The sequence below is a fragment of the Amblyraja radiata genome, chromosome 16 (assembly GCF_010909765.2).
Source record: "Amblyraja radiata isolate CabotCenter1 chromosome 16, sAmbRad1.1.pri, whole genome shotgun sequence".
Classification (NCBI taxonomy): Eukaryota; Metazoa; Chordata; class Chondrichthyes; order Rajiformes; family Rajidae; genus Amblyraja; species Amblyraja radiata.
Window position 1 is genome coordinate 10384250 of NC_045971.1, and position 135205 is coordinate 10519454.

The 135205-nt window shown below is 44.0% G+C and overlaps 4 protein-coding genes across 7 annotated transcripts; 3 read left to right on the top strand and 1 right to left on the bottom strand.

Annotated features, from left to right (window-relative positions):
* Positions 1-665: 665 nt before the first annotated feature.
* ormdl3 (ORMDL sphingolipid biosynthesis regulator 3) lies at positions 666-38706 on the top strand. The gene is made up of 4 exons (XM_033035061.1): positions 666-871; positions 29835-30026; positions 34013-34164; positions 35497-38706. Exons 2-4 carry the CDS (start codon positions 29853-29855, stop codon positions 35630-35632), a joined length of 462 nt encoding a protein of 153 aa, XP_032890952.1. The 5' UTR covers positions 666-871; positions 29835-29852; the 3' UTR covers positions 35633-38706.
* Positions 38707-43884: 5178 nt separating this feature from the next.
* LOC116981886 lies at positions 43885-48075 on the bottom strand. 2 transcript variants are annotated; one of them, XM_033035064.1, is made up of 5 exons: positions 46978-48075; positions 45854-46035; positions 45561-45746; positions 44889-45074; positions 43885-44777 (listed from the first exon to the last, which is right to left on the bottom strand). In XM_033035064.1, exons 1-5 carry the CDS (start codon positions 47426-47428, stop codon positions 44742-44744), a joined length of 1041 nt encoding a protein of 346 aa, XP_032890955.1. In that variant the 5' UTR covers positions 47429-48075; the 3' UTR covers positions 43885-44741. The 2 variants fall into 2 exon arrangements, with proteins under 2 accessions (XP_032890955.1, XP_032890954.1); XM_033035063.1 differs by having other exon boundaries at positions 43886-44777; positions 45561-45749; positions 46978-48073.
* Positions 48076-48666: 591 nt separating this feature from the next.
* On the top strand, positions 48667-68493 carry psmd3 (proteasome 26S subunit, non-ATPase 3). 2 transcript variants are annotated; one of them, XM_033035066.1, is made up of 13 exons: positions 48667-48956; positions 49011-49119; positions 53203-53393; positions 54739-54876; positions 56777-56913; positions 58713-58903; positions 59666-59769; positions 59940-60054; positions 62021-62140; positions 64894-64997; positions 65840-65995; positions 66575-66625; positions 68132-68493. In XM_033035066.1, exons 1-13 carry the CDS (start codon positions 48921-48923, stop codon positions 68207-68209), a joined length of 1530 nt encoding a protein of 509 aa, XP_032890957.1. In that variant the 5' UTR covers positions 48667-48920; the 3' UTR covers positions 68210-68493. The 2 variants fall into 2 exon arrangements, with proteins under 2 accessions (XP_032890957.1, XP_032890956.1); XM_033035065.1 differs by having other exon boundaries at positions 48673-49119.
* A 38958-nt stretch (positions 68494-107451) lies between these two features.
* LOC116981888 (NGFI-A-binding protein 1-like) lies at positions 107452-128841 on the top strand. Of its 2 annotated transcripts, none has more exons than XM_033035067.1 (7): positions 107452-108268; positions 116798-116931; positions 119209-119329; positions 121977-122096; positions 123987-124164; positions 125785-126000; positions 128431-128841. In XM_033035067.1, exons 1-7 carry the CDS (start codon positions 107480-107482, stop codon positions 128484-128486), a joined length of 1614 nt encoding a protein of 537 aa, XP_032890958.1. In that variant the 5' UTR covers positions 107452-107479; the 3' UTR covers positions 128487-128841. The 2 variants fall into 2 exon arrangements, with proteins under 2 accessions (XP_032890958.1, XP_032890959.1); XM_033035068.1 differs by having other exon boundaries at positions 116798-116922.
* Positions 128842-135205: the final 6364 nt, after the last annotated feature.

A 135205-nucleotide genomic window follows, 5' to 3' on the forward strand; every position in this document is an offset into this window, starting at 1 on the left:
GGAGAGGGCAGGGATATGGACCTAGGTATGGTTAGTATAGTAAGACCTGAGTGATCTCCTGGACAAGTGTCGATCGCCTGGATTGGGGTCGGAGAGGAATTTCCCGGATTTTTTTCCCGAATTGGACCTGGGTTTTTATCCGGTTTTTTGCCTCCCCCAGGAGATCGCGAGGTTCTTGGGGTGGAGAGGGGTGATAGCGGTATAAAGGGGAGGGTAGTGTCTTGTGTTCTGTGTCTTGTGTCTACTGTTTGTGGGTAAGTGTGTCTGTTTAGTGTTCAGCCATGAGCGAATGGCGGTGCGGGCTCGACGGACCTGGTGGTCTACTCTCGCACCTACTTTCTATGTTTCTATGTTTCTATGTATGTCAGGCAGCCATCTCTGGAGAAAAATAATAGGTGACATTTCGGCTTGAGACCCTTCTTCAGACTGAAAGTCAAGGGAGAGGTATGAAAAGATACAGAACAAATCAGAACCAGCACCTTCTCTTTGCTGGGAATGATATGCAGGGATGGACCATTGGGGTGGTGCTGACAGCCTCCCACCGTAAGGGGGCGAGCTCGCTGCCGGAGTGGCGGGCCGATGACGTAACGGCGGGATGCTGTCGTCACGGCGGCCTGGGGACGTCACGGCGGGGTGACGTCACAGAGGGGTGACGTCAGGGGCGGGGTGGCGGCGGCGGGACGGACGGACGACGGACGGACTCGCACTCGGGCGGCCGGAGCGGCGAGGCGAGGTGAGGGGAGGGAGCAGCAGCACTCGGGCGGAGGGCAGCGACAGACACACACACACACACACGGAGAGAGAGCTGACGGGCTGGCAGGCAGGAGCCTCGGGGCGCCCGCTGCCGTTTCTTCCACAGCCCGCGAGGCAGGTGAGTGAGGCAGCAGCTCGGCGGCGCTGAGGGAGGGGTGTCCATTAAAGCGGCCGGCGGGCCCGGGGGGGGGAAGCCTGACCCACACCGACGCCGACACGGGAGAGACAGAGAGACCAACGCAGACAGACCAAAGACCGAGAGACCAACGCAGACAAACTGAGACACAGAGACCAAGACAGACTGAGACTGAGAGACCAACACAGACAGACTGAGACTGAGAGACCAACACAGACAGACCAGAGACAGAGACAGAGAGACCAACACACTAGACAGACCAGAGACAGAGAGACCAACGCAGACAAACTGAGACACAGAGACCAAGACAGACTGAGACAGAGAGACCAACACAGACGGACTGAGACAGAGAGACCAACACAGACAGACTGAGACTGAGAGACCAACACAGACAGACTGAGACAGAGAGACCAACACAGACGGACTGAGACTGAGAGACCAACACAGACAGACTGAGACAGAGAGACCAACACAGACAAACTGAGACAGAGAGACCAACACAGACAGACTGAGACAGAGAGACCAACACAGACAGACCAGAGACAGAGACAGAGAGACCAACACACTAGACAGACCAGAGACAGAGAGACCAACGCAGACAAACTGAGACAGAGAGACCAACACAGACAGACTGAGACAGAGAGACCAACACAGACAGACTGAGACAGAGAGACCAACACAGACGGACTGAGATAGGGAGACCAACACAGACAGACTGAGACACAGAAACCAACACAGACAGACTGAGACAGAGAGACCAACACAGACAGACCAGAGACAGAGACAGAGAGACCAACACACTAGACAGACCAGAGACAGAGAGACCAACGCAGACAAACTGAGACAGAGAGACCAACACACTAGACAGACTGAGACAGAGAGACCAACACAGACAGACTGAGACAGAGAGACCAACACAGACAGACTGAGACACAGAGACCAACACACTAGACAGACCAGAGACAGAGAGACCAACACAGACAGACTAAGACAGAGAGACCAACACAGACGGACTGAGATAGGGAGACCAACACAGACAGACTGAGACACAGAGACTGAGACAGAGAGACCAACACACTAGACAGACTGAGACAGAGAGACCAACACAGAGACAGAGAGACCAACACTGGCAGACTGAGACAGAGAGACCAACACAGACAGACTGAGATGGAGAGACCAACACAGACAGACTGAGACTGAGACAGAGAGACCAACACAGACAGACCAGAGACAGAGAGACCAACACAGACAGACTGAGATAGGGAGACCAACACAGACAGACTGGGATAGGGAGACCAACACAGACAGACTGAGACACAGAGACCAACACAGACAGACTGAGACAGAGAGACCAACACAGACAGACCAGAGACCAACACAGACAGACTGAGACAGAGAGACCAACACAGACAGACTGAGACAGAGAGACCAACACACTAGACAGACTGAGACAGAGAGACCAACACAGACAGACTGATACAGAGAGACCAACACAGACAGACTGAGACAGAGAGACCAACACACTAGACAGACTGAGACAGAGAGACCAACACAGACAGACTGAGACAGAGAGACCAACACAGACAGACTGAGACAGAGAGACCAACACAGACAGACTGAGACAGAGAGACCAACACACTAGACAGACTGAGACAGAGAGACCAACACAGACAGACTGATACAGAGAGACCAACACAGACAGACTGATACAGAGAGACCAACACAGACAGACTGATACATAGAGACCAACACAGACAGACTGAGACGGGCACAGAGGCAGACAGTGTTGGACAGGGAGCACACAGAGATAGAGGCAGGCAGGTAGAGAGATTGAGGCTGGCAGATAGACACAAGACAGAGGGGCAGAGGCAAGACAGGCAGAGACAGAGAGGCTAGCTGACACAGATAGGCAGATAGAGATAGGCAGTGGGACAGATACAGTCAGACAGAGGGAAGAGGAAGACAGGCAGAGACAAGTGAGGCAGGCAACCCCAGACAGGTAGGCAGAGAGATAGCAGTTGGCAGACAGATACAGATGGGCAGATGGAGAGAGATGGGACGATAGAGACCAATAGAAGGCAGAGAGAGGCTGGCTGACCTAGATACAGTGCTCTCCATAATGCTTGGGACAAAGACCCATCATTTATTTATTTGCCTCTGTACTCCACAAGTTGAGATTTGTAATAGAAAAATTCACATGTGTTTAAAGTGCACATTGTCAGATTTGAATAAAGGCCATTTTTATACATTTTGGTTTCACCATGTAGAAATTACAGCAGTGTTTATACATAGTGCCTCCATTTCAAGGCACCATAATGTTTGGGACACAGCAATGTAATGTCACTGAAAGTAGTCATGTTTATTATTTTGTTGCATATCCTTTGCATGCAATGATTGCTTCTGCGATTCATGGACATCACCAGTTGCTGGGTGTCTTCTCTGGTGATGCTCTGCCAGGCCTGTATTGCAGCCATCTTTAGTTTATGCTTGTTTTCAGGGGCTAGTCCCCTTCAGTTTTCTCTTCAGCATATAAAAGGCATGCTCAATTGGGTTCAGATCAGGTGATTGACTTGGCACTCAAGAATTTACCATTTTTTAGCTTTGTAAAACTCCCTTGTTGCTTTAGCAGTATGTTTGGGATCGTTGTCTTGCTGTAGAATGAACCGGTGGCCAATAAGGTTTGAGGCATTTGTTGGAACTTGAGCAGATAGGATCTGTCTGTACACTTCAGAATTCATTATGCAACTACCATCAGCAGTTGTATCATCAATGAAGATAAGTGAGCTAGTACCTTCGGCAGCCATACTTGCCCAGACCATAACACCTCTACTACTGTTTCACAGATGAGGTGGTATGCTTTGGATCTTGGGCAGTTCCTTCTCTTTTCCATACTTTGCTCTTGTCATCACTCTGATATGTTAATCTTTGTCTCATCTCAAGATCCTTTTCCAGAACTGTGGCTGCTCTTTTAAGTACTTCTTGGCATCCTATTTTTGCAGCTAACCAGTGGTTTGTATCTTGCAGTGTAGCCTCTGTATTTCTGTTCATGAAGTCTTCTGCGTACAATGGGCATTGACAAATCCACACCTGACTCCTGAAAAGTGTTTCTGATCTGTCGGACAGGTGTTTGGAAATGGGACGGGGGGGGAGACACACACTATGTATAAACACTGCTGTAATTTCTATGGTGAATGGTGAAACCAATGGTTTCACCAAAATGTATAAAAATGGCCATGAATAAAATCTGAGAGTCCACTTTAACCACGTGAATTTTTCTATTATAAATCTCAAATTGTGGAGTACAGAGGCAAATAAATAAATGATGGGTCTTTGTCCCAAACATTATGGAGGGCACTGAAGATCGACAGGCAGATAGAGATAGACAGGCAGAGGGGCAGATGGAGTCGGGCTGAGGTAGACGGAGAAAGGCAGAAACAGGTAGATGGAGATAGACACAGGCAGATGGATGGAGAGAGACGGGTAGACAGACGGAGTCAGGTAGACAGTCAGGCAGAGGTAGCCAGGCAGAGTGAACGGGCTTGTGTGGGAAAACTGACAAAAAGATGAGCAGGCAGGTGTGGATGGGTGCACACATAGGCAGGGAGGTGAACAGGTAGGCATTAACACAGACAGACAAACCCAGGCAGCATCCATCGTCAACGGGGTTTGCATTGCAGAACTCTTCTACCTCACATGATGTTTTCTCCTCACAAAGAGGAGAAAAGATCCACACTTGGATGAGCAAATAATTTTTAGGGGTTGCTGTGTGCTGAGAACTGAACAATTGATCTAAACGCCTGAGTTTAAATTCCTCCAGAGCAGTTTAGTAACTCTGTAATTTTGGAAGTTAAAGGTTATTTTTGGTAACTGTAGAAACTCAACTGGGTTGTTATATTTAAAAAAAACAATCTGATCCATGAATTTTCGTCAGGTAGAGACATCTGCTGTTCTTCTTTTGTCTGACAGATATCGTATTTGACTCTAAATCCAATAATGTGGTTAACTCTTAAGTATCCTATGAAATATCCTAGGGGCCGATTAGGGATGAAGAGATGGGATAATTCATGGGCCGCTATTACTAAACCTTATCGGAATTGTTATTTTTGTGGGAGAGAATGTTTCTTTTCAAGCCTTAAGTTACAGTACAAAAATGTTACTGTCATTTCAGTTATGCAATAGGATTGCAGCTAAATAGAGACTTTTGGTTCCACACAAAAATAACTTGTGTATCTGCCATTGCGAATAAAAGTAGTGAGTTCTCAATTGAGTGATTGAAAATAAAATCGAGCAATTGCTTGCCATGTGTAATGTGGAGCCCTTTTTCTCTTGCAGAGTATTGAGAACTCTGAATCTAGGAAAGGAGCAGGCCAGTGTTGCATATCAAATGACCAAATGGTTTAGAATTACAATGGACATGAGAAATAGTTAGACTGCTTAGGGTGCTGAATTTTGTAAATTTGAATGCTGTGGAGGAGAGAGATTTATTAAAGAAGCCATTCATTCTTTTTTGTCTGTGTCTGTAGTTTTGAAGGGATTTCCAATTAGTCTTGCTTCACAGTCCTGCAGATTTTCCCAGTTTTCCCGTTGAAAACCATCACCTACCACATTTACAGGCAGTGCATTCCAGATTTATTCGAGCCTGTGTTGTAATTATTAAACTTCATAGTTATATTTTTGACAAGTGGAAAATTTTCAGGCGGGCATAGGATTAACTTTTGCTAAACATCGCAAATTAGAGAATTGTGTTATCTGTCTTGTGCTTGAGTTTCTATTGTTTATATAGTGGGCATGTTTACTTGTATTGTGGGTGGTTTTAATGTGGGTGAATTATGGTGAGTAGGGCTAATAATGGAATCATTACTGACCTGTAGAATAATCCTACTCTAAGTTTAACATAATGCCATTGTTGTTTAATGGCATAACTCTTCTGACCATAGAGCCTGCAATACATACTCACTGTCACCAGATCTCCCGCATGAGGGAGTATATTTCTGTTAAAGTTTTCTCGGTTCCATTCCACTATCATTCTTAATGTGCGATTGAGGAGTGCTGATAGAATATCAGATTATGATTAACATTGCAACAAAGTCTGACTTCCTTCCTCTCAAATTTTTCTTCCAAATTCAGCCATGAGATATGGGCTTTGCTGGCATAGCATCACCAATCCAGCTAGTGATGCTATGATGCCATCCTTGCAATGGTGGTCGTGAGATGCATGCTTGAGTTGCTGCACTCATTATTGGTGTTATGGTGACCTAACGATAATGAGGCAAGATGATTATATATCCAGTGTGTACGAAGGAACTGCAGATGCTGGTTTACATTGAAGATAGGCACAAAATGCTGGAGTAACTCATCAGGACAGGCAGCATCTCTAGAGAGAAGGAACGGGTGACGTTTCGGGTTGAGACCCCTTTTCTGAAGAAGGGTCTCGACCTGAACCTCACCCATTCCTTCTCTCCAGAGATGCTGCCTGTCCTGCTGAGTTACTCCAGCATTTTGTGTCTATCTTTTGATTATATATTCACATCAGTGTATGAGTGTGTGCTGGAGGGGAGCTTGGAGGTCGTAGTTATGTCCAAGCTCCTGATATCCTTGTCATTCTGTGTGGTTGTGATCATGTGCTGGGACATGCTGTTGAAGAATCACGACAGGCTGCAAGTGTGCATCCTGGAGGTGATTCATGTTACAACAAGGCCCTGTGAGGTGTGATATCCTTCATACATTATGTCGTAACCCAATAAAGAGATAATTTAGTGCTCCCACTGCAGTCTATCTATAGAAACATAGAAAATAGGTGCAGGAGTAGGCCATTCGGCCCTTCGAGTCTGCACCACCATTCAATATGATCATGGCTGATCATCCAACTCAGTATACTGCACCTGCTTTCTCTCCATACCCCCTGATCCCTTTAGCCACAAGGGCCACATCTAACTCCCTCTTAAATATAACCAATGAACTGGCCTCAACTACATTCTGTGGCAGAGAATTCCAGAGATTCACCACTCTGTGTAAAAAATGTTTTTCTCATCTCAGTCCTAAAAGATCTCCGCTTTATCCTTAAACTGTGACCCCTTGTTCTGGACTTCCCCAACATCGGGAACAATCTTCCTGCATCTGGCCTGTCCAACCCCTTAAGAATTTTGTAAGTTTCTATAAGATCCCCCCTCAATCTTCTAAATTCTAGCGAGTACAAGCCAAGTCTATCCAGTTTTTCTTCATATGAAAGTCCTGACATCCCAAGAATCAGTCTGGTGAACCTTCTCTGTACTCCCTCTATGGTAAGAATGTCCTTCCTCAGATTAGGCAAGAATGTCCTTCCTCAGAATATGCACAAACTATGAAGATAAACTATAAGAAATTGTGCACGAGTATGTTAATTAAGCAGATCCATTATAAGGAAGGACTCAAAGATGAATTGCCAGTTGCCTCGTGTAACATTTGGTCTGATATCTGTTGAGATCCTTTTTTTCCTGAGCTTAAATATTATTTCTATTAAGCACTTACTTAAGCACTTATCACTTCAATTAAAGCTCCATCCAAAAGCTCACTGACATTTTTGTGATTACTGAATGACAGCAATGTCCTGTGAAGTTTGCAAGTCTGGTCCAGTTTCTGGGAATTTCTACCTTGTACCCAGGAAAGATCATAAAATAATTAATGTGATAAGCAAGGTCCAATTCTGCCTTTCTTCCTCTCCACTGCGCTGTTTGCTCTCCAGGTAGTTATTGATTAAAGCTTTAAAATCCTGGATTCTCTTAGCACATATTGTGACCTTCAGGCCCTTAAAACCCAGGGCTGACTGCAGCCAATTATTAACTGAAAATAAAAACAAGCTGCCACTTAAGTCCGAAATAATTAAAAAATACTGGAAATGTTTTGTGGAGTATGCAGCATCTGCGGAATGAGAAGCAGTTGATGATTCGAGTCAATATAATAGTATATATGATTCGAGTTCAACATAATAGTATAAGGAGTAAGAGTGTTGTAAAAACAAGCCTGAAGGCTTTGTGTCTCAATGCAAGGAGCATTCGTAATAAGGTGGATGAGTTGAATGTGCAGATAGCTATTAATGACTATGATATAGTTGGGATCACGGAGACATGGCTCCAGGGTGACCAAGGCTGGGAGCTGAACATCCAGGGATATTCAATATTCAGGAGGGATAGACAGAAAGGGAAAGGAGGTGGGGTAGAGTTGCTGGTTAGAGAGCAGATTAACGCAATAGAAAGGAAGGACATTAGCTTGGAGGATGTGGAATCGATATGGGTAGAGCTGCGAAACACTAAGGGGCAGAAAACTCTAGTGGGAGTTGTGTACAGGCCACCTAACAGTAGTTGTGGAGTTGGGGATGGCATCAAACAGGAAATTAGAAATGCGTGCAACAAAGGTAAAACAGTTATAATGGGTGACTTCAATCTACATATATATTGGGTGAATCAAATTGGCACGGGTGCTGAAGAAGAGGATTTCTTGGAATGTATGCGGGATAGGTTACTGAACCAACATGTAGAGGAACCAACGAGAGAGCAGGCTATTCTAGATTGGGTATTGAGTAATGAGGAAGGGTTAGTTAGCAGTCTTGTTGTGCGTGGCCCCTTGGGCAAGAGTGACCATAATATGGTTGAGTTCTCCATTAGGATGGAGAGTGACATTGTTAAGTCAGAAACAAGGGTCCTGAACTTAAAGAAAGGTAACTTTGAGGGTATGAGACGTGAATTGGCCAAGATAGACTGGCAATTGATTCTTAATGGGTTGACGGTGGATATGCAACGGAAGGCATTTAATGACTGCATGGATGAACTACAACAATTGTTCATCCCAGTTTGGCAAAAAAATAAATCAGGGAAGGTAGTGCATCCGTGGATAACAAGGGAAATCAGGGATAGTATCAAAACAAAAGATGAAGCGTACAAATTAGCCAGAAAAAGCTGCCTACCAGAGGACTGGGAGAAATTCAGAGTCCAGCAGAGGAGGACAAAGGGCTTAATTAGGAAAGGGAAAATAGATTATGAAAGAAAACTGGCAGGGAACATAAAAACTGACTGCAAAAGCTTTTATAGATATGTGAAGAGAAAACGATTAGTTAAAACAAATGTAGGTCCCTTGCAGTCAGAAACAGGTGAATTGATCATGGGGAACAAGGACATGGCAGACCAATTGAATAACTACTTTGGTTCTGTCTTCACTAAGGAAGACATAAATAATCTGCCGGAAATAGCAGGGGACCGGGGGTCAAATGAGATGGAGGAACTGAGTGAAATCCAGGTTAGCCGGGAAGTGGTGTTAGGTAAATTGAATGGATTAAAGGCCGATAAATCCCCAGGGCCAGATAGGCTGCATCCCAGAGTACTTAAGGAAGTAGCCCCAGAAATAGTGGATGCATTAGTGATAATTTTTCAAAACTCTTTAGATTCTGGAGTAGTTCCTGAGGATTGGAGGGTAGCTAATGTAACCCCACCTTTTAAAAAGGGAGGGAGAGAGAAAACGGGGAATTACAGACCAGTTAGTCTAACGTCGCTAGTGGGGAAACTGCTAGAATCAGTTATTAAAGATGGGATAGAAGCACATTTGGAAAGTGGTGAAATCATTGGACAAAGTCAGCATGGATTTATGAAAGGTAAATCATGTCTGACGAATCTTATAGAATTTTTCGAGGATGTAACTAGTAGAGTGGATAAGGGAGAACCAGTGGATGTGTTATATCTGGACTTTCAGAAGGCTTTCGACAAGGTCCCACATAAGAGATTAATATACAAACTTAAAGCACACGGTATTGGGGGTTCAGTATTGATGTGGATAGAGAACTGGCTGGCAGACAGGAAGCAAAGAGTAGGAGTAAACGGGTCCTTTTCACAATGGCAGGCAGTGACTAGTGGGGTACCGCAAGGCTCAGTGCTGGGACCCCAGCTATTTACGATATATATTAATGATTTGGACGAGGGAATTGAATGCAACATCTCCAAGTTTGCGGATGACACGAAGCTGGGGGGCAGTGTTTAAGGATAAGAGGGAAATCTTTTAGGACCGAGATGAGGAAAACATTTTTCACACAGAGAGTGGTGAATCTCTGGAATTCTCTGCCACAGAAGGTAGTTGAGGCCAGTTCGTTGGCTATATTTAAGAGGGAGTTAGATGTGGCCCTTGTGGCTAAAGGGATCAGGGGGTATGGAGAGAAGGCAGGTACAGGATACTGAGTTGGATGATCAGCCATGATCATATTGAATGGCGGTGCAGGCTCGAAGGGCCGAATGGCCTACTCCTGCACCTATTTTCTATGTTTCTATGTTTCTAATAATCCTTCACCAGAACTGGGAAAGAAAGAATCCAAATTAGTATTAAGTTTAAGAAAGAAGGGAATTGATAGAGCAACATCAGAGTTGCTTGGGGATAAACTATGAATGAGGAAATATACAATAAGTGCAGGAGTCGGCCATTCGGCCCTTCGAGCCAGCACCGCCATTCACTGTGATCATGGCTGATCATCCAAAATCTAATTCCTGCCTTCTCCCCGTATCCCCATGACTCCGCTATCTTTAAGAGCTCAATCTAACTCTCTTCTGAAAGCATCCAGAGAATTGGCCTCCACTGCCTTCTGAGGCAGAGAAGTCCACAGATTCACAAACCTCTGTGTGAAAAGGTTTTCCCTCTCCGTTCTTAATGGCTTACCCCTTATTCTTAATGTTGTTGATTAGTCAGATAACATGATGAGGGAGAAAACACAAAGGAATGTAAACGCTGTGAAATGAGGAGCTCTTTAATATGTTAGGCTAAACTAATGGAGCAGAAAAACTGGACCAATGTTATAGATGGATGGCCAAAGGCAGAATTGGTCAGATTTGACATACATGCTGTAAAATACACTCAAAAGGAAGATTAGGTGCTGTTCCTGAAGTTTACATTGTGCCATGTAAAACAGTATGGCAGGTCCGAGTTGGACTGAGATGGAAATTAAAATGGCAAAAACCCAGAAGCTCATATGGCCCTGCGGGTGCTCCACAAAGTGTCATCCAGTCTGCATTTGGTTTCTTCATTGGAAGAAGATTGGGAGAAGCGAAAGGGAATTACTGATTTAACTGGAAGAGCTGTTTAGATCACTGGAAAGTGTGAAGGGAAGAAATAAAGTGACATATGCTGAATCTTTGGCAGTAGCATGTTGACATACTGTAAGCAAGGTAGTGATTTGTGAAAATGGAAGAGCGGACGAGGAAATGGTCCCTATGGAATGTTGAAAGGTAAGTGTGTTGGGATTGGATTCTCATTAAAAGAGGCAGAAATGTAAAAGGATGATCAACTGAATGTGGATGCTGATTGAGTGCAAAGTGAGGACCTGGAAGCTTTGTCCATGCTCTATTCAGAAGGAAATGGGGTGAGATTAGAGACGTGGAACATAGACTAGATGCAGTCAAGTGATCTGTGAACTAATTTTCCTTCTCTTACTTGGGTGTCTGTATACTTTGGCTTTGACTGAATTATTTACACTGATTCGATGCCCGTTGGATAGGGTGGGATGAAGATGGGGTTAATGTTTGATTGAAAAGGCACTGCAACTGGCATCTGTGTCTATGCTGCGGAATGACAGGAACTTTTGTTTATTTAGCAGCATTTGCACACGTCTATGTTCCAGGGTGCTTTGAGGAAAGAGATAAGAGTGAGCAAGAAGTAAAAGCAGGCAGGTTAGTAGGGAGGCCAGGTCCATCACATCGCATTTTTCTGTTTGTCGTACATTCCAGCCACCCGAGAATGATCAGTATTTCAATAGAGGAATGGAGTTCAAATCCCTTGTCTTGCAGCCCTCCAGTTCTGACAACTGTAAGCTGCAATCAGAAGATAAAGAAAGCCAATTCTGTTCTTGCTTCAGTTTGGTTAACTTGCTAGTGGGGTCATGTGTAAAATAAGCTTCACACACTGCCCCCTGCAAATGCTGAAACCTGCTGCCTTTGGGAAAAGTAATAACAGTTTTTCCAAAACATACTCAAAACTATGTAATTTTGTGTAATTTTAAATTTTCTGTTTAATCATACTTCAGCATAAATGATACATGCCAATAATTTTTTGTTGTTCTTTTTCATTCTGTTCACTTTTGTCCTCGCATTGAAGACTACCAGATGCAGTTCAAGGACTTTTTATTGTTATCGAGCAATGAGCAAAGCACAACAGCTGTAATGCAAGGTTCCTGAGAGGCAGAAAGACAATGTAACTCAATTAGTAGATGATGTGAGCCTGGGATTTAAAAACCTTTGCATTTTTATGATGAAGGACAGAATGAAGGTAGTCTAATTAGGGCGTTTTGAATTCTGGGGAATGTTTTTTTTTTTGGAAACGATTATTTTCTCTCTCTCTTTCTCTCTCTCTACCTCCCCCTCCTCCAATCACTCGCCCCAGAAAATCAGGATTGTGTTTGTGTGGGCAGTTTTGCACTGATAATGAGATTGTACAGTCAGCAAACGGATGCGTTTGTCTGCTCAAAACATCTCGTCCAATAATGTACTTCCATTTGCTTTGAACTAGATAACATTTTGGAACGTAGAATACCCAGGGGAAAATTAAACTGAAAATAAGAGTATTGACTTTTGGGCAACAGAATCTATGGTGCATTATTCTGCTGCACCTGACCCACAGTGACCTCAGAGTCTGGTTCTTTGATCACTTTTCAGACTTGCGGAATATGTTTTGTGTATTTTTGCAGCAGAATGAAACATCATGGTGCTGAGAGCCACAATCAGCCTTTCATAATGATGGCATGAATTATTTCAGTCCTGGCATGAGCATAGATTTTTGAATAGCAATAAACAAATGATCCTTAGAACCAGGGAATTTGGGATTATGCCTGAATTACACTATTTGTCCTTCTGGTCAATTTTTGTGATGTTTTATTTTAATGCTATATTGCAAACTATTTAGTTTGGGACATGATTTTATTGTACTCTACAATTACCCATCATTTTCATTACAGCAGCTTGATGTGGACAGTGCATGCTGCAGAATATTTGGCAGTTATTGTGCGGTGCTTTATCAAAGTCGACCAAGGCACTTCATGCAACTAAATTACACTTCTGCTCACCCAGAGGTACTCTCATTCGAAGAAAAATGAATGAATTTTTATCAGCCTTAATATCACTTTGAAGTAGCACTGAATCTACAGAGATGAGTGCAGTTACAGTACAAGGCAATCAATAAATGACCTTGTTAATGGAATAAGCACAGTTGAAGGATATTGTTACAGTATTTACAGTGCCCTTCCATAATGTTTGGGCCAAAGACCCATCATTTATTTATTTGCCTCTGTACTCCACAATTTGAGATTTGTAATAGAAATAAATCACATGTGGTTTAAGTGCACATTGTCAGATTTTATTAAAGGCCATTTTTATACATTTTGGTTTCACCATGTAGAAATTACAGCAGTGTTTATACATAGTCGTCCCCCCATTTCAGGGCTCCATAATGTTTGGGACACATGGCTTCACAGGCGTTTGTAATTGCTCAGGTGTGTTCAATTGCCTCCTTAATGCAGTTGTAAGAGAGCTCTCAGCACTCATCTTTCTCCCGTCTTTCCATCACCTTTGGAAACTTTTATTAATATGATAATATGAGGACCAATGATAATATGTGCCAATGAAAGTCAAAGAAGCCATTATGAGACTGAGAAACAAAAATAAAACCATTAGAGACATCAGCCAAACCTTAGGCTTACCAAAATTAACTGTTTGGAACATCATTAAGAAGAAAGAGAGCACTGGTGAGCTTACTAATCACAAAGGGACTGGCAGGCCAAGGAAGACCTCCACAGTTGATGACAGAAGAATTCTCTGTATAATAAAGAAAAATCCCCAATCACCTGTCCGACAGATCAGAAAGGACTTTGGACTTTTTTTTGCATTAATATTGGGATTTTTCTAATTTATTGATTTTTGTTTTGTTTTGTTTTGTTTAATATGTTGCCTTTGAGTACTATGTTTACAGACCTGTAATGCTGCTCTGCTGCTGCAAGAAAGAATTTTGGTGCTCAGTTTCCAGTACATATGACAGTTAAGCATTCTTGACTTGCCATCAAAATTATTCAGAAGTATTGGTTTAAGGTCACAATAAAGGCTTTATTCATACTTAGCTTTTTGATACTGTGCCTTTTGTCATAAAATATGAGAATGACAGCACTTTGCATCCTTATATTTCCTCATACGTATTTGTTAGTATTATTTCACAAAAATCTAAATGTTCTATGTGGAGTAATCTGTAGAATTATTTTGAGGCTTTGATGAGATTTTCCAATGCCGGACACAAGACATGCAAACAGAAAGGTCTGCTGACACGAATTGTTCAGGTTCAGACACTGACTTAGATTCAAATGGACTGCAAGTGCCCATGAATCTTGACTCCAGTATTTGTCTAATTTTTTCAAATAAATAGTGTTCGGAACAGGAAGCTACACCAGTTAACCAAATTTGGTGCAAATAAATCAATTACTTTTAATAGTTACAGATTGTTAAGTGTACATTAAAAATATTTGTAATAACTAATGTTTAATATATAAGTTATTCAGTCCCATTTATTGAGGTTCACTTGCACCTCCTCCAACCTCGTCTACTGTATCCGCTGTTCCAGGTGTGGACTCCTGTATATCGGTGAGGCCAAGAGCAGGCTCGGCGCTTGTTTCGCTGAACACCTCCGCTCTGTCCGCCTAAACCTAACTGATCTCCCGGTTGCTCAACACTTTAACTTCTCCTCCCATTCCCACACTGACCTTTCGGTCCTAGGCCTCCTCCATTGTCAGAGTGAGACCCAGCGCAAATTGGAGGAACAGCATCTCATATTTTGCTTGGGCAGCTTATACCCCAGCGGTATGAATATTGACTTCTCTAACTTCAGGTAGCCCTTACTTTTCCTCTCTCTCCATCCCCTCCTCTTTACCAGTTCTCTGACCAGTCTTACTGTCTCTGACTACATTTTATCTCTGTATCGCCCACTCCCCTGACATCAATCTGAAGAAGGATCTCCACCCGAAACGTCACCCATTCTGTCTCTCCAGAGATGCTGCTTGGCCCGCTGAGTTACTCCAGCATTTTGTATCTATCTTCGATTTAAACCAGCATCTGCAGTTCTTTCCAACACATTTTGATAATCTAGCTTACTGGATGCAGCAAACATCTCAGGAAGGGGTGGAAAATAACATTCTACATGAGATGCAGTTTAACCGTTACAATACAACAGAGCCTACACACAAGACTTTGGAAAGCTAAGGTTGCAAATTGCGTTGTTTCTCATATGTCATGACAAAATATACACCTTCAAAAACATGTTACACGAATAAAGCCTTTTAATGAAAAACCAATGCTCCCAACCTTCATTAGCATAACCTTTTTTAAAGGCTGAAACGTGACTAAAATGGTGCAGTTGACATGTCATAAATATGCAATATTTATGCAAGTACATGGCCGGGAAGAACCAAAGATTTGAGGCCGTTCCTCCTTTGTGCACAAGGAAACTTCTGAAACATAACTAACAAAATCTTTACAACTTGCTGTGCAGAGGAATGTTGCTACTCTCCATAGTTGTTTAGAATAGCTGGATCCCACTCGACCTTTGTCTGTCGTTAGAAGCTCAACCTTTTGAAGAAAAGGAACAAAACTCCCTATTCATGGTAAAATAGGCATCCATCAAGACATTAAGTACTAGATTGTTTGTCGGATGCCTTCCCATCTAATAATCAATACCTATATGTGATGTTTTTTTAATTGTGCAAAATTGTAATATTGCTCTTGGTGCTGCATCTCAGCAGTTACTGTTGTTCATTATGAAAATAATTGAGTCACTAGGAGAATCTGCTGACAATAGCCTGGTTAGTTTAGTTTTGAGATACAGCATGCCGACCAGCGATCCCCGCACGCTAACACTATCCTACACACACTAGGGACAATGTACATTTATATCAAGCCAACTGACCCTACAAACATGCACGTCTTTTGGAGTGTGGGAGGAAACCGGAGCTTCCCGGTGAAAACCCATGCAGGTCACGGGGAAGAACGTGCAAACTCTGTACAGTCAAGCACCCATAGTCAGGATTGAACCTGGGTCTCTGGCGCTGTAAGGCAGCAACTCTACCGCTGCGCCACCGTGCTGCCCTGATCTTCACAGAGTTCACAGTGCCACAGTTTCCAAAAGATTGAGAAGATTCGTATACCAGTGCCTCACCAAGTACCAGTAGTTCTTTTTTTTAACACTTTTTCATTAGCGATGCATTACAGATTACTATTTCCATTATGCAGACCAAATTAGTTTAATTTTGATCGGGAACTAGAGAACCACTTAAAAGTTTCTTTGGAAATTAACACCCAGAAAAAAGGATTTAAACAGTATAGGGGAGAAAACCCTGATTCTATGTAGTCTCTCCCCAATAATCCAACATTATTGTCTCTTAAGTACTCAGCTGCCTCTTTGACCAAGGGAGATCATTGAAATTGACCAACAATTGTTTCTAATGACTCTTGTGCAATGATATTCTTTTAAACTATGTAACATACAGTTTAAAGTATTTTTAGCTTGCAGTAACAAAAATAAACTCATTGCTATTGAAAAGAACTTTATTTTTGAAAATCCTGAAAGAAAAATAACTTTGTTATTGCAAGTCTGAAACACTCCAGCCCATGATCCCATGAGAAACAAACAGGTCCTGAGGCCCAATGAGCACCAGCGATCCCCGCACATCAACACTACCCTACGCACACTATGGACAATTTTACATTGATAGTAAGCCAGTTAGCCTACAAGCCTGTACCTCTATGGAGTGTGGGAGGAAACCGAAGATCTCGGAGAAAACCCACACAGGTCACAGGGAGAAGGTACAAAGTCCGTACAGACAGCAGGATCGAACCCAGGTCCCTGGCGCTGTAAGGCAGCTATTGTTGCGTTCTACAACATGAGGTTTTTTAGGAACACCACTCTATGCCAAATATGATGGTGTAATAATACAATACTGTCTCTCCTGCATCTTTTAAGAGAGGGGGAGCTTCAGCAAGTTTCCCTCCTATCCTTAGACGGAATTGTAATACATTTCAGTAAAAATTTAAGCTGCAATTTTTTGATTTTTAGAATTTTTAAAGCTTTGAACATTGAATTGAAACCTTAAAACAATTAAACAATGTGGGTTTGTTCCAGGATGTTGTATAAATCCACAACAGACTCAGCATTTCTGCCGTGAGAACAAAACCTAGTCTGTACACTTCTAATTACTCTCTCGGCCTCTGAGCCATCCAATATATATTGTGAAAACCCAAAAGAACAACTACCCCCAGCCATTGATAGCCAGTAGATTCCTTGGCCTCTGTAGTGGCTCCTGGAGTAGAAACTACAGTCAAACTCACTCATGGCTAAGCTCATCAGGCATCAAAGAAAAATCCTTTGTCTGAGATTTTTTTTAAAGACTCTGAAGAACAATTGATAAGCAAGATCCACTACAATTAATATTTTGTATCCCACCATGGCCTATCAAATGACAACATCATTTTAGCCTTGCAGAAGTGCCTTATTATGTACTGGTACATAGTGTACATACATACTGTATAGAGATGTAATTTTCAGCTAATCAACATTCTGTCGGAGCCTTTATTATTTTTACCAGCCCTCATCCGTTTTATGTCCCATGACTTGCTGCTGAGGATTGTTGCTATCTTAAGAATCACTAACTCTGCAAGATGGGTCTAGTTATTCAGCCTCTCTGTCACTTCATTCCTTTCTGTGTGCTCTCCTCCCCATCTCCCATCACAAATGAGTGCATAATCCTAAAATGTATACCACAAACTAGATTGTGAGTTTTGTAACCCATCCTCTGGGGAAATAGTTGCTCCACAGATTCATATGTCTTGATTCCCCTTCTCTGGGTAAAAGACTCTGTGAATCTACTCTACCTATTCCCCCCTCATGATCTTATACACCTCTAAAATAACTGCTCATCCTCCAACACTCCCGTCCTAGCCTGCCCTGCCTCTCCCTATAACTTAGACCCTCAAGTTCTAGCAACATCGTCGTTTCAGTTATTTTTCATTTTGACCTATTTTGGCATTTCATTGGAACAACTGAGCAATATTATCAACATTATTGGAAAATGTATGGCTTGAGTAACTCGATTTTGTAATAAAATCAACAATAGCTGGGAAATGAGCAGTTGTTAATCAGGCATTGTAATAACATATTAGCCATCCTCATCATAGTTCAGTCTGACCTTATTTATTTTAATATCATTAAGTCAGTAGTCTGGCCTATTCTGTCCTTGGTACTGTTAGCCCAACATCTAAATTATAGATATTTCTAAGCTATTCTGCTATACGTATTGGAAAATAAATGTTCGATGTAACATTCCGGGGTCTATTCCTAACCTGCAAGGTGAGATAATTGACTCAACTGGTGATTTCTATCCTCCGGGTGCACTAGGGAAAATCCAGAACAACCCTGTGTTCTTGAACACTACTCAATCTAACTCGTGTACAAAAATGGGCCCGGTACTGTCAATTTTTTTGCCAACTGTCTATATTCATAAAGAAACATTAGGAAGTGGGGCAAGAAACTGAAATGTACACAGGAAATCATGATTCTACACAAGTCACTACTTTCAGGAGGGAAGGCTTGCGAAAACAGAAATGGAGTTGACTTTCCACCTATTTGCAGCCTGTCCTTTGGTATAGTTTTGTTGATTTAAAGTTTGATTTCTTTTTAAGAGAGTATTCTGATGTGCCGACTCTTATGTCAGCCATAAGGAATGCTCAATGCCAAGTTGTGTTAACTTACAGACTCACAATAAAACAATTTGTGTTGTTACTTTAGGACATTATGTTCTTGCTGAAACAAAATTACTTACTGTTTGCTGATTGTTTCTTCAGGCAAATTGTGTAAATTTGCCTTCAGTAGGTCAATTTGAAAGCCAATCCACCCTGAACATAATTTTGATGCTGTATTTTTTGAGAAAACATTCTTTAATCAACATTTTTATTTGCTTTTGGAGGCCACTCTGTTTGTTCTGGCCTATCTTGATGTAATTAGTAGACAAGGCATAAGGTGTTTGCAGTATGGAAAAACTCATGCAAGGAATGAATAAAATAAAGATTTGTATCCTAACTTCTTAAAATACATACCTGTTCACTGCTCATAGAGGAAGGAGAAAACGTGATATGTAACCCCATTCATCTCCTTAGTGCATTTACATCATTATAGAATTTTGCCCTGCGACTACGTTCTCTTTCCCTTCAAGTATTTACTGTTTATCCAGTCCCCCTTTCCTGATTGTTTAAGCTGGAAAATCGAAGGTACACAAGGGTTTCGGCCCGAAACGTTGCCTATTTCCTTCGCTCCATAGATGCTGCTGCACCTGCTGAGTTTCTCCAGCATTTTTGTGTACTCCATTTCCTGATTGTCTGGTAGAGGTTGGAATGCTTGCTGTCTCTCTGAAGAATTTGCTGATCCTTGACTCTTCAGTGTACCTGTTCAGTTAGCGTTGTCATGCAGAATCACTTAGCAGCAATTGCTTTTACAAATTTGAATCTGTCTCTTGGCCCAAAACATCACCTATCCATGTTCTCCAGAGATGCTGCCTGACCGCTGAGTTACTCCAACACTTTGTGTCCATTTGTGCAAACCAACATCAGAAATACCCTGTTTCCACAAATTAAGGGTGTCCAGAAGATGCCCAAATCACTGAGAACCAACTTCAAGCAATTGAACTGCCAAGGTTGCTGAGGTACAGTGAAGGTAAAGTTAACATTTGGCTGCTGAAGCAAAGTGCTCATTGTTAAAATCATCACTTAGCTGAAAGGATCTCCCATGATATTATATGATCAGAATCCTGATCACATAATATTTTTCAAATTTGAAAGACTGGGTGTGGAAAATGAGTTTTAAAAAAGTGCATTGTGTCTTTTTTTTTAATTAAAAAAAACAAAACATTTTGTTTCTACATTGAGCACTTCAAGGAAAGAACGTATATAATTATGTAGGAAGGAACTGCAGATGCTGGTTTAAACCGAAGATAGACACAAAAAGCTGGAGTAATGGGTGACATTTCGGGTCTAGTCTGAAGGAACTGAAACATTACCCATTCCTTCTCTCCAGAGATGCTGCCTGTCCCGCTGAGTTACTCCAGCATTTTGTCTATCTCCAGAGATGTTGTCTGACCCGCGGAGTTACTCCAGCTTTTTGTGTCTATCTTCGGTTTAAACCAGCATTTGCAGTTCCTTCCCACACAGGACAGAAGGAGAAATCATTTTCCTCTGAGGAATAATATGTTAAGAATTTTTGAGAACTGAAACTATCTGGCTAAGTTTGAACATATTTTGAACTGTGTTTGTTGGTGTGGAGAATTCTGGTCCTGAGTTCTTAATTTTATTTCTTTTGGTTGTCGTTCAGCAAAGGGCCAAATATAGAAAAATCCAGAATAGAACAGAATGTTCTGGATGTCTGTACATTTGATTGCAGGAGTTTGCAGTACGTAATTGTGTTTAGTGTGCCAAGCATGTAATGCAGCTGAGTTAGAGGAAGAGTTTATGTTGCATATATGGAGCATTGTTACCCACAGAATATTGTATTCAATCGCTGAACATGGGTAAGAAATTAATGCTGGCTCATACGGTATGAAGCATGGAAAAATAGGTGCAGGAGTAGGCCATTCAGCCCTTCGGGCCAGCACTGTAATATGATCATGACTGATCATCTAAAGTCAGTATGCCGTTCCCATATCCCTTGGATTTTCCCCATATCCCTTGGTTCCTTTAGCCCTTGTTGGCTCATACTATATGTAATTAACTAGACACTTGGGAGGATAATGTTGAATAAAATAAATACAATCAAAGTATCTTTGCTTTGCAATGGTTCTTTATCTTTGCATTATAATTAAAAAGTGGCTCAGCTAATTGCCATTGATTTATTATTGTCACGTGTAGTGGGGTGCTGTGAAAAACCTTTAGTTCAGATACAGCGGATATTTTGTATAGGAAAGAACTGCAGATGCTGGTTTAAATTGAAGGTAGACACAAAAAGCTGGAGTAACTCAGCGGGACAGGCAGCATTTCTGGAGCGAAGGAAGGGTTGATGTTTCTGGTCGGTTCTTTCTCTCGAGAGATGTAGCCTGTCCCGCTGAATTACTCCAGCATTTTTTGTCAACAGTGGACATTTTGATGGATAGTGAGATTTAAGCACTTTCACAGAAAATGGTGGGTGGACGAGATGGAAGAATGATAGAATTGTGTGTAAACTAATGCATTGCTGCATGAGGGCACAACTCTGCATAATGTTCTGGTGCATTAGTATTCTAAGCTTGTGTTATTCCTGGTGCAGGATCAATAAAGTAGTTCCTGTCTATTCAGGAAGCTGATAAATACTCTGCAGTTCCAATTTCTGGTTGATGCAACACAAAATTATGCTGTAGCACAGAACTGCATTTTCATCTGATTATGCTTATGTGGACTTATTGTCTTCAGGAATTTGGGATTTCTAAACCAAGAACGGCTTGTAAAACAGCCACGTTTGGGGTTACCAAGGTAATGCAGTAAGAGTTGATTGTGAACTTAAGTGTTTTGGAAGAATGATTCCTTGGTATGAAGGTAGACAAAAAGCTGGAGAAACTCAGCGGGTGAGGCAGCATCTATGGAGCGAAGGAATGGGTGACGTTTCGGGTCGAGACCCTTCTTCAGACTGAAGAAGGGTCTCGACCCGAAACGTCACTCATTCCTTCGCTCCATAGCTGCTGTCTCACTGGCTAAGTTTCTCCAGCTTTTTGTCTACCTTCGATTTTTCCAGCATCTGCAGTTCTCTCTTAAACATTCCTCTGTATGAAATATCTGATGGTTACTGAAGTGTTGTCTGGACCTGGATTTTGAAAGGTTGTAATTTGTTAAATTTCGAATTTTGTGCTACGGACCTTTTGATGCACGGATTATTCCACGGAAACTTCCCTTGAGATTAGTTAGAGCCATAAGCGGTTTTTGATTCCAGAAACAGAAGCTGTATTGTTCTCACATTTTAATTCACAAATCAGACACATTTGTCAGAGGAGCTTTATGTAAGAAATGGTATGGTGTGAAATTCCCATGCTTGTGTTTAATTGAGCTGTGGGAAATAAAGAACTGCACATCGAGCTTGATCATTCAGGTCAGGACCCTTTCATTGTTTGTAAGTTGTTGATTCTGATGTTGTGCTGCCTTGCGGTCCCTTGTTTAAAAAAAGCAATGATTGAAACAGCAATCTAATTTTTTAATTGAGGCTGTAACATAGAAACATAGAAAATAGGTGCAGGAGTAGGCCATTCGGCCCTTCGAGCCTGCACCGCCATTCAATATGATCATGGCTGATCATCCAACTCAGTATCCTGTACCTGCCTTCTCTCCATACCTCCTGATCCCTTTAGCCACAAGGGCCATATCTAACTCCCTCTTAAATATAGCCAATGAACTGGCCTCAATTACCTTCTGCGGGAGAGAATTCCAGAGATTCACCACTCTCTGTGTGAAAAAAGTTTTCCTCATCTCGGTCCTAAAAGATTTCCCCCTTATCCTTAAACTGTGACCCCTTGTTCTGGACTTCCCCAACATATAACTTTCTCCAAAAACATTTATTTTATTCTGACTTATTGGTAGAAATTAATTCCTAATTTTGGGAATGTTATTTCTTTGGAATAAAAAAATCTTAAAGAGGAAATATTCTTGCAAGCCCTGCTTTTGAGGACCAATAATATTTTTGAGAAGGCTTTTTTATGGCTTCATCAATTGTATCCGCTTTTCTTCTGAATGTAAGTATTTAAACATATATATTTCAATTTGAAGTGTATGCCCATCGAATTATCTGCTGAGTTATTTGAGTTAAATGGATTGTAACATTGAATATACTTGTACATAGAATATTAAAAAAACTAACATGCATTATTCACATGGTGCTCCATGTGATGCCAGAACCCTATAAGTATTTTACTGCTGATAATCTAAATTTGAAATGTATGCATCAGCATACATTACCTATTTTTAGATTTTACTTGAATTCAATGCTTTTTATCCAAACATTTTTCTTAAACTTCTGTGGTGAAAGTTGGAAGGCACTGATTAATCAAAACTATGCCAAGATTAATGGGATAGCGTTTTCCCTATCTCTCTTGTTACATGGCTTTTCATGTAGAATCCAAATCCATGCCATGGAATTTGCTGACTCAATCCAAGTTTCTGTTTTGAAGTCAGAGTGCTGGATGTGGAGAGTGGAATGGGGAGTGATTGTCGGACTTGATTGTGATTTGCAGTGTAGAGTGGTTGACATACTGACATTAACGTTGAAACTGGTACCGTCCAGATCTTTACTGATCGAGCGGCTGATAACAATGTTGAATGTGGAAAGATTTTTTCCATTCCCTGGCTGTGATGTTCTTGATCACTTTGGGTTTGCAGTTAATCACTAAAGGAGGAAATCTGTTAAGCCGCCATCACCATTGGTAATGATTAAAAATATAAATAGATTTGGCAAAAAAGAGAATTTGATGTTCCTCCTCATCAACCATGGTTGAATGTATTTACTCACAATATTAATACTGATCTCCATTTTGGAGAAACTTGTAGGAAATTAAATAAGAGGATACGTGGGCTGGTGCATGTTTTTGTATGCCTCTTAGCAACCAGTCCATTCAAAAGGTGGCCAACCTCGTTCCGCAGTGGAGATGCCGGATATGGTCCAGTGAAGTGAAAATCTAATTGCCAAAACTGCTTTTCCATTAAGATTTATGGACTCAATGAAACACACAATATTGAGAAAGCATTAGAGAACTATATATTCAAATATTTAACTCAATGTACTATTAAATCTTTATTTTGCATGCAAGGTAGTGAGTGAAATTCAATAAACTAAAATGACGCACAAAGAGTAAGATTAACACAGCAAGTGTGAAGTGTTTCTAATTACTGAGACAGTTCTATGCCAAGATCCTGAGAAGGAGTGGAGACACCGTTTTTGAAAAATTATATTTGTACTAATTTTTATCGTGCACCATGCATTTCACATCCTGTTATATCACATTGACAAGCTGGGCAATTAATCTTAGATCTAAGTTATTCCAATAGAATATAATTATATTTTGAAATCAATTTTTACATGCGAAAGGGCTCAATTATATCATTTTAATCAAGGAGTGCAAATAGTAAATAAAGGAATCAATTACGTGTTATTTTTAAATTGAACAAACATTTTGTTGGAGAACACTAAAACATACTCTTTAACAAGTACTTAAAATAACAAAACAAAAGAAAGGACAGACAGACTGTTGGCGAGGCAGTCATTGCCGGCGCCACCTGGTACAGTCATGCAGAAGGAAACAGGCTCAACTCGGCCATGCCAACCAAGATTCCCATATAAGCTAGTCCCATTTGCCCATATCCCTCTAATCATTTCCCATCTATGTACTTACCCAAATGTCTTTTAAATGCTCTTATAATATCTGCCTCATAGATTCCTAGATTCCAAACTTTCTCAGAAATACCTCCTTTGGCAACTTGTTCCAAAAACCCACCAACCTCTGTTTGAAAAAGTTGCACCTCCGGTTCTCACTAAATCTTTCTCCTCTCACCTTAAACCTATGTCCTCTGTTTATTGATTCCCCTACTCTGAGTAACAGACTGCATTCTCAACATCTATTCCATTCATGATTTTTAACACCTCTACAAGATCATCGATCGGCCTCACCGCTCTCCAGGCAATAAAGTCCTAGCCTGCCAAACCTCTCCCTATAGCTCTGGCCCTCGAATCCTGACAAAATTCTCGCAAATCTTCTTTGCACTCTTTCCATTTTAACAACATCCTTCCTACAGCAGGGTGACCAAAACTGAATATAATACTCCAAATATGGCCTCTCCAACATCCCAACTTCTATACTCAATATCCTGACTGATGAAAGCCAAAGGCCTTCTTTACCACCCTATCTACTTGTGATGCCACTTGCATAGAATTATGTACCTGTATTCCTAGATCCTTCTACTCCACAACATTCCCCAGGGTGTTCCCATTCACTGTGTAGGTCCTGCTGCGGTTTGACTTCCCAACCGTCAAACCAGAGCAGGTTTGCACATGATATAAACCACAAACAGCAATGGGCCCAGCATCAATCCATGTGACCCCACCACCCATCACTGGTCCCCAGTCTAAAAACCATCCTCAACTTAGATTCCAAACTTTCTCAGAAATATGGTATGGAATTACAGACATTTCAGGTTAAGTATAAATATAAATGCAGTTTATTTTTACCACTTTTTTTTTATAATTGAAGGGTTTGGAATTTAGTGATCCTTGAGAAAATGCAATTGTGGTTTTTTTTGCCAAGTCAGAAAAGTCACTGGTGACATTCCAGATAAATATAATTTGCAGCAGTAATTTGAGTGTTGGTCCTTTGCATGGTGCTCTGCGGGTTAGTTTAAATCAGCAATTTAATTCATAATGGTTGCTGTCAATTCTATTCAATTAGTAATTGAGACAGTAACGAATTTGTTCATTATTGTGACATAACTATTGCAAAGTAATTTTTAACTTGGGTCTTAAATATTGCATGCAGAAGCAATATGTCTTATACTTTTCACCAAAGCTGTCAATTTTGTTACTTTGGTTAATCTTGTTCAGAATTAAGGAGTCCCTTCTCTTTAGGAAAATAATTCTAATAACTTATGAATTCTGGTATCTTTAGGTTGAGTGTAGCTCTCTATAATATTGAGCCACTCAGCATGTCAACTGTGAAACAGCAAATACTTGACTAATTCTGCAAATCATACTTTGAATTGTGGGAATCAACAAATCAAATTATTGTTGATGTCGGAAGGACATTGGATTGAGCTGGTTCTCTCTGCACAATTTCTGCCTAGCGTATATTTCATGCATTTTCTGGTTTTATTTCTGTTATATAATGTTTTATAGGAAAGTACTATTATATAAATATTTTTTTAAGAAGAGCCATTAGTCCAGAGGGTTGAAGCATGGGAGTGACTATAAATGCAGTTTTGTTCTCCTTAATCTGTCAAAGGATACTAGATCTTTGGATGCAATCAAAGCAATGGGATCAATTGTACAATCGCTGCATTTTGGAATGGATAAGAGCCCAGACAAGAATAACTCTGATATAATAACTCTGAATACCATGTTCAGAGGGAAAAAAATTGTTCGGCGCAGACTTGTAGGGCCGAGATGGCCTGTTTCCGTGCTGTAATAGTTATATGGTTATATGTGTTTATAAAATAAACATCTCAACAGTACCAGAATACTGTTTACATAAATGTGCACTGTTAACATCCTGTGAAGAATGTGCCTATATTTAAATGACCTAATTTATAATTTTAGCTGTTTATGGGGTTGCATATGTGCTAATGTTGAGTATTTCTGGCTTGAGCTGTGGCTTGTCTTGCTGACTGTGCAGGAAAAAGTGGAAGATAGGACTTAAGAATCTGCAGAAGTTGATGCATTCGTTAATTCCATGAAAGAAAAGGAGCTAATGTGGTAAAAATCACTTAAGAATGACCTTTATTCACATTTGAATACTATAAACACGGTGTGGCCAGTTGTCTCTTTGTCCCCCATCTATTATAGCTGCTGTAGACTGCACCTGTCTAGGATGGCCAGCTGAATGTGCATCATACGAATATGTAGGAAATGAAAGACCCTGAAATGGGACATGTGAAAGTGCATAACATTTACCAGTGCTGATAGTTCATAGTTCTGACAATCCAATTAATTCCACTGCCCCATGGCGATTGGGGAGCAGTGAGAAAATAGGAAAGGTTTATTTTCTTTGGTCACTAGCCAGTACCTCCTGGCAGTGCATATGGATGTGACTGAGATAATGTATGGTCAAACAGAATATAAATGTTCTGTTAAGCAGCCAACAGCATTACTATGCATGACTCGTATACATTCATTTTTTTTAAATTGAGTAATTCCCATTCTCTGTAAAGTGTAGTTCCTTTCTTCTACTTTTGTCATAATTGTTGCTTTTGGGTGCTAGCAATTGTAAATTAATGTCTTAATATTTCCCATCTTTTACAATTATGCACAACTTTTCTATAATGAATCATGTTCAACAATTGAATGAGAATATTACGGGTTATTTTTGAGGGCTCTGGATAAATATGAAATGAGTATTTTAATCATTGATCGTATGCCTGTTCTGAATAATTGGTAACAGTAAATGCCACTAAAACTACAGTACTTGGCAAAAACAAAATATGTTGTTGCTTTTACCTTGGTGATGGTTGGCAATACTAGGAAATACACTGAAATACAGAGGTATAAAAATGTCTATGTTGCAGTTTTGTTTAATGAATAGAATCAATGTTATAAGTCCATGGAATTCTCTGCCTCAGAGGGCGGTGGAGGCAGGTTCTCTGGATGCTTTCAAGAGAGAGCTAGATAGGGCTCTTAAAAATAGTGGAGTCGCGATATGGGGAGAAGGCAGGAACGGGGTACTGATTGGGGATGATCAGACATGATCACATTGAATGGCAGTGCTGGCTCGAAGGGCCAAATGGCCTACTCCTGCACCTATTGTCTATTGTCTATAATTATTTATAATTCATGGTGTTGGCAACATTTTTGTATTTTAGTAGTAAGTATCCTCTTTAAATTAGTAGTGTAGTTTTTCTGCTTGAGCAGCCTCCTCAATAAGATAAAAGCTTTTGCTTTCGATTTTACGTAGATTGTTGTTATCATATTTTTATAGAGGTAAAATGTGTAATGGTGAGTTGACTGATTTATTGGGAATGCTGCAACTGAATGGTTTACAAGGGGAAAATTGACAAAATTTTATTTCAGAGTTTAAAGACTAAACCGAGTAGAATTGTGGTATTCTGTTGCTTATTCAGTGATCCTGATTATCATCTTTATTTCTGATAGCACAATTTATCTCAGCCATCTGGCATCCATATGGACTAGGGCTTGCTGGTTTCATTATTATGCCAGTTACATGAGAATTTCTCCCACAAAATGACTACACATCTCACACTAGTATTCTAAGCACAAACCATTAAATTGTCAAACCATCTGACATCACCTTACCTGTTAAAATAACAATGTTCTTCACTGCAATTCTACATTCAAGGATAAACAATATTTGTATACAATGCAATATAAATAAATGGAAAGATTGACTGTATTTGTCATTACACGAATGCCAAACCTTATTTGTAAATGTAGATAAACTAAAAATGGCTTTTCATATTTATTTTGAATCATACTTTATTCACTGTAATCTTTATTTCAGTCCCAGATCATAGCTACTGAGGATTTAAAAACCATAGTGATGTAAGCAGCATGATTATTTTTAACAAAGATCTTCATCCAAAAATCAACAATATTCAAGTACACAGTGCAAAGGGAACAAATAAACAAAATCAGAGTCTTTAAATATAAGTTGTTCATCAAGTAACGCAAGTCATGTGGCCTTATGAAAACCCAGAGGGATGGCTTATAACCAAATAGTATGAACATTGAATTCTCCAATTTTAGGTTACTAACCAAAACCACTTCCCTTTTTCTTCGTCCTACTCTCTCCCCACCCCCATCTACTCTCTGTGCCCAACCTGGATTTACCCCTATTTATTACCCCCTCCCATCCTTCCTCTGGCTTCACAATTGGCAACTCTTCTATCCGTGTATCACATTCCTCTTCTCTTTCATCTTTCTATCCACAGTCCGCCTGAGGAAGGGTCCTGACCTGAAATGTCACCTATCCGTATTCTCAAGGGATGTTGCCTGACCCGCTGAGTTACTCCAGCACTTAATGTCTTTAAAAAAATATTGTGATTGTGAGTGTAGCCTTTTATCTGTTGGATGCGGCCAGTGTTTCAAATAACTAGAGGCGTTACTGGTGATCTGCCTTGAATTGTTGCAGTGCAGTGCTTCAGATGGAGGAGCTTACAGTGCTATGGGAAGGAGTTCCAAAAAATAAGACCAAGTGACAATGATTTAGACTAAGCAATATTGAAATAATGGCAATATATATCCTAGTCGTAATGATAGGTGATTTGTAAGCTCTTCAGTCTTGGAGGTAGAGGTCCTGTGTTTGAAAGGAGTTGTTGGAATAGCCTGGAAAGTGCATTTTGTAGATGATATTACAGCCATGAAAAAAAGAGAATGGTTTAGTGATGGATTGATGCGAATCAAGTGCCATGCTTCTCGTAGATGATGTCAAGTTTCTTTAAGAAAGAGCTGCAGATGCTGGAAAAATCAAAGCTAGACACAACATTTTGGAGAAACTCAGCGGGTGAGGCAGCTTCTATGGAGAGAAGGAATTGGCGGCATCTCGGGTCGAGACCATTCTTCAGAATTCCTTCTTGCCAAGTTTCTAGTTTGTTATCAGAACTGCCCACACCCAGGCATGTGGAGAGTATTCCTCTACATTCTTGACTTGGGCCTTGCAGATGGTTGAAAGACATTTGGGCAGTCAGGCGGTGATCCAGTCATTGTAGGATAGCCAGCCTCTTGCCTGCAGTTGCTGTTGCAGTATTTGTGAGTGGATCTAGTTATGTTTCTGGTCAGTAGTCACCCCACAGCAGCCCTCTCCCCGTTATTGATGGACAAATGAGTTACCTGCTAAATAAAAACATCTAGAATATTGAGTATGAAGAAGGGACCCGACGAGTCGCCTATCCACTTACTTCGCAGATGCTGCCTAACCCGCTGAGTTACTCCAGCAGTTGGTGCTTTGCTCAAGATTCCAGCATCTGCAGTTCCTTGTGTCTCCATCTAGAACATTGTTTGTTTTTTTAAAGAACTGCTGCATGGGCGAAAATTGGATATTCTCCTGTCCAATGTTTTCTTGGTAGGGAGAAGTGGGGGATTGGGAATTTTGTTAATGTTGTCTTATTTCTTTATTTGGCCTGATTTTGTTACATCTTGAATAATGTTTTTTTTAATATTGAGAACTGCTAATTCTATATATATTTTTTCCTTTTAGGTTACAACAAAGCAAACCATGAACGTGGGTACTGCTCACAGTGAGGTGAATCCAAATACCCGGGTTATGAACAGCCGGGGAATCTGGCTGTCATATATCCTAGGCATTGGGCTACTTCATATCATTCTCTTGAGTATCCCGTTCTTCAGCGTGCCAGTGGTATGGACGCTCACCAATATTATTCACAATATGGTAAGGCCATCAGAAATGTAGAATGCTTTTCAGACTTTGATTAATGCTCTGCTTTCAGCCATCTAATAGTCAGCAGAGCTTTGGCTTTGGTGTTGAGGTGGGGTGTAATCAGTGTGCAGTGTTTATTACTTTAATTTTAGTTTTGTTTATATTTGCAGCATTTCTCCCATGCCTGATTTTTCTTTGTCAGTTGCCATCAACCTGCATTTTTTAAATGTTATTACTGTTAGAGCACTGAACTTCTGTCATAGATTTCATGACACAGTCACGGAGGTAAAATGCTTTAAAAAGCAGTCAGGACCTGCTGAGTGTTCCCCATGAAAATATTTGTCTCTTGATTTTTATATTTAAAGAAAATCTTCACTCTCATACCACTGGTTCCAAACACCATCTTCACCATGTCTAGACAGGTTTTTCCACTGAAATACGTTAACTCTTTTTAATGAATATTTCATATTTCTCAAATGACGAAACCTGTATTTTTCAAATACAGAACTATGAAATGGTAGAATGCAGGTTAGTGCATGCTTCAATAAGTAATGATTGCACAAGTTTAAGGGGAAAAAATGGTTGGCTGTAATTTCTTCTACTCCAGCCATTTTGATCCTCTAAAGTTTCTCAGATGGAAATGTATTTATAAACATTGGCGGATGAGCCTCACAATAACAGTGACCTAATCCCACTTTCCTGATAGGAGTCTGAAAGCCAGGAGGGAAGATTCTGGACGCCTGGGCTTTCAAGTTCCTGTACCTTCTTTCGAAAGATAGGAAAGGGAATGGCCAGGGTTGCAGGCATACTTAATGATACTTCCAGCCTCCTTGATGCAACGCACCATAATGATGGATGGAATGGAACGAGTGGCAAGCCCTGTAGATTGTGGACTGTTCTAATTAAATAATAATAAAATTGTAAATCCCCAGCCCCAGTTTACACCTGCCGTTCTACTTTTGTTCAACTCTGAGAATAATAAACTGTACCTGAATCACTCTTAAGTATGTTTTGGGAGGACTCAATCTCTATTTCAAGGTTACCACAAACATTCTAGACACAATGCTTGTAATCAATTAAACCTCTGTAATAAATGTGCATTTATGACGGAATTGAATCTTTTTAGCATCAAAGGGAAACAGCAAATTTGTTTTAGTTTCCATTGTCCCACGCAAACAGCTTGCTAAGTGCTGGTAGACAAAAATGCTGGAGAAACTCAGCGGGTGAGGCAGCATCTATGGAGCGACGGATTTTCTTTCCCTCGTTTGGTAGAGATTTTATGACCTGTGTCGTTTCCTTGCTCTCCCCTTTATCTTTTCTATTGTGATATTCTGTATTCATAATGTTCCCAGATTTGGAAACTGTTTGGAGAAGAGAAAGGAATATTTTAGTTTGCCATGCACTTGCATGATTGCTGCAATTTACGTACAGGTTTACAAATCACATTCATAAATTTGTATGCAAGCTTGCAGTAGTCTCGTCACTCGTATGTGAATTACAGTGATCTTGTCAAACAACCACTTGACAATGCAAAATTATTCATCTCTCTTTCCAAAACACTTCCTCTTTCTGAGAATGCCAGTCTTCCACTCTTGAATGTGTGCAATTGCATGCGTTGCACTTAAACAATTAACTATTCGGACAATCAAACCATTGTTTAATATTTGTGATCGTCTTGGTTGGTTCACGTGACTGGGAACACACATTGAACTCTGCTTGGACGAAAGAACAGTTTTTCACATTCATTGGCGCAAAGTTGTGTGGCAGGCACAATAACAAATGGAGCCCGGAGCAGAAAGTTATATTAGGACATTGGTAAATCAAATAGATGGAAATCAGTGGAGGAATGAAGCGACTTGTGGTCTGAACAACAATCACTAAAAATTTAAACGGCGAATGGAATGTTATCTTTTATCTTGGGCAGATTGGAACAAAATACATATGTCGCAGTTCTATAAGCTTGTTAGATCTCGGTTAAAACACTGCAACATTTCAGGAAGAATCTGGCCTTGGAAGGGATACAGTGTGGACTCCTAGAACAAAACTGGGATGAGAGTTTAATTAGGACAGATCTTTTTTCTTGAGCAGATGTGATTGAGTAATATAAATTGATGTGTTTAAGGTGATTAAAACTTTGATAGAGAAATATATAAACTATTTCCTATGGATGGGAGTCTGGAATAACAGCGCATTAGCTTAGAATAAAGGAATAAGGGAGAAGCCATGCGTCATGATTTCAGGAAGCATTTCTTCGATAAAATGTCTTGGCAACATGAAAGGCCTACTTCTCTCCTAAGTAGCTGATGTAATTTTGCATGCATTTTGTCACCAGCTGAGCTAATCATTAACCATTTTATGACTGCGGCCTTCATATTAATTTAGCTTCATAATAGCTTGCTTCTCACTTTATTCTCCACTTCTCCCATCCACCCCCCCTCCCCCCTCTTCCACACACACACACACACACAATTTAAATAAGCAAGTGAGAGTACCAGCAGTAAAATGATCCAACTTCATTATTTAAGTTATTTAAGTGTCAGTTTAATCCGGGCTGTTCCAAAGTAGAATTCTCTCTCTAAATATTTGCTGCTTCTGTCAGTTTCTTTCTGGTCAGTTGTTAATCTATTTTCTAGTCTCAGCTTTAAGAAGACAGAGTTGTCTATAAAATCTTTGGTGCAGTAATCTGAAATGTTATATTTTGTGTACTTGTAGCTTACTGGTTTTGATATATTTCTAAGATATAATTTTATCTTTGGTTTATGCACAGTGTGTTTTAAAAGCAGCGTTTTTGCCTACTCATCAGTTAAACGTAAACTGGGCCTGTAGATAACTTGTTTCTCCACATTCAATTGTACAGTATGGACATTAACCCAAGGATATTGCACCCTTTTGGGCATTGTGATATTGACCGTGCCTGCTCTTGCTGCTAAATATCCTGAACTGCTGTACAATATTTTTTCCTATCACATTAAGAGCTTTTAAAAAAAATCTGTTCTGCAATTGAAAACTGCTCCTCTTGCTGTCAATTTTGAATGATCAAGTTACCTTTGGTTTTTGTGTTGGTTGCCAGTATTTGCTCATGTTTAGAGCCCTGGTTACAGAAGAAAATATCCACGACTCGACCATCTGGAATGTAAAATAATCTCAGATCTCAAAGACTCTAAAGCTCTAAATTGGCTCTAAAGTGGGAAGTTAGTCTGATTTATTGCCGAACTCCTGATCGTCCATCCTGGCGGGTGTTACAAATTAACTAAATGCTGTTATTAGCACCCTCCCTTGGCCCTTCATTCCAAATCATGTGATTTTTCTCCTGCACCCAGTACAGAGAAACAACTGTGGTAACTAGATAATGTTAACAGACAGCTCATGGTTGAACGCTGTTGGAACAACCTGTTCACACAGTGAAATCCGTTAGTTTCTCATACAGCAAGACCTCTGGCATTTATTCAGGTTCTCCGAGGAAATATTCAACGTGGCTGAAGCTAAATCCTGGTGCTCGAGCGAGTAAACCAGTATTAGGCATCTTTGCTTACTCAGGGCAATTAGGTACCTGGTACGCTGACTAAATGTTATAGGGCATTTCCTAGCCTTATTTAGAAATACCTGCCAGCAGTTCCTAATGGTGTGAATATTAGTGGCGGTAGTTCCAATAACTTGCCCTATTGTACACGCACTACTCCAGGCTGAACGTTATATTTTATCCCCTTTAATGCCTTAAGTCTTAATTTTATTTTTTTATTTAACGTTGCGAATATTTCATAGAGGGAAGAAGTTGTCTAAAATGATTGGGGAGAACAAATTGGAAAAATTGTAACACTGAACATGGTGTTCATATTTTGGATATTATGGTGAAGGAGTATCCTACTTGCTTCAAATGCTACCCCTGTGTTGGTGCTCTGTCACCAGTTTGTCTCCATTCCAGTATTTGCTGCGTGTAGAATTCGGTAAACTAATGAGGTGAGGAAACTAATTGTATGCGTATGTCCTTCTGCCCCCAGGGCATGTATATATTTCTGCATACGGTAAAGGGAACGCCATTTGAAACTCCAGACCAAGGAAAGGCACGGCTGCTGACGCACTGGGAGCAGATGGATTATGGAGTGCAGTTTACAGCCTCACGCAAATTCCTCACCATCACGCCCATTATCTTGTGAGTCTGTGACGTAACTTTTGAAGATCGAGTCAGCTCGTGGAATTGTGACCAATCTGTAATTTGCAAGTCTGTCTTCCTTTCAATGTAACTTTGTAACCGATGTTTAGTTTCTGGAAAAACTAAGAGTTTCCCTACTTTCCCATTCTCCGCAACATGATTCCAAATGTGCTTATAGATTCTCTTAAATGTTCTAAATGGATCTTATAGAAACATATAAAATTCTTAAGGGATTGGACAGGCTAGATGCAGGAAAAAATGTTACCTATGTTGGGGAGTCCAAAATCAGGGGTCACAGTTTAAGAATAAGGGGTAGGCCATTTCAGACTGAGATGAGGAAAAACATTTTCACCCAGAGTTGTGAATCTGTGGATTTCTCTGCAACAGAAGACAGTGGAGGTCAGGATGTTTTCAAGAGAGAGTTAGATTTAGCTCCTAGGGCAAATGGAATCAAGGGATATGGGGAGAAAGCAGGAACGGGGTACTGATTTTGGATGATCAGCCATGATCATATTGAATGACGGTGCTGGCTCGAATGGCCAACTCCTGCACCTATTTTCTATGTTTCCAGTTCAGGGAAGTCAACCTTGTGTGAAGTTAAGCTGTATACATCACGAGCTTACCAACCTCAGCTCGGACAAAATTACATTGGGGTTCCTATCTCAAAATCACCTTTACCAGAGAAGTTGGTGGAAGAATGAATAGGTTGTGCTATTGCAAAGAGTAGGATTGTCTTGAGGAATTGGCCAGGGATTCAGAGGTACAGTGAAAAGCTTTTGTTGCATGCTAACCAGTCAGCGGAAAGACAATGCATGATTACAATCGAACCATCCACAGTGTACAGATACGGGATAAAGGGAATAACGTGAATAACATTTAGTGCATGGTAAAGTCTGATCAAAGATAGTCTGAGGGTCTCCAATGAGGTAGATAATAACTAAGGACTGCTCTCTAGTTGTTGGGAGAATGGTGGTAGATCACAAGCTCTTGAAGCTGGTTCACACAGGACAAAGTTTGGACACGGTGAGATAGAAAGATGTTACCACCCACTTAACCGTGTCACAAAGTACTTCTTAGAAATAAAGGGACATGAAGGACTAGAAAATTGTTTCATTATTGTCTGTCCTAATTGAAATTTATGTACAGTATCCAAAAATGTAAGTAAGGAATTTCTCAAAATGATCACGCATGAGTATCAAAATTTGGCATCTTTGTACTGTTTGAACACTTTCACCCTAAAAACCTGTGAATCTTACTTTTGGCCGTGTAATAAAAATGCTGCAGATTCTTTGGGAAGGTTCTTACGCATTTTATCTTTTTTTTCACAAACAGGTATTTCCTAACCAGTTTTTACACAAAATACGACAAGTTGCATTTTGTTATAAATACGATTTCACTGATGAGCGTCCTCATCCCAAAACTCCCTCAACTTCACGGAGTCAGGATCTTTGGCATTAACAAGTACTAAACACAGCACGACGGCAAGTGAGAAAGGAAAAGCTACTGTGACAACCGACTGCAGAAAGGACACAACATGTTGCTCAGACATTATACCCTGCACCCTTCAGACTCTTAGCATGGACATTTTATTATAATTGGTATATTTGTGAGTGAAGCAGCTCAATGTGGTTGATGAGGTATCTCATTAAATATTTGCAGTGCTTCGAATAGAAAGCCTGCTTTTTTTTGTTTACTGCTTATAGATCCCATTTTCTCAGACAATATTTTTGATTCTTTGGCTGCCATATTGTTATGGAGCTTTTGATATTGTAGACATTTAGTTGATATGGGGTGCTAATTTCACTGTCTATTGACCAAGCTGTTATCAGAGTATAACTTGTAGATATTGTAATGGAAGTAGACTTATGAAGGTACACAGTTTGAATATTTGCAGGAAATGTGTTTTGCAAGTTACAATGGAAACAATTGGTAAAAAAAACTATAATATCAGAGCATTTGATGCCCCAACATGGTAGGATTAGGGGTCCTTTTCTTTGCTGAGGTACTTGGAAAAATGGTCTAGATGGCATAGAAGCCCCTCAAGAAACGGTGCTGGTCTTACTGTGCGTTTTAATTGCTTTTTTTTTGGCGGATTATTATTTATTTTTTGTTCTTGATCTCAAGTGTTCAGTGTTGTAGAATGTGAAACACTAGTAAAAGGGTGAGTTTTGAAACACAGCTCATGAATGTTTGGTTTTTAAAAAGTTGGATTCCGGATACATTTTCTAAAATATACAAAGTGTTATGTAATACAGAGCCCATGCGTTAATCGAGGACAAGTGAGGCTGGATAATTAAAATTATCCAAGAAGTAGGGAATCTCAGAATGTGATTTTTTTTTTTTAAACGTACAAAAACAAATCAGGATGTTAATTGTTGGAATACTGTAAAACTTCAGCAATCATGCAAGTTTCCTGTAAATTTGCCTTTTTAAAAACACAAGTCTGGTTGTCTTACCTATTCTGTCATTCCTTCAGAATATATTGTAATTTGACTGATTGAAAAAAATGCGGTACGATGCTCTTAATTGTTTTAATTTTTACTAGATGGTAGTGATGTACCTGACTTTTATAATCTTGTAATATACTTGCTGCAAACTTGAAGTGCAGGCTCGTTCATACATACAGTTTGCCCTCCTTGCTGCCTGTTAGAACTACTAAAATCAATAGCACTGTGAATCATGATTTTAAGCAATAATATATGGAAGAATACAAAGAGAATACAAAGCAAGGGATCAAAGATAAGCATGAACAGGAGATTCCTTGTAAGGGATTGTATATAGATTGCTGAACCTTTATCTTTAATAATGGTAGTTTTAAACCAGTCCTTGCTAAAGAGCCATCAATTGTAAAAAAAAAACTCCAAGCAAAATTCCTAATTCCCGAAATTGTAGAGTTTGATTTCGTGCAATTTGGCAAAAATCTATATGAGCCTTTATATTAACTGACTGGGGAAAATGCTATCACAACTGAACTTAGCGAAAGTGATCCAGAAAATGCTGATACTATATACTGTTATGGTCAAGAGGTTAGAAACATTTGCTTTAGAGGATACAAAGTATTGATTTCCTCACTGGTGTCCAAGACAAAAGTAGTTGTCATCCACTCAACCTACTGATTCAATTAGTTTGCATAGGGAACTCCTTAGCAAGAAAACAAAGGCAGGGAATGACTGGGGTGGGGGGGGGATATGAAATTAATCAACTCACCCAGCCTGCTGAAATGTAATTGTGAATATGTTACTAGTTTTCAGTTTGACTTTAAACCTAGAATACTAATCTTTGGATGAAATCTGCCATATATTTGATTTTAAAATACATAGTCCTACATTGAGAAGAGTATCCTGAAGTGTTTATGGTCAGGAGCCCACATGGGATTGTCTACCAGTGTGATCAAATGAGAATGCTCCACAATTGGCAATAACAGAAAGTATACAATATTATTTTTTAATCTGGATTTAAGTATTAACCTCTCTCTTGCACTAAATTGTAGGGGGGAAAGCTACGGTTGCACTTTTAAAATATTTACAAGCTGACACCAGTCTGCTACAATCTAAGGGAAAGCAAAAGGAAAACATGGATTAGAGGATTTAATTGAAAATCAGATGCAAAAACTCGACTACTTTAAAAAAAAGATAGACTTAAAATTTAAATTCCGAACAAAACATTGGTATTTGTAGCGTTTAAGCCTGCCATTGCTAAGTTCCTGCAGAAGCAAGGATCACGGACACAATCAGCTGCTTTTTGACTATCAATTACTGAAGGCTGTTTGTTGAATTTCATTCACAAGCTACCATGAAACTATCAGAAGATTTTATTTTGTGTCAAGTTGTTTAAATGCTCTGGGGGTGCCAGTGGAAAAAGTTGAATTGCTGTAATCAGGTTTTTGTTAAACATTTAAAAATATTGTTTCACTATCCTACTCTGATGCCTTGTACAAGATAGTTAAAGCCTTGAATTTTATAGATTTTGAATGCTGGTAATTATGTTATGGAAGGTGGTTTTTATAGTATTTTGATGGGTTCTGGATTGTCAAAAATGTAACAATGGTAAAGGACAGTATTTTTGGTTTAACTTTGGAGCATCCTTCTACTTCCAATATGTATCTTATCAAATGGTAATAGGTGATTGACTGGTGCGATAAACAGTGCCAGTTCAAAAATAGCAAACGTGGGCAAGTTCAGGATAACCCATTGTCAAACTACTGCACTATTTTTTATAGTGGCTATTAGAGGTACGAATTCCAAATCTATTTTGGTGAAATCTGAATATGTGCCAGAGTGAACATTTTGAATTTTATACCAGTCTATCAGTTGTGATATGAACTATTGAAGAATTATTTGCATTGGCGGCGAGTGCGTTTGAACATATTGTCATGTATTGTAAATAAGAGTTAATTTAGCATCTGGCAGCAAAAGGATCTTGTACGCCAACTGCCCTTCTCTGCAGATGTTTTTCACCTAGGTCTTTATAAGATAGTGTGAATAATATTTTTATTACTTTGTATAGTATTCTGATATTTAATAAAAGTCAGTATTCATGTAACGTGCTGTCGTCTGCTTTGTTCACGTGCCACTGAGAGATTCATAGAGTGATACAGTGTGGAAACAGGCCCTTTGGCCCGACTGTCTGCGTTTGGTTCATATCCCTCCATCATTCAATGGAATGTTTGGCATCTATGGTGTAAACAGTATTGGATCTGCCACCATGTTTGCATTTTTGATTTTGTAATATTTCCTGTTTTCTCATCCAAATTCGAGCTGAAAAATGTTAGCAACTCTGCCCTGCCGTTCTTTTCTAACCACCGCCCAGTAAGTTTTGGTTGCAAAAGTCCATGCTATTCACCAGTTGCAAATTTTACTCTTGTTTTATCACTGAATTATTAATGGTAAGTAATGGAATTATTAGACATATCTAAGTTGCATAATGCACTTTAAAATGTGTAAATTGTGATTATAAACCCTTTTGAGGTTTACAGAAGTTTCAAAGTAGAACCACTTCAGCCTTCCACTTCCCACTTGTTTTGCGTTCTAAAATATGAGACGGTCAACCATTTTCACTAACGCATTGTTTATGGGCAGTCAATGTTAAAATGATTTGCTACAAACAATGCTGCAATGATTCACCCCTCTAACATCTTAAAACAATCAAATGAAATCACTCGGGAACAATCTTGCATTGAAGTTGGCCAGTCGTTTTTTTAATTGGAATTTCAGCCAAGGCACCAAACCAGCAAAGATATGGCTGATCTTGCCACATTCATCTTTGGGTTTGACAACAATCTCGTAGTTTTGTGTTTAATTTCTAATGTTTAATTCGCCAAATTTTGAATACCACAGCTGTCATGAGTTCAGGGTAAAACACAAAATTCTGCAGTAACTTAGTGGGTCAGGTAGCATCCTTGGAGGATGACATTTTGGGTCGGGACCCTTCAGAGGTGGAGGCCTCTGCATTGTCCAGCCACTCAACAAAAATGCTACATCTCACTTCTATAATAATCATCAGTGAATCTTGTTTACTCTTTATTTATTGAGTTGGGAACTGTTGAGTCTGCGACTAGCAAATGTCTCTGGCTGTTAGGATTCTAAATGGAATGAAGTTGGGCAAGTCAAACCCAATTCTCACTGGGCGTGAGTTCACACTGAGATTAAGGTGTGTTGGGACATTGTAAAACTGGTCTCATTTTTGCAAGAATACATTATACTGACACAGAAACAAAGTGACATGAAGAATGTAATGAGCCCCAAATAAGAGCCTGTCTTTGACATGCATAGGATTCATTACCTTGTCCCCAAAACAGGTTAAATGTGAAGAAAATTAAATGAATAAATCATGATCTAATGTACCATTTCCAAACTGATTACACAACACTGACTATGTTATCTAGATTTCTGCAGGTAGGTTAAAGGTTCGCCCTATATATCAGGCAACATTGAAGACAATTAATTAAAAATATGCTTAAACTAATTGTAAGAGACAAGGACTCAATACTGTGAAAGATACAGGTTTTATAAGAACATGATAAAATATACAGACAAACACTACAGGTTTTACCATATACAATGATTTTGACTGATCCACTGCGAAGAAGGGTCTCGACCCGAAATGTCACACATTCCTTCTCTCCAGAGATGCTGCCTGTCCCGCTGAGTTACTCCAGCTTTTTGTGTCTACCTTCCACTTAATCCTAAACTTCCTCATGTTGTTGGCCCAATTTATAGTACTTGGTTCTGCGTCATCAAGTTATCAGTTCAAGGCTTACTCGAGACCCTTGAGTTCATGGATCTAAGTGAGCTCTACAGTGCAATACTGAAGGATTACAATACTACGAGAGGTGTTGTTGAATTGAGTCCCTGTCGGTAAATGTGAAATTATAGACCAGGTAGCCTGACATCAGTGGTGGGGAAGATGCTGAAGTCAATTATAAAATATGAAATAGCGGCACATTTGAATAGCAGTAGCAGGATCGGTCCGAGTCAGCATGGATTTACGAAGGGGAAATCATGCTTGACTAATCTTCTGGAATTTTTTGAGAATGTAACTAGGAAAATGGACAAGGGAGAGCCAGTAGATATAGGACTTTCAAAAAAACATTTGCTAAGGTCCCACATAGGAGATTAGTGGGCAAAATTAGAGCACATGGTATTGGGGGTAGATTGCTGACATGGATAGAAAATTGGTTGGCAGACAGGAAACAAAGAGTAGGGATTAACGGGTCTCTTTCAGAATGGAAGGCAGTCACTAGTGGGGTACCGCAAGGCTCGGACCGCAGCTACTTACAATATACATTAATGATTTAGATGAAGGGATTAAAAGTAACATTAGCAAATTTGCAGATGACACAAAGCTGGGTGGCAGTGTGAACTGTGAAGAGGATGCTATGAGGATGCAGGGTGACTGACGGGTTGGGTGAGTGGGCAATGTGGATAAATGTGAGGTTATCCACTTTGGTGGCAAAAACAGGAAGGCAGATTATTATCTAAATTGTGTCAAGTTGGGAAAAGGGGAAGTACAACGGGATCTGGGGGGTCCTTGTTCATCAGTCAATGAAAGTAAGCATGCAGGTACAGCAGGCAGTAAAGAAAGCAAATGGCATGTTGGCCTTCATAACAAGAGGAGTTGAGTATCAGAGCAAAGAGGTCCTGCAGTTGTACAGGGCCCTAGTGAGACCACACCTGGAGCATTGTGTGCAGTTTTGGTCTCCCAATTTGAGGAAGTACATTCTTGCTATTGAGGGAGTGCAGCGTAGGTTCACCAGGTTAATTCCTGGGATGGCGGGACTGTCAAATGTTGATAGAATGGAGCGGCTGGGCTTGTTCACACTGGAATTTAGAAGGATGAGCGGGTATCTTATTGAAACATATAAGATGTTTGGACACGCTAGAGGCAGGAAACATGGTCCCGATGTTGGGGGAGTCCAGAACCATGGGCCAGAGTTTATGGATATGGGGTAAGCCATTTAGAACGGAGATAAGGAAAAAATTTTTCACACAGATTTGTGAGAGTGTGGAATTCTCTGCCTCAGTGGGCGTTGGAGGCTGGTTCTCTGGATGTTTTCAAGAGGGAGCTAGACAGAGCTCTTAAAGATAGCAGAGTCAAGGGATATGGAGACGGCAGGAACGAGGTACTGATTGTGGATGATCAGCCCTGATCACTTTGATGCTGGCTTGAGGGGCCTAATGGCCTACTCCTGCACCTATTGTCTATTGAAAGATTACACACGTAAATATTGTATGCAAAGTAAACCGTGATTCTAAATTTAGTACTTTTACTTCATCAATTGAACTAAATCAATTTGGAAAGCAATTTTAATGTAGTTTTCAAAATGGTAATCACTAGATAAATTCATCAACTCTTTCATGCACAAGAACCTTTCTTCATTCTGCCTGACTGTATTCCTAATACAACTTTTAGTGTATTAAAGAGGAAACGAGGAACTGCAGATGTTGGTTTATAAAAATAACACACAGTTCTGGAGTAACTCACAGGGTCAAGGAGAATCCCTGGAAAACGGTTATGTGATGTTTCTGGTCTGGACCCTCCTTCAGACCCAACCTGTAATGTCACGGTTTCCATGCTGCCAACACAATTTTTCCAACACCTGTGTCCTTTTCAATGTAATAACTTGTTTTCACAGACAATTAATTAACGGTAAATACAAAATCGATGTATATGTATGTTTAAGAAATCAAACCCGGGTTCTAAAACCACAAATGAACTGGACCTATAACTGCTCATGCTGGGAGAAAGAAGGGAGCCTTGGTCCTCGAGCTTGTTGAGGGATCAGCTGTGGCAAATGTCTCCAGGTAAGAGAGGCCAAGCAATTGGATGAGCCTGAATCGATCCTGTATGTTAACTGTGAGCAAGCCCAAAGAGAGATGCAACATTCTGCAACTGATTCGCAGTAGCATAAGCAGATCAGAGTAAATAGTTATTTGATTCCAAAGCAGAATGGCCAAATTTGACAATATGTAATATTTTGGGTATGACTCATCTAGCAGTTTCCAGTAGTTTTGTTTGGCTGGGGCAGACAGATGTGACACACAGCTGAACAGGATAACCTTCGTATTTAAATTGATTAATTCCGGATGAGATCATCAGACATCAATGCCGTGCAAGTAAATGATGGAGGACAGAGTCTATCGGTTAAGGAACCATTACAATCGGTTCCCCTGTCAGCAGACCTGTTATAAGTGATTCTGGTTTCAACAATGGAAAGGTCATTAATTTTAGTAACAAAGGCACTGACATCATCATATGACCAATTTAGATTACAGACAAATTAAAATGGAGTATTGAGTCCTGAACAGTTTCAGACCATCAACAATTCTATCTCGCCTATATAATCAACCCATGAAACTGCTGCTCATAACCTCTTGAGGCCAGTAATAGCTTCTTGTCAATTTCAGGCTTGGGTCCAGAAGAATGCAGCTTCCTTACAATAGCTCTGCATTTATAACAAAGTGATTCTTATCTCTTTTACTGTATTTGAGATGCCTTATAATATGGCATTACAATAATATTATACAGTGAGGGATGCCTACTGACTAATTAAATCCATAATGCATCTTTTATAGAAAACCCTCTTTCTCTAATAACCTCTAGAGTGGACTGTTCTTCTTACCTGGACTAGCCTATATGCAACATCAGACCCACAAAAAAGTGGTTGACTCTTACTTGTTCTATAAAATACTCTAGAAGGCCATTCAGTCCATGAAAGGGAATAAAGAATGGTCAGGCTTGACTTTTTTTTTTAGTTTTAACCAATAATGACTAAACAAACTCTCAAAGACATCATAAAAAAATGTAAGCAATAACCTCTGTTTATAATATTGAGATTATAAACATGTCACAGGGAGAATGTGCAAACTCCACCGGGCACTGGAGGTCTGGATTGAATCCAGATCACTGGAGCTGTGAGGTATAACTCTACTAGTCGCGCCACTGGGCTGCCCAAGTTTATAATGTCACAAAGCATTTAATCAACTGACTTTCAAACTGCATTGGCCAGTTTGCGGATGTGTAATAGAATAAGCAATAAAGAAATAAAAACAGAAAATACTGGTTATATTTTGCAGATCAGGCAGTATCGTGAATGGAAAAACAGAGGTAAGTGTTCAGGTTGACAAAAATGCTGGAGAAACTCAGCGGGTGAGGCAGCATCTATGGAGCGAAGGAAATAGGCAAAGAAGGGTCTCGACCCGAAACGTTGCCTATTTCCTTCGCTCCATTGATGCTGCCTCACCCGTGGAGTTTCTCCAGCATTTTTGTCTACCTTCGATTTTCCAGCATCTGCAGTTCCTTCTTAAACATAAGTGTTCAGGTTGATGACTTTTCAGCAGAACAAGGATGAGTTGGTAAGGGCCAGTCCCACTTAGGCGACTGTCATAGTCGTAGCAGATCGCCACAGACTGGCGACTGGACACCTCTACGACAATGTCTATGACAAGCTACAACAACCTACCACCTAGTCGACGTCAAGCAATCGGCGACCCAATCGTCACTACTTAGGACGTCCACCTACAACTACACCTACAACAACCTATGACAATCTACGACAACCGAAGTCAACCTACAACCCTGTCGGCGACCACTGAAGACAATTCACGTCATTTTGGTCTCCAAAACAATGGAATCACCCAGTTTTCCTAGAAAAGGGGTTGTAGGTTATGGTTTCCAATCATTCAGCATCATGACTACCATGGGGGCAACGTCAGAGGGCATTGCTCTCACAAGAAGAAGGAGCCTTGCTGCTTGCAGCAGCCCTCATGCTTAAAGATCAGCAAGACTGAAGGACAAGAAGAATGGGGAAGAAGAAGTGTGGCTGAAGCCCTTGTCCATGAGGAGACCCAGGTTGGGCCAGTGTGACAACCTGATGACTGAGCACCAGCAAGAAGATGAGGCAGTCTTCAGAAACTTCACTAGGCTCCCCTCTGAGCTGTTTCAGGAGCTGTAGACACGGGTGGCCCCTCTCCTGGAGAAAAAGGAGACCTTCATGAGGAATCTACAGGAACCAGGCCTGCGCCTAGCATCACCCTCCGCTGCTACCTGGCATCCGAAGACTCCTATAAAAGCCTCTCCTACAGCTGTCCCATGTGTCCCCTCTGCTGCTGAGTCTGCAACACACATGAATTCATTGTGAATATTTCATACAAAAACATAAATGTTAAGGTCAAATATTAAAGTCAAATGTTCCCAAAATTCCACAAAAATTACAAAATATTTACCGGCTGGGAGAAGTTATGGGCCACCTTCATGGCAGCCATGGTGTAGTCGAACCATATGTTCTCTGGTATCTTGAGCACCTCAGTCTTTAAGAATCCCAGGAAGGTGTCAACAGCCCTCTCATGAGGTGTCTGGGGCTGTGTCATGGCCAGTCTGGCCTCCCTGGCCTCTGTTGCCTGTTGCATGAGCTGCAACATAAATGAGTATGATACAGGTAAGTAAATTTGGTTTAAAAAAAAAAGATGGATGGAATTTTTGATGGATAAAATTCTTAAGGGGTTGGACAGGCTAGATGCAGGAAGATTATTCCCGATGTTGGGGAAGTCCAGAACAAGGGGTCACAGTTTAAGGATAAGAGGGAAGTCTTTTAAGACCGAGATGAGAAAATCATTTTTTACACAGAGAGTGGTGAATCTTTATAATTCTCTGCCACAGAAGGTAGTTGAGGCCAGTTCATTGGCTAGATTTAAGAGGGAGTTAGATGTGGCCCTTGTGGCTAAAGGGATCAGGGGGTATGGAGAGAAGGCAGGTATGGGATATTGATTTGGATGAGCGGCCATGATCATATTGAATTGCGGTGCAGGCTCGAAGGGCCGAATGGCCTACTCCTGCACCTATTTTCTATGTTTCTATAAGAAGAGAAACCTGCCAAAAATGTCCCCAAAAATACTTACCGACTTGATCAGCTGCTGACTTGCCTCTCTCTCTTCTACCTCAATTGCTGTTAGGGTGGAGCCTGCAGTGGAGTTGGCAGTGGTCCTGCTCCTCTTGCTGTGCTGCTGACTGGCGGAGGGGGTGGATCCAGAGTTTCCCTCAAGTGGATCAAACTCCTCTTCACTGGACACACTGGGCAGTTGCTTCTTCTTGTCAAACCGGAAGAAAATAAATGTGTTTTACAAACTTTCAAGACCATCAGGACATGGCAATCAGATGATCAATTTCACACTAACTATTTTATAATAATTACCTTCTTGTTGTTCTGTCTGCTCTCCACTCGTACTATATGTGGCTTGATAAAGCTCCATTTGTCGACGATCCACTGCTCTCTGTGGGTTAAGTATTTGGCACCAGACCCTGACTTGTTCTGACCCTGAGTCAGATGGCTATATCTTGTTCTCTGGCTTTTGAAAAACAGATTCAGTCGCTCATCTGCAAAAAAAATAAAGACCAGTGTGAATGCCAGCCTGCAAGTGAGTGGAAGAGCTACTGCTAGAAACTTGCAAGTTTTAACAGACTCTACATGTTACCTACCACATATGGGGGAGAAAAAAACACAGAAAAAAAATAACCCCAAAATATACAAAATGCAACAGGTAGACATAATGTACAGGCTTATGGCATTATTAGCGTCTCTTCATCCTGAGGAGACTGAAGAAGGTCCATCTGCCTCCTCAGGTTCTGGTGAACTTCTACCGCTGCACCATCGAGAGCATCCTTACCAACTGTATCACAGTATGGTATGGCAACTGCTCTGTCTCCGACCGGAAAGCACTGCAGAGGGTGGTGAAAATTGCCCAACGCATCACCGGTTCCTCGCTCCCCTCCATTGAGTCTGTCCAAAGCAAGCGTTGTCTGCGAAGGGCGCTCAGCATTTCCAAGGACCGCTCTCACCCCAACCATGGACTGTTTACCCTCCTACCATCTGGGAGGCGCTACAGGTCTCTCCGTTGCCGGACCAGCAGGTCCAGGAACAGCTTCTTCCCTGCGGCTGTCACACTACTCAACACTGTACCTCGGTGACTGCCAATCACCCCCCCCCCCCCCGACACTCCTCCCACAGGAAAAACACTATGACTGTATGCATGTAAATAGATTTATTTATTGAAATCATATTCTATGTCGCTCTTCCAGGGAGATGCTAAAGTTGAATCTGAATCTGATCTGATATCTGTCCACAATTTCATGTCATGGCAAACAAGATGACAAACAAATTTTTATTTTCATTATATTTATTCTGGATCAGGAGACAGCAGCAGCAGTAGTATTAGTAGTTTTCATTTTATTTTTATTTTTATGGCTGCTGCATAACATGAAGTTGCAAATTTCAGGACCAGAAATACAGACAAACAAAATCAGTAAGTAGGTACTTACAGGTGCAGTCAGGGAACTCCTTGGCCTTGGTACTAAGTAGTGAGTTCTTCCTGTCCTTGTTTCTAAAATGTTGGTGGTTCTTGTCATACAACTCTGGGTTTGACTGATACCATTCGACCAGCTCTCCTTCTTCTTCCCAGCTGAACTTATGAGCTGCATTGGGTCTCCTGCGCTTCTTCACCTCCTCCTGGACAGTGGACACATTAGACACACTTGAGGCATCAGTGTCCTCGTCCGATAGTGAGTCTGGGTCAGCAGTAACGGTACCTGGAGTATTGGCAGGGCGGCCAGTCCGTGCTGGGGCAGTGATGGGGACACGGGCCACTTCCCTGGTCTCCTCCTGGTCCTCATCCTCCTCCTCCTGGGACTCATCAGTCTCCACCTGCCTGGAGAGTGGGGATGGGGGTTGGGCCTTGCGCACGGGATGCCCCTTCCTTCTCCTTAGAGACATGTTGCACTGTCCAATGTCCCCAACACAAAATGCACAATGTCCGCACACTATAGTCGCCTGACCACGTGGAGCGTATCCCCACGGAGGCGTCACTGTCCTAGCCTGGCGGAGCAAGTTGCGTCAATTGTTGCCGAGGGTCGCCAGCTGTCGTAGGTTGTCGCCGGTCTGGTGGTAGCTTGTCGCCGGTATGGTTGTAGATTATCGCCGATATAGGCGTAGATGGACTTCATTCATCAGCATCGTGACTGGCTGCTGTAACTTGATTTCTGTGGACGGGTTTTTCCAATGCCTGTTGCCAATTGACTTCTCTTGACCTATCGCCGGTTGACGTAGATTGACGTAGGTAGTCGCCAATGGAATTCACCAACGCCAGCGCCGGCGACAACCTACGTTACCCGGCGACAAGCTACGTCAGGAGAAGTCGTGCTACGCTCATTGGTGTCAAATCCACTGTCACTAAAAAATGTTGAACATTTTGAAAATCCAGCAGCGGCCAGAAAGACGCTACGACTCTTTGGGGGTCTGAGGAGACCACTCACAGCCAGACAGGCAACACCCCAGCGACCATGTGGCGATAGACTAGTCCCCTGTAGTGGCCTAAAAAATCGCGAAAGTGGGACAAGCCTTAACAAAGAAGGAGGAACGGAGAAAACAGACACTACAGTGGAGTGAAGATCAAGAGAGTGAATGGCACAAATGTAAGGACAGATGAAGGCCTGTCTGGAGGACCTGTAAATAGAGGAGAAATTGAGGAGGGGGGGGGAGGACAATGCTGGATCTATGAGTTTTAGAAGCCTGCTGTACGTACTGGCTAAAATGGGGAAGGATCTTATTTATCTTTCCTCATATATGCTGATCTACTTTCCTTTTTAGTTTTGTATCTAAAAAGGAGTGGGCTACTACAGTAGTTAAAAGATCTGCGTGGGGAGGTAAAAAAACACAAAGGATTGGAGAATTTCTAATGTGCGGAAATTATTGTTAGTATAAAATTCAGTTACTGCCTAACGCAATATTATTTTCATTTATTGAAATAAATGTAAAGTATTAAGGGTGATACTTTACACTTAATATTTCAATGAATGAAAATAATGTATTTTGCAACAGGCTGCAATTGAATTTGTAATACATGTTCTGCTGTGCTGCTGCAAGTAAGTTTCATAGTTCTAACCATAGGTCTTATAGGATCTTTGGTTCTAACTGGGACAGATCTGGGTGACTTGAGTGTGGTGGATCTGCGCTCGATTACGGGGGCTGCGGTGGAGGAGACGCTGACGGCGCCTGGCGTGCAGTGCGGCCTAGTCGGGTGAGGTCTGGTCTGGTCCGTCTGTCTGTGCCCGGGTTTGTGCTCAGTCATCGCGGCCGTGAGGGTGCTGGTCTAGTCGCTGGGTTTGTGCCCAGTCATCGCGGCGGTGTGAGCCGAGCCGAGCCGAGCCGGCAGCCCGAACCAGACCTCTCTCACCCCCACCCACCCACACACCCACACACCGTCCCCATGAAGGACACGACGGGGAAGCACAAGCCCAAGGAGGCGGCGGCGCTGGAGAAGGAGAAGGAGAAGGAGAAGGCCAAGGCCGCCGGCGGAGCCACGGCCCCCGACGTGGAGATGAAGGACGTGTCCGCCGAGCCCGACAGCGAGCCGGCCGAGCCCGTGGAGAAGAGCCAGAAGGAGCTGGACCTGCTCACGCTGGAGGGTGGGTTAGTAACGCTGGGGGGGTAGACGGGCCGAGTGTGGCTCATGGCTGGGCGGGCGGGCAGTACATGGACCGGCCCCCGGGGCAATAAAGTCTGGTTTACACCCAAGATAGGGTCGTACAGCGTGGAAACAGGCCCTTCTCCCCAACTCATCCACACCGACCAACATGTCCCATCTACACTAGTCCCACCTTCCTGCATTTGCTCCATATCCCTCCAAACCTGTACCTGTCTCAATGTTTCTTAAACGTTGTGATAGTCCCAGCCTCAACTACCTCCCCCCCGGCAGCTTGTTCCATACACCCACCACTCTTTGAGTGAAAACGTTACCCCTCAGATTCCTATTTAATTATCTGGAATTACCTGCCTCAGAGGGCGGTGGAGGCAGGTTCTCTGTGTGCTTTTAAGAGAGAGCTCGATAGGGCTCTTAAAAATAGCGGGGTCAGGGCATATGAGGAGTAGGCAGGAAAGGGGTACTGATTGTGGATGATCAGCCATGATCACATTGAATGGCAGTGCAGGCTTAAAGGGCCGAAACCTATGTCCTATCTGGACCTCGATTCCGCTACTTTGGGCAAGAGACTCTGTGCGTCTGCCCGATCTATTTCTCTCATGATTTTATACACAAGAAGAGTCTATAGTCCTTAAATATAGTCTGAAGAAGGGAAGATTGACACAAAAAGCTGGCTTAACTCAGCGGGTCAGGCAGCATATTTGGAGAAATGGCGATGTTTTGGGTTGAGACCCTTCTCCAGACAGAGTCAGGGGGAAAGGGGAACGAGAGATGTAGACGATACTTAGGATAAATAAATGGACACAATGGTCTATTGTTGGCTGTACGGTAGGTGATAACGAGTTATACAGCCAGTGAAACGCAACAGGACAACAGCGAAACAAGTATGACGACAAGAGAGGGGTGGAATGAGGGAATGCAAGGGTTCCTTGAAATTAGAGTAGTCAGCCCTCATACCACTGGGTTGTAAGCTACACAAGCGAAATATGAGGTGCTGCTCCTCCAATTTGCATTTGGTCTCACTGAGAATGGAGGAGGCCTAGGACAGAAAGGTCAGAATGGGAAGGCGAGTTAAAATGCTTAGCAACTGAGAGATTGCCTAGGCCAAGGCAGACTGAGCGAATGTGTTCAGCGAAACGATCGCCCAGTCCCTGCTTGGTCTCGCCGATATATAGGAATCCACACCTCCAGAGATGCTGCATGACCCGATGAGTTAATCCAGCATTTTGTACACATAGTTCTGGAGGAACTCAGCTGGTCAGACCAAAGATCTTAGAGCACTCTGGTCAGATCTTTGGGTCAGACTGAAGCTGGAACTGGTCAGACTGGACCTGCTGAGTTCCTCCAGACCTTTGTGCTATGCTTGTTGTTTATTGGAATGTTTCTTGACCAAAAAGTGAAAGTTGCACAAAATGAAAGTAATCATTTTTGCAACAAATCCTATGGCCTTGCCCATTTGACAACTCTCTGTGATTTTTGTATAGTGGTGAATATAACGATTTTAAAATTTCATCCTTGGGATTTGATGTTGCTGCTTGTATTGCCCTGTGTTAGTGAGTGAAGGTAAATAGTTATCCATCCAAATTATATCATTTCCTTTCAGATGTGAGTGGTAGATCCTATTTCAAAATATTTTTCTATTACCTCCCCTAACTTAACTTAATATTTAGCAAGCAACCAAATAGCACGCAGCGAAAGCTTTTCATTGTGTCTCAGTACACGTGACAATAAACTACACTGACTAATTAGTTGAATAGAAACTCTTTGGTGTGGAGGAAATGATCATCAAAATACATATATACAATTTATATATGAGAACAAGATTCCAGTACTTGCAATCCATAATCAAATAAGAGAATGTTCACCTGGTTTAATAATGGAGATATTAAGAAGATTGATTGAAACCTTCATCATCATGCTGTGTTCTAAGGATTTCTAGAGGCAGAGATGTAAGGTGGGGGAAAGGGGGATTGAGGGAGGGTCCTAAAGTTAGGTCAGGTTGTTAAATGCACAGACAGCAGTACTGAGAAAGGGCATGGCTTGAGAGGCCAGATTAGGAAGAAAGAGGAATACAACGTCTCCACGGACTCATATCTGGCATCACCATGACGTGTGTCATTCAGTCTCCACCCTGTCACATGCATTCTCTATGTTCTCACTCACTGTTCTCTGCAAATTTAAAGTTTATCAACCTGAAATGTTTATTCTGCTTCTGTCCTTCGAAGCTGCTCGATGCTTCAGTATTTTCCATTTTTATTTCAGATTTCCTGCATTAGCAGTTTGTTGTTTTTCAGGAAGAAATGGGTTGGTTACTGGAGATGGTCCAATAGTTGGAAGCAATTACAGGGTTTGGGGAGGTGCAAGGGCACAAAGGATTTTACACCCGAGGATGATCTTCGGCACAGAGCAATGACGGTGAAATCACAAGGCAGTGACATTTAATTTCCTGTGAATTTTGGAAAACAAAGATCCTGAATGCTAGGGATGGTGTACAATTCTGGTCGCCAAATTAATGGAAAGATGTCAACAAAATAGTGAGAGTACAGAGGAGATTTACTAGAATGTTGCGTGGGTTTCAGCACCTAAAGTTACAGAGAAAGGTTGAACAAGATAGGTCTTTATTCTTTGGAGTGCAGCAGGTTGAGGGGGGGGACTTGATAGAGGTCTTTAAAATTATGAGAGGGATAGACAGAGTTGACGTGGATAAGCTTTTTCCATTGAGAGTAGGGAAGATTCAAACAAGAGGACATGACTTGAGAATTAAGGGACAAAAGTTTAGGGGCAACATGAGGGGGAACTTCTTTACTCAGAGAGTGGTAGCTGTGTGGAATGAGCTTCCAGTGGAAGTGGTGAAGGCAGGTTCATTTTTATCATTTAAAAATAAATTGGATAGGTATATGGAAGGGAAAGGAATGGATGATTATGGTCTGAGTGCAGGTAGATGGGACTAGGTGAGAGTAAGTGTTCGGCACGGACTAGAAGGGCCGAGATGGCCTGCTTCATGCTGTAATTGTTATATGGTTATATGTTTTGGAATTCAAATACCTGTATAAGTGGTTAGGCTGGATTCTAAATACTAGAAGACTTAAACCCTCCCAGTAAGTACCGTGATAATCTGTTCACCGTGCGGACTACAATGATTCAAGAAGGCAGCTTGTTGCCACCTTCTGTGGAGTAACGTAGGAAAAGCAAAAATTGCACACCTTACTGGCAATAACTCTGCTCCATAAATGAGCCTCTTCGTTCTTATTTCTGTTAGTATTTATTGCATATTTTGTGAAGAGTGCCTCCGTAGTTCTCTCCCTCTCTTACACAAAGCATACAGGGCCATTCCAGGTTTCAGGCTTTTGATCTGCCTCCAGATTGGTTTGTGTCATTTTTATTCCTAAATTAGGTTTCTGAATGAATAAGTTTATTGGCCAAGTATGTACACATACAAGGAATTTACCTTGGTGCTCCGGTCGCAAGTAACAACTGTAACCTCTTTTATTACAAGGGAAGATTAAAAAGTGTATGAATTTGCATTACAAATCTCTCCTATTAAACTGATTATCTTACTAGGGGTGTAATCGGTTAGAGTTTTTCGAAATTATTAAGGAGTAAAGGAAAGTGAAGAACTCCAGAGAATAATGACTTCTGGATGAGGCAGTGATTTTGAAAATGCACTCCAGGGCAAAGTCCACATTTGCAGGAGTGGAGATGGAGAGAGACTTGCAGTGGGGTTTTGGGTGTCTTGTATGCTACGATGCCACATACTGAATAGTTTATGATATTGCTCTTGATGTGTTTTTTTTACACATGATGTTTTACACTTGAAGTCCAAGAGTCAAAAGTGTTTTATTGCCATATGTCTCAAAACGGAACCATGTAATTCTTGCAGCAGCATAACAGATAGGTAAACAAATTATTACGAGATTTGACATTTTTGTACGGTTCTGTCCTGAGATGTACACAGAGTGTGTGAGATGTTCTCAAAAATGTTAGAGATGCCACACAATAAAATGGTAGAGAACTGATATCATTCTCGGTGGTTTAACTTTGATCATCTTAAGACCATTTCCTTTTTCAGATATCAGAGAGCACGTGAAGCAGATTGAGAAAGCCGTGTCCAGTAAAGAGCCACGCTTTGTGCTGCGGGTCCTGCGTGCACTTCCTTCAACCTGCCGCAAATTGAACCCCACCGTCCTTTACAAGGCCATCAATGGCTTCTTTGTGTCCAACACTTCGACGCGAGATCTCCTGCTGGCTTTCCTCGAGGAGGTTAGTGTGGATAATAAATATTATATTAGACCGAATTCATGTGAATCCAAGGAAAATATTCAGTTGAATGAGAAACTTAATCAGGGATCCAGTTGTAAGAATATCTGAGGTTGACAAAAATGCTGGAGAAACTCAGCGGGCGAGGCAGCATCTATGGAGCGAAGGAATAGGTGATGTTTTGGGTCGAGACCCTTCTTCAGACTTCTAATAGGAGAGATTTTTAAGGCAAATTTATACACTTCTTAAACCAGTTGTAAGAATATCTGAAATAGATTCAGTATTAAACCCTTGTGCCCATTGAGCTTATTCTGCTATTCATGGCTGTAGGCATTACAGTAACTCAGCTCAAGCTAAAATGTGATTTCAGAATACTGAGTTTAATATAAATGAATGAAACAACTTTAGGATTGAGCTTTTTAAATATTCGACATGGATTAACTAATCAATTTATTGAATAAAAGAAGATTTCAGTATGGGAGTAAAGAGGTTCTTCTGCAGTTGTATAGAGCTCTGGTAAGACCACATCTGGGTTATTGTGTACAGTTTGGGTCTCCTCATTTGAGGAAGGACATCCTTGTGATTGGGGCAGTGCAGCGTAGGTTCACGAGATTGATCCCTGGGATGGCGGGACTGTCATATGAGGAAAGATTGAAAAGACTAGGCTTGTATTCACTGGAGTTTAGAAGGATGAGGGGGTATCTTATAGAAACATATAAAATTATAAAAGGACTGGACAAGCTAGATGCAGGAAAAATGTTCCCAATGTTGGGCGAGTCCAGAACCAGCGGCCACAGTCTTAGAATAAAGGGGAGGCCATTTAAGACTGAGGTGAGAAAAAATGTTTTCACCCAGAGAGTTGTGAATTTGTGGAATTCCCTGCCACAGAGGGCAGTGGAGGCCAAATCACTGGATGGATTTAAGAGAGAGTTAGATAGAGCTCTAGGGGCTAGTGGAATCAAGGGATAAGGGGAGAAGGCAGGCACGGGTTATTGATTGGGGCTGATCAGCCATGATCACAATGAATGACGGTGCTGGCTCGAAGGGCCAAATGGCCTCCTCCTGCACCTATTTTCTATGTTTCTAAACCTGAAAGCAAGTAAATTTTCTGAATTATTTTGCCCTTTCCAACCATTGTGGATTGTTCTCTGGTAGATTGTCCTCACATGATTGTGATAAGTTGCAGGTTGTTGGGTTTGCCTACATGTCCTTTTGTTATAGAGGCGAGAAAAGCAGTCCTGCACATTACCTTAGAACTAGAGGAGTTTTTGGAGAGTTATATAATCTATGTGATTCAACTAAATTAAAATAGCTGTGCTGAATGTTTTTAAATATTGTTCCATTTCAGCCAATGGACACCGAAGGAGATGTGCAGTTTCGTCCTCGAACTGGAAAGGCAGCCTCAGTACCTCTGCTGCCTGAGGCAGATGCTTATCTGCAGCTTTTACTCATCATTTACTTGACAAACAACAAAAGATACACTGATGTAAGTGGATTCAATTGGAAAGATGCTTAATAGAAACATTTCAGCTGTAAACCTTCACAAAAGCAGTAAATTAAGTGTTATCTACATATAAAACACTTACATTTAATATTTTTTTTTATTACTTTAAAAAAAAAAAGAAAGCACTTTTGTTTATCTGGCATTTTTCACATCCTCCAGATTTGCCACGTGTCGTCATAGCAATTGCATTCGAAATGCACCTTTTCTGTGTCGGAAAATGTGAAAGGCATTTAGTGCGTGACCATCTCTAAAACATCAATGCAGTGAACAACTGGACAGTGCGTTTTTTGGCATTGATTGAGGAACATATGTTGGGCAGGCCACTGTCTCATGGTGTACCAAGCATTAGTGATCTCTGCCCTTCTGTAAGCTTCTAAGACCGGACTTTATACAACAGGGACTTCCAGGCTCTGTAAAAATACCACCGATGTTGTCTCTGGAAGATCATCTAAATCCACAATTACGATAAGCAAACTAATATCAGCATAGGCTTGGCGATCGCTTCGCACAACACCTCCACTCAGTTCACAATAACCAACCTGATCTCCCAGTGGCTCAGCACTTCAACTCCCCCTCCCATTCCAAATCTGACCTTTCTGTCCTGGGCCTCTTCCATGGCCAGAGTGAGGCCCACCGCAAATTGGAGGAACAGCACCTCATATTTTGCTTGAGTAGTTTACATCCCAGCAGTATGAACATTGGCTTCTCCAATTTCAGGTAGTCCTTGCTTTCTCCCTCCTTCCCCTCCCATTCCCAGCTCTCCCACAGCCTACTGTCTCAGCTTCTTCCTTTCTTTTTCCCGCCCCACAGCAATGGCGGCCAGATCTCCCACAATGCAAAGGGAGGGAGAAAGCTGACCAGTTGCCATGGCAGTGCGCATGTGCAGGGCGGCACATGCGCACAACCACAGCCGATCATGTGCTGGCCGAGGTTGTGCGCATGTGCAGGGGGAGGATGTGCAGGCCGTGGCAGTGCACATGTGCAAGGTGGCTGGCTGTGCCGGCGGATGAGGAGCAGGTGGAGAGCGGGGATCCGGCAGCCCGGATACGGATGGCGGGCAGAGAGGGAGAGATAGAGAGGGGGGCCCGCTCAGAGTTGAACGATAGGTGTCCCAGGTGCTTGCCAAGCCAGGCAAAATGGCACTGCTTTTAGGTTGCCCGGCGGGACTTTAGGTTGCCATTGACACCCGGGCAACCGTTAATTTCGAGCCCTGACACTATCTGATCTGATCGGATAGCACCCATTTTTTGGTACTTGTGACAGGAATAAACCTAACCCTAATTTTGATGGAAAATTCTCCTGTTAAGTGTGCTGGTATTATAACAATGTTGACATTGCTAGGTGCAATTGTAAGATATTATCACCTTGCCGCCATACGTACACAGGTACAATAGGATGTGTGTAGAGAAAATTAAAGTGCAAAATATAGTTGTAACTCAGCGTGTAACATGACAGTTGCCAATGCTTGCAATGAGCTAGGTTAAAAATTAACATTGAACCTGTGTAAAGCGTCATTAGTTCAGGCGACAGAAAGCACCGCAAAAGTTGAAAACTAGAGATGCATAAGTAACAGAAATTGGAAATTCCAGAATTCGCAGTCAACTTCAGCTAGGAAATGTAGAAACAAGGAACTGCAGATGATTGTTTACAAGAATAGACACAAAGTGCTGAGGTAACTAAGAGGATTATGCAACACCTCTGAACAACATGGTTAGGTGAAGTTTTGGGACGGGATCTTTCTTCATGCCCGAAACATCACCGATTTCAACCAGGAAATCCATCTTGGTTGTGGATTCTCATGACTTGATTGTTCACCCTCACACTGGTGATACTGGAAGGCTGGAGTAACAATGGAAGTTGGCATTTTGTGTTTCTATTGCAGGCACAGAAATCCTCTGATGATCTGATGCAAAAGATTGCAGCTCAGAACCGCCGCGCTCTTGACTTGGTTGCAGCAAAATGCTATTACTACCATGCTCGTGTCTATGAATTTCTAAACAAACTTGATGCAGTAAGAAGGTGAGGGATATTTTTCACTTAGGATCCCTGAGCAAAAGTAAAGACTTGCTGAAATTACAGTTCAGAATATTATAATGACGCAAGGATGTTTTGGGGATAGAAACATTTAGATCATTCCATGAACAGAATGCATTTGTATGTGTGCTGTGTTTGCTGATCTGGTACTCATAAGTTCATAGGTTATAGGAGCAAAATTAGACTATTCGGACCATCAAGTGCCATTCAATGCCATTCAATCGTGGCTGATCTATCTTTTCCTCTTAACCACATTCTCTTACCTTCTTCCCTTAACCCTGACACCTTTAATCAGGAATATGTCAATCTATGCCTTTAAAATACCTAATGGCTTGGCCTCCACAGCCATCTGTGGCACTGGGAATGCTACAGCTGAGCTCAAGTCACAGATAAAGAAATAAAAATTGGACAGTCATACTCTAAAATGGTGTCTGCTGTATGGTTGTGAAATGCCATTTGACCCATTGAACCTCACAATAACCATCTTTTAATTAGGACTCATGAAGATCAATGATTCTGAAGCATGACATGTTTTCCAAATATTATCACCCTATGTAAATGTATTGGCAGTGTTGCAAAGATGGACTGGCCTGGTGTTGGATTAATTGTGGGATTTTAAAAACTTAATCTGAATCAAACCAAATATCCTGAAACACGAGAATGCGTTTTGGCCGAGGAAGATGGGTGCCAAAAGTGTGACATGCATTGGGGCTGCAAATACAGATTATTGGAAAGGTATTTACAGACTAAAATGCTTTGGAATAATTAAATGGGATTGCTGTCAAAATTGGCCTCCGTTACAGAATTCTAGGAGCCTGTTAAATAATTGATTTGACTTTTGTAGCCTTTGGACAGTATGCATTTCAAGATGCAAGATCCATTTTGTGAGAAGTAACTTCTGATATTCCACTCCCCTGCTTCTACCACTGATTGTACATTGGAGCCAATTATTACAGGTTCACAAATCAGTGCAATGTTTTTGTTTCACTCTCTCCAACTCTTCCATTAATATTCGCACATCTTGTGTCTCTTAGCCTCTGAGACATTAACAGACAAGACATTAATAATCAAGACTTGTAATTGTATTCTATCTAAGCCTCATATCTTCCCCAATAATTAAACTAGCAGAACCCATAATATCGCAATGATGGATTAAATCTTTGACGCGCTATTTCTGTCAACCTTTGATGTTGCCAGGACTTGAGGGCCTGAGCTATCGAGAGAGGTTGGGCTAGGCTAGGACTTTATCCCTTGGAGCGCCAGAGGATGTATAATATCATGAGGGGAATAGATATGGTAGATGCAGTCTTTTACCAGAGTAGGGGAATCAAGAACCAGAGAACATAGGTTTAAGGTGAATGGCGGTGGGGAGGGGGGAGATCTAATAAGAACCTGAGAGACATCTTTTGTAAACACAGGATGGTGGGAATATGGAATATGCCAGACGAGGTAGTTAAAACAGTCACTACAAGATTTAAAAGACGTTTGGTCAGATACATGGATAGGAAAGGTTTAGAGAGATATGGGCCTAGTGTAGACGGGGCATCTTGGTCAACAGGAGGAAGTCGGGCCGAGGGACCTGTTCCCATGCTCTATGACTCTTATGTTTTGGAAGTGAATGGTAACAATGGATGCTAATGTTAGTATAAATTGGTGCCTTATGAGGAAGGTTAAAAAGGACAAGAAAATGCTGAAAGTTGCTGTGATAGATAGGGAGGCAAGCATCTTTACTGTGGCCCTCAATGTGATTTTGTAAACTTGCAAGTAACCTGCCTGTTTTTCAGCTTCCTACACTCACGTTTGAGGACAGCCACCCTACGCCATGATCATGACGGACAAGCCACTTTGCTGAACCTGTTGCTGAGAAACTACCTGGTGTACAATCTGTACGATCAAGCTGAGAAGCTCGTCTCTAAATCCATTTTCCCGGAACTAGCTAATAACAATGAGTGGGCGAGATACCTTTATTACACTGGTGAGACTCAGTCCAATCTTGCAGTGTGACGTACATTCTGAACAGCTATGACTCGATAAAATAAAACCATTGTAAAGACGGGAGAGAGAACTGGTATTGTGAAGAGCTGGTTCATTAAATTCCCAGTCACGACACAGCACAGATAACCCTTTTCCTTTTTGTGTATGACTCATGGTCTTTGAAACACTACCAATAAAAACTTCAATTTACCCGGTTATCCGAGACCGCATTGCGGGTGAATAATCCTGCAGCAGTTTTGTGCGTTACACTGTGACAAAGATGTTGGCGGATCCAACAAATTAAATTAGTAAGTTAATTAGTTACTTGTAGATACAAGCAACTGCAGATGCAGGTTTAAAAAAAAAGATTTTTTTAAGTGCTGGAGTAACTCCGTATATTGTGAAGTAAACGTGGCAGAGCTTATGTACTATCTAGGTAAGGTCTACTAAATGATTTTACCGGGTTGTGTGCAAAGCAAAGCATTTCACTGTACCCAGATGCATGTGACAATAAAGTATAATTGGATCTCTAGAGAACGTAGGTAGGTGACATTTCTGGTCCCAACCCGAAACATTACATATCCACATTCTCCAGAGACGCTGCCTGAGTTACTCCAGCACTTTGTGTCTTTTTTAATTAGTTACTTGTTGCTTTAAAATGCTGGCGATGCTGAGTTAGCACATGCTGATTTGAATAGTATTGATATTTCAAGGTATAGTTGCGAATTTTGTTTTCAGAAGCTATCACATTTATTGCTTTCAGGTCGTATTAAAGCAATTCAGTTGGAATATTCGGAGGCAAGGAGAACACTGACCAATGCTCTACGAAAGGCACCGCAGCACACTGCAGTTGGCTTCAAACAGACAGTGAGTTAAGCTTTTCAGTTTCTATAGCCTTGTCTGATTTTTTTTTAATTACTATCATTTTTAAGTATTATATGCTTTTCCCTTAAATACTGTTAATCTTAACTAATGAAGTGGCTCCGTAAATGTCATGACAGAAATAATGTTGTGAGGAATGTGTATTTCATTACCAGGTTCATAAGTTGCTGATTGTTGTGGAGTTACTTTTGGGTGAGATCCCGGACAGGCTGCAGTTCCGACAACCGTCTCTCAAGAGGTCCCTGATGCCATACTTCCTGCTGACTCAGGGTCAGTACGAGGCCGCCAAACGCAAACATTTTACGATTCAAAGCAGATTTCAGATTATTTTTTTTTCCCTTTGGAAACCAGTCACCCTAAAACATTGTCATGAACTAGAGGCTGGTGCAGTATGTCTTTTCTTCATTACATGTCACCTTTGTGCAAAGCAAGTCATCAAGCTGGAGTGAATTGTTTTACACCATTCCACTGCCACAACCCCATCTCAAACCAATCCTAACCACAGTGCACTGTAAGAAGGCCAAGTTATTCCAGATAACAGTGGTTAATTCACAAAACAATGATGTGGAATTAAGTGTTAAATTAGCGACTACCAGATTGTTTTCTGTTTATCTTTGTTGCCTTCATAAATAGTTACTGTGTCATGTAAAACAGTTCCAGTTCGTGTTAACATTTAACTTGTTTAACTTACAAGATTATATTGATTTTGGACCTGTGGACTGAAGTATGGACTGAAGTTTATTTCCACCTCTGTGCATGACTAGCAACAGAGAATTTGGCTATTGAAAGAACTGTGGCTTTTCCTTGTCTTAACCCCACTGATTTGAAAAGTCAGTGGTTTCGAACAAGAAAGCTCAGACAGAGGCCCACTAAAATTTTCCTGCAACAATTTGTGCCTTGCCATACTGGAAAGACAATGCCAAATGGGGATGCTTGGTCTCCTGCTATTTCGCAGAGGTGAGGAAGTGAGTTGTGGATGGGATCGTGTATGGGGGTTTGTTGGGCAGATGGTCGGTGAGAGGGAGGCAAGATAGATAATTGGGTGAGCTAGGACAGTGCAGATAATCAACAACATTGAATAGTTAGAGTAGGCACCTACCCATCTGGAGGGTATTGAAATCTATTTGAATTGAGGCAGTGGTCCAGATAAAATGGAGCCCTTTATTCCTGAAGTAGCTCTCAACCCTATCGATAATCAAGCTCTCAGCCACTTTTGGTGTTCTTGTGATCCTCGTAGGCACTGTAGAGTTTTCTGCAATGTCCTGTGAGCACTGCACTCAATTTGGCCTTGTTGCTAGTCTGAATAGTCTGCAGTTTGGAGCACGTTGTGTGCACAGAGAAGCTGGCAGCATTTTCAGTGTCTGCTCTAGAGGTCCATCACTTCAAGCCCTAAAGCTTGAGAACCCTTAGACTGGAGACTGTGTGAGAATAGTCTGATCGATGAAATGAACTCCTTGTATGTTTGGAATTTCCTATCGTATTTCCTTCGCTCCATAGATGCTGCTGCACCCGCTGAGTTCCTCCAGCAATTTTGTGTACCTTCCTTGTATGTTTGGCCAGGATATCACAAAGATGGATCTGGAGTACAGTGCAATGTGCACTGTTGGAAATAGGCCTTTTAGTACTGCTAACTTAACAGATAATAAATTCTACATCAGATGACAAACACTCAGTGCCTTCAGCTGCTTGACATGTATGTTGTGCAGATATATAACACGGATTTAAACTTTGTATTGTTAACACTGAGGCTCAGTGGCACTCGGCAGTAATCCCAACAAACAACAAGCTGGGACATGCCAAAGAAGTTTTAATTTGCCTTTTACAAGTAGCAGTAGGTCTCAAAAGCAAATTTAATGCCAAATTTAATGTGTTCCAAAGTTTCGATCTTGGAAACTCAAGTAACTGAATTATATGATTGCAGTGACTGCCAATAATTTTAATTTGTTTTAATCTGGACCTAATTAAGATTGTTATTTGTTGCTCCACATTGTATCGGTAAAATAGGTTGCTGCTCATTATGCTGCAGTGTTAGATCTCCCCACCCCCCCCCCCCCCTCACCTTACACCTCTATAAGCACCAGATCTGTTCGTTGAGTTTGGCTATTTTTCAGTTAAACAAAACGCACTGTGGAAAAAAAAACCCTTTATTGATTGCCTTTGCTAAGCTGCACTCCAAGTGTTCTCAGTAATAAGTTTCACTCTTCTGTCCTCTGCTCCCACCCCTCTTCCCCTCCAGCCGTGCGCACTGGCAACTTGGCAAAGTTCAACCAGGTTTTGGAGCAGTTTGGAGAGAAGTTTCAGACTGACGGCACCTACACGCTGATCATCCGCCTGCGGCACAATGTGATCAAAACAGGTCGGTGTTCTCGTTCAAATGTTTACCTGCTGCAGCTTCTCGTGTGCCACTCCTAGGTCAGTTTATTCAGCACCAAGTCCTGAGAGCAGCCAGTCATGATGAACTAAGTCGAACTTTGCCCCAAGTTAGGTCATTTTACAATGGACTCATTTTTCTGCTGCTCCTGAACTGGTGGGAATCAAGGCCACACTGAAGACCGTCATGTCTTAAGAGTTCCTCACTTGAGTTCAGGTTTTATATAAAGTGGTGCCGTCCAATATGTATAAATTATGTATTTATCCATTATGTATAACATGGTCAGTCCATGCTGATATTTTAGCCCAAGTTATAGATGAGAATCTATAGTTGACTCCCGATGACCCTGTGAAGGGAACGGGGAAATTAGCCAGTATTCCAGATTTCTGCCTGTCCAGGTGTAATGTAACCCTGTGACATAATACAAATATTACTGCCCACTTGGTCCTTCTACGTAATATTACTAGTCATACAAACCTGAAGAAGGGTCTCGAACTGAAACGTTGCCCATTCCTTCTATCCAGAGATGCTGCCTGCCCCGCTGAAATTTTCCAGCATTTTGTGTCAATCTTTGGTACAAACCCAGACCCTGGTGCACATGAGACCACAGCACAGCTGCTTTAGACTTTAGAGATACAGCACATAGCCAAGCCCTTCGGCCCACCGAGGCCATGCGACCAGCGATCACCCCGTATGCTAACACTGTCCTATGCACTAGGGACAATTTACAATTTTACCGAAGCCAATTAACCTACAAACCTGTACATCTTTGGAGTGTGGAGGAAAAAACAGAGCATCCGGAGCAAAGCACAGGAGAACGAACAAACTCCTTGCAGACTGCACCCGTAGTCACGATCGAACCCTGGGTCTCTGGCGCTGTAAGGCAGCAACTCTACCGCTGCGCCACTGTGCGGCCCTCTGCTTTGTGGGTGTTATATTGCCAATTTGAAGGTGTGAGAAATGGGAGGTTTATTTCAGCAGATGCATATTCAGAGCAGAGTTGAAGGCGTTGATTATTGTACAATCAGTTTTGAAGTGACCTAGTGAAAGAAAACAGCCCCTCTGCTTTACAACAAATAGTTTGTTGGAGTCAATATTTCAATTTTATCAAAACCTTTCACTCAAACAGTATTTGATTATGCAACATCAAAGCATTAATCAGCTTTTATAATGAGGACGCAAGGTATAATTTCACAAGCAAGAGAAGTTGTTTTTATATAATGCTTGTGGGTAGTAATTGACTCGCAGGCTTCTGCTGTATTCATTTTCTTTTTAATTCTGTCATATCAACTTAGCCTTTGCTTTTTTTTGTTCTTACAAGTTGATTTGCCATTTGATTTCTGTTCTCTGCTTGTAATGGTGAGTAACTGCAGGTGTGAAGGGAAGAAAATCAATCTTCTGCTCTTGCCAGAGTCACAGTGACTCATGGGGCTATTGTCCCGGGTGCAGAACATTTGATTTTAATGTGTGCTGGATATTTAATTTAGTTAAGTTATGTTTTCACTTTCTCCATGACGTAAGGACAGAATCAGATTTCCTAGAAATGTGAAGAAGGATAGGCGTTGCTTTTTTTAAAGTTTAGTTTAGAGATACAGCGCGGATATAGGCCCTTCGACCCACCGAGTCCATGCCGACCAGCCATCCCAGCACACTAACACTATCCTACACACACTAAGGACAAGTTACAATTTTACCAATCCAATTGACCAACAAACCTGTACGTCTTTGGAGTCATAGAGTGATACAGTGTAGAAACAGCCTTGCGACTCAACTGCCCACACCAGCCAACAGTCCCATCTACATTAGTCCCACCTGCCTGTGATTGGTCCATATCCCTCCAAACCTGTCCTGTGCTGTCTATAATGGCTTCTTAATCACTGGGATAGTCCTAGCCTCAACAACCTCCTCTGGAAGCTTGTTCCATACACCCACCAACCTTTGTGTGAAAAAGTTACCCCTCAGATTCCTATTCAATCTTTTCCCCTTCACCTTAAACCTATGTCCTCTGGTCCTCGATTCACCTACTCTGGGCAAGAGACTCTGTGCATCTACCCGATCTATTCCTCTCATGATTTTATACACCACAATAACATCACCCCTCATCCTCCTGCGTTCCAATGAATAGAGTCCCAGCCTACTCAACCTCTGCCTATAGCACAGACCCTCTAGCCGTGGCAACATCCTTGTAAATCTTATCTACCCTTTCCAGCTTGACAACATCTTTCCTATAACATGGTGCCCAGAACTGAACACAATACTCTAAATGCAGCTTCACCAACGTCTTATACAACATGATCTCCGAACTGTGGGTGGAAACCGGAGAAAACCCACGCAGGTCACAGGGAGAACGTACAAGCTCCCTGCAGACAGTCAGAACCCGGGTTACCGGCGCTGTAAGGCAGCAACTCTACCGCTGCGCCATCGTGCTGCTCCTATTGCTTTAAAGTATCCAATTAAAAGAAAAAGGGTTGGCATGCATTGGAAAAGCCAGGTTAAGAAGAGCCTCGGAGAGGAAATCAGTAGATCGGAGAGTCGATCCAGGGTGTAGAAGGAGACTTGGAATGGAGCATCTTCTCACCAAACTAATTTCAAAGACACTCTGCTGCAAAGATTCATCCACAAGTCTGTCTCCCTCGCTTTAATGCCAGTTTCTTTTCTTTTTTTTTAAAGCCCTGAAATGTGTAATAGATGAAAAAATATTTGAATCTTGGCCAAGCTTTCTTTTTCCCTCCCTACAGGTGTAAGGATGATTAGTTTATCTTACTCCCGCATCTCCCTCAACGACATAGCACAGAAGCTCCAGCTGGACAGCCCTGAGGATGCTGAGTTTATCGTTGCCAAGGTAATTTGAACAGGGTATAAGTTACAAAAATAGGAAGAAAATAATTCTGGGGTGACCGGTGTCCATTAGTATCTGTGATATCTGTCCATTCATACCTGGTTTGTATGAAGGAACTGCAGATGGTGGTTAAAAGTCAAGATAGACACAAGATGCTGGAGTAACTCAGCGGGACAGGCGGCATCTCTGGAGAGAAAGAATGAAGGAATACATTCATACCTGGTAATACCTGGAAATCTGGTGGAATCTACCCATTAGTGTCTGGTATCTAGTGATATCTGTCCATTCATATCCGCTGATGCCTGGAAGATAAACATAAAATGCTGGAGTAACTCAACGGATCATGCAGCCTCCGGAGAAAAAGGATAGGTGGTGTTTCGGGTCGAGACTTTATCAGACTGAGTCAGGGATGGAGAAACTAGATGCATGGGACGGTCCAGAACAATGCAGGGCCCGCATCAATGACCAGAAAGGTGGAGCCCACAATGGTCTGTTGTTGGCTGGGGACAAGGTGATTACGAAGGAATATAGACGGTGAAATTAGCAAGAGGACTAGGGTGGGGGGAGGGACAGTGAGAGGTGATGTCTGGTATCTGGTGGAATCTATCCATTAGTATCTGGTGATGTCTATTGGAAAGCTGACCATCGATCCAGTTGGGATCGTGCTTAGTTGAAGACCTTGTGTGAGCAATGCTTTATTACCCAGTCACCCCCTCACCTACAGTGGCATCTTAAGAAAGATACTGCTGGCACTCGTAACTATTGCAACAAGGAGGCAGCGTTTTTAGAAGTAAAAGAGATAAAATGGACAAGAAAAATGAATGTTTTTTTTCCTTTTTAACCAGGCCATTCGTGACGGAGTGATCGAGGCCAGTATTAACCACGAGAGAGGATACGTACAATCCAAAGAGACCATCGATATTTATGGCACAAGGGAACCTCAGCTGGCCTTCCACCAGAGAATCTCCTTCTGTCTGGATATCCACAACATGTCTGTCAAAGTACGACAGAAATATCAACATCTATTTTTTTTTCATGAATTGGGTTTTTCAGATGAGGGGAGGGTGGAAATCAGTTTAAGATTAAAATCAATTTCATCAGCTCATTCACTCTGATTAGCTCTATAATTGCAAAGACAGTGCATTATCTGGTATATTCCTTCAACCACAAGTTGTACAAGCACGTGTATATATCTAAGTGCATATTGACATAGGAATCCAAGAGCATTGTGGAAAAGCATCCAAACGATGCAGTTTATAGAGGATAAACACAAAAAGCTGGAGTAACTCAGCGGGACAGGCAGCATCTCTGGAGAGAAGGAATGGGTGACGTTTCGGGTCAAGACCCTTCTTCAAACTCGGATGTATTTTATAGACTCAACTATTAGAGAGCTAGAGGCACCTCTGACAGAGAGCAGCAGGTCTGGGTGGAGGTCAAAGTATGATGCTTCCTTTGCCTCTTGAGGCCACTGGATGTTGCTCATAGCACTCCCATCGCATCAGAATATAAAGGCAATATATAATTTCAAACCTATTATTTTCAACGTTTAGAAATCTCAACTATTCTCTTTTGATCTACAGGCAATGCGATTTCCACCCAAGTCATACAACAAAGACCTGGAATCAGCAGAGGTGAGGAATACATTGAAGAAAATATCACGTCATTATGGGGAAGGTGTTTGAAACTTAAATGGGAGATGAGATAATAGATCATCTGTGGAAAAGGTTGCAACTTGGGTTCCGATAAATCTCACCTTAAAACCTATGTCCTCTGGTTCTTGATTCCATTACTCTGGGTAAAAGACTGCATTCGCTCTTATCTATTCCTCTCATGATCTTAAACACCTCACATCACCCTTCAGCCTCCTACACGTCAAGGAATAAAGTCCCAGCTTGCCTGACCTCTCCCTATAGTTCAGGTACACAAGATCTACTAAAATACTCCTGAGTTCCTCCTTCAGTATGCCCCTCAGTTCCTGAAACTCCTCTCGGGATACACTTGATCCCAGCTGCCGATGCCTGTCCCATGCCTCCTTTTAACTGTCCTCTGCCTCAATTTCTCTCTTCATCCAAGCTTCCTATTTGCCTTGCCTTCAGTTATATGCATGCACTTAACTCTTGTCATCACACTTTTAAAAGTTGTAAACTATAGTCATACAGTGTGGAAACAGGCCCTTCAGCCCAAATTGCCCACACCGACCAACATGTCCCATATACCCTAGTACCACCTGCCTGCATTTGGCCAATATCCTATCCATGTACCTGTCTATAATTGTTTCTTAAACATTGCAATAGTCCCTGCCTCAACTACCTCCTCTGACAGATTATTCCATATACCCACCACCCTTAGTATGAAAAAGTTACCATAGTTCATGAATGATAGGAACAGAATTAGGCCATTCGGCCCATCAAGTCTACTCCGCCATTCAATCATGGCTGATCTATCCCTCTTAACCCCATTCTCTGGCCTTCTCCCCATAACCCCTGACACCCGTACTGATCAAGAATCTATCTAACTCTGCCGTAAAAATATCCATTGACGGTCTCCACAGCCTTCTGTGTCAATACATTCCACAGATTCACCACCCTCTGACTAAAGAAGTTCCTCCTCATCCCCTCGCTAAAGGAATATCCTTTTATTTTGAGGCTATGACTCTCTGGCCCTAGACTCTCCCACTAGTGGAAACTAGTTGCATAGCAATTGTACAGGACTACTGCACTATATAAATATTAACCTATTTATATACGGGACGACAGATGGCACAATGGGCTAAGTGTTCGGCTGGCAACCGGAAGGTAGCCGGTTCGAATCCCGCTTGGAGTGCATACTGTCGTTGTGTCCTTGGGCAAGACACTTCACCCACCTTTGCCTGTGTGTGAATGTGTGTGAGTGATTGGTGGTGGTCGGAGGGGCCGTAGGCGCAGATTGGCAGCCACGCTTCCGTCAGTCTGCCCCAGGGCAGCTGTGGCTACAGAAGTAGCTTACCACCACCGAGTGTGACTGAGGAGTGAATGAATAATGCGATGTAAAGCGCCTTGAGTATTAGAAAGGCGCTATATAAATCCCATCCATTATTATTGTTATTATTGAATGAATTTATGTGTATACAAGGCATGTATTTCTTTAATGTCTTTCAGGAGCGGCGAGAGCGAGAACAGCAAGATCTAGAATTTGCTAAAGAGATGGCAGAGGATGATGATGATGGATTCCCATGATGCGTCGGACGTTAATTCTGAAGCATTTGAAAAACTACAAATAGTAGAGATAAATAAAACCAGAATCGTGACATTAAAGTATGGTGGAAGCCCTTTAATAGACTCAAGTCTGTCAGCATGTTTGAGGTTGAGAGTGTTATACTCTGTCCAGGTTTGACGTATATTTACCTGCTTTTATTTCTCTTCATTCACGGTTGTTTCCCTAGGAATATCTACATTTGTCCATTTATACCTTGTAAACAATTACATGATAAATTTATGGTCAATAAAAGTAATATCACAAACCTATGGGGTTTTTTTTTTAACTTGTGTAAGCTACCAAAACTACAAAAAAGTGAATTCCTGGTTGTTCTCAGTTGACAAATTAATCTAGGTGCCTGAACTGTTGGTCCAAATGCATGTTCAAAGCTCGCCACTGCAACTAGAACACTTTTTAATGACCTTTAATTAAATAAACCTGGAATTAATAAATGAGGATCTGTAATTGTGACCATGAAATTGTCTGATTTGAGAATTAAATTCCTCCTGATTCACTTACGCCTTTTAAGGAAGGATTACCTGAATCTACTTGAGATCACACCTTCCCGAGCCAACAATGGGCTTACCAGGGTTATTAGGTTTAAGAAGGAACTGCAGATGCTGGAAAATCGAAGGTAGACTAAAAGGCTGGAGAAACTCAGCGGGTGCAGCAACATCTATGGAGCGAAGGAAATAGGCAACGAGGGTTATTTGCGGCCGGCACTGATTGTCCTGGTCTTTTCTAGCCTCCAGCTCTTCACCCCCGCCCCCTACAGTTTAAGTCTGATGAGGGTCCCCGACCCAAAACATCGCCCATCCTTATTCTCCAGCTTGAGTTGCTCCAGCACTTTGTGTCTATCTTGGATATAAACCAGCATCTGCAGTTCCTTGTTTCTACAATCTTATGATCTTGCCTGTTTTGGGTTGTGAGAATCCAGGTTCTCGACAGTGAGGCTGACCTTTAATTGTCCTATGAATGGGGTGAGCAAACAATCTAGTTCAATTAGTGTTGGGTGATAAATGCTTGTTCTGCAAACTCCACCTACATTCTTTAAGTGAGTAGTAAAAATTCTGATTTTACTATTTTAGAACATAGACAGGTACAGGTACAGTGCACAAACAGGACCTTTGGCCCATAATATCTGTACTGAACACAACACCAAGATAAACTAATCTTATCTGCCTGCACATAATCCATATCCCTCCATTTCCCCCATAGTCACGTGCGTATCTAAATCTCTTAAATGTCACAATCGTATCTGCCTCTACCACCACCCCTGGCAGCCAGTTCCAGCAGAGACTGAAGAAGAGTCTCAATCCGAAACGTCACCTATTCGTTTTCTCCGGAGATGCCTGGCCTGCTGAGTTAAGGGCCTGTCCCACGAGCATGTGACTCCATGCGACAAGCGCGACCTAACGTGGTCGCTTCAGCCTTACGGCCTCGCGGGGCCGGTCCCACTTCAATCGCCGGAGCCATATGGAGTTGTGTGGAGCTGGTCCCGACATCGTACGGGGCTCCGAAAAACTGACCGTGTTCAAAAATTCCGCGCGGCAACGGCCTGCCGGCCCGCAGCCGCCTCGACGCCATACGCACTGCCTCGACGGGCGTGCGCAGCGTCACGACGCCGTACGCACGTCTTGACGCCGTACGTCACGCGCGAACTTCCCGCGGACTTCGCTCGAACTTCACGTCACTCACTCGACCTCCGCGTGGCCCCCGCTTCCGGTTTAGTCGTGCTTGTCGCATGCAGGTGCATGCTGGTGGGACAGGCCCTCTACGGGGATCACTCGACCTCCGCGCGGCCCCCGCTTCCGGTTTGGTCGTGCTTGCCGCATGCAGATCGCATGCTCGTGGGTCAGGCCCTTTACTCCAGCTCTTTGTGGCTATCTCCAAGCATCCACCACTGCCTGTAATGTAAAAGTTGTCCTGCACATCTCACTTAATCTTTGCACCTCGCATCTTAAACCTATGCCCTCTAGTCTTTGACACTTCCACCCTGGGGAAAATGTGTTGACGGTCTACCTTATTTACATTTTCTATTATACAGTTATCTTTTGGAGCGTGAAGAAGAAAAGTGTTTCTGTCACTCAGCAATGACAAGTATTTGGAATTACTGTCAAAGTTTGCCACTTCAGGGTTAACTTTAATGGTCCATGTTAGCAACTGAAAATGATGCAGTAAGTTCACGTTGCTGTTCAATGAACCAACCTTCTGCATTTGTATTCACTGGGGACACTGGAAAAGTTAAACCCTTGCCTTCTACGACAGCATAGAGAAGATAGAAGCTGCGTACCGAGCTCAGCAAGCCAGGCAAGCTCCTGCTTCAGTCCCCGTTCTGCTTTCACTAGATTTATCTCGGCTGGAGTTGATACTTGGGTCAAAGCAATTAGTCATAGAACAGGGAAACAGGCACTTCGGCCCATGCCAACCAAGATGCCCATCCACGCTATTCTCATTTGCCTGTCCGTGACTCTAAACCTATCTTGTTCGTGTATCTGTCCAAATGTATTTTAAATGTTGCTAATTGTACTCCTCAACCACTTCCTCTGGCAGCTGATTCCATATATGTACAACTTTTGTGTAAATGTTGCCCCTCAGGTTCCTATTAAATCTCCCCCCCCCCCCCCCCCCCCCCACTCATTTTAAACCAATGTCCTCTAGATCTTATTTCCAACCCAAGGAAAAATACTGTGTTCGTTCACTTTATCTATGCCCCTGATGATTTTATACACCTCTGTAAGATCCCTTACACCCACGGAACGAAGGAATAAATTCCTGGCCTGCCCAATCTCTCCTATGACTCAGTTACTCAAGTCCTGACAGCAATCAATAAATCATTGCAGCTGAGAACACAAAGTGGGTCAGGCAGCATCTCTAGGAAACATGACCCACTGACTTTCTCAGTGGGTCAGGCAGCATCTCTAGAAAACATGGGTAGCGAGGTTTCAGGTCGAGGCACTAATTCAGACATTTCCTCCAGAGATGCTGCCTGGCCCGCTGAGTTACTCGAGCATTTTGTGTTCTTCCAGCATCTGCAGTTCCTCATGCCTCCATCTCACTGCAGTTTAACCAAGATTATTTGCTCTCCTTCCCAGCTCTAACGAAGAGTCTCCCATTCATGTTTCTCTTCCCGCAGACATGTCCTGAACTGAGTATTTCCAGCATTTTCGGGGTATTTTTTACTTCAGATTTCCAGCATCTGCAGTTTTGAGATAAAATGGACCGCCTGGGTTTTGGATGAGTAATGTGGGGACGGGGCTAGTCATGAACCCATAAAGGAAACACATCACAATATCTGTAACAATGATATCCCCTTTGATGACATGAGTTCCAATCTACTGCCATCTAGAGAGCAACTTGGATATTCAACATCAGTCGCAGGCAGACTAACCAATTTCACAGCAGGCAAAGGATAATAAAGTAGTTTATACCACACATTATATTGGCAAAGTCATACAGAGGGTGATGGGTGCATGGAACGAGCTGCCAGAGGAGGTAGTTGAGGCAGGTACTATCAGCTTTAAAAGACGTTTGGACAGGTACATGGATAGGACGGTTCACAGGGATATGAGTCAGGTGGGACTAGTCTAGATGCTGCACCTTGGTCAGCATGGGCAAACTGGGCTGAAGGGCTGCTGTATGATGCTATGATTATGTTGATTTTACAATAATTGTAATAATATATTAATATTTGATGTTTTAAAAAGTAATTTTAAATATTCTGAAAATTAGGTTGCAATTATAACATTCATTTTCAAGATTAGATAAATTGTTCAATGATAGGTACGTGTGATGTTAAAAAAAGTTATACCTGCATGGAGATTTAACAACCAGTAGTTTTCACTGTAAGAATCATGTATAAAAGATTAGTTTAGATGAGATTGTTGAACTGTGTTGATAAGGGCGGGTGACACGTTTCTGGTAAGAGTTTGTTAAAAGGCAGAGAGAATATTCTTCATCAGTGAAATGGGGAAATGAATGTTTTTGGGGAAAGCAAAAGTATTTCATGATATAAATATGAATAACGACAAATTGAAGTCCTTTCACTGCTTCAGCTGTTAAGTGTATTTAATACCCTGTGTCAGGCTGATGTTCCATTCGAGACAAAAGTGCTGGAGAAACTCAGCGAGTGCAGCAGCATCTATGGAGCGAAGGAAAGAGGTAACGTTTCGGGCCGAAAGCCATCTTCAGACTGATGTTCCATTCTTGTCTGTACACCGGGTTCCAGTCAACGTTAACAACTTCACATACACCAAATGGATCCTAAATATTATTGTCCTTTATTTTAAAAGTTAGGAAAATGTCATGGAGACAAAGTGAAATTTAATTTTTGATACTTGGTATTGTATAATAACACTGATGACCATAATGGTTTTTTTAAAAACTGCAAATCTCTGCAAACCTGGTGGCAAAGTGTGCAAATGGAGCAAGGTAATAAACTTCAGGGAGATAAATACAAGCTGATCAGATTTAACACTGAGAAATGTAAATTGTTACATCTTGTAAAAGAGGCAATATAATATGAGAAAGGAGTCAAAGTGCTGGAGTAACTCAGCAGGTCAGACAGCATCTCTGGAGACCATGGCTAGGTGACGTTTTGGGTTAGAACCCTTCTTCAGACCCATTGAGTTACTCCAGCACTTCGCGTCCTTTTGTGTAAGCCAGCATCTGCAGTTACTTGTTTCTACAATATATGAGAGCATGATTCGAAGAGGGAGTAGGTGAATAGTGATTGTTGTATATGTCCCTAGTTTGTTGAAAGTGACAGCATCTCATATTTCGCTTGGACAGCTTACAGCCCAGTGATATGAATCTTGATATCTCTCACTTCAGGGAGCCCCAGCATTCCCTCTCTCTATCCCTCCCCCACCCAAGTCGCACAAGCTTCTCGTTTTCACCCAACATACAGCTAACAATCGCCTGTTTCCTGTATTATCGTTACCCTTTTGCATATCTTTTATTCATTGTTCTTTATCTCTCTACATCACCGTCTGTGTCTCTCGCTTCCCTTATCCCTAACCAGTCTGAAGAAGGGTCTCGACCCAAAACGTCACCCATCCCTTCTCTCCAGAGATGCTGCCTGGCCCGCTGAGTTACTCCGGCGTTTTGTGTCTGTCTTTGCTATAAACCAGCATCTGCAGTTCCTTCCTAAACAAGTGATGGGTGGATATGCGTGAGGAGGGTGTGGTTGGCTGATGGGATGGAGTAAGTGACAAAAGCGAAAGGTGCAAGGCACGTCAAGTGGGACAAGATGGCAGTGCAGGCAAGTGTTGAGGCAACCCACGAGTCTGAGGCAGAACATGGTTGAAGAGCAGGAAAGCAGCAGGAATCACAGAGGGGGAGCAGTGAGAGAGGGTCTCGCAGAAGAGAAATTGGGGCGGCGCTGTGATGCAGCAGTAGAGTTGCTGCGTTACAGTGCCAGAGGTTCGATTGTGACCACGGGTGCTGTCTTTACGGAGTTTGTACGTTCTTCCCTTCACCACGTGAGTTTTCTGTGGGTGCTCCAGGTTCCTGATCAGAAGGTTTATTGGCTTTGCTAAAATAAATTGCAAATTGTCCCGATTGTGTCGGATAAGGCGAGCATACAGAACAATCACTGGTCAACGAGGACTTGGTGGGCCGTAAGGCCTGTTGTCATGCTGTATCTCTAAACAGACAGCAGAGGTTGCTGCTACATTGAGCTAGTATTGACGACGGGATACATGGCCTCCTTCAACTCTGTAAACATTCACTCTGGTTCTGAACAAGGAGGGTATAATACAAATGGATGATTATGATGTGGAGTTTCTGTTTTAACTGCTAGATATTTTTAAGGAAAGTGAAGGAACGGGTCTCCGTGGCCCTGAGGAACCTGACAGACTCCAGCAGAGGTCAGTAGGCACTGATGAGCACTGATAGTTCACTGTGTGCTGGATCCCACTGAGCTGATCTCAACATAACCCCACAGAGAATAACTTAGCAAAAGCCAGGAGTTACAACTGGAACCTCGGGCTTTAAAAGAATCGTTCCACAAGGACGTTTCAGCAATCGTGAGATGGCGGCGCAGCGGTAGAGTTGCTGCCTTACAGCATCAGAGACTCCAGTTCAATCCTGACCATGGGTGCTCAGAGCTGGCGGGGATACAACAGTTGTTCCAGCTGACCTCCTGGTGTCCAATGTCACAACCTTTTGCTGCAGATACATCTATACTTAAAACCAAGGGAATACAAACCCGCTAACTGTTCACATTAGACATTCAAACCCAAGACATGTTCGTCACGCAAGTCAAGTTTGACGTTCTTACATTTTCCTAGGCACTCACCCAATGTTATCAACATTATTGGCACCAGACTTGAAATGTCTTCTGTCCCTTCCCCTCACCTGCTGAGCCAAACCTCAACTGATGGGGTTTGGCTCAGTTCCTTCCTTCACCCAACCCCTGGCACAATCCATCTCCAGCTTTTAAACCATCTCAACTATTCCCCTCTGCCCTCCGTGAGTTCACCATAGGACCTACTTCCAGCTCCCTTGACCTTTTACCCACCAACCACCCAGCTTCCATCAGCTTCTCTTTCTTGATATTTTAAACTGTAGATTTCACATTAGACTTCGGAGATGCAGCACGGACTCAGGTCCTCCACCCCACCTTGTCCACTCCGCCCAGCGATCACCCCGTACACTAACGCCATCCTACACACTAGGGACAATTGACCATTTTTAGAATTTTACCAATGCCAATTAACCTTCAAACCGTTACGCCTGTGGAATGTGGGAGGAAACCAGGGCACCCGGAGAAAACCCCCGCGACCACAGGGAGAACAGCACCCAGGATCGAACCCGGGTCTCCGGTGCTATAAGGCAGCAACTCTACCACTGTGTCACCGTGCTGTCCTTTATAGTTAAGGTTCTCCAACCTCAGGATCTATCTCCCTCCCCTTCAATTTGGCCTTTGTTACCCCTTTCCTGAAGCAACAAATCCTTAAGCCCCCTCTCTTTTCAAAGTCGTGCCTTATCTCCAACCACCTTGACATGCCATCATAGCCAAATGGCCTCCTGTGTGGAGTGACCCAATGGCTGACAGCGTTTGCAATGAAAAAGGACATAAGCAATAGAAACAAGAAGCCATTTGGACACTAGGGTGGCATAGCGGTACAGAGCCAGTGATCCGGGTTTGGATCCTGAACACGGGCGCTGTCTGTACAGAGTTTGTACGTTCTCCCCATGACTGCGTGGGTTTTCTCCGTGATCTTCGGTTTCCTCCCACACTCCAAATATGTAGGTGAATTAGCTTGTTATAAATGTAAGATTGTCCCTAGTGTGTGTAGTGTGAGTGTGTGGTGATCGCTGGTCGGTGGCGACTCGGCGGGCTGAAGGGCCTCTTTCCACGCTGTATCTCGATGACTAAAACTAAAGAAGGGTTCAGTCCCTCGTCCGTGCCCTGGGTTCTGACTGATCTTTCACCTTAGTACCATTTTTCTGCACTCCTCCGTATTCTTCGATTTCCTCTAACCCCAAATCTGCCTCTTTCTGTTATTGATATGCACCATCACAGAATTGCATAGCCCTCTTGGGTAGTGAATTCCACATCTGGATAAGAAATTTCTTCTCATTTCATGCCTAAATGGCCACTACTTTATTTCCAGATGGTCACTGCTGGTTTAAGACGCCCAACCAGGAGAAACACAGTGGCGCAGAGATAGATCTGCATCCTAACAGCGTCAGAGACCCAGGTTCAATCCTGACTGTGGGTGGGTGCTGTCAGTGTGGAATTTGTACGTTCTCCCCATGACTGTGTGGGCTTTCTCCGGGTGCTCCGGTTTCCCCCCCACACTCCAAAGACGTGCAGGTTTGAAGGTTAATTGGCTTCTGTAAATTGCCCCTAGTATGTCGGATGCGAAGGTGAGATAACATGGAACTAGTGAGAACGGGTGATCGATGGCTGGCATGATCTTGGTGGGCCGAAGGGCCTGTTTTAACGCAGTATCTCTCAAACCTAAACCAAGAGTGACACAGGTCAGGATGGGTGAACAGTTTGACTGTAAGTGTGTATAGTCAGTAGGCTCTTAACTTTTAATTAAGTTCATTGAAGAGGGCACACACTTGTACACATGACACGTGAAGAACTCTGAGCAAGATTGTGCAGTAGTCTATCCACGGGCTCTTTTAAAACTATCCCTGCAACCTTCCATAAACATTGATGCAGATCAGATTCGAGGATGCCACTCTTGCCATTGGTTTGTAGACTGCATTTATACTAAAGTTCTGTACAGCTTCAATTCCTTTGCATTTATCGAGGCAATCTCCATGGATTTAATGATCTTTTGAATGTTAAATCAGGAGCCTTAGGTAGTTTGGTTTAGTTTGGCGGTACAGTGCAGAAACAGGCCCTTCAGCCCACTGAGACTGCACTGACCTGCGATCTCTGCACATTAACATCCCACACACGCTAGGGACAATTTACATTTATACCAAGCCAATTAATCTACAAACCTGCACGTCTTTGGAGTGTGGGGGGGAAACCGAAGCTCTTGGAGAGAACCCACGCGGTCACGGGGAGAACGTACAAACTCCGTACAGGCAGCACCCGTAGTCGAGATCGAACCAGGGTATCAGGCGCTGTAAGGCAGCAACTCTACCGCTGATCCACCTTGCTGCCTAAGTCATTTTAACTGTGTGTGTCGATCCGTTAATCCACACATAAACCACTCAGAATGTATCTTTATGTCGTTAGTTAATTTTTGTAACCTCTGGATATGGATTTCAACTGTGGAACGATCCAAGATCTCTAACAGTGCTGGTTTAAAATAATTTTCTACCTTCGCCGTTGCTTTGTTAAATAGGACATCAGTTGTCCTGTGGGATGTAAGTAAGTATGTCAACGTCACATCTGGTCCTACTTCTAATAACAAGATCCGCTTCTTGTGTTCATGTTGGCCCCATTCTGAGCATCTTCACTTTTGCACTCTAATCATGTAATTCACCCAAAGAAATGTTCCTTTGTCTTCATTGTGTGAATTTAAAGACCTCCATTCATTATTATAACCACCTGGGTTGGCCAGGAAATCAGTCTGTGAGTCGCATGCCATGTTGTATTATCTGTCACTTTAACAATGACCATGCTTGACTTTTTCTCCTTTCCTCTCTGTTAAGTCCGCACCTCAGACTTGACGCGGTTAATTGTGACCTTCAGATTCACTTTACCACTGTAGCCATGGAGTCGCATCAAGTTGGCAACAAATTCATCACTTTTGATACGTCTGAGTGCAGGAGGGAAGATTGAAATCTGTTTTGAATGGTGAGAAAACACCAGGGTTGCTCTCAATGTCAGCAAGACCATGAAGCTGAATGTTGACTTCAGGAGGGGAAAGCTGTAATCCACAAGGGTTGTAATCTGAAGAAGGGTTTCGGCCCGAAACGTCGCCTATTTCCTTCGCTCCATAGATGCTGCTGCACCCGCTGAGTTTCCCCAGCAATTTTGTGTACCTTCGATATTCCAGCATCTGCAGTTCCCTTTTGAACACTGTAATCCACAAATCTATCTCATTCAGAGGCACAGTGGTGGAGATAGTCACCAGCTTCCAGTTCCTGGGCATGTACATCTTTGAAGATCTGTCCTGGGATCTGTCCCAGCACATTGATGCAAAAAACATAAAAAACTCATCAATGCCCCGGCTCCCTTCAAAGACTGAGGAGATTCAGTACGTCAACAAATACTCTACTGAACTTCTACATCTGTACACTAGAGAGCACACTGACTTGTTGTATCATGGCCCGGTTAGGTAACTCGAATCCTCAAATGTAAAGGGGATTACAGAAAGTGGTAGACACTGCTTGCTCCATCAATGTATTGATCTCCCCATCATCGAAAGGAGCTATAGAATGTACTGCCTGAAAAAGCCAGCCAATACCATCAAAGGTCCACACCACCCTGACCAGGCTCTCATTTCTCTTCAACCATTGGGAAGAAGGTACAGGAGCCTTAAACCCATGACTACCAAGTTCAAGGACAGCTTCTTCCCAGCAACCATTAGGTTCTTGAAGCCGACTCAACACTATCCTCAGCAACTATGATCTTCTATGGGCTGTCTTTGGTTGCTCCATTGAACTTCCACAGGTTTATGCTATAGAGCACGCTGACTGGTTGCATCATGGCCTGGTCACCACTGACGTTGTTGGCTTTTACACCTTTATCTTTACCTAGTATTACAATCAATAATTTATTGAATTTGTTAAATTATTATATTTCATCTGTGAGCGTTGTGTTTACAGGTCTGCTCATTCTTCTGGTTGTCGGTACATATGACAATTAAACAACCCCTGACTCTTTTAATGGCTGTGAATCTTCACAGTAGATTAGCATGCTGACTGGTTGCATCGTGGCTTGGTTCGGCAACTTGAGCGTCCAGGAGCGGAAAAGAATGCAGAAAGTTGCGACCACTGCCCAGTCCATCATCGGCTCTGACCTCCCCACCATCGAAGGGATCTATCGCAGTGGCTGCCTTAAAAAGGCTGCCAACATCGCCAAGGACCCACACCATCCAGGCCACACACACTCATCTCTCCACTGCCATTAGGTTAGAAGGCCTGAAATCTGGTACATCAAGGTTCAGGAACAGCTTCTTCCCCACAGCCATCAGGCTATTAAACTTGCCATCAAACAAACTCTGAACTATAACAGCCTATTGCACTTTATCTGTTTATTTATGTGTATTTACAGTATATGGTCTATGCTATCTAGACACACTGAACTGTTCTGTATTTATGCCTACAATACTCTGCTGTGCTGCAGCAAGCAAGAATTTCATTGTCCTATCTGGGACACATGACAATAAACTCTCTTGACTTGACTTCTCATCGCCTATGATGTACTCAGTGAGTTCTTCACTAATGAAGTCCACTGCAGAAGACACAGTGTTTGTGCAGATTTAATGTCCCACCAATGCAGCCCACATGGATTTCAATTACCAAGAGACATTATACCTTTTTTTAGAAGTACCAGTAAAGCACACATAACTGATCAATATAAAGATTTAATGAACACCAAGAACTCTCGTCTCATAGTCAATATTCAGGGTCTTCCTGATTTCCTTACCGGTTTAGTGCTGAATTGCTTCAAATCTGTTTGATTCCAGATTTAACCTCAAGATAATTGAATTTCATTTGTGTAACTTGCTTCACTTTGATCCTTCCCAGCGACAACTTCTCCCCTGAATAGTTCATCAACAAATCTGATTCATTTCTAGCGGACATCATTTGGTCCATGTAAGCACTTAGGGTTTTATCTCCAATTTCAAGCAAGTCACTGAAGAAGGGTTTTGGCTCGAAACGTCGCCTATTTCCTTCGCTCCATAGATGCTGCTGCACCCGCTGAGTTTCTCCAGCATTTTTATGTAACTGCAAATCTCTTGCCAAGTCTCAAAACCCGATGGGCTGAATGGCCTCATTCTGCTCCTATGACTTATGAACCTACTCCGACACTTCGAGTGTCGGAGTAGGTTCATAAGTCATAGGAGCAGAATGAGGCCATTCAGCCCATCGAGTTTTGAGGCTTGGGTTCGACCCTGACCCCCGGTGCTGTCTGTGTGGAGTTTGTACCTTCTCCCAGTCACCGTGTGGGTTTTCTCCGGGTGCTCTGGTTTCCTCCCACACTATGGAGGCGTGCAGGTTTGTAGGTTAATTCTGTCAATTGCTCTTCGTGCATCGGATGTGAAAGTGGGATAAAATAGAACTAGTGTACTGGTGATCGATAGTCAGCATGGACTCAGTGGGCCGAAGGGCCTGTTTCCACACTGTATCTCTAAACTCCATGATTGTCCCAATTAAATTATTTTGGCAAATCATAATGTCCACATCTATACTCAAGTTTCCCGCTGTCTGTTCTGTAGTGCATCCAAATTTCATTCCAATCCACTTTGTGTTATTATTCGTCAGAACCAGGAAATGATCATGACCTTTTTCATAAAGGGTTCAAACAAACTTTTGATGGTTAGTTCCTTCAGTTTTGGCAGATATTACCTTTGTTACCAAGGATCCAAGGTCCCATCTCTACAAGACCCATAAATAAACCTTATTACAATTGCTTTAATGCGGATCTGGTATGAAGCCAAAACCTATTCTCCCAAAATAGTAAGTACTAGCACTCTGTGACCCCACTTGTTGCACCCAGGATAACTCACAACAACAAATGTGCTACAGTTTCAGTTCTTAGTCTGCACATTAGTCAGAATCTGTCCATCCTTTCAACATGTTAGATGAATGAATGAATGAATGAATGAATGAATGAATGAATGAATGAATGAATGAATGAATGAATAAGTTTATTGGCCAAGAAAATTCACATACAAGGAATTTGTCTTTGTGCTCCACTCACGTGACAACACGACACACAGTGACAATTAAGAATGACACATAAAACATTAAACATTAATAATAAAACATTATTGATTAAACATGTGAATTAAATAAAATACCAGAGCAAAAGAAGGCTACAGATTTTTGGTTATTGAGTAGAGCTACTACTCGTGGATAAAAACTGTTTTTATGTCTGGCTGTGGCAGCTTTGACAGTCCGGAGTCGCCTTCCCGAGGGAAGTGATTCAAAGAGTTGTGGCCAGGGTTAGAGGGGTCAGAGATGATCTTACCCGCTCGCTTCCTGGCCCTTGCAGTGTACAGTTCGTCAATGGAAGGAAGGTTGCAGCCAATAACCTTCTCAGCTGATCGGATGATTCGCTGCAGCCTCCGGGTGTCGTGCTTGGTGGCTGAGCCAAACCAGACCATGATGGAGAAGGTGAGGACAGACTCTACGATGGCCGTGTAGAATTGGACCATCATTGCCTGTGGCAGATTGTGCTTTCTCGGCCGCGGCAGGAAGTACATCCTCAGTTGTGCCTTTTTGACTGTAGACACAAAAAGATGGAGTAACTCAGCAGGACAGGAGAAAAGGAATAGGTGACGTTTTGAGTCGAGACCCTTCTTCAGACAGGGTCAGGGGAAAGGGAAACGAGAGATATAGACGGTGATGTAGAGAGACATACAACAAATTATGTTCATGGATTGTCTTCAACACTGGTCTCTGTGTCCTGGCTGTATAACTGAAGATAGGCACAAAATGCTGAAGTAACTCAGCGGGACAGGCAGCATCTCTGAAGAGCAGGAATGGGTGACGTTTCGGGTCGAGACCCTTCCTTCAGATTGGAAAGATCTCATCATCTACACTTACCATGTAGATCATATTTTCACTTCCAAAGATCTCTAGAGCATCTTTGATGTTATCCTGTTTATGTCCCTTATACTGGATTATGCTGTCAAACTGCAATAGGAGGTTAGCTCACCTTTCTGCCACCTTATCACTGATCCGGTATCTAATAGTCTAGTATGTCTATCATCTATTAAGAGGATAAAAATTGATGGGTTCTCTTGACCCTAACTCTATTGTAATCATTTCCATCTTGAGTTATGTTTGATAGTGTTCGGTAGTGCAGTCCATCACACAGACTGACTCCATCTACACTTCACCCTGTCTTGGGGAAGCAGCCGACATAATCAAAGGTCTTTCCTGCCCTCGTCGTTTCTCCTCCACTCTGCTCCCATCGAGCAGAAGATACAGAAGTTTGAAAGTGGATACAACCAGACTTGGGAGTGGCTTCTTCCCCTCTGTTATTAGATTTCTGGACGGTCCTTCCATAAGCTAGGGTCCGGTCCTGAATCTGGACTGTGGGCTGTTTCCCTGGGACTGTTACGTTGCAATGCTGAGAACTATATTCTGTACCCTGGTATCTGTCTCTTTGATCTAATTCAACCTTCATCTGATCTCATTGTGGAAAGTGGACTGTTTCTCAGGAACTGTGATGCTTTACTGCTATATTCTGCCCCCGGTATCTTTATCTTTGATCTATCGCTTGTTCTTATCTTTGGCTTGATTGTATTTATTTATAGTGTTACCGGATTTTACCGAATAGCACGCAAACTGAATCTTTTCAGTGTACTTTGGTACACAGGATAATAAGACATCTAAACTTAAATCCCTATAAAACTACAAGAAATTGATGTGTTTCTCTTGCCTCTTTAATGCACCTTTCTCCACATCTATTTCACATTACTTTGCAATCAGTGGTGTAACGTTCTGAGCACAATTGGAGGATCAGTGCGGCACGGTGGTGCAGCAGTAGAGTTGCTGCCTCACAGCGGCAGAGACCCGGGTTTGATGCTTTCTACGGGTGCTGTCTGTACGGAGTTTGCACGTTCTCCCTGTGAGCGCGTGGGTTTTCTCCGGGTGCTCCGGCTTCCTCCCACACTCCAAAGACCTGCGGGTTTGTAGGTTATTTGGCTTCTGTACATTGTATCTAGTGTGTAGGATAGAACTAGTGTAAGGGTGATCGCTGGTGGGCGTGGACTCCTTGAAGGCCCGTTTCCACGCTGTATCTCCAAACTAAACTAAACATAAACTAAACTATCCAGTATAAATCAGTCGTAATACTGCAGCAAGTCTTGGAACAACCTCAGGTCGGTTGCATTTTCAGCCTTTAAGCCTTCAGCATTTTCAGCCTCCTTGTTCTCTGGAGCATCGGAGGCTGAGGGAAGACCTAATGGATGGAATTATGAGGGGCGTAGACAAAGTAGACATTTAGAATCGTTTACCCCAGGGTGAAAATGTCAAAGACTAGCGGGCATAGCTTAAAGGTGAGTGGAGCAATGTTTAAAGGAGATGTGTGGGGCAAGTGTTTTACACAGAGGATGGTGAGTACCTGGAACGTGTTGCCAGGGGTAGTGGTGGAGGCAGATATGATAGCGGCATTTAAGAGGTTTTTAGAAGGGCACATGCAGGGAATGGAGAGATTGGGATCACAGAGGAGATTAGTTTAACTTGGCATCATGTTCAGCATCAACCTTGTGGGGCGAAAGGCCTGTCCTAGTGCTGTTCTCGTCAATGTTTCACAGCTTTGTGGCTGCCTCTACATTTCTCTTCATTGATTGCAGCCCATCAACGTCCAATCTGACGATGTTGCTTTTTGTTGCTTAGCTTCAACGTTATTGTGCTTGTAAAAATTCCTGAGCCAATCAGATTTTCCTACCAAAATAAGTCCATAAGTGATAGGAGCAGAATTAGGCCATTTGACCCATCAAGTCTAGTCTGCCATTCAATCATGGCTGATCTATCTTTCCTTCTCAACCCCATTCGCCTGCCTTCTCCCCATAGCCCTGACAACTGAGAATCTTCCTCCCAAATCAGAAGATTTCCTTTTGTGTTAATGGAACTCTAATACATCCTTGATTGCACAAGCCATCATTTCACACTTGCTAGGTTTTAACCATCGTTGCATAGAAAATCTTGGATCATTTGACCGCACGGAGGGACCTGTGTACAGCATCGTCTAATTCTCCTGTCAGACTTTCTCAACTATTCACATTTTTGCAGTGGAGATCCATTTCTCTGAAAGCCTTTCATCCTGTAGGGGAGAGAGAAGAAAAAGACAATAAACAGAGAATAAGAGAGGGTGGGTTTCTTAAATGTGTATATTTTAATGACTAAAGCCTGTGCATTAGTCATTGTCTGCGGATCAATACGGTATTTCCACACACAACCACTCCTTTATGTTCGCCTTAGGCATGGCCACCATTGACGTGGACCACTCTGTTCACCATTCTGTGCAGCCGATTCAGTTCCTTGAAGCATGCGTGATTGGTCTGTTTGCAGCAGAAGAGCTTTGTGCCTGTTCTGATGTGAATACATGCATCGCAACCTGTCACGTTAGTATCTCCACACTTGTTGCTATACCTTCCCAACAACATGCCGAGGTGTAACTTTGAACGGTTGGTTTAAAAATACTTTTCCATTCTATTTTGACTTATCTCCATTAATCCTTGCCCTGTTGAAGCCTGCCTGCTTGCTGCCATTGATGCTTGTGACATGCCGACTGTACCATCTCAGTTCATCCCTGTCTGAATTAACATGAAGTTCTCCATTCTGTTGTTTCGAGCTTCCCCGGTGATCCCTTTTACCGCTTGCCTCACCTTGGATCTGCTGGGGCATCTTCCCAGTACGGGAAGGATGTGGAGGCTGCGGTGGATGTTCGGCAGAATGCTGCTTGGATGAGGGGATTAGCTACAGGGAGGGGTTGGACACACACTTGGATTGTTTTCTAGGGAACGTTGGAGGTTGGCCAGATAGAAGTATATGAAGGTAGACAAAAGTGCTGGAGAAACTCAGCGGGTGCAGCAGCATCGATGGAGCGAAGGAAATAGGCAACGTTTCGGGCCGAAGCCCTTCTTCAGACTTCTAGTATATGAAATTAGGGGAGAAATAGATACGGGAGCTAGTCAGAACCTTTTTTTTTTTCAGAGTGAAAATGTCAAAGGCGAGAGGGCATAGCTTTAAGGTGAGAGCAGCAACATTTACAGGGGATGTATGGAGTATGTTTTTTACACAGAGGGTGGACGTGGGTGCCAGGGGTGGTGGTGGAGGCAGATATGAGAGTGGCACTTAAGAGGCATTCAGATAGGCCTGTGAATATGGAGGGAATGGATATATATGAATCGTGCAGGCAGATAAGATTAGCTAACCTTGGCATTAAGCTCGTCGTGGATATTATGGCCTAAGGGCTTGTTCCTGTGTAATATTGGTCTATGTTCTATACAGTATCTGACAAGAAATGTGGTTCCATGCAAGTGGTCACAGCGCTACAGATCAGGTTTGGTGTTACAAGCTCCACAAGTTGCCCTGCCAGACTGTCTTGCCTCAATCCTGAAGATATCTAACACACAACAGCCTCCTTCTCCCTCCCCTTTCTCCCCCAAGGATCCCCCCTCCTTTCTTCTCCCCCCCCCCCCCCTCCACTCTCCTTCTCTGGTTTCTCCCTTCCCCCTCCTCCATTTATAATGGCTACACCATTCGCAACTTCTCTATCCCCGAGTTTAACAATTGTCAACTCTTTATCCTTTAAGGGGTCACACCTATCTCCACATCCCTGGCCTTTGTCCAACAATCTGCCTATCAAAGCCCCCCCCCCCCCCCCCCCCCTCGCCTATGTTCACTCAATACCGGCCATGCTCTGTCCTGCTTCTCCTCTCTTCCAGCTTTTCTTCCCATCCCCCCCCCCTCTCCTTTAAGAAAGGTCCCAACCTGAAACGTCGCCCATCCATGTCCTCCAGAGAGGCTGCCTGACCTGCTGAAGTACTCCAGCATTTTGTGTCTTTCCTTATCATTCTCAACAGCAATTTATAACGACTTTCCAGCTTCATCGAGATGTTTAATATGCAACAATTAAGACTTTGTGTGTTGAGACTCTAAGCAGACTGAACTTCCAGACGGTGGCAAACTTAAATCTTGTTGCAGACATACCATTCTATCCAATAGCTAATATGAGCATGCATATGGACACAAAGAGAACAGTGTCTCTGCTGACAGATATCTTGCAAATATTAACCTTGCTTTTCCCTCCATAGATGCTGCCTGACCTGCTGGGATTATCCAATTGGTGTCTGTTATTTTGTTTACTTTTCAGACGTCCTGCTTCAGTAGTAGTTTGAGGTGTGTAAGAAGGAACTGCAGATGCTGGAAAATCGAAGGTACACAAAAAAGCTGGAGAAACTCAGTGGGTGCAGCAGCCGCTGAGTTTCTCCAGCTTTTTTGTGTAGTTTGAGGTGTGTATGGTGGTGCAGTGTGGGACATGCCGTGACCGAAACTCAGCTGCCCAATCCGCCACTTTCACTATGTTATGTAATGAAATAGGAACCGCAGATTCTGATTCATGCCAAGGAAAGACACAAAGTGCTGGAGTACCTCAGCGGGTCAGGCAGCATCTCTGGAGAAAATGGACAGGTGACGTTTCAGGACGGGATGGGTTGGAGGCAAGGAGCGGCAGTTCCATCCTTTAGCTTAAACACCTAGTGAGGGTAAACCAGCTCGAGGTATTGAAGACCAAAAACCAACCACGTTAAAATGACTCACAAAGTACTGGAGTAACTCAGCGAGCCCGGCAGCTACTGAGTACCTCAAATGCCACCTATCCTGATCCCCCCACAGATGCTGCCTGACCTGCTGAATTACTCCGGCACTTTGCGTTTGCCTTAAAATTCCTGCATCTGCAGTTGCTTGTGGCTCCAAGCTTAAGGCTGTGATTAGGGAGGAGGTTGGTAGATTCTTGATTAGTACGGGTGTCAAGGATTAAGGGAAGAAGGCAGGAGAATGGGGTTGAGAGGGAAAGATAGATCAGCCACGATTGAATAGCGGAGTAGATTCGATGGACTGAATGGCCTCATTCTGTTCCTATACCTTATGAACTAATGAATAACTGGTTAGATAATAGATCACTCTTATAGAAACTTACAAAATTCTTAAGGGGTTGGACAGGCTAGATGCAGGAAGATTGTTCCCGATGTTGGGGAAGTCCAGAACAAGGGGTCACAGTTTAAGGATAAGGGGGAAATCTTTTAGGACCGAGATGAGGAAAACATTTTTCACACAGAGAGTGGTGAATCTCTGGAATTCTCTGCCACAGAAGGTAGTTGAGGCCAGTTCATTGGCTATATTTAAGAGGGAGTTAGATGTGGCCTTTGTGGCTAAAGGGATCAGGGGGTATGGAGAGAAGGCAGGTACAGGATACTGAGTTGGATGATCAGCCATGATCATATTGAATGGCAGTGCAGGCTCGAAGGGCCGAATGGCCTCTACTCCTGCACCTATTTTCTATGTTTCTATGTATCACACAAAGTGCTGGGGTAATTCAGCGCATCAGGCAGCATTGGTGACATTTCGGGATGGGATCCTTCTTCAGACTCTGCAAATTGTAAGAGTTGTGAGGTTTTGTATATCAAATTAATTGAGAACAAGGGCAACAAATCAACTCTGAAGCAGGTACTATTACCATTTTCAGGTCTCTCTTCCTGTTCTGCAGTTTAACTGCAAGTGTCAGCCTCTGCTTCACTGTATGTAACCTGCCCTACTATGTGGGTACCTACTTTAAAAAAATGACTCCCACGCCCTCTGCTCTCAAACCTTAATGCTTACACCCTGCATGTTCTACTCTCCATTGAGCTGTGTCTCTCGTCAGTATCTTTCACTGTGAAAACCCCCCTCCCCCAGTTGCAACTGGGCTCGTCAGCAGTGAACACTGCTTCTGATTCATGTGGCTGTTCATACTGCTTCTCCCACACACACACACACCAGAACACACACACACACGCATTCATTGCTGCCCCATGTTTCTCAGTCTGTGTCCGATGGAATCGTGCAGCATTTCCTCTGTGCGTGTGAGAGAGAATATCACATTTTTGTTACTGATCACTGCTTCTTTCCCTGCCTGGTTCTGCCCTCCCCTCTCACCGCCGTCCTCTGCCACACTGAGTCAGACATGCTCACATTGTCTGTGTGGCTGATTGTCTCTCTGGGTCTGTGTTCACTCTGTTCCTTCCCCCAGCCTGAGGGAAACACGTCACTATCTGATAGTCTATGCAAAATTACCCAGGGGGTGGGGGAAAAGCTTCTTAAGGAGGTCCATGAAACTTGATGGCATCGTATTAATCTGGCCAGATATCTTCATAAACTTGGATTTTTGCATTTTATTAAGTAAATAATCCGTATTTCCTAATACATTGCAGGCAAAAACAAATGAATTTGACACGAATTATACAATAATGACTTGCCTCCTTATTTTTCAGAAGGATTTTAATAAAGCAGGTTTCAATGTTTTAATTAGTGGAAGACATTCCATCAAACCAGTTTAGGTGTGATTTAAAAAAAAAAAGTAAATACGAAATGATGAAAACACACAGAAAGTATTTTGTTGCCTAAACCAGTGTTGATGTGAGGGGGTGAACATGCACCTAAGCTGCTGTTGAAAATCTGCCATCAAATATCTAATCGAGGAGATATTGTACCAGGAAAACTCAATTTCCCTGATTCTTGCTCCAGTTTAACACAGTTGGTGAGTCTTCTCAGGCCAAGATTATCCACGAGACCTCCAGATCTTCATGAGCATGAGAGGTTAACATATGATGAGCATTTGACGGCACTGGGCTTCTACTCGCTGGAGTTTAGAAGGATGAGGAGGAACCTCATTGAAACTTACCGAATAGTGAAAGGCCTGCATAGAGTTGATGTGGAGAGGATGTTCCCACTAGTGGGAGAGTCCAGAACCAGAGGCCATAGCCTCAGAATTAAAGGATGTTCCTTTAGGAAGTAGATGAGGAGGAATTTCTTCAGTCAGAGGGTGGTGAATCTGTGGAATTATTTGCCACAGAAGGCTGTGGAGACCAAGTCAATGGATATTTTTAAGGCAGAGTGTGGGAGGAAGCCAAAGATCTTGGAGAAAACCCACGCGGTCACGGGGAGAACGTACAAACTCCGTACAGACAGCACCCATAGTCGGGATCGAACCCGGGTCTCTGGCGCTGCAAGTGTTGTAAGGCAGCAACACCACCGCTGCGCCACCGTGCCGCCCTGCCACTCCAGCATTTTGTGTCCTTTCAGCTTTGTGAAAGTTACCAGTGATGCTACACCATGGTGGCAAAGTCATAAAGTCTTCAAACCATTCCTGCTGCCTCTAGTCATGCAAGCGGTTCCTAGCCTGCAGGGTTTCTGCTGCAGGAAAGTTTTGCACTATGGCCCACCTGCTCAGTTGTGAGTTCAAATCCCATTCCAGGATCTGAGCACAAGATGAAGGCTGGCATCTCATGTGCAGTATTGGACACTTGGAGGTGCTCTCTGTCCGACAAGATATTAAACTGAAGGACACAGAATGCTGGAGTAAGTAACTCAATGGGCCAGGCAGCACCTCTGGAGAAGATGGATAGCTAACGTTTCAGGTCGAGGCCCCTTTTCAGTCATTTTGTGTATCAATCAGCATCTGCAGTACCTTATTTCATTTAGTTTAGTTTAGAGATACAGCATGGAAACAGGCCCTTCAGCCCATCGAATCCACGTCGACCATCGATCGCCCGTTCACACTAATCATCTGCTATCCCACTTTCGCATCCTACACACTAGGGGCAATTTAGAGGGCAATTAACATACAAACCCGTGCGTCTCTGGGATGTGGGAGGAAACCGGAGCACCCAGTGAAAACCCACGCAGTCACAGGGAGAACGTGCAAACTCCACACCGACAGCAGCCAAAGGACAGGGTCAAACCCTGGCGATGTGAGGCAGCAGCTCTACCGCTGCACCACTATGCTGCCCACTACTCTAATATATTAAACCAAGCCGATCTTCCATGGCACCAAAAAAATGTTATCCTGATGCTTTAGACTATTTTGCCCACTAAAAGAAAAAACACATTTTATTTAGTCATTATTGCGATGCTTTTCGTGGGATTTTGTTGTGCTGGTTGGCTGCATTGTTCCCTACGTTACAAGAGATGACTTATTGAACAAGTGGTTTGGAACAACCTGAAAGGCACTATATTAACTCAATCTCTTTAAAGCCCGGTGCAGACTGACCCAAAACTTGCAGGACAATGCAAAAATGCAAAAGACATCATCCTTCCAACCAGAAGAACGTTTGTTTTAGGAGATCCCCAGAGCTGAGGAAACTTGGCATCAGAACCAAAGATTGACAGCAAAACCCGGCTAAAGGGACAACTGTACCTAATCTGTCAACACCAATACGTGGCGACACTTGTGCACCACCTAGGTGAGGCTTGCTACATGATTTGTATGCAGAAACAAAAGCACCTGGGTAGAGGTGACAATAAAGTATCATTGAATTATTAAATACCAAGGATGCTTCGGCATGGTTTGCAAGATATTCACCATGCAACTGGGTGCAGGGGACGTGCTGACAGGGGTTTGTGTTATTATTATTATTTTTTTGCAAGGGTTTGCACGGACCACCTTAAGCGCCTGCAGTGTGACCCAGCTCCCCACCCTCAGAGGGAGCCAGCACCAGGGTGGGGAAAGGGATTACAGACACACTCCTCACTGGCGCCATTGCTGGCTGCCGCTCTGTATCTGGTATATTTGTTCGCTGCCTGTGTTTTTTTGGGGGGGTGGTTTTTTTTGTCGCTTAATTGCCATTCACCCCCAATTTTGTTGTTGTTGCTGTTTGCAAACCCACCCACGTCTCATTGGTGTTGGAAAGCCCCAGTGCCCTCGTATCACAACCTCCCCCCCACCCCCCCCTGTGTCTCTGTCTGTGTGTGTCTGTGTCTGTGTCTCTCTCCCTGCCTCCATCACTGTCTGTTGCAGCGGAACCCGGGCAACACTCGCAGAGACTCCGCCGCCCGCTCCTCACAAGGTAAGCAGCGCTCGCCGGCAACCTCACCCCCTACCCCTCACCCCACAACCCTCAAACCTACCCCCCAATGCGTGTGCCAGATGTACCAGGGTCTGTGGGCAAGGAGGAGAGAACAGGGGAGCCGAGATCTGATCCCAGCTCACACACACACACCACCCCCCCCTCCTTTCCCACCCTCCCTCCCCATATGTTTCCCTTTCTTCCCAGGACACAGAAAGATTCTCTCTGATTTAAAACGGCAAAACCCTCCTCTTCTTCCCCGTGGGCCCCACCTGACCTGACTTGCTGACACTGCTGATTGATTCCCCCCCCCCCTATTGTTGTCAAAGCCAAAATAAGTACATCCCCTCCCAGCTCTCAGTCTCAAGAAGGGCCCAGAGGCGAAACGTCACCTATACCTCTTCTCCAGAGATGCTGCCTGACCCACTGAGTTACTCCCAGATTTTTGTGTCTATCTTCAGTGTAAACCAGCATCTGCAGTTCCTTCCTACACAGAAAGACACCCTCCCCCACCCCTCTCTATGTAACATGGGATTTCATCTCAATTGAAAACCATTGTGGTCCTGCCCCACTGACATCTGAAGAAGGGTCTCGACCCGAAACGTCACGCATTCCTTCTCTCCAGAGATGCTGCTTGACCCGCTGAATTACTCCAGCTTTTTGTGTCGAGACCCTTCTTCAGACTCACCTATGTCATGGGCCATTATAGACACCACCCTTCCTGAGGTCATCTTTTTTATTCTGTTTTATTCAGGCCTTCTCCATCTTTCAATCTGAAGAAGGGTTCCAACCCAAAACGTCACCTAATCATTTTTCCCCCAGAGATGCTGCCTGACCCGCTGAGTTACTCCAGTATGTTGTGCCTATCTTTGGTATAAACCAGCATCTGCAGTTCCTTCCTATCCATTGTGGTCCCAGTTGGATTTGTGTGTTCTTTCAATAATGTTAAAATATGTAGGAAGGAACTGCAGATGCTGGTTTCAACCGAAGATGGACACAAAAAAACTGAAGTAACTCAGCGGGTCAGACACCATCTCTGGAGGAAAGGAATAGGTGACGTTTCGGGTCGAGACACTTCAGACTGGAGAAGGGTCTCGATACGAACCATCAGCCCCAGAGACGCTGCCTGACCCGCTGAGTTGCTCCAGCTTGTTGTGTCTATCAACATGTTGTTGTGTATTGCCTGAACCTAACTTGGCTTCAGCTTTATAGATGGAAAAATAAAGTTAAACATTTTAGATCAGGGGAAGCTGCTAAAAGGATGGTTTCCATCACTTTATTTTTTTTTTATTTCATGTTTTCAGCATCTGCTGTATTAGCATCAAGTTTAGTTGAAGAGGGACATGCCAGGGGAAGGGGTGGTGCACTTTGTGGACATTCTTTGTACACCTTCTTCTATTCAGTGGGGGAAGGGTGATGGTGGTGGTGGGGGGTGTTGGAGTTTGCAAGGCTTGGTGCTGAGACCCCAGTTATTTACAATTTATATTAACCATTTAGACGAGGGAATCACAGTGCCCTCCATAATGTTTGGGACAAAGGCCCATCGTTTATTTATTTGCCTCTGTACTCCACAATTTGAGATTTGTAATAGAAAAAAAATCACATGTGGTTAAACTGCACATTGTCAGATTTTATTAAAGGCCATTTTTATACATTTTGGTTTCACCGTGTAGAAATTACAGCAGTGTTTATACATAGTCCCCCCATTTCGGGGCACCATAATGTTTGGGACACAGCAATGTCATGTAAATGAAAGTAGTCATGTTTAGTATTTTGTTGCATATCCTTTTGCATGCAACGACTGCTTGAAGTCTGCGATTCATGGACATCACCAGTTGCTGGGTGTCTTCTCTGGTGATGCTCTGCCAGGCCTGTATTGCAGCCATCTTTGGCTTATGCTTGTTTTTTGGGGGCTAGTCCCCTTCAGTTTTCTCTTGAGCATATAAAAGGCATGCTCAATTGGGTTCAGATCAGGTGATTGACTTGGCCACTCAAGAATTGCCCATTTTTTAGCATTGAAAAACTCATTGTCTTGCTGTAGAATGAACCGCGGACCAATGAGTTTTCAAGCATTTGTTTGAACTTGAGCAGATAGGATGTGTCTATACACTTCAGAATTCATTATGCTGTTACCATCAGTAGTTGTATCATCAATGAAGATAATGGCAGCCATACATGCCCAGGCCATAACACCCCCACCACCGTGTTTCACAGATGAGGTGGTATGCTTTGGATCTTGGGCAGTTCCTTCTCTCCTCCATACTTTGCTCTTGCCATCACTCTGATATAAGTTAATCTTCGTCTCCTCTGTCCACAAGAACTTTTTCCAGAACTGTGGTTGCTCTTTTAAGTACTTCTTGGCAAACTGTAACCTGGCCATCCTATTTTTGCAGCTAACCAATTTTTTGCATCTTGCAGTGTAGCCTCTGTATTTCTGTTCATGAAGTCTTCTGCGGACAGTGGTCATTGACAAATTCACACCTGACTCCTGAAGAGTGTTTCTGATCTGCCGGGCAGGTGTTTGGGGATTTTTCTTTATTATAAGGAGAATTCTTCTATCATCAGCTGTGGAGGTCTTCCTTGGCCTGCCAGTCCCTTTGCGATTAGTAAGCTCACCAGTGCCCTCTTTCTTCTTAATGATGTTCCAAAGAGTTGATTTTGGTAAGCCTAAGGTTTGTCTGATGTCTCTAACAGTTTTATTCTTGGTTCTCAGTCTCATAATGGCTTATTTGACTTTCATTGGCACAACTTTGGTCCTCGTGTTGATAAACAGCAATAAAAGTTTCCAAAGGTGATGGAAAGACTGGAGGAAAGACTAGGTGCTGAGAGCTCTCTTATACCTGCTATGTAGGAGGAAATTATACACACCTGAGCAATTACAAACACCTGTGAAGCTATGTGCCCTGAAATGGGGGACTATGTATAAACACTGCTGTAAATCTGCACTTTAACCGCATGTGATTTTTCTATTACAAATATCAAATGTGGAGTACAGAGGCAAATAAATAAATGATGGGTCTTTGTCCCAAACATTATGGCAGGCACTGTAAATGTAACATCTATAAGTTTGCAGATGGCACAAAGCTGGGTGGCAGTGTGAGCTGCGATGAGCCTGCAGGACGACTTGGACAGGTTGGGTGAGTGGGCAGATGTATGGCAGTTGCAGTATAATGTGGATAAATGTGAGGCTATTCACTTTGGTAGGAAGAACAGGAAGGCAGATTATTATCTGAATGGTGTCAGATTAGGAAAAGGGGAGGTGCAACGAGATCTGGGTGTGCTTGTACATCAGTCACTGAAAGTAAGCATGCAGGTACAGCAGGCAGTGAAGAAAGCTAACTGGCCTTCATTGCGAGAGGATTTGAGTTTAGGAGCAAGGAGGTCCTGCTGCAGTTGCACGGGGCCCTGATGAGATCACACCTCAAGTATGGTGTGCAATTTTAGTCTCCTAATTTGAGGAAGAAGCTATTGAGGGAGTGCAGCGTAGGGTAGGTTCACCAGATAAATTTCCGGGATGGAGGGACTGACATATGATGAAAGAATGGGTCGACTGGGCATGTATTCACTGGAATTTAGAAGGATGAGAGATGATCTGATAGAAACATGTAAATTTTTTAAAGGATTGGACAGGCTAGATGCAAGAGAAATGTTCCCGATGTTGGGGGAATCCAGAACCAGGGGGTCACAGTTTAAGAATAAGGGGTAGGCCATTCAGAACTGAGATGAGGAAAAACCTTTTCACCGAGAGAGTTGTGAATCTGTGAAATTCTCTGCCACAGAAGGCGGTGGAGGCCAATTCACTGAATGATTTCAAGAGAGAGTTAGATTTAGCTCTTAGGGCTAAAGGAATCAAGGGATATGGGGAAAAGGTAGGAACGGGATACTGATTTTAGATGATCAGCCATGATGCACCTATTTGTCTATGTTTCTATGTTCTATGATAGATGGAAGGTGTTACAAAAAAGAGCAGCTTTCAGTTTCCTTTCGTTAAAAAGTATATGGACTTGAACGTGTCTCATGAAATGCTGGTTTTAAAGATAATAAAAGATCTGTGGCTCTGGGTGCCTTGTGTTTGTGGTTTGTGTAGCTGCAGATATTGGTGCTGTCTTGTTGCCTGGTTGAAGTTAGCTGGGTGTATGTATCGCTGAGGCCTATTGCTGAGGCCTATCATTAAATGGCATTACCAATCTGAGAGAGGGTCGGTCGCACAGCTTTCACCCTTTAATATAATCCTCAGGGCCCCTGTGAGGGCAGCATCTGATATCTCTCTGTTCTTGCCCTTGAGAAGATGGAAGTCACTGACCTTGAACTGCTGCGGTTGGTATGTTGAAGGTTCTCCCTTAGAACTATCAGGAGGGAGTTCCAGCATTGGTGTGTGGTGGTGCTGTCCTCTTATTTCTATTGATTATGAAACACCGTGCTGAATTTGTGGCACAACATATATTTTCTGTATCAAAATGTGTATTTCAAACTCTCATGGTCTGTGCTCTGACTCAAAGCATCCAGATTACCAGCACCACTATTGTTCCCATTTTTGTGACTTTTACCTGCATCTGTCCATCATTGAAACCATCAGCTCCATCCCCACCTCTCCCGGTGTGTAGGAAGGAACTGCAGATGTTGGTTTACACCGAAGATAGACACAAACTGCTGGAGTAACTCATCAGGACAGGCAGCATCTCTGGATAGAAGGAATAGGTGACGTTTCGGGTCGAGACCCTTCTTCAATCCGACATGTCTCCTATTCTTTTTCTCCAGAGATGCTGCCTGACCCGCTGAATTACTCCAGCAGTTTGTGTCTATCTCCACTTCTCCCAGGCTTGGCTTCTGCATTTAGTGTTCCTGCACTGCATTCAGATTCCTCCAACCAACCCCTCATCTTACTTTCACTGGCATGTTTCTAATCTGCTGTTCCATGACCTTAATTTGTTTCTCTTAGTAATGTTAAACGAGTGATAAATATTGCCTTAAAACAACTGGGCAGTTTTATAGAAAGACAGATAAAGTTTGACATTTTGGGTGAAAAATTCTACCAGAGGAACATTTTCTATTTTCATTTCAGATTTTTTAGCATTTGCAGCTGGTAAAAAATGTTTGTTATCATCAATATGGGTAGCACATGCGCAGCACCAGAGACCCGAGTTGAATCCTGACCTTGGGTGCTGTCTGTGTGGAGTTTGCACCGGTTTCCTCCCACATCCCAAAGTCGTGCGGGCTTGTAGGTTAAAGCCCCCGGTGTGTGGGCAGTGGATGGGAAAGTGGAATAACATGGAACTATTGTGAACGGGTGATCGGTGGTTGGCATGGGCTCCGTGGGCCGAAGGGCCTGTTACCATGCTGTATCTTTCAATCACTGATCAAGTTTGGTTGGAGGTTTGGCAGAGGCCATGCTGGCAGTGGAGGGAGGCGCATCTTGTGGATGTTGTGAGGAATGTTCCCTACTACCATTCTGCTATTCAACTCTACAACCTCATATAAGCTCTGAACTACATAGACGATGATTGTTATTATTGCACTATTATTGAGTTTTTTGTGTGTGTGCGTGTGTGTGTGTATATATATATTTATGTGTGCGTGTGGTGTGTGTGTAAATATATATATATATGTGTGTGTGTGTGTATTTGTGAGTATGTGTATATACACACACTGAACTTTCTTTTTCTCACTCGTTTATATCGTTTATAGTGTACTATGCTCACAGATTCTGTTGTGCAGCTGCAAGTAAGAATTTCATTGTTCTATAGAAACATAGAAAATAGGTGCAGGAGTAGGCCATTCGGCCCTTCGAGCCTGCACTGCCATTCAATATGATCATGGCTGATCATCCAACTCAGTATCCCAAACCTGCCTTCTCTCCATACCCCCTTATTCCTTTAGCCACAAGGGCCACATCTAACTCCCTCTTAAATATAGCCAATGAACTGGCCTCAACTACCTTCTGTGGCAGAGAATTCCACAGATTCACCACTCTCTCCGTGTGAAAAATTATTTTCTCATCTCGGTGAGGTGCAGCAGTGTTTTAAAACCATGGACAAGTAATCCAGAAACATGAACTAACGGAAATCAGAGTTCAAATTCCATCTCTGCAACCATGAAATTTAAACTCAGGAATGTGGAAAAGCATCATCTGGGACATGTGACAATAAAATACTCTTGACTCTTGACTGGGATCGAAGGGCAGAATGGCCTACTCCTGCAGTTATTGTCTATGTCTATTGTCTGTAATGTGCCCTGCTTCCCTGTCCAGTATCTGATTCATGTCAGAATCCTGTTAATTCCCCTGTGTCAGCGACCACGCTGGTGTGGCATCTTACCTCAGCCGGCATTGCCTTTACTCACTGCTCCACTATCCAGCTGCAGCTCCACAAAACCCCTATCAAACCCCCAGCTCATCACCTGTGGGAATGTAATGTTGCCCTGCTGATGGTCCCCATGTAAAATCTCCCTCTCACCCCATTCCTAAACTTGCAGAATTCTAAACCCCTGACATTAATTTGCTGAGCAAAGGCGTATTAAGGGCCTGTCCCACTTTCACGACCTAATTCACGACCTCTGCCGAGTTTGCCCTTGACTCGTACTCGCAAGCATGGTCATCACAAGGTCGTAGGTAGGTCGTGATGCTAGTCGTAGGCACTCGTGGCATCAAGTAGGTCGGGGCGTTTTTCTAGCCTGATGAAAAATGTCCAAGAGTAAAAAAAGGTCGTGAAAGTGGGACAGTCCCTTGAGAGTCATAGAGAGTGATACAGCGTGGAAGCAGGCCCTTCTGCCCATCTTTCCCACACCGGCCAACATGTCCCAGCTACACCTGCCTGCGTTTGGCCCCTATCCCTCCAAACCTGTCCTATCCATGTACATGTCTAACTGTTTCTTAAATGTTGTGGTAGTCCCTGCCTCAACTACCTCCTCTGGCAGCTCGTTCCATACACCCACCACCCTTTGTGTGAAAAAGTTACCCCTCAGATTCCTATTAAATCCTTTTTTTCCTTCACCTTAAACCTATGTCCTCTGATCCTCGTTTCACCTACTCTGGGCAAGAGACTCTGTGCATCTGTGTATCTGACTATTAACTGATGTTTTTTTTCTAATTGTATTTTGCACGAATGCCTTGTTTTTGTTTGTTTAGTCTTTTTTATTTTTATTGTCTTACACAGTTTTAAATGAACATTTTGTTTTTTGTGTGTTTAGCTGAGTCTATGTGCCTGTGATAGCTGCTGCAAACAATATATTCACTGTAGGTACACAAAAAAGCTGGAGAAACTCAGCGGGTGCAGCAGCATCTATGGAGCGAAGGAAATGGGCAACGTTTCGGGCCGAAACCCTTCTTCAGACTGATCAGATATTTCCTTCGCTCCATAGATGCTGCTGCACCCGCTGAGTTTCTCCAGCTTTTTTGTGTAACTTCGATTTTCCAGCATCTGCAGTTCCTTCTTAAACAATATATTCATTGTGCCTGGACCTCACTATACACCCTATAGGACAATAAACTCAACTTTAAGTCAAGAGTGTTTTATTGTCATATGTCCAGAAACGGAACGATGAATTCTTACTTGCAGCACAACAGAATATGTAAAAGCAGACACAAAAAGCTGGAGTGGCTCAGTGGGACAGGCAGCATCTCTGGAGGAAAGGAATGGGTGACGTTTCGGGTCGAGACCCTTCTTCAGCCCCGAAACGTTACCCATTCCTTCTCTCCAGAGATGCTGCCTGTCCTGCTGAGTTAGTTACTTCAGCTTTTTGTGTCTATCTTTGGTTTAAACCAGCATCTGCAGCTCCTTCTTACACAGATATATGAAAGTAGTTATCTGTAAATACCATAATAAACAACAAGAAAGTTCATTATGTGTGTGTATATATATGTGTGTGTGAATATATATATGTGTGTGTGTATATCTAATATATATAATACACACACACACACACACACACACACATATATATATATAAACACGTATGTGTGTGCTGCATGTGTGTGTATATATATATATCAAATATTGCTAATTTTCAGAATAGGTCATCTATGACTAAACAGAAATTAACAATTGAATATACAGCACATTCACAAAAAAGACGGGTCCTCTACTCCATACCTATAGCTCTTGACATTAGTTCAGTCCTTCTGTATATATATAAACAAGGCCTCCAAATCTATAGTTTGGAGCTTATTTGGTGGTTGTAGTGTTTAATAGCCTGATAATTGTAGGGAGGGGGATATTCTTGAACCTAAACGTTGCAGTTTTCAGGCTCCTGTATCTTCTTCCCGATGGCAGAGATGGAATGGGTGTGGGTGACCAGGATGGTGTGGGTGTCTGACGATGCTGGCTGCCCTTTTGAGGCAGCGACTCCTGCAGATCCCTTCGATGGTTGGGAGGTCAGTGCCAGTGATGGACTGGGCAGCATTCACCACTTCTCGCAATCTTATTGCTACTAAGTTTGCGAAGACTTCCGTTGACGCCACTCACTGTGCGGTTCTGCGTATCTGCGTTGCTGCCTCCCCTCCCCCCCCCCCGCCCCTCCCCCTTGAGTTGGATGGTTGTAGGGAGAAAGTTTGGGGTTGTTGCGAAGGTTGACGTGGGCTTTTCAATGGCGTTGGCATCAGTTGCCGTGCCACATGTGCTCTGAGCAGTTCTGGCCGCTGTTGAAAGGAATTGTTGGCAGCAGAGTGGCGAACCTTGGAAGTAGTATTGTATGTAAAACTCCTCATCCTACTTGGGAGAAAGTGTTTGTTTGTTTGAACCTGCCCAGAATTGCAGAATAAAAATGTTTGCAGGGAATCCTGAGAATTTCCGTGTGAGCAGGGCAACAGCAGAGGATCCTCAAAGTGGTCTCAGCTGGGCTGGGGAGCGGAGAGGCCAATTAGTCAATCGTGGCCACAATCCACGGAGCCAGAGCTCCTGCTTATTTAGTTTAGAGTTTCGTTTAGCGATACAGCATGGAAACAGGCCCTTCAGCCCACCGCGTCCATGCCGACCATCGATCACCCCTTCACGCTAGACTTTAGACTTTAGAGATACAGCGTAGAAGCAGGTAACACCGTACTCGAGCACTGGGGCCTATTTACAATCTTTACCGTAGCCAATTAACCTTCAAACCTGTACGTCTTTGGAGTGTGGGAGGAAACCGGAGCACCCGGAGAAAACCCACGTGGTCACAGGGAGAATGTACAAACTCCGTACAGACATCAACCGTAGACAGGATGGAACCCGGGTCTCTGACGCTGTAAGGCAGCAACTCTACCGCTGCTCCACCCGTTCTATGTTATCCCACATTCCCATCCGCTCCCGACACACTAGGAGCAATTTGCAGAGGCTGATTGACTGACCAACCCGCACGTCTTTGGGATGTGGGAGGAAACCGGAGCACCCGGAGGAAACCTACATGGTCACAGGGAGCACGTGCCTATGCCGCACAGACAGCGCCTGAAGGTCAGGACCGAACCCCGGCCTCTGGCGCTGTGTGAGGCAGCAGCACTACCAGCTGCGCCACTCTGCCGCACTGTGTTGGCGGGCACTCGAGGGGAAGGGGTGGGCGGTGGGGAGTGGTGCTGGTGTGTCCAGGGTCAGAGCCAGCACCACAGAAGGAATCTGACCCAACAATGCAGCACTGCACTTTCACTTTTATTCTGCACTCCCGAAATACTTCACATGCACAAACCCTTTCTCTCGGGGACAGCCAGAAATGTCACATGAAATAGCTCTTCCATACAACATAGACCAGTGCAGCACAGGAACGGGCCTTTCGGCCCATAATGTTGGTGCCAAACATGATACCTAGTTAAACTGGTCTCATCTGCCTGTACATGATCCATATCCCTCTATTCCCTGCACTTCCATGTGCCTATCTATGTCATCCTCTCAAATGCCACTGTTGTATCTGCCTCCACCACCACCCCTGGCAATGTGTTCCAGGCCCCCACCACCCTCTGTGTTAAAAACATCTTGCCCCGCACATCCCCATTCAACATTCCCCCTCTAACCTTATAGCTATGCCCTCTAGTGTTGGAGTTTTCCACCATGTGGAGAAAGGTTCTGAGTGTCTACCTTATCTATTCCTTTCACAATTCATAATTCTTTCAAGTCCACCCCTTGACCTGTGACATTCCAGAGAAAGCAATCCAAGTCTATCCAAACCCTCTAATCCACGGGCTATTGCTCCCATTAGCCACGACCCAGTGAAGGGGTTGCCGAAACTGCCCGAGGACACATGTGGCGGGGCAAAGGTCTGGCAAATGGAACATTTCACATTTCACCGTATTCAATCCTATTTTGGCAGGAAAAATAAAAGCAAAGAAGTGCGTCGTGTGACTGGTGAGAGATTACAGAGCTTGGCTGGACATCCTAATGCATGATTTGCAGAAGGCTAAAATGCAGCCACAGCAGGTCATTAGGAACGCTATCAGAATGTTGCTTATTGCAAGGGGAATTGAATACAAAAGCTGGGAGATTATGCTTCAGTAATGCAGGGCATTGGTGAGACCACGTCGAGAATACTGGGTACAGTATTGGTCTGCTTATTTAAGGGAGGATATTATCACCTTGAAAGCAGTTCAGCAAAGGTATACTTGACTAATGTCTGGAATGGGCAGGTTGCCAAATGAGATGTTGGACAGTTTAGTTTAGAGATACAGCACAGAAACAGGCCCTTCGGCCCAACGAGTCCGCATCGACCAGCGATCCTCGTACGCTAACACTGTTCTACACAGACTAGGGACAATTTATACCAAGCCAATGATCCTACAAACCTGTACGCCTTTGGAGTGTGGGAGGAAACCGAAGATATCGGAGAAAACCCACGCAGGTCACGGGGTGAATGTAAAAAATCTCAGGACAGACAGCACCTGTAGTCGGGATCGAACCCGGGTCTCTGGCACTGTAAGTGCTGTAAGGCAGCAACTCTACCGCTGCGCCACTGTGAGATCGATCCTGAGGTTAGAGAACCTTAATTTCAAAGGACGGCACGGTGGCGCAGAGGTAGAGTTGCTGTCTTACAGCACCAGAGACCCGGGTTCGATCCTGACTCTGAGTGCTGTCTGTACGGAGTTTGTACGCTCTCCCCGTGACCTGCACGGGTTTTCTCCGGTTGTTCCAGTTTCCCCCCTCGCACTCTCCAAAGCCGTGCAAGTTTGTGAGTTAATTGTTCTCTGCAAATTGTATGTAGTATAGAACTAGTCTCGGCGCGGACTCAGTGGGCCAAAGGGCCTGATTCCACGCTGTATCTCGAAATGAAACAAAACTAATCTAAAGTGGCCTCATTGTGTGGAATGTGGAATGTGGACTGGAGGGGTCTGATCCGAACGAGAGGTTGTGAGTTTTGTGGAGAAGATGGGAGGAGGGGAGATGTGAGTTTGGGGCATAGTTGAGAAGAGTGTCATGTTTATCATCACCTGCACATGTACGGTAAGGTACAGCCTTTGCTCGGTGGAGCAGCAGGTAGTGGGTCAGAGGCAAACAGAATTGGCGAGGCTAGCATCTAAAGATAGGCTCAAAATGCTGGAGTAACTCAGTGGATCAGGCAGCATCTCTGGAGAAAAGGACCAGGTGATGTTTCGGGTCGAGGGCCTTCTTCAGACTAACGGTATGGAAAGGGACAAATCAAAGCCACCAACGATGATCAAGGAGAGATGGAGCCCACAATGGTTCATTGTTGGCAGTGGAGAAGGTGATAACGAGTGGCACAAACATGGAAACTCAGCAGGACAACAGTGAAACTAGTATGACGACTAGGGTGGGGGATAGAGGGGATACAAGGGTTACTTGAGGTTAGATAAATCAATATTCATACCGCTGGGTTGTAAAGGTTGGCAAGGCTGGCAGCTTTGGAGAACAGCACAAGGACTTCCCCACCACCCCAGCCATGAACAAACTAACAGTTCAAAACACTTACACTTGCCAGATGCATTGGCCAATTCTTGTTAACTATGTAAGGAATTCGAACGACAAACCGACCAACCTCAAAGTGCCCCCTGCCCTCACGTTATTGTCGAGGCCGAAGATTGCGACTGGCAGAGCTGGTGGGCGGAAAGTTTAACGGGGGCACAGTGGGTGGCGGCAACCGTTTGGGCGGCACCGTGGCACAGCGGTGAACTTGCTGCCTTAAGGGCCTGTCCCACGGGCATGCGACCTGCATGCGGCAAGCGCGACCTAAAGGGCCAGTCCCACCAGCATGCGCCCTGCATGCGGCAAGCGCGACCTAAAGGGCCAGTCCCACCAGCATGCGACCTGCATGCGGCAAGCGCGACCTAAAGAGCCGGTCCCACGAGCATGCGCCCTGCATGCGGCAAGCGCGACCTAAAGAGCCGGTCCCACGAGCATGCGCCCTGCATGCGGCAAGCGCGACCTAAAGGGCCAGTCCCACCAGCATGCGACCTGCATGCGGCAAGCGCGACCTAAAGGGCCAGTCCCACCAGCATGCGACTTGCATGCGGCAAGCGCGACCTAACCAGAAGGGGGGGGGCACGCGGAGGTCGAGTGAGTGAAATGAAGTTCGAGCAAAGTCCGTGGGAAGTTCGCACGTGACGTAGCCCGTTGAGGCGGCTGCGGGCCGGCAGGCTGTTGCCGCGCGGAATTTTTAAACCCGGTCAGTTTTTCGAAGCCCTGCGCGATGTCGGGACCAGCTCCGGACAACTCCATACGGCTCCAGCGATCAAAGTGGGATCGGCCCCGTGAGGCCGTACGGCTCAAGCGACCTCGTTAGGTCACGCTTGCCGCATGCAGGCGTATGCTGGTGGGACCGGCCCTTTAGGTCGCGTTTGCCGCATGCAGGTCGCATGCTCGTGGGACCAGCCCTTTACAGCGCCAGAGACCTGGGTTCGATTCTGACCATGGGTGTCATCTGTATGTAGTTGGTACGTTCTCCCCGTGACCTGCGTGAGTTTTCTCCGGGTGCTCCAGTTTCCTCCAACACTCCAAAGGCGACAGGTTTGTAGGTCAAAATGTGTAGGAAGGAACTGCAGATGCTGGTTTAACTCATCTCTGGGGAAAAGGAATAGGTGACGTTTTGTGTCGAGTCCCTTTTTCAGACTAAGAGTCAGGGGAAAGGGAAACGAGAGATACAGAAGGCAACATAGAACAAATGACTGTATAACATCATCCCTACACCACAGCCAACAATAGACCATTGTGGTTTCCACCTTTCCTTGATCATCATTGCTTTTTGCATGTCTTTCATTCATTTGTTCTAGGTATCTCCTACTGTTTATCTCTCGTTTCCTGATCCCTTGACTCTCAGTCTGAAGAAGGGTCTCGACCCGAAACGTCACTGATTCCTTTTCTCCAGAGAAGCTGCCTGTCCTGCTGAATTGCTCCAGTCTTGTGGTGTCTATCTTCAGCTTGTCGGTCAATTGACTTCGGTTAAAAAAAAAATCGTAAAATTGTCCCTGGTGTGTAGGATAGTGCTCATGTATGGTCGGCACGGACAGGGTGGGCCGAAGGGCATGTTTCCGCACTGGATCTTTGAAGTGTAAAGGGGGCCTAGTCCCTGTCTCCAGTGCTGATGGATGAAGTTGGTGTGGGTGGCCACTATAATGGATGCACAGTGGTGATGATGAGAGAGTGTGAGGGAATGGGAGCGTGTGGGTTGCCTGAAGTTGCCTCGGGAGAGGCTGTGTGTATTATAATAAATAATTTACACCACTCACAGCAGCACGGTTACTCACAAAAGAAGCAGCTTAATTATCCTTCCCTCTGTCTCTCCCCTTCCTCTCTCTTTGTTTACCGTGTTCCTGCTCTCTAATCTACAGGCAGCTCTGGCCCGCACAGCCTGCTGTCAACAGAACCTGTGTCTCCACTCTCTGGCGTCTCATTTATTTATCTGCATTGATGCTGCTTTATTTGGTGGAGGAACCCCTTCAGCTGTTCCTTGTGGTTTGCTGTCGTACGCACCAACGAGCCCCGCAACAAGCAACCAGCTACATTTACAAAGCACCTTAAAAGTGTGGTAAAACACTCCACTGCGCACCAGAGCACCATTGAATAAAACTGCTTCAGTATTCAGTTATACTGCTTCTGCAGTGGACTTTATAGAGATGCAGTTCTTCAGCCACCCATGTCCGCGCCGACCAGCGATCACCCCGTACACTAGCACTCTCCTACACGCTGGGGACAATTTTATTTACAACTTACCGAAACCAATTAAGCTACAAACCTGCACGTCTTTGGAGTGTGGGAGGAAACCGGAACACCCGGAGTAAACCCACACGGGTCACGGGGAGAACGTACAAACACTGTACAGGCAGCACCCGTAGTCAGGATGGAACCAGGGTCTCTGGCGCAGTGAGGCAGCAACTCTACCGCTGCGCCACCGTGCCAATCTTGAGTAAAACTGGTTCAGCATTAAATAAAACTTGACCATAGCCGAAGTGAAGCATAGATATTTTTGCTGGAAAATAAGAGTTATATTCCTAATAAACATCAGTCTGAAGAAACTGAAACGTTGCCTATTTCCTTCACTCCATAGATGCTGACGCACCCGCTGAGTTTCTCCAGCATTTTTGTCTACCTTATGGAATGCCACGTTATAGCAGAACTGGCTGTCGTTGCTTCAAGCACGGATTAGACAGGTTTTACCCGATTGTGATCGGGCTGGGTTAATGTGTCCCTCTTCATGCAAATTAATGTTCCCTAATCCGTCAATGACGTTATAACCTTTAAGCTTCATCAAAAGACACAAAAAGCTGGAGTAACTCAGCGGGACAGGCAGCATCTCTGGAGAAAAGGAGTAGATGACGTTTCGGGTCGAGACCCTTCTTCAGACTGACTCTTCAGACTGACTGAGCCTCAGGGATACATGCTTTGCAGCAGGATTATCCATATATAAAACTGGGAGAGGCATAGATAGGGTTAATAGTCAAGAACCCTTCTGCCTGCATAGAAATGTCATATACTTGAGGACATGCAGTAGGTTTGAAGTGAGAGGGGGGGGGGAAGTTTAAAAGAGATTTGCAAGGCCAGTTTTTTTACACAGAGTTTGGTCGGTGCCTGGAACACACTGCCAGGGAAGTTATAGAATCGTAGAGTCATACAGCGTGGAAACAAGCCCCTCGGCCCACACCGACCAACCTGCCCCATCTATACAAGTCCCACCTGCCTGTGTTTGGCCCATATCCCTCTAAACCTGTCCTATCCATGTACCTGTCCAAATGTTTTTCAAGCATTGTCATAGTTCCTGCCTCAACTACCTCTTCCGGCAGCTCGTTCCATACATCTACCATCCTGTGTGTACAAAAGGTTGTCCCTCAGATTCCTATTAAATCTTTCCCCCTTCACCGTATGCCTATACGCTCCAGTTCTTGATTCCCCTACACTAGGTGAAATACTCTGTACATTTATTCTATCCTTCTCATGATTTTATACAGATGACCACTCATAGGTGTATGGAATGAACTGCCAGAGGAGGTAGTTGAGGCAGGTACCATCACAACGTTTAAGAGACATTTAGACAGGTACATGGATAGGACAGGTTTAGGGGGATATGGGCCAAATGCTGGCAGGTGGGACTGGTGTAGACGGGACATGTTGGTCGGTGTGGGCAAATTGGGCCAAAGGGCCTGTTTCCATGCAGTATGACTATGACTCACTCTGAAAGGGGTTTATGTTGCGAAATTCAGCTGATGAATTAAAACGCATCCACTTCCTTATATTGATGGCATTTACTCGCTACTGCACCATGGCTATTTGAGCTGTCTTGTGCTGTCTAAAACAGGTGTGAATGCACAGGGGAAATAACTGGTGAGCTGATTACTGTATTTGTGCACTGCCCCTTTGTGCAGTTGGCCCAGACTTTGTGGTTCAGCTATTTCTATACAGGGAGCTTCCGTTGTTGGTCGGCGTTGATGGAGAGAGGAACAGCTCACACTGCAATGGGCTTCAACCAAAGCAGCGGGTTTACATTCCAGAAGTAGTTCAGAAGCTGTGAAATCCTTGGAACATCCTGACCATCGGAAGGATGTGTAAGATAAACACAAAATGCTGGAGTACCTCAGCGGGACAGGCAGCATCCATCTCTGGAGAGAAGGAATGGGTGACGTTTCGGGTCGAGACCCTTCTTCAGACTGAAGGGCCTCGACCCGAAGCGTCATCCATTCCGTCTCTCCAGATATGCTGCCTGTCCCGCTGAGTTACTCCAGCATTTTGTGTTTATCTTCAGTGTAAACCAGCATCTGCAGTTCCATCCTGCGCATGAATGATGTGTAAATTAATATTAACCGGATCGAACTCGAGGATACAATTAACACTTGCTTCCCTTCGTTATTTTACCTGTACTTACCTGTGGCGACGTTTTGAATTTGCAGAAGTACAGGTGTTTTTTGTTCCATTTTCCAGGGCTGCACAGTGGCACAGCAGGTAGTGCTGCTGCCTCACAGCGCCAGAGACCCGGGTTCCATCCTGATCTCGGCTGCTGTCTGTGTGGAGTTTGCGTCGTGACCGGTAAACGATGTCGCGTAAATGACGCGCAAATAACACCCAAGTGGGGCAGGCCCTTAAGATAGACATGAACAGCTGGAGTAACTCAGCGGGTCAGACAGCATCTCTGGAGAAAAAGCATAGATGACTAGATGAATCGATAGGAAAAGAATAGGTTACAAAAAGCACAGACTGAGGAAGTGTCTCGACCCGAAAGGTCACCTATTCCTGTTCTCCCGAGATGCTGTCTGACCCGCTGAGTTCCTCCAGCTTTTTGTGTCTATCTTCAGTTTAAACCAGTATCTGCAGTTGAAGTGTCAGTGTTGGTCGGGCCGCCAGTATATCTCTCCTTTGGATTCGCCGATAAAGTTAGCACACCGAAGGAGGCCATTCGTCCCATTGTGTCTGTTCTGGTCATCAAAAGAACCACCAGTGTAATTCCACGCCCTCACCAAAGCAAAAGTTAACGTTCATAAGTGATAGGAACAAAATTATGCCATTCGGCCCATCACGTCACAATTTCGGGAGTTGGAACGCGGTGGTGCTTGCTTTGCGCTGGTTTGGCGCGGCGGTGGAAGAAGGGTGTCTGAAGGTTGTGTTTGCTTCTATCCACAGCCCGTGAGCCGCAGAGCTCGGCCTGGGGACCATGACCACGACACAGCCGTCCACACTAGGGGAGCTGCAGCTGTACCGGGTCCTCCAGCGGGCCAACCTTCTACTCTACTACGACGCCTTCATCCAGCAGGGAGGGGATGACGTCCAGCAGTTGTGCGACGCGGCAGAGGAGGAGTTCCTGGAGATCATGGCCCTGGTGGGCATGTCCAGCAAGCCCCTGCATGTGCGCCGCCTCCAGAAGGCCCTGCAGGATTGGATCACCAACCCCACGGCCTTCAACCAGCCCCTGACCAAGCTGCCGGCCAGCAGCATCCCCGTCGTCAAGGCCTCCGACCAGAACTCGTCCAGTCCCAACTCCGCCGGCGGCCAGCAGGAGCGGCCGCCGCGGCTAGCGCAGGCCGGGGCCGGCACGCCCGAGATGGGCAACAGCCACTCCTCGCCGCGCCGGACGGAGACCTCGTCACAGACGGAGCCGGTGGCCGCGGGCCAGCACCTGCCCACCATCTCCCACGTGGTCACCCTGATCAAGGACGAGCCCCACTCCCCCCCCAGGGACGGACCCTCCCTCCCCCTCACCCAGGACGTCATCCAGATCATCGCCTCCTGCGCCGAGCGCCACATCCACACCGTGCCCAGGATGGACGCCAAGGAGCTGGAGTGCATCTTCATCAGCAACAAGAAAATGTCCAAAACCCTCGGACACATCTTCGAGATGAACGAACAGGAGCCGCAGAAGGAGGACGAGATACGGAAGTTCAGCGCCATCTACGGGAGGTTTGACTCCAAGCGGAAAGATGGGAAGAATCTCACGCTGCACGAGGTACAGTAGCCATTACCCACTTGACCACAACGATCCCCCTTTGCCCATTTGACCACATGCCTTAAGACCAAGGATAAGGCGGCTCGGTGGCGCAGCAGTGGAGTTGCTGCCTTACAGCGCCCGAGATCCGGGTTCGATCCCGACTACGGGTGCTGTGTGTACGGAGTTTGTACGTTCTCCTTGTGACCGCATGTGGTGCTCTAGTGCAGGGGTTCCCAGCCTTTATCATCCCGTTTACCCCTGGCAACTTTAATAACACACAACAATGTTATCTATGAACAACTAATGATGAACAGATACCGTGTGTACCAGAACCAAACACAGTCAGTCAATGAGAAAAAATATGTACAAATCCAGGGTCAACAAATTGACTCCCTGGGTAGCTGAAGTTTAACCCCTGGGGGTAAATTGACCCCAGGTTGGGAACCCTTGCTCTCGTTTCCTCCCACATTCCAAAGACGTACAGGTTTGTAGGTTAATTAGTTTTGGTAAAGAAATTGTAAATTATCCCCCGTGTGTAGGATAGTGCTAGTGTACGCGGTGATCACTGGTCGATGCGGACTCGGTAGGCCGAAGGGCCTGTATCTCAAAAGGCTAAAGGTCTTGGCATCGTGTTCAGCATAGACATTGTGTCCCTGTGCAGTACTGTTCTATGTTCTCTGACTATCATTCCTGTGCACATTCAGCCCTGATACAGCCTTTTGGGCTGAAACGTCAACCATTCCTTTCCACCACCACAGATGCTGCTCGATTTGTTGAGTAAGGCGGAGGCTTTTACAAGGCGCTGGTCAGACTGGATTTGGAGTATTGCGAGCAGTTTTTGGGCCCCATATTTCGAGGAAGAATGTGCTGGCGTTGGAGAGGGTTTAGAGGAGGTTTACGAGAACGATCGCAGGAATGAGTGGGTTAACATATGATGAGCATTTGACCGCACTGGGCCTGTACTCGCTGGGGTGTAGAAGGATGAGGGGGAACCTCATTGAAACTTACCGAATAGTGAAAGGCTTGGATAGAGTAGGTGGAGAGGATGTTACCACCATTGGGAGAGTCTAGGTCTAGAGGTCAGAGCCTCAGAATAAAAGGATTTATGAATAAATGAATGATATCTTTATTTCGAAAAATTTAAAAAAAAGAAAAGATGAAAATGAATAAATAAAAGGAAAATTATATATATACATATATATACATAAATACATACACACATACATACATATACATGTACATATATACATACATACATATACACATATACACACACATACACATATACATAACATATATGTACATACATAAATTAAAAAATCAAAAGCCAATTTCAACATAATACACATTAGACTCGTTGGAAAAGGGATAGGAAGAAGCCTATGCTTGTCAAGTCCTACCCCCATTCTTCACCATTAACAATTGCAAAATTCAATAAAATAAACTAAACAGACAATTCAAATAAAACTACTCCAATCAAGCTATTAAGAAAAAAAGAACAAAAATAGAAAAGAACAAATAGAACAAGCACCATTAACATCTGTGAGATTTACATCCCCCTTCCTCATTACTGGACTTTTCAAAGATATATCTTTTGTACATTTTTTTAAATTGCATTATATTCATACTTTGTTTAATCGTTTCGTCAAGACCATTCCACAAAACCACCCCACAAATGGAAATACACATACTTTTTAAATTGGTCCGAGCATAATGCTGTTTCAAGTTTAGTTTCCCTCTAAAGCTATAACCCCCCTCTCTGTCTTTGAACAGTTTTTGTATGTTTACAGGTAGCAGTTTATTTTTTGCTTTATAAATTATTTGTGCAGTCTAAAATTCTACCAGATCCTTAATCTTTAAGGTGTGTAATTTTAAATACAGTATATTGGTGTGTTCATGATATCCTACATTGTTTACTATACGAATAGCTCTTTTTTGTAGTGTGCTTAGTGATTGTAAGGTACCTTTAGAAAAGGGATGAGGAGGAATTTCTTTAGTCAGAAGGTGGTTAATTGTTAAGGTGGAGATTGATATATAACTGATTATTACAGGTTTCAGGAGTTAGACAATAGACAATAGACAATAGGTGCAGGAGTAGGCCATTTGGCCCATTCAATGTGATCATGGCTGATCATCCCCAATCAGTACCCCGTTCCTGCCTTCTCCCCATATCCCCTGACTCCGCTATTTTTAAGTCCTATCTAGCTCTCTCTTGAAAGCATCCAGAGAACCTGCTTCCAACGCCCTCTGAGGCAGAGAATTCCACCATTCTCTGTGAGAAAAAGTGTTTCCTGGTCTCCGTTCTAAATGGCTTACTCCTTATTCTTAAACTGTGGCCCCTGGTTCTAGACTCCCCCAACATCGGGAACATGTTATGGGGAGAAAGCGAATGGGGTTGAGAGGGAAAGATAGATCAGCCATGATTGAATGGTTGAGTAGGCTTGATGGGCCGAATGGCCCAATTCCTCTCTTATCACTTATGTCCTTCTGAGTTCCTCCAGCAGATTGCATCTGGCCCTGTACACCTTGTTAACTGCCTGGGGGTGAGGAAAATCCCTCACGGACAGTGTGGGGATGAAGTTTCCAAGTCTCTCCCTGCACTCCCACACACCAGAGTATATGTTCCTCTCCCAATGAGCAGGAGACCAACTCCCCGCCCATCTTTGAACGACAAGGACGTCCTTTCACAAGATTACAAAAGGCCAAAGTGGAAAGTGCTGGAACACTTGGCACCATCTGCGGAGAGAGAAACACAGTTAATGTTTCAGGTCTCGGAGATTAAGATAGCGGTTGTAAACACTTTAAAAGCACCAGGTCCACTCTCCTGCCCTGCACCACTGAACACGTACGTCGCTGAACCAGTCATATCTAATCGGTTGCACACAAAAAAGCTGGAGAAACTCAGCGGGTGCAGCAGCATCTATGGAGCGAAGGAAATAGGCAACGTTTCGGACTATCTAATCGGTTCCCAGGTTTTCCTACCAACTCCGCACACTGTGGGAAAAATGTCTTGATGTCAGTCCTACAGTTTGTTTGAATGAAGGAGGCATTTTCCCACGCTCTGTCACTGTCCTACACGTTAGAGCCATTTTACAAATTTTCTTTACCGAAGCCAATTAACCTACAAACCTGTACGTCTTTGGAATGTGGGAGGAAACCGGAGCACCCGGAGCAAACCCACGCGGTCACAGGGAGAACGTACAAACTTCATACAGACAGCGCCCGTAGTCAGGATCGAACCCGGGTCTCCGGTGCTGTGAAACCGCAACTCTACCGCTGCGCCACCGTGCCGCCATAGAATGACCAGATTATGTTTGCGATCTCGCATCTGGATGGGCGAAGTGTGATGGCGGATTATTTTCGTGAGGGCATTGATCACAAGGTCATAAGTGATAGGAGTAGAACTAGGCTATTTGGCCCATCAAGTCTACTCCACCATTCAATCATGGCTGATCTATCTCTCCCTCCTAACCCCATTCTCCAGCCTTCTCCCCTTAACCCCTGACACCCGTCTATCTATCTCTGCCTTAAAAATATCCACTGACTTGGCCTCCACAGTTGGCCTTCTGTGGCAAAGAATTCCACAGATTCACCACCCTCTGACTAAAGAAATTTCTGCTCAACTCCTTCCTAAAAGAACGTCCTTTAATTCTTATAGCGAGTGCTGGTGATTTATTGAACGGGGTCGTTAGGCTCTGATGTCAACACAGATTGAACGTGATAGGAAATGGAACGCGAGTCAGGTATTTCTGCAATCTCCTGAAATCTGACCTGTAGTTCTGTGGGTCTTTTAATCATAGTTTTCTTTTGTTGCTTTTGATACCACAATGAAACAGTAAGGAAGCATTGTAAATCAATGCTGCAGGAGGGATGGTAACATTCACAAGTTATAGGAGCAGAATTAGGCCATTCGGCCCATCAAGACCACTCCTCCATTCAATCATGGCTGATCCCTGCCTCCTAATCCCATTTTCCTGCCTTCTCCTTGCTTTCAAGAGAGAGCTAGATAGGGCTCTTAAAAGTAGCGGAGTCAGGGGATACGGGGAGAAGGCAGGAACGGGGCATTGATTGGGGATGATCAGCCATGATCACATTGAATGGTGGTGCTGGCTCGAAGGGCCGAATGGCCTACTCCTGCACCTATTGTCTATTGTCTATTGTCCTCATAACCCTTGACACCCGTTCTAATCAAGAATCTGTCAATCTCTGCCTTAAAAATATCCACTGACTTGGCCTCCACAGCCCTCCGTGGCAAGGAGTTCCACAGATTACCTCCTTTCTAACAGAGCGCCCTTTAATTCTGAGGCTATGACCTCTGGTCCTAGACTCTCCCACCAGTGGAAACGTCCCCTCCACATCCACTCTATGCCTTTCATTATTCTGTAAGTTTCAATGTGGTTCCCCCTCAACCTTCTAAACTCCAGCGAGTAGAGGCCCAGTGCTGTCAGATGCTCATCATTATGCTAACCCACTCATTCCTGGAATCATTCTAGTAAACCTCCTCTGGACCCTCTCCAGAGATAGCACATCCTTCCTCAGATGAGGGGCCCATATTTGCTCGCAGTACTCCAAATGTGGCCTGACCAGCGCCTCTTAGAGCCTCAGCATTGCATCTCTGTTTTTGTATTCCAGTCCTCTTGATATAAATGCTTGGTAAAGTGCTTCAGAATGATTGGGAATGCTCCAAAGGTGTCAAAGGCTCCTGCATGTCCTTTCCCCATCCCCGGAAATATAATGTACAAACAAAGAACTGCAGGTGCTGCTTTATACCAAAGATAGGCACAAAGTGGTGGAGTTACACAACGGGTCAAGCAACATCTCTGGAGAAAATGGATGGGTGACGTTTCGGGTCGGGACCCTTCTTCAGGTTGGGTCTGAAGAAGGGTCCCGACCCGACCCGACCCGACCCGACCCGGAACGTTACCCATCCATTATCTCCAGAGATGCTGCCTGATCCGCTGAGTTACTCCAGCACATTGTGTCTGTCCCAGAAATAGAATGTCGACCATCAAGAGATGACACAAACCATAACTCGGCTTGTACTCGCTAGAACTTACAAAATTCTTAAGGGGTTGAACAGGCTAGATGCAGGAAGATTGTTCCCGATGTTGGGGAAGTCCAGAACAAGGGGACACAATTTAAGGATAAGGGGGAAGTCTTTTAGGACCGAGATGAGAAAAACATTTTTTACACAGAGAGTGGTGAATCTGTGGAATTCTCTGCCACACAGGTAGTTGAGGCCAGACTATATTTAAGAAGGAGTTAGATGTGGCCCTTGTGGCTAACGGGATCAGGGGGTATGGAGAGAAGGCAGGTACGGGATACTGAGTTGGATGATCAGCCATGATCATATTGAATGGCGGTGCAGGCTCGAAGGGCCGAATGGCCTACTCCTGCACCTATTTTCTATGTTTCTATGTTTCTAAAAAAGCTGCACTTTTGTGAACTGTTGTACGTCTTGCTGAGAGGAATTGAGGTGTTCCAGAAAAGGTTAGCATGCAGGTCCAACAGGAGGTTAAGAAAGCAAACGGGATGTTGGGTTTTATTACAAATGCCTTCCATCCCTGGCTACAATGCTTAGTGCAAGATCACATTACAGGTGGACCATGTTCTGGACTTTCCAGCATTCAATTATATTAATATTCAGCGTATTTTGTGTTCAGTTTTGGGCACCATGTTAGAGGAAAGATGTTGTCAAGCTGGAAACGGCGCAGGGATTTACGTGGATGTTGCCAGGACTAGAGGGCCTGAGCTCGGGAGATGTTGAGCAGGCTAGGACTCGATTCCTTGGAGTGTAGGGGGATGGGGAGTGATCTTATAGAGGTGTCCAAAATCATGAGAGGAATAGATTGGGTAAACGCACAGATCTATGCTCAGAGTAGGGGAATCGAGAACAAGAGGACATAGGTTTAAGGTGAGGGGGGAAATATTTAATAGATACCTGAGTGGTCTTTTCTTTCCACAAAGTGTGGTGGGTGTATGGAACGAGCTGTCGGAGGAGGTGGTTGAGGCAGGCACTATAGCAATATATAAGAAACAATTAGACAGGTCCATGGATAAGATAGGTTTAGAGGGATATGGGCCAAACACAGGCAGGTGGGACTAGTGTAGTTGTTGGTCGGCATGGGCAAGTTGGGCCGAAGGGCCTGTTTCCACACTGTATGACTGTGACTATGACTCTCTCTGTGTCAACTTCCTTAAACTGTCCACCAGCTGTTTTGAAAACCATCTGAATGCAGAATAGATCTTTGCCCAATTGCAATCTGTGCTTTTTCTAATTAGGTCATTAACCAATTTTGTTTTGACAGCTATCACTGTTATAAAATAGAGAGAGAAATCTTATTAGAGCTAATTAGAATGATTAAATGTCACGGGATCATCACACACAGGATATTCGGCCCATTGGGTCCAAGCCAGCTCCTACAATCCATTCAGTCCCAGCTACTCTGCTGTTTCCTGCAGACCATCTTCCCATCGAGTTCCCACTCATTTCCCTTTTGAAACTCCTGATTGAAGCCAGACCTGCAATAGATTCCAGATTACAGCCACTCTTTGCACAGAAATATTCTTGCACATCCCCCAAAATGCCGAATGTGCATCCCCTGGACCTTGTAGAACATGCCCACGGATAGTAATGTACGTCAGTGATTTATTTCTTTATTTCCCACTCAGCTGCTAGTTTCTCATGACCGCCTCCTCCCCACCCCCTCAGTTTCAATTCCTTTCCTCTGCATTGCCATTTCTCTGTTCCTCTTTTGAATTTACAGCCCGAGACTCAAAGCCCCAGTGGATCCACTTATTATTAGTGCTAACTTCTAACAAAGGATCACCAACACAAACCAAGCAGCTATTGACAGACAAGAGAGAGACAGAGAGACAGCGAGACACAGAGAGAGCACAGAGAGAGAGAGAGAGAGAGACAGAGAGCGACAGAGAGGGAGAGACAGAGAGAGACAGACAGAGAGAGAGAGAGACAGAGAGAGGCACACAGAGAAAGTGACAGAGAGAGACAGAGAGAGAGAGGCAGAGAGAGATAGAGAGAGAGGGAGAGGGAGGGGAGGAGAGGGGGAGGGAGTGGGAAAGGGAGTAGAGGGGGAGGGAGAGGGGGAGCGGAGGTGGGGAGGGAGATGCGGGAGGAGGAAGGAGAGGGAGAGAGAGAGGGTGAGAGAGTTTCCATGTTGTATCTCTAAACTAAACTAAATTAATGAGTACAAGAAATTGTCAAAAAAAAGTCCCCAACTTCCCCCCCCCCCCCCAGCCCCAAGTGCTTTTGGTTCTTAGTTTTATTTACTAGGAGGGTTAACTCTAACCAAAAAGAACAAATGTTGTGTGTGGCGCTGGAGCAGGGATGTATGGAGGAGAGCACACGCCTTGGGGTGGGGGAGGGGGTAGAGGGGGTGAACTTTATTCCCTGGAACAAAACCAAAAGTGAATCAAATTCTCAGAAAGGTAAATTCTCTTCATCCTGGAAAGACCTTGGGGATAATTTGCAAAGGCTACACTACAGAGAATACTGCAGGTGCTGGGAACCTATATCTGGAAATAGATAGCAGATGAGGCAGCATCTGTGGAGAGAGAGAAACTTGGACCTTTTTTCAGATCAAAAACCTTTCATCGGAATGTCTTAGATGTGAAAAGGTCGTCCATTAGAAACATGAAGAGGCACAAAGTGCTAGATTAACTCGGCTGGTCAGGCAACATCTGTGGAGAACGTGGATCCTTGTTCTCCACGGATGCTGCCTGACCTGCTGAGTCACTCCAGCACTTTGTGTCTCTTTTAGCCTAGTTTAGTTTTGAAATACAGCGTGGAAACAGGCCCTTCAGCCCATCGAGTCCGCACCGACCAGCGATCCCCGTACGCTAGCACTACCTTACACACTAGGGACAATTTACAGTTTTTACCGAAGCCAATTAACCGACCAACCTGTACGTCTTTGGAGTGTGGGAGGAAACCGGAATAGCTAAAGGTGATTTTATTTTATGCAATTGACAATTGATTTAGTTTAGCTTAGTTTAGAGATACAGCGCGGAAACAGGCCCTTCGGCCCACCGAGTCTAGGCTGACCAGCGATCCCCGCACACTAATATTATCCTACGCACACTTGGGACAATTTACATTTATACCAAGCCAATTAACCTAAAAACCTGCACGCCTTTGGAGTGTGGGAGGAAACCAAAGATCTATACAGTCACGGGGAGAACGTACAAACTCTGTAAAGTCGGGATCGAACCCGGGTCTCTGGCGCTGTAAGTGCTGTAAGGCAGCAACTCTACCGCTGTGGCACCGGGCCTCCCGTTTAGAGGAGCCACCGTGTTGCCCCAGTTTGGACGATTCGGAATAATCTTCACAGGGTTAACGTGTAGAGCTCCGTACAGTCTGTGTACAGTCAGCACCCGTAGTCAGGATCTCCGACGCTGTAAGGAAACCTTGCTCTACCGCTGGACCGCCGTGCCACCCGTCACAGTGCGAGACGGCGTGTCGGTGGGCCGGCGCGGTTCACGATATCGCGTGCGGGTAACTAACTGGCCGGTTGGTTTTCTCGGCAGGTAATGGTTAACGAAGCGGCCGCTCAGCTCTGCATCATCGACAGCACTCTCCTGGCACGGCGCGACGAACTCTTCCCACTCGCCCGACAAGTTGTCCGAGACTCCGGGTACAAATACAGTCACAGGTATTCCAGGTAGGGACGGGGGGTATAACCCAGCCGTGCCCCCAGTTACAAAACACACGTCACGACCTTCCCTGAACTAACCTCTCTCCCTACCCCGAGCGGACTGGACTGGACTGGACAACACTGACCAGAACATACACACACACATCATCATTAGCAGCTCACCTTCCCTGGACCTTACACCCACCAGCAACACCATGAAGGAGTCTTTTCATGACGGCAAGAATAGAATCAGCGCGGACTTCATAAGTTCATTGGTTTATGAGTTCTAGGAGCATGAATAGGCCATTCGGCCCATCAAGTCTACTCCACCATTCAATCATTGGCTGACCTATCTTTCCCTCTCGACCCCATTCTCCTGCCTTCGCCCATGAGTTCCAAACTCCCTGCTGAACTCCACCTGTGATCCCGCTACCGATTACAATGAATCGATTCCCAGCGGCCCCTGGGTCCTCTCTGGGCCCCTCGATCATTTCACAAACATAATTCCATTCGCTGGGTTGCGGCGATGGGGTTTCAAGATCTTGCCTGACCACTGGTGGACAACCTACCAAGCAGGTCAGGATGGTAAAAGCCCTTGGCAGTGTCCTGAGGATGAGCAGGGAATTATCCCAGTGTCCAGGCCAAGTTAATCCCTTAAAGTCTCGCTAGCCTGGCCAGGGTCCAGTTGTGTTTTGGGATGGGGATGGAGTGCCTTGTTTGTGCTGCACTCCCAATGTTTAACAGCAACCACCCTTTGTGGGCAACGGTGGCGCAGCAGTAGAGTTGCTGCCTCACAGTGCCAGAGACCCGGGTTCGATCCTCACCACGGGTGTTATCTGTATGTACGTTCCCCCCATGACCGCGTGGGTCTACTCCGGGAGCTCCGGTTTCCTCCCACGCTCCAAAGACGTACAGGTTTGAAGGTTAATTGGCTTCAGTAAAATTGTTTGTAAATTGTGCTGTGTAGGATAGGGTTAATGCACGGGGTGAGCGCAGGTCAGAACGGACTCGATGGGCTGAAGGGCCTGTTTCCGCACTGTAGCTCCAAAAGTCTAAATCTCCACTGTTGTGTTCCATTGGATACCAAAGAATTGGGCACCTCAATGTCATGAAAGGTCTATTTGAACATTGGTCTTTATTTATCCATTTCTTTGCATTAATCTCTCATCCATGGGGTGGCATCCCTTAGATGTTGATCTGAAGAGTCAGGATAGAAGTACTAGAGTCTTCGAGTAGGTTGGGACCCATGATATTCAGACTCCGAGCCCCTAGTGCTGACTCTAGCCAGCGCTAACAATGTAATGAGGGTGCAAGATGGTACAAGTACTTTCCATGAATCATTCTATGTCCATATCTCAGCTTCAACGTTTTTTCACGGATGTTATTGGTAAATTGATTACATTATCTGAGTTTGTAACAAGATGGAGATTGGGTGCCAACTCTTTAGCTTGGAGTTTGTGAGGGTTGAAGATAAATCTCAAGAGAATCTGCTGAAACGAACTGGGGGAGAGAAATCAACAAGTGTGTTGAATAAAATACTTCTTAAACCCCACCCATCTACTACTCAACCCCCCCCCCCCTCATCACCTGTAACCACCTATCACTCGGATATCACAGGATTTGTCTTGCCCCCCCCCCCCCCCCGCCTCTCTTTTCTGCCATTCGTCCCACTACTCCCATGTCTGAAGAAGAGTCCCAACCCGAAACATCACCTGTCCATCCCCTCCCCAGATGCTGCCTGACCCACTGAGTCACTCCATCACTTTGTGCTTTGCTCAAGATTCCGGCATCTGCAGCTTCTTATGTCTCCGTGACCCCCCACCAAATCTTTGTAAATAAGACAATTGCTACACCCGAAGCAGCAACCAGCAAAACCTCCTTTGAGTTTGAGTTTACTTTATTGCCACGTGCACTGAGGTACAGTGAAAAGCCTTTGGCGCGTGCTAACCAGTCAGCGGAAAGACATGATTACAATCGAGCCGTCCACAGTGTACAGATACGCGATGAAGGGAACTATGTGAATACCGTTTAGTTCAAGAGGCTTATTTGGCTTTGACTGCTTCTGGTATGTACAGCTATTGGAGATGAAACAACATAGGCGTTTGACTGATAGCCAAGAACCGTCCCATCTAGTGTTTCACCTGTCAGGGCATAGCTCGGGGTGTACGGGTGGGCAGTGGGTGGCGGGAGGGCATGGGGAAGAGAACTTCAATTGTATACTTGTGCAACCTTGATGAATCCTAAACAAGTGAGCTACAATCTGATCGTTTCCAAAATTATTAGGATTGTTTTTAATATTTTTAGATCCAAGTTTATAGATACACCGATTCCTAAAAGGCCGCGGATAGATCCTAACGGGCAGTATCTGCGGGATGAAGTCCACACGCGGACTGTGCAGGCGGAGCTGATGAAACTGAAGAGACAGGTGAGTGAAACTCGCGTGTTCAAGAGTCCCCCGCACAAAATTCAATCTGGTCGTTCCCTCGCCCCGGGATCAGTTCAGTTCAGTTTAGTTTAATGTCACGTGTACCGCGCTTTTGTTGCGTGCTAACCATTCTGCTGGCTCGAAGGGCCGAATGGCCTCCTCCTGCACCTATTTTCTATGTTTCTATTTTCTAAGACAATACTTGAATACAATCGAGCCATGTACACTGTACAGATACATGATAATGGATCCATACTGAGTAGCCCACATCGAGAGTGCTTGTACATGTGAAATTCATGCTGGTATTGGCACTTTGTCCAAAGACAATGGGCAGGATATTGAGATACACAGGAGGATCTTGAAAACATATCCACAGTCTAAGGAGTGCCTCATTTTAAAGTGCTGAGATGTCACGATGTGCTTGATTCCTGTATGTGCTGGCTGTGCCTCCAGTATAACGTATAGTTGCAGACACCAGCAAAAACGACAATGGAAAATGTTTCCTAACACTTATCACACCTGAAGCCATCTCTCACCATATCATCAGAGATTTGCTTTCTCCTTTAGTTTCATTATACCTAAGCTCTGTCATTTGTCATTTATCACCTTCCCCCACATCCTCAACCTCAATGTATTGAGGCAGTGACTTCAAGCACAGTCTATATTGCTTTTCAGTCAAGGCAGGCGACTATATACTCACCAAAATCCCACAAATAGCAATTAGGATAAATAACTATTTAAGGGCCCACTTAGGCTATTTTTAGGCGACTGCCGGCGACTGTCACAGTCTTAACAGGTTGCCGATAAACCGGCCACTGGACCCCCCCTTCAACATAAAATTTGAATCATTACTTTCACAAAACAAAACGAAGTCAGCACCTGGTGACAACCTACGTTAACCTGGCGACAACTACCTATGTCAGCACCTACGTCAGGAGAAGACAAGCTACGCTCATTGGCGTCAAACCCACTGTCGCCTTCTGTCTCCGAAAAAATTTCAACATGCAGCGACCAGAAAGACGCTACGACTCTTTGGGCGACTGGGGAGACCATACAGGCAACACCCCGGTGACCATGTGGCCTAATCGCCTGTAGTCGCCTGATAAATAGCCTAAGTGAGACAGGCCCTTTACTGTGTAACTTGTGGAAGGTGCTACACAGACACCAGGAGATGATGGTTGACTTTAGATGGGGAAAGCCTAGGAAACACGGACCTGCCTTCATCAACGGAATGGTGGCGGAGAGAGTCAACCATTCCAATTTCCTCGGCTTGCTTATCTCTGGAGATCTGTCCTGAGCCCAGCACATTGATGCAGCCATAAGGAAAGCACATCAACGCCTTTACTTCCTTAGTAGATTGAGGAGATACACTATTTCAATGAATGCTCTCTCTTGGGTTTCTCCAGGTGTACGGTAGAGACCACACTGGCTGGTTGCATCACGGCCTAGTTCAGCAACACGCATGCCCAGGAATGAGGGAGATTACTGACAGTGCCCAGTCCATAATGGATACTGATCGACCCACTATAGAAGGCATCTATGGGAGGCATTGCCTCAAAAAGGCAGTCGATCGCATCAAAAAACCACCACCACCTTGGCCATGCTCTCATTTCACTCCTGCCATCAGGAAGTAGGCACAGGAGTCTGAAAACCATGACCACCAGGTTCAAGAACAGCTTCTTCCCAGCAACCATAAGGCTCTTAAACATTACATAACACTGACCACAACTATGAACTATGAACTGACTTTGGTCGAACTAAAGACTTTGGGGGTTTATTTTTGCGCAAGTATTTGGGTTATTGATGAATTGAACTTTGGTTTATTGTATGCTATCTGTATGTATTGTGTTTACAGGCCTGTTGTGCTGTTGCAAATAATAATTTCATTGTTTGTTGTCGGTACACATGACAAACAATCTTGACTCAGTGTTAAAGGGGCTGTCCCACTGCGGCGACCTAATCCGCGAGTTCAGAAGAGTTTCCCCTAGACTCATACTCGCAGCATGGTCGACACGAGGTCCTATGAGGTCTTTGTAACTCCCCTTCATGCTCGAGAGTAGTCCCCGCGTATTCGAGGCCTCAGCTAGGTCGCGGAGTATTTTTCAACATGCTGAAAAATGCCCGCGAGTAAAAAAAAGGTCGCCATGGAAAAAATCGTTATTTTTTTTTACTCGTAGGTTTAGCCAAAGTAGGTCGTAGTAGGTCGGCATGTTATTCGTAGGTAATCGAGGGTAGTCGAAGTAGTCGTAGATAGTCTTCAACATAGTCGAAGGGAGGTCGAAGGAGGTCGTCTTCACTCTCCACTATTCGGTGTCCAATTTTCCCGAAACTAGTCGTAGCTAATTGTAGCTAGTCTTCAACATAGTTGAAGGAGGTCTTCAACATGACACTTTTTCAAGCTCTCCTAAACTCTTCTGAACTCGCGGATTAGGTTGCCGTAGTGGGACAGCCCCTTAAGACACAAAATGCTGGAGTAACTCAGCGGGCCAGGCAGCATATCTGGAGAGAAGGAATGGGTGATGTTTTGGGTCGAGACCCTTCCTACACATTGACTCGGTCGGTGTAAGCTTGGCGGCTGAGGTTGACCCTGCCAGAGAGATTGATTGTCTTGCTGTAGAGTGACGTGTTCTGCTTCTGTCGTCCACAGGAGCGGCTGCTGGAGATTCAGGCCATACTGACGAACATCTACCAGAGACAGGAAATCCTGAAATCCAAGATAATGCACGAGGAGCTGAATCACAATGTTGCCGAGGTCCACGAGTTGCAGGTGTGTTGCTGTCCCGCACAATGCCGCAGTGAAAGTACCTCCGCTCGTTCTTCCTGGGGCCAACAAACACCCTTCAGTTCTCTAGACGCAAAATGCTGGAGTAACTCAGGCAGCAACTCTGGGGAGAAGAAATGGGTGACGTTTCCGGTCGAGACCCTTCTTCAGACTGAAGTGCTCGAGTCTTTGAGTAGGTTGGCATTTGGACCCATGATATTCAAACTCAGAGTCCCTACTGCTGACTCTAGCCAGCGCCGGCAATGTAAAGAGGGTGCGAGATGGCACAAGCACTTTCCATGAATCATTCTATGTCCATATCTCAGCTTCTAAATGTTTTCACGGATGTTATTGGTAAATTGATTACATTATCTGAGTTTGTAACAACATGGAGATTGGGTGCCAACTCTTTAGCTTGGAGTTTGTGAGGGTTGAGGGTTGAATCTCAGAGAATCTGCTGGAAGGAACTGGGGAGAGAAATCAACAAGTGTGTTGGATAAAATACTTCTTAGACGATAGACAATAGGTGTAGGAGTTGGCCATTCGACCCTTCGAGCCAGCACCACCATTCAAAGTGATCATGGCTGATCATCCCCAATCGGTACCCCGTTCCTGCCCTGTTCTTAAACTCCACCCATCTGCTAATCAACCACCCCCCTTCAGACTGAAGAAGGGTCTCGACCCGAAATGTCACCCATTCCTTCTCTCCAGTGGTGCTGCCTGTCCCACTAAGTTACTCCAGCATTTTGTGTCTTATCTTCGGTTTAAACCAGCACCTGCAGTTCCTTCTTACACCTTTCAGTTCTATGGTGTCTTAAAGTGACTGGCTGATGATAGACACAAAATGCTGGAGTAACGCAGCGGGACAGGCAGCATCTCTGGGCAGAAGGAGCGGGTGATGTTTTGGGTCAGGACCCTTTCTACAGACTGAGAGTCAGGGGAGAGGGAAACGAGATATGGAAGAACAAGTAAGGTGTGAAAAGAACTGATCAAAGCAGACGATGTTCGGGAAAATGTACAAGGGTTCACTGCTGGATGAGGGGAAGGTGACAACGAAGCAAACAAACTGTAAAATGAATCAGGAGCAAAGTGGAACTAGTAGAAAAACTAGGGTGGGGGAGGGACAGAGAGAGAGAGGAAAAGCAAGGGTTATTTTGTTAGAGAAATCAATATTAATACCGTGTGTAGGAAAGAACTGCAGATGCTGGTTTAAATCGAAGGTAGACACAAAATGCTGGAGTAACTCACAAAATGCTGGAGTAACAGCATCTCTGGAGAGAAGGAGCGGGTGATGTTTCGGGTCAAGACCCTTCTTAAGTCTGAAGTCAGTATTCATACCGCTGGGTTGTAAGCTGCACAATCGAAATATGAGATGCTGTTCCCTCAATTTGCATTTGGCCTGACTGACCGGAGGAGGCCCAGGACAGAGAGGTCCGTGTGGGAGTGGGAGGGATAGTTAAAGTGTTTGGCAACCCAGGCTAAGGGGGTGAGGCCAAACGCAGTTAAATGGGATCAAGCTTAGTCAGGACATCTCGGCCGGCATGGACGAGTTGGGCCGAAGGGCCTGTTTCCGTGATGTGATATTTCCAAATCAGGGTGGTGTGTGGAACCTGCTTGTGGGTGAGCGAGAGGGACGGGGTGAGAGAGGGGGTGAGCGAGGGGGGAGCAAGGTGGGGTGAGAGAGGGGGTGAGCAGAGGGGGGGGGGGGGGGGTGGGGGGGGGGGGGTGAGCGTGGGGGGGCAGGTGAATGAGGGGGAGGGGGAGGGGGTGAGCGAGGGTGAGATGCCCAGGGTGCTGTTTCTCTGCTTCTTGTTTTTGTCCATTCACACCAGAGTGCCTGAACCTTTCATCCCTGTTTCCCTTCCTCTCTCGCTCCGTCTCTGTGGACGATCTCAGATGGAGCTGGAGAAGGTGACCACAGATCAGCTGTCGCTGATGCAGGAGCAGAACGACCTGATCAAGAAACAGAAGCGCTCGGACAAGTACTTCTCTGCGAAGGCTCGCAGCCTGTCACTGCTGGGTATGCAGCAGGTGGAGGAGGAAGATGGCGTCTTGTCAGAGGGAAGCGGAGACGGTGAGTGGAACCCCCCCTCGCTGACGCCCCCTCCCCCCCTCGCTCACCCCCCCTCTCTCACCCCCCTCTCCCCTCGCTCCCCCTCCCCCTCTCTCCCACCCCTCACTCACCCCTGCTCCCCCGGAGCACCTGGAGACAATCCACGCGGTCACGGGGAGAAGGTACAGGTTGAAGGTTTAGTTTAGAAATACATCAAGTCCACACCGACCAGCGATCGCCCGTTCACGCTCGTTCCACTGTTATCCCACATTCTCATCCATCCTATACACACCAAGGGCAATTTACAGAGGCCAATTTGGGATTGGGAAGGAAACTGGAACACCCATAGGAAAAAACCCACGCAGCCACAGGGAAAACGTGCAAACTCCACACAGACAGCACTTGAGGTCCGGATTGAATAAATCTCTGGCGCTGCGTCACTGTTGCGCTGGTACAGTTACGGCAAGGAGATGGAGAATAGGAGAGAGTGTTGCTTGGCCCACGTGCAGGACACCAGCAGCACAAGAGATTAGTTCAAAGCAAAACTAATGTTGACATGTGGAATAGTGAGCATCGGTTTTGTTTAGTGTTGTTTTGATAATTCACCGATGTCCTTGGGCTTGTCATCTGTAACCTCTTCCTCCCTGTAAACGGTTCGTCCGTACACATTTTTTTAACTGCAAGCTGTATTCATCTGCAGTTGACATTTACTACACAAATAAACGTCTTTGTGTGTTGTTGCATTAAAATTAATAAATGCAAAGCAATAAACAAATCCATGGCAGATCAGCCTTCCAACCCTGGAAGGTGGGTGGGTGTATGGGACCAGCTGCCAGAGGAGGTAGTTGAGGCAGGTACCATAACAGCTTTGAAAAGACACTTGAACAGGTACGTGGATAGGAAAGGTTTAGAGAGATCTGGGGTGGCATGGTGGCACAGCGGTAGAGTTGCTGCCTGAGAGCGCTGACAGCGCCAGCGACCTGGGTTCGATCCTGGCCACTGGTGCTTGTCTGTACGGAGTTAGTACGTTCTCCCCATGACCGCGTGGATTTTCTCTGAGAACTTGGGTTTCCTCCCACACTCCAAAGACGTACAACAGGTTTGTAGGTTAATTGGCTTGGTGTGTGTGTGTTAAAAATAAATTGTCCCTAGTGTCGGATGGTGTTGGTGTGCGGGGATCGCTGGTCGATGCGGACTCGATGGGCCGAAGGGCCTGTTTCCGCGCTGTGTCCCTGAACTAAACTAAACTAAACTAAACTAGATATGGGCCAAACACAGTGAAATGGGGCTAGCTTAGTTGGGGCATCTTGGTTGGCATGGATGAGTCGGACTGAAGGGCCTGTTCCCATGATGTGACTCTGGCTTGACCATGGTAAATGTTTCAAGGCAGGCAGCATTCTGTATTCAGTTTTGCGGATCTAGGCGTTGCAGGGAAGGCCAGCATTTATTTATTGTCCATCCCTAATTGCCCTTCAATGAGCCACCTCCATGACCTGCTGCTGCTGCCCGGATCATGGTTCTGTTTGAGGAGGGAGCCTCAGGATTTAAACCGAATGAGGAGACCTATTTCCCAATCAGGATGATTGTCACACGGGAGAATCTGACATGAGCGTAATTGACAACGTTGCTCTTCCCGTGCAGATGTGTCTGAGGACATGACCTCCAACTCCAGTCTAGCACCGTCTCCCTGCCCCTCCGACATCCCCGGCGCCTACAGACCCTGCCAGAGTAAAACCAAGCAGATGATTCAGCTGGCACTGATTGACGAGGGGCTGAGGGTGGCACAGCAACACGCCTCGCCCAGCACGGAGGAGGGCGAACGGAACAGCCCCAGGATCAAGCAAGAGACCTTCTCCGGTGAGTAGCCTTCTCCCAGTCCCCACGTCCTTCCTGCATCCGCCTCATCCACTGGGACCCACAGGGGGGGGGGGACTGTTGAAGTGGGAAAAGAATAGTGAGGGCTCACAACAGGGATGTGCGTTGTCCTAATGTGGTGGAGGAAGGAACTGCAGATGCTGGTTTACGCCCAAGATAGACACAAAATGCTGGTGTAACTCAGAGGGACAGGCAGCATCACTTGATAGAAGGAACGGGTGACTTTCTGGAGAAGGGTCTCGACCCGAAACGTCACCCATTCCTTCTCTCCAGAGATATTACCCGTCTCGCTGAGTTACTCCAGCATTTTGCGTCTTATCTTCGTACTAATGTGGGGACAGGGAACCGCAGACAAAGCCTAAAAGTAGAGACATGGAAAGCAGCGGTGATGACACCCAAGTTGCAGGAACTTCATTGATTATGTTACAGCGTAGACAAGTATTTCAAATGATGAGTGCCATAGATGGGGTAGACAGTCAGAACCTTATTTCCCAGGGTGGAAATGTCAAAGACTAGAGGTCATACCCTTGAGGTGAAAGGGGCAAAGCTTAAAGGAGGTGTGCAGGGCAAGTTTTTATACACAGAGGGTGATTGAGTGCCTGGAACACACTGCCAGGGATGGCAGTGGAGGCAGATGAGATAGTGGTGTTTTAGGGGCCTTTAGAGAGGTAGCTGGAAATGCAGGGAGTGGAGGGATATGTATCACGTGCAGGCAGAGATTAGTTTCTCTTGTTCAGCACTGACATTGTGGGCTGACGTTTCTGTGCTCCACTTTGTTCTATATGTAGTGGGATTTAACCTCTGAATTATCAAAGTCTGAAACACTAAACCAGAACCATCATTTACTTGTGTAGGAAAGAACTGCAGATGCTGGTTTAAATCGAAGGTAGACGCAAAATGCTGGAGTAACTCAGCGGGACAGGCAGTATCTCTGGAGAGAAGGAATGGGTGACGTTTTGGGTCGAGACCTTTCTTCAGTCTAAAGAAGGGTCTTGACCCGAAACGTCACCCATTCCTTCTCTCCAGAGATGCCGCCTGTCCCTTCTGAGTTACTCCATAATCTATTTGACTACCTTACTGCAAGTGTTCTCTTGAGAGCGGTCATTAAGTTTTCAACAGCCCTTCACAAGATTCCTTTGACCATGTCAACCAGTTCTCTAGTCCACTGGTTTGGTTACTGGAATCACGAATAATTAACCTTGATCATTATCTGTTTTATTCGTTCTTTGTTTCTGTTTTACTGAACTTTATCTGAAACAATGAAATTGCGAAACACATAACACAGGATGTTATTAGCGGAATAAACCCTGCTTTGCAACTTTGAATTGCTTTTTCTTGATTGGCCTGATAGTCGTCGGTGAAAAGCTAAAAGCATCTTAAACCCAAGGAAAGTGTTTTCTGAAAGCAGTCGCCAGGAAGTGGTTTCTTCACACAGTGCAAATATGCGCTGGATTGTACCATGTTTACCACCAAGAGAGACACAAGGAACTGCAGATGCTGGGATCTTGAGCAAAACACAAAGTGCTGGAGTAACTCAGTGGGTCAGGCAGCATCTGTGGAGGGAAAGGATAGGCGCCGTTTCAGGTCTGGATTTTTCTTCAGACTAATTGCAGTGAGAGAAAGCAGGAGAAGAGGTGAAGGCAGGACAAAGCTTGACAGTCTGAAGAAAGGCCTCGACCCGAAACGTCACCCATTCCTTTTCTCCAGAGATGCTGCCTGACCCGCTGAGTTACTCCAGCTTTTTTTGTCTACCTTTGATGTAAACCAGCATCTGCAGTTCCTTCCTACACGAGTGACAGGTGGAGACAGGCAGAGGGACGTTTGCTTGGTAGATTTTGGTGGAGTAAGTGCAAAAGGCAAGGGATGAAAGGGAAACAAAGGGTGTAAGGAGAAAAGGATACGGGGAGAGGAGGAATCAAAGGAAAAGCCAGAGGGAGTGATATTGGTGGAAGGATATAGGGATGAGGGAAGAGGGGTGGGATGGTGGGAGAAATAGGCCCACACTGGATGGGGGGGGGGGGGGGTCACAGCAGAGGAGGGATGGTGGTGGCGTTTCAAATTGGAGAATTCAATGTTCATACTGTTGGGTTGTAAACTACCCAACTACCCATAGGAGGTAGTTGGGTAGTTTAGGGTCTGAAGAAGGGTTTCGGCCCGAAACGTCGCCTATTCCCTTCGCTCCATAGATGCTGCTGCACCCGCTGAGTTTCCCCAGCAATTCTGTGTACCTTCGATATTCCAGCATCTGCAGTTCCCTTTTGAACACCCATAGGAGGCGCTGTCCCCCCAGTTCACCACTGGAGGTTGTCTTCATGTTGGAGTAAGCTGTAGAGTAAACAGTGCTGTAACCACATGAACTTTCCCAAATGCCTTTATTATTCTCTAACTGGTTATTTTTCTTTCTCACTGCAGAGGATGAAGATAATTACAAAGAGGACTCTGACGTTACATCAAACCGCAACTCATGAACTTTCACACAGTGACGACATTTTTAAAAATGTAATGAATTAGGTTTCTTTTTTAATTCATTCAGGTACAAAAGTATTTATTCATTTTTTTCTAATTAAAAAAAAAAAAATCATTTTTTTTTACTTGCCTGTTTAACTTTAAAGAGCTTGGAGTTTTTGAAGTTATTCCTGTACATACTGACGTCTGCTGAAACAGCATTCGAACAGTTAGTGACATTTCCTTCTATTTTTACACAAAACTTCAGGAATTAGTGTTTTGCCTTTTCAGTTGTTCTCTCTGTACATTGTATGTCATTCTGTGATGGTCCGGTTTTCAGACAGCAATAACCCAATAAATATTTACCGCTTTGTGAGACTTGGTGCTGAAGTTGGATCATGTCTCCAGTTTTCTACAGTACTTCCTGTCATCATCTACATACGTTCATAAGTGTGAGGAGCAGAATTAGGCCATTCGGCCCATCAAGCCCTCTCCGCCATTCAATCATGGCTGATCTATCTCTCCCTCCAAACCCCATTCTTCTGCCTTCTCCTCATAACCCTTGACACCCGTATTAATAAAGAATCTATCTATCTCTGCCTTAAAAATATCCATTGGCGGCTTCCATAGCTCTCTGCGGCAATGACTTCTACAGATTCAACACCCTCTGACTAAAGAAATTCCACCTCTTCTCCTTCCTAAAGGAACGTCCTTTATTTCTAAGGCTACGACCTCTAGTCCTAGATTCTCCCATTAGTGGAAACATCCTCTCCACATCCACTCTATCCAGGCCTTACACTATTCGGTAAGTTTCAATGAGAAGTTTTAATTTCATCCTCTCCCATGTTGACTCACTAAAGCCAGTGGGGAATTCTCACTCGTACATCATCCCACCGTGTCTGTATATGATGCCTCTGGAAGCTGGGACTAAGATCACATTGTCAGCACCGCATGGAACGACGACAAACTCCTAGGTCTTCCCAGGACTCCTCAACGCGACCTCCACGCGCACGCAAAAGCAGAAACTGCTGGGAAAAACTCACCAGGTCAGGCAGCCTCTGTGGAAAGGAAAGCTGTGAGTGATTTGGGATTAGGACACGTGGTCAGAAAGACTTCTGGAGTTCCGTTGGCTGGGAGAACTCTGGATTGGTGTAAGACTGAATTAGAGTGAACTCTGAATTTTTTCAATTGAATGTGAACCTCAGGGGCGAGTGTGGTCTACTCGGGATCCTATTGAGAGCAGAGTCAGGAGTCTTTCATTTTCATACGAACGGGTACCAGAACATTGAAATTCCTATTGAACCATTGATTCCTTGCTGTACCTTTATAGCTATGTTAAACACAACAACACAACAAATAAATATACCATAAATTCTAGTAAACCAGACCACAGTAGTACAACCCGAGTCGTACAAAGTCCAGAGTGGTTTGGTGTTGAGATAGTGTTATGTGGGGTGGTTCAAGATGGGGGATGGGAAGAAGCTCTTTCCGCAGCTGGAGGTAACATTTTTCAGGCTCCTGTGTCGACTTCCTAAAGGTGGCAGCGAGATGAGATCAAGGTGGTGTGAGTCTCTGATGATATTCGCTGCATTCGTGAGGCAATGCTTCCTGCAGATATGTAGAAACAAAGCACTGCCGATGTTGGTTAATGCACAGAAGGGACACAAAGTGCTGGAGTAACTCAGCAGGTCAGGCAGTATCGCTGGAGAACATGGATAGGTGACATTTCGGGTCAGACTGAAGAACGTTCTCAACCCTAAAATGCCACCTATCCATTTTCTCCAATGATGCTACCTGCTGAGTTACTTCAGCCCCTTTTGTAGACATCTTTGATCAGTTGATCTCTGCTACACCCTATGCATAGAGTGATGGCCATAGCAAAGAAGGTAGAGTACCCATTCCATTCCCAAAAGCCATAGCCTTGCCGTGTACCACAATCCCATCAGTGTGCACAGCACCCCCCCCCGCCCCCTGGTGGCCAGTCTTCAGGTGCAAGCGTGGGAGAATGGTTCACTCAGTGGGAGAATGGTGGGAATAGGGATAAGCTGGTCTGGTTAACAAAGACATTAGGTAGATAATCACATGATGGAAGATAGACACAAATAGCTGGAGTAACTCAGCGGGACAGGCAGCATCTCTGGAGAGAAGGAATGGGTGACGTTTCGGGTCGAGACCCTTCTTCAGACTCGAAACGTCACCCATTCCTTCTCTCCAGAGGTGCTACCTGTCCCGCTGAGTTACTCCAGCTTTTTGTGTCTACCTTCGGTTTAAACCGGCATCTGCAGTTCCTTCCTATCAAATGAGGGACATCCGAATAGAAGCATCCTTTTTAATAGAGAGCAGGAGTTGGATGATCAGCCATGATCATATTGAATGGCGGTGCAGGCTCGAAGGGCCGAATGGCCTACTCCTGCACCTATTTTCTATGTTTCTATGTTAAGAGGCTTGCAGAGAGTTTAAATCGCCACACTAGACGGGCTTTCCCGTTATTACTGACAGGAGAGATGTTTATTCTCCAACCAAGGCAACAGGGCCATTCCCAACAGTTAGCTCTCTACAAATTGGAGAGTGACGTGCATCTAATAATAATAATAATAAATTTTATTTATGGGCGTCTTTCAAGAGTCTCAAGGACACCTTACAAAAATTTAGCAAGTAGAGGAAAAACATGTAAGCGGAATGAAATCAATAGTAGAGACATGACTAGTACACAAATTAAAGACAGAATTCAATTCAAAACACAGTATGAGGCAATTCAAGCACAGATGAAAAGGGAGGGGGACGTGGGGCTAAGGATAGGCAGAGGTGAAGAGATGGGTCTTGAGGCGGGACTGGAAGATGGTGAGGGACACGGAATTGCGGATCAGTTGGGGGAGGGAGTTCCAGTGTCTGGGAGCTGTCCTGGAGAAGGCTCTGTCCCCAAAACTGCGGAGGTTGGATTTGTGGATGGAGAGGAGACCGGCTGATGTGGATCTGAGGGACTGTGAGGGTTGGTAGGGGGAGAGGAGGTCAGTGAAATATGGGGGGGGGGGGCAGATGGTGGAGGGCTTTGTAGGTGAGGACCAGGATTTTGTAGGTGATCTGGTGGGAGATGGGAAGCCAGTGAAGTTGTTTGAGGACTGGAGTGATGTGATGCCAGGATTTGGTGTGGGTGATGAGTCGGGCAGCTGCGTTCTGGACCAGTTGGAGTCGGTTGATGTAGGTGGAGCTGATGCCAAGGAGAAGTGAGTTGCAGTAGTCCAGTCGGGAGGAGATGAAGGCATGGATGAGTCTTTCAGCAGCGGGAGGTGTGAGAGAGGGTCTGAGTTTGGCATCTACTAAACTATCCAGGATGAATTTATCAAACAAATGGCAGAACACAGCTTCTTTCTCAGATGAGGATGGGAGCTTGTTGCGACTGAAAATAACCAAATTGAATGAATGAATGAATGAATGAATGAATGAATGAATGAATGAATGAATGAATTACTTATTGTCAAGTGTCATGTGACAAGTCACTGTGAAATTCTTTGTTTTGCGGGCCCTCTTTCCTCGAGGGGAAAGACATTCTTGCCATAGAGGGAGTACAGAGAAGGTTCACCAGACTGATTCCTGGGATGTCAGGACTTTCATATGAAGAAAGACTGGATAGACTCGGCTTGTACTCGCTAGAATTTAGAAGATTGAGGGGGGATCTTATAGAAATGTACAAAATTCTTAAGGGGTTGGACAGGCTAGATGCAGGAAGATTGTTCCCGATGTTGGGGAAGTCCAGAACAAGGGGTCACAGTTTAAGGATAAGGGGGAAATCTTTTAGGACCGAGATGAGAAAAACATTTTTCACACAGAGAGTGGTGAATCTCTGGAATTCTCTGCCACAGAAGGTAGTTGAGGCCAGTTCATTGGCTATATTTAAGAGGGAGTTAGATGTGGCCCTTGTGGCTAAAGGGATCAGGGGGTATGAAGAGAAGGCAGGTACAGGATACTGTGTTGGATGATCGACCATGATCATATTGAATGACGGTGCAGGCTCGAAGGGCCGAATGGCCTACTCCTGCACCTATTTTCTATGTTTCTATGTTCTCCCCCCCGTTAAATAGAGTGTTTAAAAAAAAATGCGACCCATGAATTATTGAAGTATTTGCCTCTACCAGTGATGGCAGAAACCTGGAACTTGCTGGAATAATCAGTGAGGGTGCATCTTGGCAGATGGGAAAATGTTATGGAGATGGAATTAAGGTATGGTATGAAACATCACTCCAAATAAGCTGTGAACTACATAGGCTTGGGGACATTCTTTTTTGTCTTTTTGTACTATTATTGTTTGTTTGGATTATGTGTGTGTGCATATGTGTATGTATATATACACACACACACACACACACACATAATTATATATATATACACACACACACACATACACACACACACACACACACACACATAATTATATATACACACACACACACACACATAATTATATATATATATACACACACATAATTATATATATATATATATACACACACACACACACATATACTGTAGTGTATACTTATAGAAGATTGTGGGGGGATCTTATAGAAACTTACAAAATTCTTAAGGGGTTGGACATGCTAGATGCAGGAAGATTATTCCCGATGTTGGGGAAGTCCAGAACTAGGGGTCACAGTTTAAGGATAAGAGGGAAGTCTTTTAGGACCGAGATGAAAAAAACATTTTTCACACAGAGAGTGGTGAATCTGTGGAATTCTCTGCCACAGAAGGTAGTTGAGGCCAGTTCATTGGCTATATTTAAGAGGGAGTTAGATGTGGCCCTTGTGGTTAAAGGGATCAGGTGGTATGGAGAGAAGGCAGGGATAGGATACTGAGTTGGATGATCAGCCATGATCATATCGAATGGCGGTGCAGGCTCAAAGGGCCGAATGGCCTACTCCTGCACCTATTTTCTATGTTTCTATGTTTTATATACAAACACACACATATGTGTGTGTTGTATATATATATATGTGTGTGTATAAATGTATATGTGTGTGTGTATATATATGTGTGCGTATATGTGTATATATATATATATATATATATATGTATACATTGAACAATTTTATGTTTATTATATTTACAGAGTACTATGTTTACTTATTCTGTTGTGCTGCTGCAAGTAAGAATTTCATTGTTCTGTTTGGCACATATGACGATAAAACACTCTTGACTCTTAAGAAAGGGTCTGATTTGATGGTAGACTTTGTGCATGGTCAAGGTTCACTCTGAGTAATGTCAGTGCTACGATAACAGAATCGTTACTTTACTAGGGGACCATTGAACCAGAGACATGAGTCAGAATCCCAACTTTAAATTTAACTTGTAAAACAACTTGTTTTTTGTGATGGTGACCGTGAAACCGCTGAATTATCAGTAAAAGACATCTAGTTCTCTCGGTTCTTCAGGGAGGACATATTTAGTGCTTTCCCTCTTGACTGTTATCTTAAATCCGTGAGACTAAAATTGTGAGTGAGTCTCAAAAGACACGAATAGAACGAGTTGCTTTCTTTAACACAAGTCTTCACGTCTGGTGTGAAGATGGCAACTGGTCGATCTTCTCTCCATCGCAGTTTTTTTTGCTTTTCATCTGCAGCCATGGAGGTTGTCCGCAAAATCATCGAATGCCACCGCATCTGTCAAACTGTACAACTCTACCCCCTTCAGTCGTGGTGTAGACTGACTCCCCTTCCCCCCCAATCTTTGCACATCCACAAACCTGGACCTTCCACTCATCACTCCAATTTCATCTTTCACTTATCTTGTTGTGTTTTTATGACTGTCGGCAGACCAATTTCCCTCCAGCGATGAATAAAGTTCCATCGTATCGTATGAGTGGTCATCTATAGAGGTGTATAAGATCAGAGAGAGTGATAGAGTAAATGCATAGTCTTTTACCCAGTGTAGGGGAATCAAGAACTAGAGCATATACTGTAGGTATTAGGTGAAGAGGGAAAGATTTAATAGGAATCTGAGGGACAACTTTTTTTTACACAAAGGATGGTGGGTGTATGGAACGAGCTGCCAGAGGAGGTAGTTGAGGAATGTTTGGTTCACTACTTGTGAGTGGAGCATGGCCTTGACAGAGGAGGGGAAAGGAATTGGGTGAGTGGGGAAGGGGAGGTAGACGTTCTCTTTGATCTCAACCTGTTTTAACACCCCCAACTCCCTGCAGTCTGTACAGACGGTCCCATCCCTTCCCTCCATGGTACCCGTGTCATAGAAACAGAGAAAATAGGTGCAGGAGTAGGCCATTCGGCCCTTCGAGCCATTCAATATGATCATGGCTGATTATCCAAAATCCGTTCCGGCTTTTTCCCCATATCTCTGGATTCCCTTAGTCCTAAGAGCTAAATCTAACTCTAACTCTCTCTTGAAAACTGAAGTCTGAACACCATGACCACCAGGTTCAAAGGTAGAAACAAGCAACTCTCAGATGCTGGTTTATAAAAGACATGAACTAATTAAGGTACAGTGATATTTGAGTTACCATACTGCCATACAAGTAAAAAAGTACCCAATACGCAATAAATTTAACATAAACATCCACCACAGTGGAATCAATTCCTCACTGTGATGGAAGGTAATAAAGGTAAGAAGACACAAAGTGCCAGAGCATCTGAGGAGTGATAGGTAATGTTTTGGGTCAGGACCTTTTGTTCAGACTCTCCAGTTTGGGGCATTTTTAATTTAGTCAACAGCCTCCTCTTGAATGTCACTAAAA

Coding starts and splice junctions, on each gene's coding strand:
- ormdl3 (XM_033035061.1), top strand. CDS start 29,853: ATGAACGTGGGTACTGCTCACAGTGAGGTGAATCCAAATACCCGGGTT. Junction 30,027..34,012: donor CCAATATTATTCACAATATG/GTAAGGCCATCA, acceptor TTCTGCCCCCAG/GGCATGTATATATTTCTGCA. Junction 34,165..35,496: donor ACCATCACGCCCATTATCTT/GTGAGTCTGTGA, acceptor TTTCACAAACAG/GTATTTCCTAACCAGTTTTT.
- LOC116981886 (XM_033035063.1), bottom strand. CDS start 47,428: ATGTCTCTAAGGAGAAGGAAGGGGCATCCCGTGCGCAAGGCCCAACCC. Junction 45,750..45,853: donor GCAGACAGAACAACAAGAAG/GTAATTATTATA, acceptor CGGTTTGACAAG/AAGAAGCAACTGCCCAGTGT. Junction 45,075..45,560: donor GTCAGCAGCTGATCAAGTCG/GTAAGTATTTTT, acceptor TTTATGTTGCAG/CTCATGCAACAGGCAACAGA.
- psmd3 (XM_033035065.1), top strand. CDS start 48,921: ATGAAGGACACGACGGGGAAGCACAAGCCCAAGGAGGCGGCGGCGCTG. Junction 53,394..54,738: donor TGCTGGCTTTCCTCGAGGAG/GTTAGTGTGGAT, acceptor GTTCCATTTCAG/CCAATGGACACCGAAGGAGA. Junction 59,770..59,939: donor CAGTTGGCTTCAAACAGACA/GTGAGTTAAGCT, acceptor TTTCATTACCAG/GTTCATAAGTTGCTGATTGT.
- LOC116981888 (XM_033035067.1), top strand. CDS start 107,480: ATGACCACGACACAGCCGTCCACACTAGGGGAGCTGCAGCTGTACCGG. Junction 122,097..123,986: donor CCGAGGTCCACGAGTTGCAG/GTGTGTTGCTGT, acceptor GGACGATCTCAG/ATGGAGCTGGAGAAGGTGAC. Junction 124,165..125,784: donor GTCAGAGGGAAGCGGAGACG/GTGAGTGGAACC, acceptor CTTCCCGTGCAG/ATGTGTCTGAGGACATGACC.